Source organism: Pimephales promelas, chromosome 1, assembly GCF_988280905.1.
Source record: "Pimephales promelas chromosome 1, fPimPro1.hap1.1, whole genome shotgun sequence".
Lineage (NCBI taxonomy): Eukaryota > Metazoa > Chordata > Actinopteri > Cypriniformes > Leuciscidae > Pimephales > Pimephales promelas.
The window spans coordinates 53,076,900-53,221,078 of record NC_142769.1 but is presented as its reverse complement, the minus strand read 5'-3'; the positions used below and the strand labels follow the sequence as shown (position 1 = coordinate 53,221,078).

The window sequence follows — 144,179 nt, the reverse complement described above, 5'->3', positions numbered from 1 at the left end:
ATCTAGTATAAAAATCATTTAGGCAGTCTGGTAAGGTGGCATCTCTAGTCTCAGTCCTGTTTGTAATTCTCTTATAATTAGTGACCATTTGCAGACTGATCTCATGAAGTAGCGTGTGTATGACACGCCAATTCGTATTTCCATTTTTGGCGTGCTATCAAGACGCATAATCGCCTTTCAGCGTGTTGATGAACGCCGTTGACTTAACGTTATATAAACATATGACTTACCTCAACCCCGTCCCTAAACCTAACCATCACTGGGGTTAATGGCATTTATGACTGTTCCCTTACCATCCTAGGAAAGAAAAAGATATGACTTACCTCAACCCCATCCCTAAACTTAACCGTCACTGGGGTTAATGGCATTTATGACTGGAGATTTGACTGTGTGTACAGACACGCGGAATGACCCGGACGTTAATGGCGTAAACATATACGCATACACGCGGATACACGCGGATAGCTCAAAATGCGTAGAGATAACACGCCACCTGGCGCGAAAGTGGCGTATATGTTTACGCAAAAGTCATGATGTCATGTTGCCATTTGAATTCCCTGCCACATACTGCGTGTGTTGTTTTCCATGTAGTGGCTTTCAAGCTTTTGGGAATGTGACTTCTTTGCAGCTCTGATGGACTTCCTCAAATCATAACGGGCCTTCTTGTATTCCTCCCTGTCCCCTGATTTGAAAGCTACATTTCTTTGCTTGATCTTCATGCGTATATCTCCATTAAACCACCGTTTTTGGTTTGGATAAACACGGATTGTTCTAGAAGGGATACAGATAGATGTACACCAGTTGATATAATAACTGACAGTCTCTGTGTAGTCATTAATATCATCCGAAGCATCCTTGAAGATATTCATGTCTGTAGTCTCTAGGCAGCCCTGTAGGTTCACCAATGCATTTTCAGACCAGATGTTAACAACTTTAGTTGTGGTTGGATTATCATTGAGTCTTCTGATATAAGTTGGCTTTAGTAGAATTGCTATATGATCAGATTTCCCAAAATGAGGTTTGGCCTCTGCTGGAAAGGCATTTTAATATTATTATAAGAGTGATCCAAAATGTTATTTCCTCTAGTGGGAAAATTCACAAACTGGTCAAATTTGGGCATACTCTTCCGGAGGTTGCAATTGGTTAAAATCTCCCAGGATAATAAAAGCAGCGTCAGGATACATATTCTCATGCTCACTGATCATGTTATGTAGTTCTTTTAATGCTTCCTCCTCCTTGGCAGAGGGGGGGACGTACACCACACTCACAACAATGCACTGCAGTTCTCTGGGTAAATAGAACGGTCTGCACATCAGAGTTAAAAATTCCACCCCCTCATAACAATACTTTGAAATCGCCTTACTGTCTGTGCACCAGGATTGATTGACGAAGATCGCTGTTCCTCCCCCGCGGGTTTTGCCACAGTCCACGGCGTTACGATCGGCTCTGTAGACCGTGTAGCCCTCTGGTGTTATGGACTCATCTGGGGTTTTATCTCCTAGCCACGTTTCACAGAAACACAGTATTGAACAATCCTAAACGTATCGCTCGGTACATATCCGTGCATATAATTCGTCCATTTTGTTTTTTAATGACTGAACGTTTGCGAACAGTATGACTGGTAGCGTTAGCCTTCCTCTGCTAACCATACGACGAATCCTCCGCTCGTATCCTCCCCGCCTGCAGCGTTTCCTTTTTCAGCTCTGGTTGTCAGATGACCCTCCCGCTCGGGCCTGGCCTGGTGCTACACCGACATCCCGAAGAAGTTCCAGGAAGGAATCCAGCAAACTAACGTCAAACAGTTCATTTTGACTTCTTTCTCTTAGTGCTTTCAGGGCCACTCAATCATATTTTATACTTGTGTGTACAGCTGCCCTAACATGACACACAAATACAAACGATAATAACAAAAACAACAGGCATTTGACTCGAAGAGCTCCGCAGTGTCGCACACGGAGGAGCGCCACCTGAGTGGAGGAGCGCCATCTAAAAGGTCCCTGAAGCTCCACCAAGCTCCCTTATCTCTACGGCTTGGGAATGCACCACAGACTTCCAAGCCATCTGCTTAGCTCTGTATCTTCACCCCTTTGGCTTGCTTCCCACCTTGCTTCCGGCTCCACCTCAGTCTTCTGCCTCCACCTTGGACACTCGTCACTGCGACTACACCTCGGACTCCAGGAACATCGGTGTCACCCAGTCCCATTTGCTCTTTGTTTTTGCCATGGTCTCCATCTAATTCAGCTCCATCTCTATCCATTGTCCCCCTGGTGTTGATAACCAAGCCTTCATCATCCCTCCATTGTCCTGGCTGCACTCTGGGTCTCCGCCTGGCTGCTCCCGCTCCGGGCTCCTCCCTGACTCCACCCACTGTCAGCACCTTTTGGTTCATGCCTTTCACCTGCCCTGATCCCGAGTCCCCACCCTCTCTCCTCAGTTAGACCTTCCCCGGAGAGACCCCTTCCCATACTGCATATTCTGTTCTAGTTTTGTTTTTACTCTGTTTGCTCTATTCCCATTTTCCTTAGATTCTTAGATATTAGTTTATACATAAACACTAATGCATAGTATATTTGCTCTAATGCGTAATATATTTATTGACTAAGTCTTAGTATATTTCATCAGGTGTGTCTGTGTGTGTCTTTCAGAGTCGTTCACTGTTGAGGTTCCTCGTGATCAGACAGTGGCTCGTGTCGGGTCCACAGTCACTCTGCCCTGCTGGATCTCTCCTCCTGAGAACGCTGAAGTTCTGGAGATCCGCTGGTACCGTCAGGACCAGTACAGCAACCCTGTTCTCCTCTATCAGAATGGGAAGATCATCCAGGAGGAATCGTACAGGAACCGAAGCTCACTGACTCTGCGCTCGGATCAGTCTGGTGGACTGAAGGATGGAGACGTCTCTCTACGGCTGGAGAAACTCAGGATTCAGGATGAAGATTCATTTCACTGTTATGTCAGTGGAGAAAGTGCATATGACAGCGGAGAGGTGGTTCTCAAAGTCATTGGTGAGTTAAAAATTACACCTTGTTTAAGATATCCCCATGTCTTGTTGCATGAGTAGGCTTTTCTCCAGATTTCTACTAATCTATCTCTGAATAGAATATCAAACCCTTTTTTAAGGAATACTGCCATAATTTTCCAAAGAAATGGTTGAAAAGTCTTCATTGAACCACTAGAGATGCATTTACTCAAAGATATTAAAAATATACATGTCTGAGCGGTATGTCTGTCCTCTTGCAGCTTTAGGATCCGCTCCGGTCCTGTTTCCGCAGCCTCTGGATGATGGACGAGTGAACATCAGCTGTAAGTCCAGCGGCTGGTATCCAGAGCCGGACGTCTCCTGGACGTCAGATGAGCGAACGGTTCTCCGTCCTGGAGGAGTGTCTCGCAGTCGTGGAGCCGATGAGATGTTCTCTGTCCACAGCTGGACGGCCGTCTCTCACTCGGACGCTCAACTGGTCTCATGCTCAATATCTCTCAAGACTGGAGAGTTCAGAGAAAGTAGGATTGACATACAGGCTGTCATCCGTTCAGGTCAGAGAACATGTTCACTCATACGTTTATTTATCATTCAAAGTGATCAAGTTTGCTTGAACTTCACATAATTCCCATGGGATCATTTCCAACACCTTAAATATTTTCCCCAGCTACCTTGTGATTATGTGAATAGAGATGATAACTTTTTAAAAAGGCAGTTACATAAAAACGTCTAGTTGGTCATACTAGTTCTTAACATAATCTCTGTTAATGCAACCGGACTCTGGTTTCTCTTTCTCAGATCCATCAGATTCATCAGATCCATGGAAGGTTCCTTTCATCGTTCTCATTTGTGCTGTTCTGGGTTTGGTTGGTCTGATCCTGTACAAATACAGACATAAACTAACAGGTAAATAACAGAATTCATCTACAGGCAGATTTCATGTATTCAATTTCTCATGTGTTTATATTTCTGTTTTGTAGGGAAGAAACAAACAGATCAAAGTAAGTAACATGAACTCACTTCATTAACATCTACATACAGTCATGAAGTGAATTCCCCCTTTCAGGCAGGGGAAAATGCCACTTTGCCAGTTTCATGCAAAAAACAAAAAAACAAACAAAAACAACAAAAAATGTTATTATTATCTGTTGCTGGTGGTGCTTCTGAAATTATTACCAGCTAAACGTATTTCTGAATGTTTCATTCATGGGAACATACAGAATGTGAAGATATAAAGAGAATAATACCACTATAAAATTAGGGAAATATTGTTTTATAACGTAAACATTAAACATGATGCAAATGTGTGAACTGCGCTGGTAATTAAATGTATGAATTAATTAAACATTAATTAAATGTATGAATCATGAAATCAAATGATTTGTTATGGTTTAATATAAATGCATTTTTGAAAGAAATTCATGTTCTCTGCCTGAAAGGGTTAAAAATATAACTAATTGTTGTTTCCAAAGTGTGTATTTGTGAACGCAGATTGATAATTACTCTGAAAGTTTTTTGTTCTTTGATATATTTTTTATATCATTATATGCTACATGCATGTTGTTGCAGAAGAAAACATTAATATAACAGGTTGGGAGACTCGGAGGAGAAAGTTGAGTGTGTTTGAAAATAGAATTACAAAATAATCACACATTAAAAATAAACTAGCATTTTCATTTGATCAATTAAATAACATGTAACAGTCCAAACAACTGGGGACACCAGACATTATATATGCAATTTCTTATAAATGTCTATGACTAGAACATAATGTGAACAATCAAATATACTTCAATATGCAAAATTAACAGAATACAGAAAAGTGAATTAATGTGTAACTGTAGATGTTGATTCAGTGATCACTGCTGAAGTTTTTCTGTAAAACCTCAAATTATTTGTTTTTCTTTTTAGTTGAGGGTGATGTAAATATAGAAGAACTGAGGAAACATGCAGGTATGACATCATCTCAGTTATATATGCTTGTGTTTAATATTTCACACTCATGGGGTTTAATTATTGTTGTTTTATCTTTTCCTCAGTTCAGATCACTATTGACTGTGAGCGTATACATCCAGATCTGAAGGTTACTCCAGACTGTAAAAAAGTGAGAGACGCTCCAGATTATAATCACACTGGAGAGGGATTTCCATATGAATTATGTGCAATCGGAGCTCAAACATTTACATCTGGACGTCACTATTGGGAGGTGGAGTTGGTACGAGAAAATACACCTCCTAAAAACTACTGGTTAATTGGTGTGACGAAACATGGAAGTTTTCGTCTGAATGACAGATCTGATTTTACTCCATCAAACGGGTACTGGTTCTTGTGTTCAGACGGTCCTAATGGCTTTTACATCAGCTCTGATCCTAAATGTGATCCACCAGTTACTCTCCCACTGACGCCGAGACCCGAACGACTGGGAGTTCTGTTAGATTATGGTGAAGGTCAGCTGTCATTTTACAATGTCAAAGAGAGGAAACATGTGCTGACCATGAGCACCAGATTCACTGGATCAATCGCTCCGCTGTTTAATCCAGGGGTCGGAGATCTGAGTCCACTTATGATTCTGGATTGTCCAGAACCAGTAGAAACACCAGTAGAGTCCAGTGACCCTTTACTGAGGAACAGCTCAGACGCCTGACTGACCAATCCTGTGTGTTCAGGCCGTACAGCAAGTTTGAAAATGTAAATATCTCCTCTTGGATTTACAAACCTCAGAAACGTAAAAATGCTCAAGTACAGCATGACACTAGCAACATCAAGCTCATGGGTTTGATTCCCAAAGATCACGAATACTGATAAAATGTACAGCTTGAATATATCAGCATCAGTTCAACCAAACGTTAAGGTATGACAACTTTAGATAAAGCATCCAATCCTCCAATAATCATCAGATCAAGTGCTGCACATTTATTGCTCACATGTTACAGCTCGAGACACTCTTGATTTCACTGATTGTCAGCCATAAAACCCATCAAAAAATAAACAGTTTTAGTCATAACCTGACAGATTAAGGCAGCTGCTCTTGATGGAATGTACATAAAAATTAATAAAATAAATATATTTCTCCTTTATGGTGCAAAAGTAACATCTTAAACTGGATGATTCTGTGTTAAACAACAGAATTTAGAAAAACTGTAAACCTACAATAAATCCCTGACATGCTTTGTGATCATTAACAAACCTCAATACAATCTTTAGAGTGAATCAGTTCTCAAATCTCTATTTAAGATCTAAATAAACACTAATACAAACCTTTAACAATCAGATATTCACAACAGCTGTAATCTCAATCTCGAATATTTGATTAACTGTGTAGTGCTTCAAACAGAACTAATGTTTGCGTTCCACTGCACTGCTTTTTAAATGTTTTCTCTGTAAAGGTCCGTTCACAGGATAAATGATAACGATCAAAGATTTTACAAATTGTTCTAAATATAAAACAATAGCAGAGTCCACAGCACAACTATAACGATGGAGAGCGGGAGAGTCTTCACTCCGATGAGGCGAGTGAAGAACTGCTGAGAGAGTATAAGAAGTCGCTGAGAGGGTAACGGCAGCATAAGCGTGCTCTGTGGGGGCCCTGCTGGGCATTACTGGTGTAGCACCACCCCAGCAGAGTACGTCCCTGGGCTGGAGGTCCAGTTGCACCGTAAACCAGCTCAATCTCTTCCATCTCAGATAGGGGTATTACTTTATTTTATTTTTACTCTTAACTGTTTTTATTTATATTGATCGTTTTAATTCCTTCTATATAAAGCACTTTGAATTTCCATTAAATGTGCTATATAAATAAACTTGCCTTGCCTAACGATGACGGCACTGAGGACTGATATCATTGGAATGACTTTCAGAACTATTTTTTGCTCAAACATTTAAAGCGGCAAATGACAAAACTGAGAATAAATGATATTTTGCTTTTAAAAAATACAGTTATAATTATAGTTCCCTTTTGAAAGGTAACTCACTCTGCGTCCCCTAGAGGTCGCTATGTGGAATTGCTTGGGCATGACCAGAGTCTGAAGTGGACGTCTAAACACAACAATGACTTGACAAATGACATCACTACAAGCCGAGAGTATAAAGGGCACCTGTGCAATACATCATCCTGTTATTGTCTTCAGAAGACCGTTTATATAACGGCAGCACTGCGAATATTAGAGAGTGTGTTCACCCGTGTCAGCGTTTTCCGACTCCTGATGACACTCACGATATGTGCGTTACGTGTGTGGATGAGGAGCATGCACGCTGAGTCACTTCGAGTGTTTTCCTCTGTGGAAACTTAACTTAAAAGGCGTGAGTTTAGAAAGAGGTGCGGTAACATCAGGGAAGTGGTCCAGAAGAGTCCTAAGCGGCGTTCTAGGGTCTGGTCTCACGGGGGTAACTAACGGGGGTAACCCTCGCTTCGAGAGGCATTGAGGTTTCCGTTCTTAGATCTCGGAAGGCAGCGGTATTGAGCAGCAGACCCATTGAGCCTCTACTCCACCTCCAACTGCGAGCTCAGCCGAGGGTTGCTTTATAGAGGCTTTCGCTCTAGAGCTACGTCTGGATAGTGATATCACGTATTTGGGCTCTCTGTGAGCTTTCTTGATAGCTGTCCAGGCCGGAGTAGGTCTCTCATTAGGGTCTCTCTGAGCCTCCTGGACTACTGCTTTCAGATGGAGCGTTGTCCGGTTAGCGATATCAAGTAGTTAGGCCTCCTCTCGCTGAGAGAGTTATTCACTGGGGCCTCGGCTCATTGGCTGTTCTGCTCTTAGAGCGTGGCTAAGTTAGTATGCTAAATCGTTCAGCTCACTAGGAGCCTCCTTAGCTACTGACCTCAGTGAGTGTTGCCTCCTCTCGCTATGAGTATTGAGGCCTCCACTCTGCGGAGCTTCACGGGCCGGCCGGACTGAGTTTAGCTCATTTCTGATCCGTCTCTGCACTGCCCTGAAGTTAGTGTCGTAGGATCCACTCTACACTTCTATCACGATTGTCTGCAATAGGCATCACAGGTGCGGCACTTCAGTGTTTGACCTCCTATCTATGTGACAGACAACAATTTGTTAAGATAGGTAAGAGCCGCTCACGCTCTGTGTCTGTCTCTCTCGGTGTGCCCCAAGGCTCTGTACTTGGTCCGCTTCTATTTCTAATCTACTTGCTACCGTTAGGCCAGATCATCAGACAGCATGGTCTCAATTTTCATAGCTACGCTGATGATATTCAAATCTACTTCACGGTCAGTCCCAACTAGGGTTGGGTATCGTTTGAATTTGAACGATTCTGATTCCGATTCCTTGTTTCGATTCCGGTTCCTGACGATTCTCGATTACGATTCTTTTAAGAGGCAGGGTCAAAAAAGTTTAGCTAACCTTGCTAACCAACGGCCTTTCTGAAGGAAATACTCCTTCTGTCACAAATACTCCTTTAGTCACAAATTTAGCATTTTGCCAAGATTTTGTTATTTTTAGAAAAGTGAAGCCACACTTTGGATCGTCGACGTAAGCTACTCATGTTCGACTCGCGTGGTTATGCCAACACTTCCGGTAGACGCTTTTTCGTTGGTGTTGTTTAGCGGTTTCTTCTTCCGCTCGGCGGACTGTGAATATCGAAACCAGGAATCGAAATTTTAACTTTTGAACGATTCCGGGAAAAATAAAAAGTTAGTCCCGATTCCAATCGATACTCGATTCTCGATACCCAACCCTAGTCCCAACTCATCTTTTCCACCCTCTTCAGTTACTCCTGCCTCCACGAACTTAAAACATGGATGTCCTCTAACTTTTTACAGCTTAATGCTGGTAAAACTGAAATCCTGTTGATTAACCCCTAGATCACAGAGCTCACCCAGACATGACATTTTTACCTGCGGAATATTGTTCGTATTCGCCCCTCTCTCACCTTTATATGCGGAAACTTGTTATTCATGCTTTCATCACTTCCAGGTTGGACTTCTGCAACTCATTATACAGTGGGCTACCCACCAAAGCAATTCACCGCCTTCAAATGGTACAAAACTCTGCTGCACGAGCCCTCACATATAACAAAAAATCTGGTCATATCACTCCTATCCTTCCTGTCATAAACCGCATCCAATTCAAACTGTTAGTCCTAGTACATAAAGCCTTACATGGCCCGTTGCCCAAATATCTTGTTGATTTGGTACAGCCATACCTTCCAACTCGGCCCCTTGGTCTAGCGCTGAAAACCTACTCGTGGCACCGCGGGTCAGACTCTCTACGGTGGGCGGTAGGGCTTTTAGTGTTTTTTGGCCCTAAGTTATGGAATAAAAAGCCCCCAAATCTTTGTGCTTCAAAAAACAACTTAAAACTCATATCTTAAGCATCCTCAACATTGTTTTCACTCTTCTCCACGTTCTCAGCTCTTTTTTCTACTTACTTTGTGGTAATTGTATATTCGTATAACTAGTACAAAATGTTTTTCTTTGATTCATGTAAATTGGTGTTTGCTTGTTTCCATCTGTTTGTCTGTTATAAGCAGATTGCCTTATATGTGTTTGCCTGCTGTTTGTCTGCTATTTGTTTTGCATTGTGAAGCGACCTTGGGTTCTTGAAAGGCGCTATAGAAAATAAACATATTATTATTATTATTAACTGCACGTGTTTCTTATATGCTAAGCTAAATGACTTAATTTAAACCATGATGAATAAATGTATTAATAAAATAGTGATAACAATAAATGTATAAAATGTGTAAAAATAACACAACATATTAGGTCAGGGTATTAACTCAATTCAATTTCGATTCACAAGCAGTTTGATGCAGTTTTGATCTCAATTCAATAAAGATTCATTTGGATTTATATCAAGAACAATAAATATACAATTCTCAAAGTAAAAAAAAACCTGTTTATTGGTAGGTCATTTTAATACAGAATACATCTTTGTAGCCATGATGATATACACTTGTACATTTAATCTAAATTAAGCTTTGGTACCGAAATTGCTACCAAGAACCGTGGATTTGTACTGGTATTGGTAATTCTGATATTTTGGTACCGTGACAACACGGTAAGTTTATAAGCTGTTTTATTGACGTCTTCTGGCGGTTGAAACATTGATTACACGAGACATTGATTTTATAATCTTCTATATCTTTCAACATCAAGTGAAAAAGTTTGACAGATTCTGCAAATTTTCCTCGTATTTGCTGACAAACATAAATGTGCTTGGGTTCACTTCTGCGCGAGCAACAGTTTTTGATGTGAAATATCCCAAGAATCGCTTCTAGTATTAATGACAATATGAAAAAGATGATAATTCAATTTTTAATTTTTGTTGAATATTGATGGATAAACAATGTGTAGAAAGAAAAAAGATGGTAAAATAAGTTGAGTGTTATTTATGTAAATATAAAGGCAGCTACTGAGGCAGAACTGATGTACATGTGTAATGATTAAAGCTGGATATGATATTCCTGTGATTAAATCATGCATCAGATTTTATCTTGTTGTATCGCATGTGTTAAACTGCTCTGTAAAGTGTGTGTGTTGCTCATAAAATGTTAACATTTACCTACACTCTTTGTTTATGATTGCAAATCTAAAGAATTGTATTGTACTACTTGTACCTTTGTAATACATGTCTGTTATCAGGGCCACCACTTTTTAAAATGATCTGAGACAGATCAAAACAACTTATTTTTAGGCTATAACTAAAATAGACCAATTTTGTTCATTTTATTCAAATAAAATAATTCACCATATGATCTCGACGTCTCTGTTTATTTTTTCTTAACATTTCCACAGATAGTAGTAGCCTATATTTTCTGCTAATCTGCATGGTTCGTCACATACACAGCACAGTGCCATCTAGAGGCTTTCTTGAGGAACAGGCACAAGCAACGTAATGTACGGAATATCATTACAAGTACAACCTAAAAACTACGCCAAAACCAATGATTTATGACTCTACACTTCATAAACATGAGTCACAAATGCTCCTGGTTTTCCACCAACAACACAACTATAATAAAAGCAATGCACAACATACTGCAATAAAGATTTTAGCAACGTAGCTGACAAATTCTCCATTCCTACCGTCTCATTTGCCCCAGAGTCGTCTCCACACACGTTATTGTTGGTCAAAGTCGTCTTTGTCAACGACGAATCTTTAAACCCCTTTCTTATATCCTTAACTAAGCTTTGCTGTCGGCCTACAAAACCGCCAAAATTTGATTCTGGGATCGCGTTCACTGCGCAGCTGCGAAAAGGAATTACATAAACAATACTGTACGCTTAACTAATAGAATTGCATGGTTTATATGATATATATACTTACACACAAACTGCATATTGTAATTCGAATAAATAAAAGTACTAATACAAAAATAACATATCGAAAGACCTGCTGATGGAGACTTGCCATTGGCTGTTGTATTTGAATAATTAATGAGGTAGGTTTTTGCAAGGTTTGGGTGCTGTTTTGGGATGTTTTTACAGTTATTTATGAGTATAATTATATTTAAAGTTACGTTCTGTGTAATAATGCGTTGAATAATGAATTTCTGAATAATTTCTGAAGATAATATGTTATGCATTGCTACCGTTGTAGAGCTTACCGTTCCTGAAGTTCTGCGGAGCTAAATTTGAAAATACACAAAATCGTCGACGTTCAGTGGCAAACGATCGGGTGGGCACAATATAAGCCATTTTGGGGGCTGGCGACGGGCATATCTGTTATGAAACTTTTTTACCATGCATCTTGTAAATAAATAGGGATTTTGCTATTTTACTCCAATTTTGGATCTGATTAAATAAAGCCCCTCTGAGGTGAAAATCCAGTTTAATGTTGTTTATGTGTCTATGTGGTGTTTTTAATATGCTTTTTGGTGTTTCTGACGTCACAAACGACCAATCAGATCAACGTGTGATCGTCAACCAGTGGATCTCCGAGCTTCATTCATTTGCATATTCATAGAACTGCGCATACTAAATGAGGCGAGAGTGTCTAGTTTTAGTATGCGCTTAAAATATCCAAGATATTTTAAGATGAAGACATTTTTATCAAGGACAAAACATTTTAAAAGTAATTTTGGTGATCAGAGATGAGTTTTAAGGGACAAAATGATTGACTACAGGGGGACTTTTAAGTGAATAAAATATCACAGCTGAGATCATATCCTGTTCATTGTGGGAAACGCATCTTTGCGCTGGTGTAAACCACATGTTCAAATCTCACATAAAGCAAATGCACACACGAGCAGAATAAACAGTAAATATGACTGAACAAACCTCGAGTCACTGGAGTGAGATACAGCGGTGTCTCCATCTAGTGTTCATCAGCGGGACTGCAGGAACAACACACACGAGTTCAGGAGTCTGCTGTCAGAAACATGCAAGTGCTTTAGTGAAACATCGAGTGCTCAATCTGTGGAAAAATTACAAGATTAATCAATAAAAAAAAAAAACATTAATGGAGATGCATTTAATTTGTTTTAAGATGAGGGAATGGATTTTATTTTTATATGTAATACTGCAACATTTCACAGACTCAGAAACAGGTTTGAGCAGTTCCTGTGTTGGGAAGGGTCTAGTAAAGCACAAGTAACTGTTTCTCAGCTGGGTTATAACACTCATGATAATATATAAAGTGAACACACTCAAAAATGATATCGAGACACACACAACTGTTTTTTCATGTGTTTGTAATTTAATAAAACCACATGACAATCTGAAACTCCAATAATGTGACATTGACCTCAGTATCTGTCAAGACATCATCATCATCTGGCTAAAATCTCATAGACCTTTACAACAGCGTTAGGAAAACAACTTTAAAATGCTGTCAGTATTTACAGTATGTACACGAGCTCCTCTAACATCAGGGTACGCCACTGCACACACACACACACACACACACGTTTGGCACAGATGAAGCGGGACTGATCTCCAACTCTAAACCGAACACGTCCAGGTCGAAGGTCACACACAGCTTCCACATGCAGTGTTGCGTGAATAAACGAAGTCCTTTCTCAGATCAGAGATTTGACATGAAAACTCCAAAATCTGGCAATTGTGAGAAAAAAAGTCACAATTACCTTTTAATTTTTTTTATTCCATGCCGGAAACAAGTTTCCACAATTTTCAGACATACAAGAACATAAATAATATATAAAAATCATTAATGTAATGCAAAAATCTTATTCTGAAAAAAAAAAAAATAATAAAATAAAAACGGAATATTTGGATGTTGAATACTGTATTTCCTCTGTGTAAATAAACCAGTGCTAAACAGAAATGAGAATCACTATTGATAAAGTAACACTTTACAACAAGCGTTCATTAGTTAACAACATTAACAATAAACAATACTTACACAGCATTTATGAATATCAGTTAATGCAACTTTCTCAGCATCGTTTATGAACTAACATCAACACAACTTCATACATGCTGTGAGTATATTGCTCATAGTTTGTTAACTAATGCGTTAGCTAATGCTAATGCTACATCAGCTGAAGTGTTATATGGAAAGTAAAACAGCGTTTGAGGCCGAAATCAGCCAATGAAAACAACGATCACAAGAAACAGGCTTCATTATCCTCACACAATACCAGCTCAGCACTTCCTGTACGAGCTGGACGTGGTCTGACCTCTGACCTCAGCTGGCCCCAAATCATCAAACACTGTTTCATAAGCAGTCGGTGGAGAGAAGCGAAGGGGACGAGTGATGTCATCGCGAGAAACTGTCCATGCAGAAACCCAGAAATAAAGTCAGATCGAGTCTGAATACTGGAGTGTGTGTGTGTGTGTGTGTGTGTGTGTGGAAGAGTGGTCCGAGAAACACACACACGGGAATGTGGGAGGTGTGGGTGCGATACACACATCATTGCACTGTGTGTTAGCTTAACTTAACATAAAACCTGTCATTGTTTACTCGCGTCACGGAGTGAATGTAAACAACGACAGTGTGTGTGTGTGTGTGTGTGTGTGTTACTGTGGTGTGTTCCCTTCTCTGTGTCCCTGTTTCCTCAGTAACTGTATATGGTGTGTGTGTGTGTTACTGCGTGTTCCCGTCCTGGCGCCCCTTTTTCTTCAGTAACTGTATACGATTGTGTGTGTGTGTGTGTGTGTGTTACTGTGTGTTCCCGTCGCGGCGGCCCTGTTTCCGGTTGTGTGTGTGTGTGTGTGTGTTACTGTGTGTTGCCGTCGCGGCGGCCCTGTTTCCTCAGTAACTGTATACGGTTGTGACAGTAGAACTTGATGGCCCTCCAGTCGCGCTGGTTGCTGGCCAGCAGAGGGCAGAGCTGCAGACATCGCTCACAGTCCGCCTTCGCAGGAACTCGCAGATCCACGATGTTGCGCTTCAGGTGCGTCTCCACGGCAACACGCTCCGCCTCCGACCAGGGCCGCTTCAGGACGCCGCGCTTGCCTAGCGAACACGCAACAACACGCGTTACACAAACCCCCGTTATCACACCTCACATACAATAAACTATATAGTATATCAAAATATCCCGATATTCGATAGATTGGCCGCTATTTTTAATTTCAATATAGTAAATAACACATGAATAACAATTGCTAAATAAAATGTATATTTATTTTACATATCGCATAAAACAGCATCTGTTAACATTAGATAAAACATGTTTATTAACTAACATTAATTCATATTTATTTTACATTTTTACAAAAAAAACTAAATATTTTATGTATTTAAAAAAAAATTTGATGGCCATTGCCGATACCCGAAATATTGTCCGATAAATTTAATTTAAAGACGGTAAATAACATATGAATAACAATTGCTCAATAAAACTGATATTAATTTGACATATTTACAATTTTTTGATGGCCGATATCCAATATATTTTATTTAAAGATGGTAAATAACGCATGATATACGACATATTGGCCGATATTAATTTTATATAATTCGTCAATAATTTACATTACATATTAAAAATAAATACACGTAATGGCCATTGGAGATATGCAAAATATTGGCCGATTTATTTAATTTAAAGATATTAAATAACACATGAATAAAAATTGCAATGCAATTTTAAATATTTACTGAATTGGAAAATACATAATTTTAAAATACAAAATTATTTGAACTTGATGAAAACTAAACCTATAAACAGATTAATTCTAAAGATTTGATTTAGTGGTTGATTGATATGGATATTGCAATGCCGATATCTGGAATATTGGCGCATATATTTAATTTAAAGATTGTAAATAACACATAAATAACAATTGCTCAATAAAATTATTCTTTAGCTTTTATTTAGCGGTTGATGCCGATAACCGATATATCGGCTGATATAAAACCAGCCTATTTAATTTTAACCAAACTTTTATAGAACAGAACTAAATGTCATTACAAAACATTAAGTTCCAGACTTTAAGTAAAGAAATGAAGCTCAAGCTCAGTAGTGTGTCAGGTGACTCACCCGATTTGACCTGTGAGCTCCGCCTCTTCAGCCCAGCTGACGGAGAGGGCGTGGCCTGTGTCACGCGCGGGCTAGTTCCCTTCTTCTGCCGCGGCGCTCGAGTACTGGCTACTCTCTTCTTTACAACGACAGCTCTCTCCTTATTCCCATTGCCTTCCCCATCCGAATCCTCCGAGAAGGAGTCGGCAGAGTTTCCCGACATCACTGACGGAGGAGAGAAAACTTTAACAGTCGTTTGTGTTGATATGCAATACTGGAAAAGTCTGTCTCTATGCCTTAGGAATCAGATCTAATGGAATTACTAGGGATGCGCTATGTACGTTTTGGCCAATACCGATAACCGATAATTTGTTGTATTTAAAAACCGATAACCGATAATTCGTTGTATTTAAAAGCCGATAACCGATATATCGGCCGATAAATCTAATTCCTAATTTATATATTATTTTTGAGAACATGATTACAAAAACAAAAGTATCACCATTAAAAGCCACGTCCCAAACACACAATTATAATGATGATGTTCTCATAATTTAATGTAGCTTATGTGACAGCTGTTGCACTTTACTGTGTTTTCCCTTTTTCCAATCATATTTCAAGCAATTAAAAACCATCATTGCAAAGAGTGCGAATCTAAAGTTTCTCAGCTAAAGGAAATAATCCTTTATTTATTGGCTTTAATGTACCGGCCAAATTTTCTCATCAGGTCGATAAGGAAAACTTTAAATATTAACATATATCGGTCGATACCGATATATACCGTGCATCCCAAGCAATTAAATATTTTAGTAATCCTGATATGTACTATAAAATACAACAAATTAGAAAGTACATCTTCGTGTTTTATTTCCCCAGTCTTACCATCCAGCTCGAGGCAGATGTGCTGCAGACTCATCCCTCTGAACAGAACGCCCTCACGCTCCCCGTACAACACCACTCGCCCCACGCGGTTCATCAGCGCCGGGTCCTGACCAATCCGAGCGCAGCTCTGGGTCACATGGTACTCCCTCTGCAGGAAATCCTCCAACCGTTTGGTAGCAGCGCCTGAGGCTTTTTCTCCCTCCTGGAGCAGCAGTAGTTGGGTTAGGATGGCCACCTGGCGGCGAGCACGGGGCGCGGTTAGCGTTGTGGGGTTTTTAGCGCCGCTAGTGCGCGCTAGGCTCCGGAGAAGGTCGGTGCCACGGAGTGGCGTAGCCGGCGAGTGATACGGCCGGGAAAACACGTACGGGCTCTCAGGATCGACTCCTACATCTCCTGACGTCTTTAAGAGAAGATCCAGACATGCTTCTGAATGCGGAGGAAGGATTAGCGGTTGAACGCGACCACGTTTGCCTAAAACACCCACACGGGTGAGGTGGCAGAGCACGTGCCGCTCGAAGGGGGAAAGAGACTCGTCCGACGGGAGGACTGAGTTTCGGTCCTGGTAGTCCTGGATGGTGAGCTTGGCCACCTCACACTCGCGGTGCCGGTTGTAGAGGATTAGCAGAGCTAGGCTGGAGTGGCAGAGCAGACGCCAGGCCTCCGCCGAGCCCGAGGCCCGGGACAGCGTGAGGAACGAGGAGTGCTGCTGTCGGCGCAGGAACATGACCAGCGTGGAGAGAGACGACAGCAGCGGAGGCATGTGTGAGCGCTGCGAACTGCACGGGAAACACAAACACCACAGAGAAAGATCCGCATTTTAAAGGGGACATATCATGAAAATTGGACTTTTTCTGTGTTTACGTGCTATAATCGGGTCCCCTGTGCATCTACCAACTCAGAAAACGTAAAAAACTGGAACAGCAAACAGTGAAATATCAGCATTTTAAAATTTCAGCAGTTCAGGGAAAAACTTAAAGTCTTAATGAAACCAAAATGGACAATTATTTATTTTTCATGTCATTTAGCAATGTTCATTCTAAGTGATTTATCCGTGCACATTATTATTGTATTAATAATCTTGACACTTTGTATCGGGTAATTCTGACTTTGCATCGGGCAATTCTGACTTAATATCAGGCAATTCTGACTTTATATCTCACAATTCTGACTTTATATCAGGCAATTCTGACTTAATATCGGACAATTCTGACTTAATATCAGGCAATTCTGACTTTATATCTCGCAATTCTGACTTTATATCTCGCAATTCTGACTTTAAATCTGGCAATTCTGACTTAATATCAGGCAATTCTGACTTTATATCTCGCAATTCTGACTTTAAATCTGGCAATTCTGAATTTATATCTGGCAATTCTGACTTTATATCTCGCAATTCTGACTTAATATCAGGCAATTCTGACTTTATATCTGGCAATTCTGACTTAATATCAGGCAATTCTGACTTTATATCTCGCAATTCTGACTTAATATCAGGCAATTCTGACTTCATATCGGGCAATTCTGACTTCATATCAGGCAATTCTAACTTTATATCTCGCAATTCTGACTTAATATCAGGCAATTCTGACTTTATATCTCGCAATTCTGACTTAATATCAGGCAATTCTGACTTAATATCAGGCAATTCTGACTTCATATCAGGCAATTCTGACTTAATATCTCGCAATTCTGACTTTATATCTCGCAATTCTGACTTTAAATCTGGCAATTCTGACTTTATATCTGGCAATTCTGACTTTATATCTCGCAATTCTGACTTTATATCTCGCAATTCTGACTTTAAATCTGGCAATTCTGACTTTATATCTGGCAATTCTGACTTTATATCTCGCAATTCTGACTTTATATCTCGCAATTCTGACTTTAAATCTGGCAATTCTGACTTAATATCAGGCAATTCTGACTTTATATCTCGCAATTCTGACTTTATATCTCGCAATTCTGACTTTATATCTCGCAATTCTGACTTTAAATCTGGCAATTCTGAATTTATATCTGGCAATTCTGACTTTATATCTGGCAATTCTGACTTAATATCAGGCAATTCTGACTTTATATCTGGCAATTCTGACTTAATATCAGGCAATTCTGACTTTATATCTCTCAATTCTGACTTAATATCAGGCAATTCTGACTTCATATCGGGCAATTCTGACTTCATATCAGGCAATTCTAACTTTATATCTCGCAATTCTGACTTAATATCAGGCAATTCTGACTTTATATCTCGCAATTCTGACTTAATATCAGGCAATTCTGACTTCATATCAGGCAATTCTGACTTCATATCAGGCAATTCTGACTTCATATCAGGCAATTCTGACTTTATATCGGGAAATTCTGACTTCATATCAGGCAATTCTGACTTCATATCAGGCAATTCTGACTTTGTATCAGGCAATTCTGACTTTGTATCAGGCAATTCTGACTTAATATCAGGCAATTCTGACTTTGTATCGGACAATTCTGACTTTGTATCAGGCAAATCTGACTTAATGTCAGGCAATTCTGACTTAATATCTCACAATTCTGACTTAATATCAGGCAATTCTGACTTAATATCAGACAATTCTGACTTTGTATCAGGCAATTCTGACTTCATATCAGGCAATTCTGACTTTGTATCAGGCAATTCTGACTTTGTATCAGGCAATTCTGACTTTGTATCAGGCAAATCTGACTTAATATCAGGCAATTCTGACTTAATATCAGACAATTCTGACTTTGTATCGGACAATTCTGACTTTGTATCAGGCAAATCTGACTTAATATCTCACAATTCTGACTTAATATCAGGCAATTCTGACTTAATATCAGACAATTCTGACTTTGTATCAGGCAATTCTGACTTAATATCAGGCAATTTTGACTTTGTATCGGACAATTCTGACTTTGTATCAGGCAATTCTGACTTAATATCAGGCAATTCTGACTTTATATCTCACAATTCTGACTTAAAATCAGGCAATTCTGACTTAATATCAGACAATTCTGACTTTGTATCAGGCAATTCTGACTTAATATCAGGCAATTCTGACTTAATATCAGACAAATCTGACTTAATATCAGACCATTCTGACTTAATATCGGACAATTCTGACTTTGTATCGGCAATTCTGACTTTGTTTCGGGCAATTCTGACTTTGTATCGGGCAATTCTGACTTTGTATCAGGCAATTCTGACTTAATATCAGGCAATTCTGACTTTGTATCGGGCAATTCTGACTTTGCATCGGGCAATTTTGAATTATATCAAGCAATTCAGACTTTATATCGGGCAATTCTGACTTTTTATTGGGCAATTCTGAATTTGTATCGGGCAATTCTGACGTTGTATCGGGCAATTCTGACTTTGTGTCGGGCAATTTTGACTTTATATCAAGCAATTCTGACTTTATATCGGGCAATTCTGACTTTTTATTGGGCAATTCTGACTTTATTTTGGGCAATTCTGACTTTATATCGGGCAATTCTGAACTTGTATCGGGCCATTCTGACTTTGTATCGGGCAATTCTGACTTTGTATCGGGCAATTCTGACTTTTTATTGGGCAATTCTTACTTTATTTTGGGCAATTCTGACTTTGTATTGGGCAATTCTGACTTTGCATCGGGCAATTCTGACTTCATATCAGGCAATTCTGACTTTGTATCTCACAATTCTGACTTCATATCTGGAAATTCTGACTTTAAATCTCGCAATTCTGACTTTATATCTCACAATTCTGACTTTCTATCTCACAATTCTGACTTCATATCTGGCAATTCTGACTTTGTATCGGGCAATTTTGACTTTATATCAAGCAATTCTGACTTTATATCGGGCAATTCTGACTTTTTATTGGGCAATTCTGACTTTGTATCGGGCAATTCTGACTTTATTTTGGGCAATTCTGACTTTATATGGGGCAATTCTGACTTTTTATTGGGCAATTCTGACTTTGTATCGGGCAATTCTGACTTTATTTTGGGCAATTCTGACTTAATATGGGGCAATTCTGACTTTTTATTGGGCAATTCTGACTTTGTATCGGGCAATTCTGACTTTATTTTGGGCAATTCTGACTTTATATCGGGCAATTCTGACTTTGTATCGGGCAATTCTGACTTTATTTTGGGCAATTCTGACTTTATATGGGGCAATTCTGACTTTTTATTGGGCAATTCTGACTTTGTATCAGGCAATTCTGACTTTTTATTGGGCAATTCTGACTTTGTATCGGGCAATTCTGACTTTATTTTGGGCAATTCTGACTTTATATCGGGCAATTCTGAATTTGCATCGGGCAATTCTGAATTTGCGTCGGGCAATTCTGACTTTGTATCCGGCAATTCTGACTTTTTATTGGGCAATTCTGACTTTAAATCTGTCAATTCTGACTTTAAATCTGTCAATTCTGACTTTGCATCGGGCAATTCTGACTTTATATCTCGCAATTCTGACTTAATATCAGGCAATTCTGACTTTATATCTCGCAATTCTGACTTAATATCAGGCAATTCTGACTTCATATCAGGCAATTCTGACTTCATATCAGGCAATTCTGACTTCATATCAGGCAATTCTGACTTTATATCGGGAAATTCTGACTTCATATCAGGCAATTCTGACTTCATATCAGGCAATTCTGACTTTGTATCAGGCAATTCTGACTTTGTATCAGGCAATTCTGACTTAATATCAGGCAATTCTGACTTTGTATCGGACAATTCTGACTTTGTATCAGGCAAATCTGACTTAATGTCAGGCAATTCTGACTTAATATCTCACAATTCTGACTTAATATCAGGCAATTCTGACTTAATATCAGACAATTCTGACTTTGTATCAGGCAATTCTGACTTCATATCAGGCAATTCTGACTTTGTATCAGGCAATTCTGACTTTGTATCAGGCAATTCTGACTTTGTATCAGGCAAATCTGACTTAATATCAGGCAATTCTGACTTAATATCAGACAATTCTGACTTTGTATCGGACAATTCTGACTTTGTATCAGGCAAATCTGACTTAATATCTCACAATTCTGACTTAATATCAGGCAATTCTGACTTAATATCAGACAATTCTGACTTTGTATCAGGCAATTCTGACTTAATATCAGGCAATTTTGACTTTGTATCGGACAATTCTGACTTTGTATCAGGCAATTCTGACTTAATATCAGGCAATTCTGACTTTATATCTCACAATTCTGACTTAAAATCAGGCAATTCTGACTTAATATCAGACAATTCTGACTTTGTATCAGGCAATTCTGACTTAATATCAGGCAATTCTGACTTAATATCAGACAAATCTGACTTAATATCAGACCATTCTGACTTAATATCGGACAATTCTGACTTTGTATCGGCAATTCTGACTTTGTTTCGGGCAATTCTGACTTTGTATCGGGCAATTCTGACTTTGTATCAGGCAATTCTGACTTAATATCAGGCAATTCTGACTTTGTATCGGGCAATTCTGACTTTGCATCGGGCAATTTTGAATTATATCAAGCAATTCAGACTTTATATCGGGCAATTCTGACTTTTTATTGGGCAATTCTGAATTTGTATCGGGCAATTCTGACGTTGTATCGGGCAATTCTGACTTTGTGTCGGGCAATTTTGACTTTATATCAAGCAATTCTGACTTTATATCGGGCAATTCTGACTTTTTATTGGGCAATTCTGACTTTATTTTGGGCAATTCTGACTTTATATCGGGCAATTCTGAACTTGTATCGGGCCATTCTGACTTTGTATCGGGCAATTCTGACTTTGTATCGGGCAATTCTGACTTTTTATTGGGCAATTCTTACTTTATTTTGGGCAATTCTGACTTTGTATTGGGCAATTCTGACTTTGCATCGGGCAATTCTGACTTCATATCAGGCAATTCTGACTTTGTATCTCACAATTCTGACTTCATATCTGGAAATTCTGACTTTAAATCTCGCAATTCTGACTTTATATCTCACAATTCTGACTTTCTATCTCACAATTCTGACTTCATATCTGGCAATTCTGACTTTGTATCGGGCAATTTTGACTTTATATCAAGCAATTCTGACTTTATATCGGGCAATTCTGACTTTTTATTGGGCAATTCTGACTTTGTATCGGGCAATTCTGACTTTATTTTGGGCAATTCTGACTTTATATGGGGCAATTCTGACTTTTTATTGGGCAATTCTGACTTTGTATCGGGCAATTCTGACTTTATTTTGGGCAATTCTGACTTAATATGGGGCAATTCTGACTTTTTATTGGGCAATTCTGACTTTGTATCGGGCAATTCTGACTTTATTTTGGGCAATTCTGACTTTATATCGGGCAATTCTGACTTTGTATCGGGCAATTCTGACTTTATTTTGGGCAATTCTGACTTTATATGGGGCAATTCTGACTTTTTATTGGGCAATTCTGACTTTGTATCAGGCAATTCTGACTTTTTATTGGGCAATTCTGACTTTGTATCGGGCAATTCTGACTTTATTTTGGGCAATTCTGACTTTATATCGGGCAATTCTGAATTTGCATCGGGCAATTCTGAATTTGCGTCGGGCAATTCTGACTTTGTATCCGGCAATTCTGACTTTTTATTGGGCAATTCTGACTTTAAATCTGTCAATTCTGACTTTAAATCTGTCAATTCTGACTTTGCATCGGGCAATTCTGACTTTATATCTCACAATTCTGACTTCATATCAGGCAATTCTGACTTCATATCAGGCAATTCTGACTTCATATCAGGCAATTCTGACTTTAAATCTGTCAATTCTGACTTTGTATCGGGCAATTCTGACTTTGTATCGGGCAATTCTGACTTTGTATCGGGCAATTCTGACTTTTTATTGGGCAATTCTGACTTTGTATCGGGCAATTCTGTCTTTGTATCGGGCAATTCTGACTTTTTATTGGGCAATTCTGACTTTGTATCGGGCAATTCTGACTTTGTATCGGGCAATTCTGACTTTGTATCGGGCAATTCTGACTTTTTATTGGGCAATTCTGACTTTGTATCGGGCAATTCTGACTTTATATCTCTCAATTCTGACTTCATATCGGGCAATTCTGACTTCATATCAGGCAATTCTGACTTTAAATCTGTCAATTCTGACTTTGTATCGGGCAATCCTGACTTCATATCTCGCAATTCTGACGTCATATCAGGCAATTCTGACTTTAAATCTGGCAATTCTGACTTTATATCAGGCAATTCTGACTTTATATCTGGCAATTCTGACTTTATATCTCACAATTCTGACTTTATATCTGGCAATTCTGACTTTATATCTCGCAATTCTGACTTTATATCTCGCAATTCTGACTTTATATCTCGCAATTCTGACTTTAAATCTGGCAATTCTGACTTTATATCAGGCAATTCTAACTTTATATATCGCAATTCTGACTTCATATCAGGCAATTCTGACTTTAAATCTGGCAATTCTGACTTTATATCTCACAATTCTGACTTTATATCTCACAATTCTGACTTTATATCTCGCAATTCTGACTTTAAATCTGGCAATTCTGACTTTATATCAGGCAATTCTGACTTTAAATCTGGCAATTCTGACTTTATATCAGGGAATTCTGACTTTATATATCGCAATTCTGACTTCATATCAGGCAATTCTGACTTTAAATCTGGCAATTCTGACTTTATATCTCACAATTCTGACTTTATATCTCGCAATTCTGACTTTAAATCTGGCAATTCTGACTTTATATCAGGCAATTCTGACTTTATATCTCGCAATTCTGACTTTAAATCTGGCAATTCTGACTTTATATCAGGGAATTCTGACTTTATATCTCACAATTCTGACTTTATATCTCACAATTCTGACTTTATATCTCACAATTCTGACTTTATATCTCACAATTCTGACTTTATATATCGCAATTCTGACTTCATATCAGGCAATTCTGACTTTATATCAGGGAATTCTGACTTTATATATCGCAATTCTGACTTCATATCAGGCAATTCTGACTTTAAATCTGGCAATTCTGACTTTAAATCAGGGAATTCTGACTTTATATCTCACAATTCTGACTTTATATCTCACAATTCTGACTTTATATCTCACAATTCTGACTTTATATCTCACAATTCTGACTTTATATATCGCAATTCTGACTTCATATCAGGCAATTCTGACTTTATATCAGGGAATTCTGACTTTATATCTCACAATTCTGACTTTATATCTCACAATTCTGACTTTATATATCGCAATTCTGACTTCATATCAGGCAATTCTGACTTTATATCAGGGAATTCTGACTTTATATATCGCAATTCTGACTTCATATCAGGCAATTCTGACTTTAAATCTGGCAATTCTGACTTTATATCAGGGAATTCTGACTTTATATATCGCAATTCTGACTTCATATCAGGCAATTCTGACTTTAAATCTGGCAATTCTGACTTTATATCTCACAATTCTGACTTTATATCTCGCAATTCTGACTTTAAATCTGGCAATTCTGACTTTGTATCTCACAATTCTGACTTTATATCTCACAATTCTGACTTTATATCTCGCAATTCTGACTTTATATCTCGCAATTCTGACTTCATATCTGGCAATTCTGACTTTATATCAGGCAATTCTGACTTTATATCTCACAATTCTGACTTTATATCTCGCAATTCTGACTATTTATCATGAAATTCTGATTTTATATCTCATAATTCTGACTTTATATCAGGTAATTATGACTTTATATCTGGCAATTCTGACTTTAAATCTGGCAATTCTGACTTTGTATCTCAATTCTGACTTTATATCTCGCAATTTTGACTTTATATCTCACAATTCTGACTTTATATCTCGCAATTCTGACTTTAAATCTAGCAATTCTGACTTTATATCTCACAATTCTGACTTTATATCTTACAATTCTGACTTCATATCTGGCAATTCTGACTTTATATCTCACAATTCTGACTTTATATCTTACAATTCTGACTTTATATCTGGCAATTCTGACTTTAAATCTGGCAATTCTGACTTTGTATCTCACAATTCTGACTTTATATCTCGCAATTCTGACTTTATATCTCGCAATTCTGACTTTAAATCTGGCAATTCTGACTTTATATCTCGCAATTCTGACTTTATATCTCACAATTCTGACTTTATATCTCGCAATTCTGACTTTAAATCTGGCAATTCTGACTTTATATCTCACAATTCTGACTTTATATCTCACAATTCTGACTTCATATCTGGCAATTCTGACTTTAAATCTGGCAATTCTGACTTTATATCTTACAATTCTGACTTCATATCTGGCAATTCTGACTTTATATCAGGTAATTATGACTTTATATCAGGCAATTCTTACTTCGTCTCGGGCAATTCTGACTTTGTATCGGGCAATTCTGACTTTAAATCTGGCAATTCTGACTTCATATCTTGCAATTCTGACTGTTTATCATGAAATTCTGATTTTATATCTCACAATTCTGACTTTATATCTGACAATTCTGACTATTTATCAGGAAATTTTGACTTTTTATCTTGCAATTCTGAGATAAAGTCTAAATTGCGAGATAAAAAGTCGTAATTACCTTTTTTATTCTGTGAAGGAAACAAGCCTCCACACAACTCCACTTTTGATGTCAAGCGAACCGTTACAAGCAACAAAAGTTTCAGACACAAACTTACCTCGTCATTTCCCCGTTCTTCTCTTCTCCGTCTCCTGTCAGGTGTAACTCGTTCTCCTCCTCTTTTCCAGGTCTGGGCTGCTCCTCCTCTTTGGTCTTCTCCTCCTGTTTCTTCTGCTGCAGTTCCTTCTCTCTCTTCGGCGGACGCCCCCTCCTGGTAGGAGGCGTGTGCGTTACAGCGCTCTTGCAGACGCTCTTGCTAACGCCCTTCCTAGTGGGCATCGGGTTCATCTTCTTCGAGGCATTCGGAGGCGGAGACACCGAGAGCGAGAAGGAGACGGCTGCAGGTTTAGATGGCGAAGACAAAGGCTCTTGCTCTCGGGAAAACAGTGGCGTTCCCAGTGAGGACGACGAGGGTTGAGCGGGAGAGAGGAAGGAGTCGGCGGGCGTAACGTTAGCGGGGAGTAGCGATAGCTCCATGGCGGCTCGAACCTCGGGCTGCTGATCGTGGTGTTTCTCCAGGTGCCGCGCGAGCGAGCGGAAGTGCCGTCCACAGTACGGACAGTGTCTGCGACTCGTGCCGTGCCCAATGTTTATGTTTATGTTATTGTTTATGTTGGTGGTGGGCGGGGCTAGAGGCTGCTGGAAGGGGGAGGCGGAGGAAGGGGCGGGGCTGGCAAACGAAAGGGGGCGGGGCTGAGTCTTTTTCTTCACACTGGCTGAGGTTTTTCTTTTCTTGCGCCGCCTCATCATTCGGCCCCTCAGCTCCTCTAGCTCTTCATCGTCGTCGTCGTCATCGTCATCTTCCTCTTCCTCCTCTTCTTCTTCATCCTCGCGGTCGGAGTCGCTGGGTTCAGAGTGGGATGCCGGAGAGGAGGAGGGAGACAGAGACCATGAGGGAGTGAGGTAGTCGGAAACATTGAGAGAGAGAGGGAGGGAACTGGGATCCTCCTCCTACAGACAGAGGAAGAAATGGGCTCTAAAAATCTCATTTTTGTTTTAGTGAAGATGTTTCATCAAACGTGTGTATTTGGAACAGAGCAAAATCAGTGTTTCTAGTCAAGTCAAGTCTCCTTCATTTATACAGCGCTTTTTATACGGACAGTTTCACAGCGGCTTTACAGTGATGACAGGAGATTACAGTAACATTGTTTCAGCTTTACAGCAGATCTGGAATAAAGTTATTGTCCATTTGATCGATTCACTTCTAGAGTTGTGTATTTATTGGAGGAATATGTCGACATCAGATGGTTTTTGATACTTTGCTAGATTTTCAATTTATTGTAGCATATTTATCAAGCTATTAGCCTATTTTCAGATGCGTTAGAAACTCAAACGCATGTTGAGTGTGTGTGTGTGTGTGATTTACCTTCTTGATGTCTCCCTCTGGGTTGAATCCACACTCAAAGCCGCGTGGAGACACTGAGCTGTGAAAACCCTGTATTAAACACAACACAGAAGTGAAACACACACACACACAGTGAGTCTCCACAGGAGCTGGGACGTTTAAAATCACAGGGACTGCGTCCGAAATTGCGTACTATGTGAGTAGGTTCTATATTTAAATAAGAATGTACCTCGCGACCGTTAAAAACGTACGTTCTAAATAATATGAATACGAATACGCTGTCACAACAGTACGGAAATTTAGACCCCATTCCAGTTCTTCTTTCCGTTTTCATCTTTGGTTTTACGTCGTCCGAGCCGATAATCGAGTTTCTCAAATAACATTTATTTACCCAATACATTTTACCTCATAAAACACACAATCCCCCTGTGAACAATGACAGATGTTGAGTTTTGGCAAGGAAAAAGCCATTTACTTGCTTGTGATATTACCATCGATAAATAAACATGAATGAGTTACTTCCGGTTTCCGTCATTTTCAACTATAACAACAACTCCTCTCCCGTGGCATCATGGGATACTAAAGTGTCCATCGTATGCGCACTTCAGAATCTCGCCGGAAGTAGTAGGCCATCCGGGTACTTTTTTTCCAATGCTATGATTTCGGACTCGCGTACTGTTTTTCGCACACTATATAGCAGGGACGTTTTCGATTTCGGACGCAGCCAGTGCTTCATTGGGGATTTTCAAACATAAAGGTTGTGGGAGATAAACGTGACAATTAATAAATTCCCATTTAATTCACCAATAGGAGTGTTACGTGTGATTATGTGTCTGGCGGACTCACCAAGCCGTTGTCCCCCCAGTCGCTCAGGCTGTAGTCCACGGTGATCTCCTCACCTTTGGCAATGTCTCGAATCGCTATGACGACAAGCCGGACCTGATTCCCACAATGCACCTCTCTAATCCTGCAGTTGGCCGGCGGGTGGAAGAGCACAGGACCTCGAACACCACTCGCTCCCTCTTCCCCGAGCTCAGGAACACTACACACACACACACACACACACACACATGCGTTAAAGAGCCATATTCTACTGTTTGATCATGAAGAAGCTCCAGTTCTCCTCTATATCAGCGTCAGGTTTCCTGAACTCCTGAAACTGTAGTCTCGAGTTTCTCCGGGAACGAACACGTCACAATATTCCTCATTATAATAATTAATGAGCACAATAAAGGGGCGGGGCCTGCTTGAGTTAGTTAGTAGTGTGTTAAACTGGCAGTTATGGAAAGGGGCGGGGCATTTCCCATACACACTCAAGGCGCTCGACCAATCACAACACTCCGCTCCAGCCGACCAATCAGAGCACAGTGAGCTTTTCAGGAGGAGGGGCTTCATGGAGACAGGAAGTGAACAGAGCGATACTGACAGACTGGGAAGAGAGGAGCCGCAACAATGGAGAATATGAGGAGAATAATCAACATTCAAGCAGGAGAAGCTGTGTAAGAGTCAGTACCAGAGCTGTGACGGGTCGGTGAGGAAGTACGGGCTCCCCGGCGGGGGAAGGCGGTCCTCTGTTCCCTCTGCGTACGGCTCGTCCCCTTACACAACAATCACAACAACGTCAGTCACACACAACACATGAGGAAACTAGCCCTGTAAAGCTTCACATATCAAATTATACTTTTAAAAATGTTTTTTTGTTGAGAATGATATACAGTCAAACCAACATCTATTCAGACTCCTTCAACATTTCTCACATTATCACAGTTTATTAAACCTGAAAATAGCTTTTTAGTTCATTTGTATCAGCCATATTGTATGTATTTGTACTTTTCCTTCTTTTTGATTGTTTTTACTTTGCTACTGACTCATTAGTTGGGTTAGTAGTTTTAGCTGTGATATATATCCTATATATTATATATGTATATAACAGTACCTGGGCTGTAACTGTGTTCAGACAGACTCTCCTCTTCATCCTCCGTCACATACGCGACTCGTTCACACACTTTCACCGGCGTCCCCTTCCTCTTCCTGCCACACACACGCCTGCGAAACACACACACACAGTTACTTACTTGCAGTACTCACTATTACAGTGCTGACAATAACAGTTTAATAAACACACACAAAATTAATAATTAATAAATAATCATGTAGATAATAATGTGAAAATTAATTATTACAATAAAAGCTTAATAAACGCTTTACCTGATATATATATATATACACACACTACCGGTCAAAAGTTTTAGATCGGTAAGATTTTTATGTTTTCTGTTCTCTTTTTATGTTTTCTTCTGCTCACCAAGGCTGCAATTATTTGATAAAAAAAAAACAAACAAACAAACAAAAACAAAAAAACACGGTAATATTGTGAAATATTATTACAATTTAAAATGGCGGTTTTCTATGTGAATATACAGTAAAGTGTAATTTATTCCTGTGACCAAAGCTGAATTTACAGCATCATTACTCCAGTCTTCAGTGTCACATGACCCTACAGAAATTATTATAATATGATGCTCAAGAAACATTTATGATTATTATCCATGTTGAAAACAGTTTTTTACATTTTTATTGCAGGATTCTTTGATGAATAGAAAGTTCAAAAGAACAGAATTAATCTGAAATGAAAGCTTTTGTAACATTAATCACTACCATTCAAAAGTTTGGGGTCAGTAAGAATTTATTTTTTATTTTGGGGGAAATAAATTAAAAAATACTTTTATTCATCAAGGATGAGTTAAATTGATCAAAAGTTACAGTAAAGGACATTTATAATGTTAGAAAAGATTATATTTTAAATAAATGCTGTTCTTTTCAACTTTCTATTCATCATAGAATTTTTGGAGAAAAAAAATGGTACACGACTGTTTTCAACATTGAAAATAATAATTTATGTTTTTTGAGCATAAAATCAGCATATTAGAATGATTTCTGAAGGATCATGTGACACTGAAAACTGATGTGTAATTAGCAACAGTAATGATGTTTAAAATTCAGCTTTCAAATTACATTTTAAACTAGAAAACAGTCATTTTAAATTCTCATAATATTTCACAATATTACTGTTTGTAATTTTTTTTAATCAAATAAAGCAGCCTTGATGAAATCTTACTGATCCAAAACTTTTGACCGGTAGTGTACATATGTATTATTATTTACATGATATATCATGTTATGTATATATGTTATGTATATATGTTATGTATATATATATATATATATATATATGAAGAGTTCAGATGCAAAAGCCTCTAAATGCCATTTGAAATTTTCTTCTTTAATGATGATTTTTATCAAGCTTGTATATTTAAGTTCAGTAATTTCACTTAAATAACAATTAATAGGTAATTATCATTGCCATTTAAGTGAAATTACTGAACTTAAATATACAAGCTTGATAAAAATGATCATTCTAGAAGAAAATTTCAAATGGCACTTAGAGGCTTTTGCATCTGAACTCTTCATATATATATATACATAACACAAAAACAAACACAAACTAATGTGAATTATTATTATCATCATCGTGACTATTTAGTTAGGTATAAAATTTAGAAATTAAACCAATCAAAATGGATTTAACAAAGCGATAAATGGACAAATCAAAGCACAAAATGAATCACTATCGGTCGTAAAAAAAATATTCGCTCGATGTTTTTGCGTTACGGTTACCATGGCAAACTGCTGTAACGGTCGCCTGCACACGTGCACGCGCTCACAGGTTTCGCGCACCCGCGCGATGTTTTGCTAATCGTTCGCGTTGCGGCCGCGTTACGGTTCCCCGGTAAAGCCGTTCGGAAAACACACTCACTCTAAACACGGTAACACACGCGAGCTCAGAGAACGAGATAGAACGGCCACGGGTGTTCTCTCATCACGGGTGGGCACGAGGACAACAGAACCGGACCTGCTAGCCGTTAGCACGCACGCGAATCCCAGCGTTCCCAACCGAATCAAACGGCCCGAACGGTTCCATTAGCGGGAGAGACTCACCCGCGCGGTGGCGGAGGCTTGCTGCCGTCCCCGTCGCTGTCGAGGGTCGGGGGATCCCGGTAATCGAACGGCGACCGCACGCTCTCCGCCATTAGCGCTGCTCCGGTGCGCATGCGCAGAAGCCCTCCGCGGGCCAGGCCCTGACATGGGCTCCAGCGCGTACAGTAATATCATAAACCGATCACTGATATAGACCAGGGCATCCACGACAGCTCGAGCCTTAAAATGAACGCATTCAGGGAAAAATAATTGAAATTACAGCTTGGGAATTTCTTTGCATTTAGGCCTCCTATTTATAAAAATGATCTATATTATGATTGCTCATTTGCAATGTTTCTGTGCATAATCTATATAATATTATACTCTAATCACATTTATAGATCAGTGCATCACTGGCCACAGGAGGTAAAGAGAAAAATCGAGCATTAAAAGATTTTAAAATCATGCTGACGCTTTACAGTCTCTGTGCATCATCTATATACAATAATATTATAAACCAATCACTTGATCAGTGCACTGTAATATGCAAACTCGAAATTATGTTAAAAATTCATAATTCAAAAACTCGAGCCTTAAAATGAACGCATTAAATTAAAAATAATTGAAATGAACGCATGTGAATTTCTAAGGCTTGTGTATTTTTTTTAGACTTTCTTAATGTTTCATATTACAAAATTATCAATATTGCTCATACAATTACAATGTTCTGTTTCTATGCGTTTAATACATACATTAATTCATTCATTCAGACGCTTTTGTTTTATCTCAATCTGATCTTAAAGAGGCAAGAATTCATCAAGGAAATATTATATATAGTATTGAAGTATAATTCATATAAATAAGTCAATTTTACTGTATATTATGAGGAATGCTGATCAACTGCGTCTGTGAATATAAAAACGTGTTATTCTGAGGTGGTGCTTATATTTACACATTTTAATTATTACAGTGATGAATTAATATATTTTTAAATGTACAGTGTGAGTTTGCTGTCGTTTTATTATTTCTGTTTTCCTTTTGTTTTGTTGATTAAATTGATATTTATATATTATTTCAAGGAACATGCAGAAGAAATAATTCTTGGTGTTGTTGCCCAGAATCATTGTGATTATCACATAATTATTTTAGCAATAATAAGAGGCGTATTCATCAATTAATATTAATATCCATGTACAAATATTCTTGTTATTCTGGAAAATAATGTGTGTTCTTTATTTGTCAAGCTTTTTATTATTGCAGTATTATTTATTATTATCTAATGTTTATTATTTTATTAAACTCGAATAACACACACACACGGGTTTCATCCCATAATTTATTGATTAATATAGACGTGGTTACAGTAGAAGCGAGAGTTCAACAGTGCATAAACATCTGAATATGATTCACAGCATTCACAACTTCTGCTGGTATTAGTAGCAAACAAATGCGTCACAGTGTTACGTTTACAGTAACATTTAATAAATAAAGAAATTAATATATTAATAATTCAGATTTTTGGTTATAAGTAGTGTTTTTTTTTTTTTTTTTGCAAAAAACGATACTATAGTAATGCCTTTGATTTTCATTTAGTTCACAATGAAATATGACGTCCATCATACAGTAATTCACAGTCTAAGTCAAGGCTACATCATCAGTTAGTACAGTATGAGTGTTAGTCGCATCATATTCATATCTCGCTCATGGATATTAGACACTTCATTCCTTCATAATCAGCTTATAAATCTAGCAATCTCATAAACGTTGTGTGTGTGTGTGAAATGACCCTACACGTAAAGGACTTTCTCCTGAACGTAACAATATTTGGCTCTATTTTATAGATGTATGTGTTTGAATTGAATATTAATTTCCATGCATTTGGATTTGAGCTCATAAACGTAATGTGGTTCATATCTGTCAGTCACGCATACATGAAACATTTTGGCCGATACGATAATTGTTCATATCTGCAAGCCGATAACCGATATATTGGCTGATAAACTTAAATCTGAATTTTTATAAAAATGTTTTTTTTTTTTTACAAAAACAAGTCTCACCATTAAATCCATGTCCCAAACACACAATTATAATATTCACGATAATTTTATGTAGCCGATATGACCTTTGTAAAAGCTGTATTTTCGTTTTAATATATATAACCCGTCCTAAAATACGAGTAGCTGTGGAATAAACAATATTCAACCAGATCAAATGAGTGAGATTGAAACGAACTGATGATAAATATATAAAACTGCGGCTATTGTGTGTTTAATCCGGCCTGTTTCAATAATGCATGACTGAATCAAATATTAAAACAAATCCAAATCATGGAAGTCAAAGACATAAATCCTATTATTTTCGATCGGAAAATCCTGCCATCATTTACTCACATTCATGTCCATCCAATCCTGCCAGACCTGTCATTAGCAACCGTGAGCTGACCTTTGACTTGTGTGTGTGTTGAGAGTAACTGATGGCAGAAGAGAGACGGACCCAGCACTGAGCCCTGCTGACCCTCACATCCTTTCACACACCGAAGTGATCCAGAGGAGATTATCATGGGTTGTTCGACACGTCTCAGGTCTCACCTTGGATTTTTCCCCCCTTTTTTACTTCAGAAGTAAAATTATACAGATTTTTATAAAACAAGACAAACAATTTGTCATTTGTGTAAAAATTAGCACTGGGCAACGATTAATCGCATTTAAAAATACACACACATGCACGCATGTAAGAATTTTTTTTATTTATTTTTAATTATTTTTTTATTTTGTATATATATATATATATATATATACACACACATTTTTATATATATATTTTTTTTTTCTTAAATATATACAACATGCATATGTGTGTGTTTATATATATAAATTGTATATTTAAGAATTTTTTTTTATTTAATTTTAATTATTTTTTTAATTTATTTTTTTATTGTATATATATATATATATATATATATATATACACACACACACATTTATATATATATTTTTTTTTTTCTTAAATATATACAACATGCATATGTGTGTGTTTATATATATAAACTGTATATTTAAGAATTTTATTTAATTTTAATTATTTTAATTTATTTTTTATTGTGTATATATATATATATATACACACACACACACACACACACACATTTCTATATATATATATATATTTTTTTTTCTTAAATATATACAACATGCATATGTGTGTGTTTATATATATAAACTGTACACACATAATATTATGTGTAAACACACTTTTAATCTGGATGGATTAACCGTTGCCCAGCGCTAGAAAAAATTAAACCCGATTCAAAGCAAATCCTCTGAAAACCAGCAAATGTGTGTTAAAGGGTGTTTAGAGGGCTGAGCTGACGTCTGAGTGGGTTAGGGTTAGGGGTCCTGATGTCTGAGTGGGTTAGGGTTAGGGGTCCTGATGTCTGAGTGGGTTTGGGTTAGGGGTCCTGATGTCTGAGTGGGTTTGGGGTCCTGATGTCTGAGTGGGTTAGGGGTCCTGATGTCTGAGTGGGTTAGGGTTAGGGGTCCTGATGTCTGAGTGGGTTAGGGGTCCTGATGTCTGAGTGGGTTAGGGGTCCTGATGTCTGAGTGGGTTAGGGGTCCTGATGTCTGAGTGGGCATACGGAGATGAGGCTCGACTCCAGCGAACACACTGGCTCACACTGGGTGGGTTTGGGTCTGCAGAACTGAACGGCTGAAGAGCTGTGTGTGTGTGTGTGTGTGTCTAGAGGATCTGCTGCTGCTGTTGTGTCTCCGTGTGGAACGCGTGCAGTGTTTGCGAGGCGGACTCGGTCCAGTGGATGAGCTCCAGCAGAACCCGATAGGTCCAGAGTTTAGCAGCAAAACTACCAGAACCTTCAACTTCATCCTGACCCTGAGAACCAGAGACAACACACTTTACAAATCAGGTACAACTGAGCCTGAAACGTGTGTGTGTGTGTTAGAGAGAGAGAGAGAGAGCATGTGCGTTAAATAAAGACATCATCAGTCTGTCTCCACACAGCTTCTAGATAAAACACACATTTTAAACCCACTCTGTGGTCAGTTTGGGGCGTTATAGGCACAGAAATAGACCACACACACACACACACACACACTCAGATCTAGAGTGAAGTGGCGAGCCAATCGTCGGTTCAAAGGTCATTTCAAGAACACATTCATTATGTTGTGCTTCATGTCGTCATCTATGAAGAAAAGTGTAGGAGATCCGCTGGAGCTAAAAGCAGAAACACACACACGCCACGAGAATAGCGCAGCTTTTACAGTAAATATACACGCTCTCGAACTGAAATACCACAGGAAATATGCCTCAGTTTTCCAATCTTGACTATTTTCATATTCGAGTATTTTTCAAGCGTGTCCTTCTACATTATAGTCCTTTCATTTATAGTTGCATTTATCATAAATATAGCAGTCACTCTGATAATGGGGTTCAAAACCGCTTACGGTCTCACAGCCGAGGAAATACAGCACTGATTATCATCAAATTTGACAGCAATGGATTTTATGAAGTGATTTAGCAGACTTTTTTTTATTTTACAGACTAAATTAAATAAGGAAATTATAAATGCATCATGAAATATTGCAATAAATGAATTAAGGTGCAATAAAATTGAAGCATTAATCATGTTTTTTAATGGAACATGAAAAGGATGTGAAATACCATCTCAATGCATCTATAAAAAACTCATTCCAATATTTCCCTTAATTTCTGTGAACGACCCAATAAACAAAACTCAAACAAGTTTTTGACAGGTGACCGCATATTTCATGGAATATTTCATAATAATACGTTTCTTTTATATAGCGCCTGTTAGAAAACTCAAGGACACTTTACAATAAAATAAAAATAAACATTGACATTAAAACATGACAGACACAATAAAAATAAATCGAAAATTCATACATATTTCTATCACTTATTAGGCTTATATTTTTGGATTTAAGTAATCCATTATTTAGTTAAATATTGGTTTTCATTTTATTTCAAGGGGGTTTTTCATTTTAAGACACACCTAATGTCCTTTATCATTTTACATTAAAAAATTAAGAAACTTACAATTTTACTAAGTTTTAAGCTTAAGTCACTTTAAGGTTTAAGTTTAAGTCACTTTAAGGTTTAAGTTTAAGTCACTTTAAAGTTTAAGTTTATGTCACTTTAATGTTTAAGTTTAAGTCACTTTAAGGTTTAAGTTTAAGCCACTTTAAGGTTTAAGTTTATGTCACTTTAAGGTTTAAGTTTATGTCACTTTAATGTTTAAGTTTATGTCACTTTAATGTTTAAGTTTAAGTCACTTTAAGGTTTAAGTTTAAGTCACTTTAAGGTTTAAGTTTAAGGCACTTTTAGGTTTAAGTTTAAGGCACTTTAAGGTTTAAGTTTATGTCACTTTAATGTTTAAGTTTGTCACTTTAAGGTTTAAGTTTATGTCACTTTAATGTTTAAGTTTAAGTCACTTTAAGGTTTAAGTTTAAGCCACTTTAAGGTTTAAGTTTATGTCACTTTAAGGTTTAAGTTTATGTCACTTTAATGTTTAAGTTTATGTCACTTTAATGTTTAAGTTTAAGTCACTTTAAGGTTTAAGTTTAAGTCACTTTAAGGTTTAAGTTTAAGTCACTTTAAGGTTTAAGTTTAAGTCACTTTAAGGTTCAAGTTAAGGCACTTTAAGGTTTATGCTTTTAAGTCACTTTAAGTTTAGATTAAGTCACTTAAGTAAAAAAAGAAAAACAGTTTACAGTGTAAAGTTGTAAATTTAATTTAGTCTGTATTTAAACTGCATTGTGATTAAAAAGATCTTTCCCAGCAAGATTACTGGATCCAGAGGTGACTAGGATAAGAGTATGGAGCGAATTATGTGCCATAATTAAACAAACAAATCCAGCATTTTGCAAACGAACTCGAACTGCTTTGCAAAGGAAAACCTCAAGATGTTTATTATAGATGAAGTTAGACAGAAACTTTTCCCTCAGCTGTAGGCAAAGGCGAGCGTGCGTCACATCGGTGCTTCACCCGGGAGACTAGCGCTAAATCAATCCCCTATTTTAGCGCCATCTGCTGTTTTAGAAGAGAAGTCACTCATCTGAACATCGAGCCGAGAGATCTCACAATCATAACATTTAACACTAGATTTAGCATTCATTCAAAGGTTACATGCAATTTGTAGAATGGTTTGTATTTATTTGTGAAATATTATCTAGGCTCATTTATTTATATTTGAAGAGTTCAGATGCAAAAGCCTCTAAGTGCCATTTGAAATTTTCTTCTAAAATGATCATTTTTATCAAGCTTGTATATTTAAGTTCAGTAATTTCACTTAAATGGCAATGAAGATTACCTATTAATTGTCATTTAAGTGAAATTACTGAACTTAAATATACACGCTTGATAAAAATGGTCATTTTAGAAGAAAATTTCAAATGGCATTTAGAGGCTTTTGCATCTGAACTCTTCATTTGTAAAACACATTATTGGTTATTCAACTGCATTTTCACTTTGTTTTTCCAAATTGCTTTCTGTTTGTTTGCAAGTCGAGTTTTCCTTTGCAAAAGCAGATCGAGTTTGTTTGCAAAATGCTGGATTTGTTTTATTATGGTACATAATTCGCTTCATAAAAGAGCTTTGGAAGGGTTTGATGCATGTCCAAATGCCTATCGCTGCTTTATTCCAACTTCAGCGCACCAGGACAATGGGTCACGTGATCCACAGCACATTTATAACAGGCACATTCCTTTCAAGCATCATGTCAATGCAAACAATGAGAATGTTTCAGCGAGATATCGGCAGCTTTGTTGAGTTTTCTGATTCTGAAGCAGAAACTGAGCGTATAGACTGATTCTAGATCATCACCATCAGATGATAACTCCTCCTGGCAGATTAACAGAAGTGGTATTTTGCTCGTGTAACAACTTAAAGGTCAGTTTTGTACATAAGTTCATATGTTTTAACGAATCTTTGATTAGGTAAAAATCAAGTCAAATCTGCTGAGAGGAAATACTGGAACAACAGTTCTACTATTTATCTATTACTTGCAACAGGATCTGCATTTTTATCAGTTTAAATATGAAATTTGCATTATGAGAGACGATAAAAATAATTTTGTGCATCAAAAATCTTTTTTAAAAATCATCAAAATTAACTTGGTTTTTGAAAGTCAAACAGCTGAATATAACGTTTCTGACAAGCCAAACATGTCAGTCTCTGAGTAACATGTCATTTGTTTATGTCAAAACAATAAACTTAAAATAAGACATTTTTATGCATGAACTAGTATGCATTATGATTTCAATCATTTTCTATTCATTAATTTTGTCAGCAGAGGACCTGTTAAATGAATGAAGTTGAGAGGAGTCCCTGTAGACATCCAGTATGACTCTATACTGAAGTGTGTGTGTGTGTGTGTTTCTACTTTTAACTCCACCGGATCTCCTACATCAGGATGTGTGGCAGACCAACACTTTCCTTCAAAGATGCTAATGTATTATATTATATTATATTGTAAACTTGACCGGTTATTTTTATAAAATTTAGTTTGATCATTATCTTCTCAGTTTTTTTGAAAGATTAAGACAATTTATCATTCATTCATCATTTTATTGCATTCATGTCCAGAATATAAATCTGAACACTGGATAAAGCCAGGTTTAATTCTTGTTTGATTCTGTTGACATATTATAGATAAAGGTTTTTATAGAAGGGTTTTTTGATATCTCTTTTTATCACTCCATAAATCAGAAAACACTGTCAACAGACGAAAAAAAAAACACATTTTCTGCATGTTTTTAGGAATAAAATGTTATAAAAATCTTTTGGAATGATATATGAACAAACCCCACAGTAAAAACCTTCAGAATATAGATATGAATAAAACTCTAAATTTTGGTGTCTTTACGTGTCACTGAAGTGGAGAAAAAGTTAATTTATTGATATATATTGTAATTGAAATATACAGACGCACATAGATAAATATCAATAAATAAACCCTTTAATGTGTATTTTGGATGTTTTATTTCCACTAGTCTGCTATGGAAGTCTGCTTCCTTAAATACTGTGAAAATAAGTGTTCTTGGACTTTTAGAAATAATTGATCTGTAACCTGCATGTGAAAGTCAATAAATATGAATAATGTACCATGTGAATGATATGCATTAGACATTACGTCAGGGGTTCCCAAACTGTGTTTCGTTAAGCTTATACTTGAATATATTTTATGATCTAATGTTTGCATCATCCTTATTTTCCGGTTTATTACAGTGAAGCTGCTTTGATACAATCTGTATTGTATAAAGTGCTGTAGAAATAATGAAGACTTAATTAAATCATAAGAATGCACTTCCTAAAATAAGACATTGCATTTATGCAAAACCAGCATTTATGTATGTAATAATTTCTGTATTTACTGTGTGAATAAGAAATAAAAAGTAATTTTAATCTGATTATGAGCATTTTAAAATGTACTCGTAATTATTATTGGCAACTATGAACATCCATAATTCATATCTGCACATCTATAATTGTGAAACAGAAGACCTGCGGTCAGTGCATCTCATCGGACCGAACCGGAGGCGGACGGCCTTCTGGGAAGGGGAACGTCAATTCCTTCCAATTATGAGAATGTCAATTTACGTTTTTTTTTTTTTTTTACTGTAAATTACACAAGTACTTTTCTTTTCACAAATGCACGCCTAGATCTACACCGTATATAGTATGGAAACTTTTTCTCAACCAATAAACAGTTCTTCACAAGATCACTGTACCTCATGGCAGTGAATCTGAGGAGATGGCGGGCACGCTCCTTCCCCGTCCGTCAGCAGGGCCCCGGTGCTGTGGACCAGATGCCCGAGCCGATCCCTCACGGCCTTCCTCAGGCTCTCGTACTCTCCGGCCAGCTCCTCTCCCATCTCCTCCACCTCGCGCTGGATCAGGCACTCCAGCAGCTCCATGCAGCGGCGCAGGGCCGAGCGCACGTGGCCCACCTGCTCCCCGGGGGTCAGGGCCTCAGGACAGGGCCCGAGGGACACCAGACGCTCCTCGCCCGGGACCTGCGGCGACGGGAAACTCTCGCGCTCGCTCTGAGGAAGAGGAGGAGGAATTATCAGTGCTCCCAAAAGTCATTGTGTTATTCCCACTAATTGTGTCAGTTACTTTTTTAGAACAGTAATTATTATTATTTCCTTTATTGGAACCAGGAGAATCACACATTGAGATATTACTAAATCTTCTTCCAGTGAGACCTGCTCAAGACGGCAGTTTCACACAAAAATAACAATACAAAATTTATCAAGAAAAACAAATATCCTTTAAAATATTGTGCAAAAGACATTTAAAAGTGCATCTAAATTAAGTACATTTTGCAATTCATTCCACGCCAAGGAGCATAAAAAGAAAAAAACACATTTACCAGATTCTGACAAAACCCAGCCTGACCGAGTGTGTAACCAGTGTTCTGAAACTGTAGTTCGACAAGCTACTCATAAGTTAAAGTAGTTAAACTACCAGTGTTGTAGTCAAGAACACCTCACTCGAGTCCGAGACCAGTGAAGGTTGATTACCTAATTTACTTTTATTTACTTAGAGAAATCTTTTTTTATTATTTTTTTTTTTACTTAGAGTTTAAAAAATTGAATTTTCTTAGAGTTTAAAAAAATATGATCAGTTTAGGGTAAAAAGGCCACATAGTAGGTGGTGTTAAAAGTAATTTTATTACAATTTGTCATGCGCAGTTGCGCACTAGAAAATCACCAATCACTGGGCGTGTCAATCAATTTAAAGAAATATTTTATTCACATACATTAATAATCATGAAAAATATTTTTAATTGAACTCGAGTGGACTCTGGAATAATTCCGAGTCCTAAAAAAGAAAAAAAAGTTAGAGTACGAGTCAATTCCGAGTCCAAATGCACACGAGTCCATGACAAGACCAAGACCATTAAAATATGGTCTCGAGACCGTGTCCGAGACGAGTCCGAGTCTCGAGTACTACAACACTGTAAACTACAGTCAAGCTACCCTTTTGGAAAAGTAGTTAGCTACAATACAAGTTACTATCAAAAAGTAGCTAGCTACATTGAAACTACTTTTGCTTTTTTGAACAACGTATATTATAAATAACTGAACAAGTGTCTGAGGAATGTTTAAAATAATGCAATACAATTATGATTTCAAAGAGTATTGTTTTATTTCACACAACACTCAAATATCTCAGACTGTTTGTCAAAAGTGCAAAATTGCAACAAATAGCCTACAAAATATATATTTTCTCAAAGATACCGTTTGAACTTGGACAAATCATAATATGGATAATGAAAATAAATCATCATGGATAATCATAATATGGGTGTGTCAACCCACTTCTGTACGTCAGTGAACCGTTAGCCGCAAGACGCGTGATTAAACAACAGGTGGCGGTAATGGCAAAAAATGAGTTTGTAATCTAACGAGAAGAAGAATATCCTTGTATCGCGCTGATTCGCGCAGGCTCGAGAAACGCGATGTAGCTTTTGCTCGCGCTACACCGCTACTTGCTGCAAAAAGTAGTTAGCTACTGGAAAAGTTTAAAAAGCAACTGAGCTACTGCCAAGCTACTGAAAAATGTAGTTAAGTTAGTAGCGTCGCTACTTGTAGTTAACTACTCCCCAACACTGTGTGTAACTATTAGAAAAGCAATACGTTACAATATTGCGTTACGCCCTTAAAAAGTAACTAATTTTGTGACTGCGTTTCCGTTTAAAAATGGAGAATTAAAACGAATACGATTTCCGTCCACTCCAGCGTTGTCTCCGTCCACATTGAAACGACTGAAAATGCGAATCACGTGACCATTCCCCAACACTGGGCGTGCGCGTGCCGGTGTAAACGAATCAGGGAAGGACACATGACTGATGACACCCAATCATGGAGCCGAGCGCGAGTTTCCACGTCATCGTGTCTAAACTCCTCCGTTTAGTCCCGTCTTCACTAAGACGCCCTCCGGAGATTCAAAACGCAAAACGGAACTGCAGCGTTTCGTTTTAGGTCTTCGTTTTTCCCGTTTTAGTCTGGACGGGAGGTGCAAACGTAGCAAAAGGTCTCCGTTTTTAAACGAAAACGCAGTAGTGTGGGTGGGGCCTCAGTGCTGTGGACAAACTGAGCGAAAGTACAGATACTAATCGTCAAATATCACTCCGATTTTAGACCGATTTTAACTTAAGTAAATATACAGCAGTACTCGTTTTTAAAAGTACTTTTTTATGTAAAACATATTTTCTACTCTATGTGTTCTTTTTCCCCATCAGCATGTCCCTTTCGGGCCTCCGTAGGCTGTAGTATTTTGTATTAGTTGCATTATTTCCCTGTAATCTCTGTAAAGCGGCTCTGGAACGGTGTTGTAAAAGGCGCTGTATAAATAAAGCTTGTGAAGAGTTATTACAGGAGCGTTAGTCACCGGCTCTGCCCGCCCGATGGTTACCGTTAATGCACCGGATCTGTTTTTATTCCCACGTGCGTCGCAGCACCTGTAATTACTACACATCCTCTGAGTCACACACCCATGCGTTTCGTATCAGCGTTACACCACCTCTGCACACACACTGAAAACGGGACAATTGATAGATACTCTCAATTGATAGATAAAGCACAATAAAAACACCAGCGGTTGACCATTTAAAAGAAAAAATATGCACATAAGATGCAGTGTCAAACATACGAACACAAAACACACACACAAGCAAAATAAGGCAACATATAATCCTAATGTGCATAACTGAAATTAATAAAAAGTTATTTCGATGAAAAAGCATTAAATGTGAGCCGGACATCATGTCAATTTAAGGTACAATTTCATTAGAAGTAAATGTTTGTTACTTCTAGAAACTGTGAATTTAACAGTATTTGTTTTTTCTCCGTATAGCAAGGGAATTTAATAAATCATTAGTTAGTCGTCTAATCGTTTAGACCTTCAACGTTTGGTACAGTGACAAAGATCACGTGTCCAATCCAACTCTATTCCAGCACAGATTCATCCGTCGCTCTGACAGACGAACAGGTCATGTCTCACACCCCAGTGTCCCAGTATCTCAGTACCCCAGTATCAGTATCCCAGTATCATAGTATCCCAGTATCTCAGTATCATAATATCTCAGTACCCCAGTATCCATCTGAGAAACAAACACTCAGACTATAAAGACTGTAAAGAGTCATTAGTCATCATGTTTGGCCTTCGCAAGTCCTCACTAGTGTGTGTGCGTGTGTGTGTGTGTGTGTGTGTGTTTCCCGGTTTCTGGATTAGTTAATCAGTTTAGTAGATGCTGTGTCCGGATTGGTTGAGAGTCACTGCAGTAAATATCATTATGAAGAGGTACTGACTGTCTGTCCGCATTAATAATTGAACACATGCAGGTCTGTGTCTTAAATCAGCACCCTATCTAGACAGCATTCAGAACAAAACCAGCTTCAACAACACTAAACTGGTTTCTGGTCTTCCTCAGAATGGCCATGGGTTTGGGGCAGTATTCAACTGGTTAGGTTAGTTATAAAAAGAGCAAAAACAGAGTGAGTTGCCTATCTCGACGGCATTTCTGTGCACCATATCCATATTAAGGCATTGTTATCATGAGCGGAGAAACACTGAACTGAAGCATCATCGTCATTATTATTATTATTATCATCATCATCAGCGCATTCCTGCAGCGCGAGGCGCGCCGTGATTGACAGCGCGAGTGAGTGTCGTCATGCTCGCGTGAATAACGCGACCGTACTCACGTAGAGCTCGAGCAGACGCGTGCAGTCGCGGTGCAGGAGGCGTGCGAGCCTCGCGGCGCTGTCCGTCGCGGATCTCCCGGTTCCGGGCGCGTCTGAGTCCGCTGAGCCCTCCATCGCGACGCGGCTCCGTTATCGAGCTGATGCCGACGCGCGTGCCTCGAGCCGTTTAAATATCACGCAATGGGATCTGAGGGATCGCGTGCTTGGTCTGTGGGACACCGGAGGGCGTGATGACGTCACGTCTCGCGCCGGTTCCGAGAAATTAAAGCGCCAGCTTCACTTAAAATGAGGCATAATTACAAACCGCAAGAAGCGCGTCATAATTCAGAGTGAGCGGTTTACCCCAGTCTATGACACACCTGACACCAGCTGCTCGTGTTATTATTATTACGTTCTAATTTCAGCTTATCTACTAATTATCTATGAATAACCATCTACCAATTTAATATTTCTGTCTGTACGTCTGTCTGATTATTACACTTTAAAACTAGCTAGGCTACTTCTGTCTCAAATTTCTCAAGCGGCATCAAAGTCTGACTTTCTTTTTTAAATGTAGCAATTTATTACTATTTGCAATATCATTTTAACTGGCACCACCACAGACAACATTAAATTGTTGAACATGTTTCATTTAATGTTAATTACTTACAATATATATTTTTTTCTTTTAACATTGCAAACAAATAGTCTAATGATAATAGAAAAAACTAAGTGGTGAATGTGATATTAAAAAGTAATTCTAATAATTTTGACAAAACTTCATAATTATTAGGCTATTGTTTACTATAATCACTTAAAACCAAATATTTAAGTTTACGAGGCATATAACACACTATTGCTCCCTTAACATTGTATACATTTTATAATATTGCAGATTACTTATAAAGCACTAAATGGTTTATCTCCAGTACACTGAAAAAAAAAAGATTTTTTTTTTGGTAAGGTAAATACTACTGAAAAAAACCCAATGTAATTTACAAGAAAAAGTTAGTTCAGGCAAGAATTTAAAAAAAACGAAGTAAATTCCATATCAGTACAAGTGAGTAGAAATAAAAGCATAAATATGAACTCAGTAAAATAAAGTAAAAATTACTCAACTTTTCTGATACTGGGGTTCCCATCATGCACTGGGCCTTGAATAATTAATGAGGTTAATTTTTCACTGGTTTCCAGCTGTATTTACACTGTTTCATTGCTTTTGTTGATTAGTAACTTGCCATTTTGTGACATTTTGAGGAAATTTTCTGCTCAAAATGACACAAACACAAAAACGATCCATCAAATGTTACCGTCATTGTGTATTGTCTACCAAGTATTGAGGTCTTTGCATTCACATCATGATGAAGTATAAATTACTTAGATAGGCTAAGTAAAACACAAACAATAAATGACTGGTATAATTCAATAAAATTGTTTGAGGGAAATGTAATGCAAAGGAACTTACAACTAAATCAATATTAATCAACCTTTTACTGGACAAGTTACTTATATTTTTTGTTACGTTCACTTAACTAAATTAAAGTTTACTTAATTCCATATTCCAAGTAAATTTTAACTTAAGATTTCTAATTAAAGCTACTGATAAATATGTTTAGGTTTTTACTTGGCAAATCTTTGTAAATTTACTAGCATTTACTGAGTAGAAAAAGTTGCCTAGCTTTTTTCAAGTAAATCCTACTCCACATTTTGTTCAGTGTACTTGAGCGAGCTCTTAACCCATTATAGTCCTTCACGTCTATTGTGATCTCAAAATTCTGGCCAGTTGATAATGCCGAGAATATCAAAATCGATCCTTTTCCTATTTAGCACCAAAACTCTGGAACGATCTTCCTAATATTGTCCGGGAAGTAGCAGACACACTCTGGCAGTTCAAATCTAAAAACACATCTCTCTAATCTAGCACACACACTAGAGACTTCCTAAACTGGATCAACCGGATAAACCTAGCTTTTAGGAATCAAGATTGGGTTGGGTTGAAATTAGTTCAAAAGGAGTTTAATCAGTTGTTAAAGGAGGCAAGATTGGATGAAATGAAGTAGCCTAATAATTGATGATCTCAACACTGAATAATGACACGCTTTCTTTTAGAGCTGCTGTAAATCTGAAATGAAATGCATCATTGAATCATTGTTTTCTCTATAAAACTGCTTTGAAGCCATCTGAATTGTATACGCGCTGTAGAAATAAAGAAGACTTGACCTGAAGAGTAGAGAAAGGTGAATGCATGATAAAGCAAGATCTACACAACACATCTCGCCCTATTCCTCTAGTCTGAGAGACGAGCGTGAGTGAGATGGGGAACCTGTTGGACATGTTGCTTCAGACGCTGTTGTTTCGTCTTTGACAAGACAAACGTCTTCTAAGTGGCCTTTCTATACTTCTGTCAAGAGGAACAAGAGGCAGGAATTTCCACTCTGACAAAGTGTGTGTTTCTCCAGCAGACAGACAGCATTACTACACCCACACACACTTACAGTCGACAAACCAACTCACATTCCAACCAGTAAACACAAGCTGTTTCACACCAGTCATACTTTACATCCAGACTGTGTGTGTGTGTGTGTGTAACATGCGGAGCAGAAGCAGCTATGCTGAAGAAATATTTCTATTGTATCTTTAGCAAGAAAAGTCTTTCTACATCCAGCAGTTTGATTTGACGTTGTTTCTTTGTAATTATTTTGGGAATTTCTAATGGAAATGTCTTCAAAGTACTCTTTTTCCACTATTATTGACATTCATTTGTCATTTTTACAAAAATCTCCAAGCTCTGAAGTGAGTGAAGTTTGGACGCGAGTGTTTCATCCTTTGTTAGAGGGCGCCACTGCACCGACTCTACCGGCTCGGTCTGGTCATGTGACCGTGACGTCACTCTGGAAATGACCCTTGTCAGACTCAGACAAAACAAGCAGGAACGCCCAACTAGTCTGACTATTTCACGACTGTTTATAGATCTTATTAATATTTAGAAGTAACTTTCATGTGTATATTTTCAGATATACTTTTAGTTACATTTTTGTCTTTATTTTTGTTTAAGGTTAATCATTTAGGTTTTTCTAGCTCAAATTTAGTTATGTATTTCCAGTTTGTAATTTTAGTGCTCTTACTTATTTCAATTGTGAAGGTAACGTTTCAAATGGAGCTTTTCATCTAATATATATTTTTTCACGTTATTATATATTGCAACGAAAAATAATAATAATAAACTTGGTTAAAATAAATCATTCAAGCTGACTACAATATGCGACTTTTTTTAATCAATATTTTGAATTATTTTTACATTTTCAACACATTTTGTAATTGTACTTATTTTTTAGATACATTTTTTAGATTTTTAAATTTTCATTCAGTTTAAGTTTCTCATACAATATCCATATTTCATTTTATGGATATTTTTAGGATCTTTTAGGTTTTTCTAGCTCAAATTTAGTTTAGTATTTCCAGTTTGTAATTTTAGTGCTCTTAATTGTCAAGGTAACGTTTCAAATGGAGCTTTTCATCTAATATCCATATTTCACTTTATTATAGCTATATTGCAATGAACAAAAATAATAATAAACTTAAAGTAAATCATTCAAGCTGACTACAACATGCATTATAGTTTATGACTTTTTTATCAATATTTTGAATTATTTTTACATTTTCAACACATTTTGTAATTGTACTTATTTTTTAGTTTTTATTTATTTCATTTTAGTTATTTTAGTGCTTTTATTTCAGTAAGTTGCAATTGTAAATTTTCAAATTTTCATTCAGTTTAAGTTTCTCATACAATATCCATATTTCATTTTATGGATATTTTTAGGATCTTTTAGGTTTTTCTAGCTCAAATTTAGTTTAGTATTTCCAGTTTGTAATTTTAGTGCTCTTAATTGTCAAGGTAACGTTTCAAATGGAGCTTTTCATCTAATATCCATATTTCACTTTATTATATCTATATTGCAATGAACAAAAATAATAATAAACTTAAAATAAATCATTCAAGCTGACTACAATATGCTTTATAGTTTTTATCACTATTTTGAATTATTTTTACATTTTCAAGACATTTTGTAATTTGTGTTATTTTTTATTTGAGTTTCTATTTATTTACTTTTAGTTATTTTAGTGCTCTTATTTCAATTGTCAAGGTAATGTTTCAAATGGAGCTTTTCATCTTATATCTATATATTTAACTTTATTAGTCAAGCTGACTACAATGTGCTTTATAGTTTTTATCACTATTTTGAATCAATATTTTGAATTATTTTTACATTTTCAACACATTGTTACCTTTTTGTTTGTAATTTTTTATTTAAGTTTCAGTTTATTTATTTCCTTTTAGTTATTTTAGAGCTTTTATTTCAGTAATAATTCAGTTTAAGTTTCTCATATCCATATTTCATCTTATTTCAGCGTTATTAACAGAAATGCAATAATAGTTTCCCCAATCTGAGGTGACATGCATACCAAACTTTATTTTGACTTCTAATGAACCAGAATTTGTGCGTGCTCTGTTTGTTCCAGGTGTTGTTAAAGGCTCAGATCCAAACATTTACTAATATATCAAATCCAAACAAGGTACATGAATGATAAGCAGAAGGTAATCACACACTTAAAACCAGGTAACATTAACACTACACACACACACCTTACATAACTGAGGGAGAATAAATGCACGGCTGAACAAAGGAACAATAGCCCGAACACAGGAGAATGAACTGATGAAGACACAAACTGAACACTAACAAGCAGCGAGGACACAGGACTGAACCCAAACAAAACACGGTTCTCCTGGAAAACACTTATATGGGGGATTTGTGTGCATACGTCACGAGTGACAGCTGATATTCTGGGACTCATATCAATCATGCAGAAACTTCACAGATCACTGCTCCTCTGAACCAGCTCACGTATTGATGATCTCACAGCGACATCATGGGAACCAAAAGCATGAAATTACTCATTGAAGTTATGAATACGTTATGTGTGCAAACAAATGATTATGATGTTTAGAAAAAAGTCGCATTTGTGCAGTATAATAGTGTTTCAATGATGCAAAAATACATTCACACAGTTGATCAGTCATACAGCAACATTCCTTTCTCATTCCTTTCTGTTTGTTTGTTCTACAGTTCCTCATTGAAGAGACTTTTTTGTCAAGTCATATTTTGTATTTTGTATTTTGTGTTTTGATAAGTTTGAATATCCAAACCCTACGAGTGTGTCTTTCCATCGTCCAGTGATGTTTCTGCATTAACTCATCTTTACACACTCTTTCAGAGACCAGTTCTCAGAAGATCCGTGTTTCTCATTACTGTAAAGAACGTCAATAATCTCAGGAGTGTAAAGCATGAGGGTGAAGTGAGCCAAATAAAAGAGACATGACCCAGTCAGTGAAGCGTGAGATATATAATCATATATCCATAAATATGGATCCAGTGACAACTAAAGAAACTACGAGGCGGAAGTTATTCTCCAGCCCGGGGCGTAACGCCGTGTTATGTTCAGCTTTCCATAATTGAAAACATATTGGCTGCAATGTCAAGCCTCAAGGATGAACATTTTCTGAGTTTAAGTGCATCTGACAAAACTTCTGTGTGAAATACTTCAGCTATTAAGTACATAAACATGACACACCAACATGCTTCTCCTCCTACACACACACACACACACACACACACACACACTGTGGGGGAAGCGGTTCGTCTAGTTCCATCAAGAACTTTCACAGTGAACTAAAGCCTCTCCATAGTGGAATAAAGCTCCTCACACCGAGAGAAACACGGATCAGTGTTTCCGAGAACAAAATGCTAAAATGACATTAAAACTGAGCATATATTTCAAACAGTGTATAATGGCAGGTGTCTTAAAAGGTCAAACCCAATCACATGACCTCATGTTTAGCGGTCAAAACTGACGGATCTTGACAATACTCGTCTGTAAAGCTGTGGATTTACAAACAGACTCAGATTGTGTAAGACTCAAACTCGCTCTGATACTCTGCGTGAGTTGCTGTTTTAATGATGATTATACGAGCAAGAATATAATACGACCCCAGAATATCAACACGATTTTAAATGCGACAGTGATTTTACACAAACAAAGGGTTAATATTAAGTGACGTAGATTTTAAGCACAGTTTTGTCAGCTCTAATTTGCAACGAACGAATAGAGGCAGAACTGCAGTGTTTCGGATTCGAATGAGTCGGGAGAGTGAATGATTCAAATACAGATGAATGAATGAACAAATGACTCATTTAGTTTAGAAGCCTATTTAAAAGTATCATTTTACCATCATTTCATATTTCTCTGTTGAAATTTGTATGTAAAACATCATCTCATTGTTTATGCCGTTGTTCTTGCAATGATGCCGACGATGAGCATTAAAAACATCACGATGCAGCACGATGTCATTTGGTTGAAATTACTGATTTAGTTTAATTTATTGCTTTATTTATTATATTAATAGTTCAATGTGTTGATGATCAAGACGTTAAAATGTTCCGTTCAATACTTATAGATCTAAAAACCTCTTCTGCACATCAAAGTTTATATTTATACCCGTCATGAAGGCTTTCTGTCATGTTTGCTAAATCAGAGGAGCTTAAAACCGCATTTATTCGGTCACGCTTTTGACTTTGAGAACAACACTTTCTGAAGCGCAACGACACGCACACAACCTGGGGACAAAGAACTCAACACAATAAACCAGACAAGATTCTCGCTTATACTTCCACATCTTTTGTTGGCGTAATCTTCAGTATAAAACGCCATTGAAAACACGTTCGCCGCTCTGACGTCAAGCACTCAGCCGGAAGGAAAGTCAAGCTCTCAAGAGTTTAAGTGCATCAAAAATAACTTTTGTTTGACACGCCTCAGCTATTAAGTACATAAACATGAGCCACACCAACATGCTTCTCCTCCTACACACACACACACACACACTATCGGGGAAGTGGTTCATCTAGTTTCACCAGCGAACTGAAGGCTCTTTATTGTGGAATAAAGTTAATTTAAGGGTTTGTTGGAGAACCAGAACTACTGCTTCTATGGCATCACAGTGAAAACCTTTATTTTTAAGAGTGACTTTGAATATTAGACATACATAGATGTGCTTAAAATGCCCCCCTCCGTCATTCCTTCAGGTGACGTGTTTGACGTCACACAAAATGGCAAGTATGTTACGGAGTAGTGGAGAATGTTTTGTGGTTTACAACAATGTCATTTCACTTCACGTTTAACTCAACGTGTTAGTGACGTTTCTTTGAAACTATGAATTAAATTTACTTTCAAAACACACTACAGGTCTTACAGGCACAGGTCACCCCAAACTCATCAATCTGGCATCATTTATACACGGCCTTTCCATACACACATTTTTTTTACTGCGGAAAATACACTAGTTTTAAAAAGTGTTTTTGTCGATTCAATAGAAGTCAAAGGTAACTAAAACTGCGAAACACCATATCGTGTGAGAAAGACAGTCAGTCGCAGGCCATGCGGGTTTGGAAGGACTCGTTCAGTTCTGCAGTTAATGTGATGTAAAAGTGTTTCTGGGATTTAAAGAGATTCAGGAGTTATAGTGCTTTACATGGGATTGAAGGACAGAGCTTTAGTGTGCAGTAACTGTTCAACATATGAATTTCACTTAAAAAAAAACATTTCATCTAGTTATGGATGTGATTGATCATAGGCTTAAATACATTATTTGTCAATATTTAACAAAATCAGGCACTGTTTCTCACACTCGTGTGCTTTAACGTTTGTTTGAAATGCTTTAATTCTTCATTTAGTGTCTTTGTGTCTCCTACAATACGTTTACAAGCACCCGAGGCAAAAAAAGCACTTTCATTTTTTACTTTAACATGTTGTTTCCCAGCAGCCAATGACGTCTATCGGTGTAAACTTACGCAGTTTCATCAGGAAATAGTTTTTAGCTCAATTGAAGACAATGCATTAACTAGAAGAAAAATACAAGGCGTTTTATAATACAGAGTTTCAACAACAACTGAAACATAAAATGAACATGCTTATAAAAATAAAAAATTTAACTCATTTTAAATTAAACAAAAATTTTTTTTTTTTTTTTTGTGATCATGTTTGAATGAGTTTTAAAGTATATTGTTATAAAAGGTAATAAATGAGGGTTTCTTTAGAGCTATCTTTGTCTTATGCATATAAAACAATTTGGGACTGGAATAACTGACGACTCGCTTTCGTCTTTTAGTCGAGTAGAGTAAACTGTGGCCTGTGAACCTGCAGACACAAACTGCTCTATTATTACACACTGTGTGAAAGGGATATAAATCATGATTTTGGACACACTCAGTTGTACGTGCTACACAGAAATCTGACCGGGTGTGTGTAGGTGTGACTGACGAATACTAATACACACCACATGAAGTGTATGTGTTTGTTTGAAACTGGCTTCAATCCATTCCCTCGGGCTTAATAACACTTGTATTAAGTGCACTGATCACACACGGGGAAGTCAACCGCGATGGGAACCAAACACACACAGAAAGCTTTTTATTGCACATAAAAATAATCATATAAATATGTTATTATGTTATAATGTAATTTCCCTGATCAAGTCCTGCCAGCATATCGCAGCTATCTCTCTGTTCATCGGGTTTTCCAGCGTATCACGATGAGGAAAGCTGTGTTTGCTCTCTGTAGAGCGTGACCGACATCATGTGAATGTTGATTTCCTTGACATCCACACCCTGTTATTATTTACTTGATATAATGCCATGTCTTCTCTGCATTAAAGGAAATTAATTCAAAGTAAGTTATTTTACACGTATGCTTCAGGCATTTGAAGACACAATTATGTGCGGAGTAACAATAAATCTCTTTTTTCATCTGCAAAGGGAACTACTTGAAATTTCACATATATTTTGCGTATGATGCACCGAATAAAATTCAATCAAATGCTACAACGTGAAATATATAAAAAAGTTAATTTGCACTTCCGTGGTGCTTTAAAACAAAGACACTTGTGTTGATATGCAAAGTTTGCATGTTTGGCCTTATTTATATGACGGCTTGCGGAGGGGAAATCCTCATGTTCCTCTCATCTGTCTTCCTCTTACACACTGGGAAGGTTTGAAAACATTCAAAGCTCTAAACGTAACTCATCTTTTGTGTTTTTGAAGAGGGGATATGTGATATAATATAATGTCTTCACCCCAGATCTCCCACTGGCACGGCTGAATCGCCCTCATCTTATATAGTCTTCCTCTGACGTTGGTGAGTAAAGGAGAATTTTAAGAATGTGATTTCCTCTTCCTGATTGCGAACTTCTAAAGCTTAAAAGATGCTTTCATTCAACACTGACGATTCCTATCACTGGATTATTAGTCAGTGTTTACATGCAAGTCGGAACATCCCTTAAATTATATGATCATTGGTGTCTTATTTCATGAGGAAAACTGTGGTGAACTGTTGTCCTCGTAGAGGAGGTCAACATGACAAATGTGTTTAATAACTATAACTCATAATTTTATAAATATTCACCTTATTGACATTGACACAATGATTTTGTTATATTTGAAAAATAAAAATGCATATCAATTTCGTTCATAAAACTTAAACAATTAATGACCTAATTTAAATGTGTTTATTTAAAACAAATAGGGCTCTATGAAATGTGTTCACATTTTAAGAATTGTTGTGTTGTCCATTTAAATTTGTCTCGATTCTATTTTATAATATGGTGGTTTATATATGTGATATTGTGTGAATTTTCTTTTTTTTAAAAAGAAATAAAAGTGCATTCTAGTCAATAGTGACATATTTCTGTCATAATTTCTAAAAGTCAAAACAAACTTTTAACAGTCACCATGAAATCAACACTGCAAATGTGTTTATTATAAATGATTTACCGGTGTGTTAAATTCACCTTCCTCGTAATCTTGAATCAGAATAATATCCTACATTTGTTGACTAGAAACATTGAATTTGTCATTAAAATGTTATAATGGTTTCATGACAGCCAATGTCAAAACCAACCAGCTGACAGATTAATGCAATGTTAACCCATAACCCATTGATAATCAATCTACTGTCATGTTTATGACAGGTTGTGTTGTCTTGGTAATGTCAAGTTGTCATGGCAAAGACATCTCAATGTCATATTTGCATGAAAAATGTCATAACTGAGCGAATGACACTTAATGACAGTTGTCAAAACATGCACACAACTTCCATCATACTCATAATATACGTCATGTTATGATTATGAAGGTGTCATGTTAGTCTTATACACTGCCCTTCAAGTAAAGTGTTAACGTAACATCATCTTTCTAGTCTTTCATTTTATTAATCATCAGAACGTTCAATATTGTGATAAATAAATTATAGGGGCCTATTATAGTCACAAGAGATGAATTCACGAAACAGCTGAACACATATTTAAAGTCAGTGTCATTCTTTTAAAAGCAGATATATATTTTTGGAACATTCCCTTGTTATGCCAGCTGTAAATAATCAAATGATGAATCTGATTTGTATAATTCCAGTGAAAAAGTGGCTCGAACATCAGTGTGTGCATGTGAATGAGATTTCCCGAGAGCCGGTTGTGTCTCAGTGCATGTAGAATAATGCAGGCAGAGACATGAACCTGTGGAAATATGTGACAGTGATTGCAATTTAAAATGTGAATAAAAGCCCATGTTGACAGTTGTTTTTCAGATTGGGTGAGCATGCAGATTACCATCGACTGTAACGCTGCATTCCTGCTCTTCTGCGGTGAGTTATGATCAATGCACTTCTGTCAAACTACGAGATGTGATGATGACGCAGAATGACAGCCCTCTTAGAAATATGTTAGGGATTCAGTATCTAAAATATTTCAATTCTTACATTTTATGTACATGACCAGTGAAAGGTTTGAACAACCTTTATATATATATATATATATATATATATATATATATATATATATATAGATATATATATATGCTGCTTTATCATCTGTTCCATCCATTACAATAAAAACAGGAACAACAATTTTACAATTATGAATTAAGCAGACGCTTTATCCAAATCAACTTACTATAAAGGAACAAAACGTTCCAGTATTGTAGCCGACGATTTAGTGCCAAAATGAAGAAGTATATCAGTTACACGGCTCTGTGGAGTACTTGATTCTGATTGGTCAATCGCTCCATCCAGCAGTGTTTTATTCCAAGATAACAGCGGCTCATCAGGGTCACTGAAGTCCCGTATCTCTTAAATGTCCGTCTAGTTTGAACTTGCCCCTTTGCGTTTAAAGAACTAATGAAATATTTAAACTCAGATCAATATCTTATGTTTAATTATGTACTTGTAATAAGTGGGATGATGTACATCCAGCCAGTTGTTATCTCAGAGTAAACCACTTCAGGTGTGTGTGTGTGTGTGTGTTCTCAGAATAAACGCCTTCAAACAAAAATAAACTTTTATGCAATGCAAAATGTAATATTCATAAAATAAATAAAAAAATAAAATAAAAAAAGTAAAACGACCAGTCCAATCATGCAGAAAATGGTCCGATTACAGTCCCTAGACGGTCGATCAGTGCATCTCTATTTGAAAATATAATATAAATGGACTCTACACTCTTACATATACATTTATTCATTTAGCTGACGCTTTTATCCAAAGCGACCTACAATTGCTATATATGTCAGAGGTCGCACGCCTCTGAAAAAACTAGGGGTTAAGGGTCTTGCTCAGGGACACATTGGTGTCTCACAGTGGATTCGAACCCGGGTCTCTCACACCAAAGGCATGTGTCTTATGCACTGCACCATCACCATCCTTTAGAGCATTATTGTATTGCATATTACATTATTTAACAAGTTCTTATACATCACATTTTTCTTCAATATCATGCAACCCTTGTGAGAAAATAAATGGTGATGGACAGGTGTGTCCAAAATAATGTTAGATAATAACTTATTTCATCTCTTAACACTTATAGTACCGTCAAGGGCGATCAGATAAGTAAGTGTCAAAATAATAAGTATTTAATATTTTAATTTTCAGGAATCTTGAGTCTTGAGTTTCCCACGACAGTGGGAATGAACAATGAAAAAATGGCCACAACAATTCCTTCAAAATCTACAACAGAACAGACGGCTACAACTACAGTCCCTCTTACACCAACAACAACACAACTTACATCTACAAATGAAACAAAGGCCATAATTCCTTCAAAATCTATAACAGAACAGACGGCTACAACTACAGTCCCTCTTACACCAACAACAACACAACTTACATCTACAAATGAAACAAAGGCCACAATTCCTTCAAAATCTACAACAGAACAGACGGCTACAACTACAGTCCCTCTTACAGCAACAACAACACAACTTACATCTACAAATGAAACAAAGGCACCAATTCTTTCAAAATCTACAACAGATCATACAACTACAGTCCCTCTTACAGCAACAACACAACTTACATCTACAAATGAATCAAAGTCCACAATTTCTTCAAAATCTACAACAGATCATACAACTACAACTACAGTCACTCTTACAGCAACAACACAACTTACATCTACAAATGAAACAAAGTCCACAAATCCTTCAAAATCTACAACAGATCATACAACTACAACTACAGTCCCTCTTACAGCAACAACAACACAACTTACATCTACAAATGAATCAAAGTCCACAATTCCTTCAAAATCTACAACAGATCATACAACTACAACTACAGTCCCTCTTATAACAACAACACAACTTACATCTACAAATGAAACAAAGGCCATAATTCCTTCAAAATCTACAACAGATCATACAACTACAACTACAGTCCCTCTTATAACAACAACAACACAACTTACATCTACAAATGAAACAAAGTCCACAATTCCTTCAAAATCTACAACAGATCATACAACTACAACTACAGTCCCTCTTACAGCAACAACACAACTTACATCTACAAATGAAACAAAGTCCACAATTCCTTCAAAATCTACAACAGATCATACAACTACAACTACAGTCCCTCTTATAACAACAACAACACAACTTACATCTACAAATGAAACAAAGTCCACAATTCCTTCAAAATCTACAACAGATCATACAACTACAACTACAGTCACTCTTATAACAACAACAACACAACTAACATCTACAAATGAATCAAAGTCCATAATTCCTTCAAAATCTACAACAGAACATACAACTACAACTACAGTCCCTCTTATAACAACAACAACACAACTAACATCTACAAATGAATCAAAGTCCATAATTCCTTCAAAATCTACAACAGAACATACAACTACAACTACAGTCCCTCTTATAACAACAACAACACAACTTACATCTACAAAAGAAACAAAGTCCACAATTCCTTCAAAATCTACAACAGATCATAAATCTACAACTACAGTCCCTCTTACAGCAACAACACAACTTACATCTACAAATGAATCAAAGTCCACAATTCCTTCAAAATCTACAACAGATCATACAACTACAACTACAGTCCCTCTTACAGCAACAACAACACAACTTACATCTACAAATGAATCAAAGTCCACAATTCCTTCAAAATCTACAACAGATCATACAACTACAACTACAGTCCCTCTTATAACAACAACAACAGAACTTACATCTACAAATGAAACAAAGTCCATAATTCCTTCAAAATCTACAACAGATCATACAACTACAACTACAGTCCCTCTTATAACAACAACACAACTTACATCTACAAATGAAACAAAGTCCACAATTCCTTCAAAATCTACAACAGATCATACAACTACAACTACAGTCCCTCTTATAACAACAACAACACAACTAACATCTACAAATGAATCAAAGTCCATAATTCCTTCAAAATCTACAACAGATCATACAACTACAACTACAGTCCCTCTTACAGCAACAACAACACAACTTACAACTACAAATGAAACAAAGTCCATAATTCCTTCAAAATCTACAACAGATCATACAACTACAACTACAGTCCCTCTTACAGCAACAACAACACAACTTACATCTACAAATGAAACAAAGTCCACAATTCCTTCAAAATCTACAACAGATCATACAACTACAACTACAGTCCCTCTTATAACAACAACAACAACAGAACTTACATCTACAAATGAAACAAAGTCCATAATTCCTTCAAAATCTACAACAGATCATACAACTACAACTACAGTCACTCTTACAGCAACAACAACACAACTTACATCTACAAATGAAACAAAGTCCACAATTCCTTCAAAATCTACAACAGATCATACAGCTACAACTACAGTCCCTCTTACAGCAACAACAACACAACTTACATCTACAAATGAAACAAAGTCCATAATTCCTTCAAAATCTACAACAGAACAGACGGCTACAACTACAGTCCCTCTTACAGCAACAACAACACAACTTACATCTACAAATGAAACAAAGGCCATAATTCCTTCAAAATCTACAACAGATCATACAACTACAACTACAGTCCCTCTTACAGCAACAACAACAACACAACTTACATCTACAAATGAAACAAAGTCCACAATTCCTTCAAAATCTACAACAGATCATACAACTACAACTACAGTCCCTCTTATAGCAACAACACAACTTACATCTACAAATGAATCAAAGTCCATAATTCCTTCAAAATCTACAACAGATCATACAACTACAACTACAGTCCCTCTTACAGCAACAACAACAACACAACTTACATCTACAAATGAAACAAAGTCCACAATTCCTTCAAAATCTACAACAGATCATACAACTACAACTACAGTCCCTCTTACAGCAACAACACAACTTACATCTACAAATGAATCAAAGTCCACAATTCCTTCAAAATCTACAACAGATCATACAACTACAACTACAGTCCCTCTTACAGCAACAACAACAACACAACTTACATCTACAAATGAAACAAAGTCCACAATTCCTTCAAAATCTACAACAGATCATACAACTACAACTACAGTCCCTCTTATAGCAACAACACAACTTACATCTACAAATGAATCAAAGTCCATAATTCCTTCAAAATCTACAACAGATCATACAACTACAACTACAGTCCCTCTTACAGCAACAACAACAACAACACAACTTACATCTACAAATGAAACAAAGTCCACAATTCCTTCAAAATCTACAACAGATCATACAACTACAACTACAGTCCCTCTTACAGCAACAACACAACTTTCATCTACAAATGAATCAAAGTCCACAATTCCTTCAAAATCTACAACAGATCATACAACTACAACTACAGTCCCTCTTACAGCAACAACAACACAACTTACATCTACAAATGAAACAAAGGCCATAATTCCTTCAAAATCTACAACAGATCATACAACTACAACTACAGTCCCTCTTACAGCAACAACACAACTTACATCTACAAATGAATCAAAGTCCATAATTCCTTCAAAATCTACAACAGATCATACAACTACAACTACAGTCCCTCTTACAGCAGCAACAACAACACAACTTACATCTACAAATGAAACAAAGTCCATAATTCCTTCAAAATCTACAACAGAACAGACGGCTACAACTACAGTCACTTTTATAACAACAACACAACTTACATCTACAAATGAAACAAAGGCCACAACAATTCCTTCAAAATCTACAACAGAACAGACGGCTACAACTACAGTCCCTCTTACAGCAACAACACAACTAACATCTACAAATGAAACAAAGGCCACAACAATTCCTTCAAAATCTACAACAGAACAGACGGCTACAACTACAGTCACTCTTATAACAACAACACAACTTACATCTACAAATGAAACAAAGGCCACAACAATTCCTTCAAAATCTACAACAGAACAGACGGCTACAACTACAGTCCCTCTTACAGCAACAACAACACAACTTACATCTACAAATGAAACAAAGTCCACAATTCCTTCAAAATCTACAACAGAACATACAACTACAACTACAGTCCCTCTTACAGCAACAACAACACAACTTACATCTACAAATGAATCAAAGTCCACAATTCCTTCAAAATCTACAACAGATCATACAGCTACAACTACAGTCCCTCTTACAGCAACAACAACAGAACTTACATCTACAAATGATACAAAGGCCACACCAATTCCTTCAAAATCTACAACAGAACAGACGGCTACAACTACAGTCCCTCTTACAGCAACAACACAACTTACATCTACAAATGAATCAAAGTCCACAATTCCTTCAAAATCTACAACAGATCATACAACTACAACTACAGTCCCTCTTACAGCAACACAACTTACATCTACAAATGAAACAAAGTCCATAATTCCTTCAAAATCTACATTAGAACAGATGGCTACAACTACAGTCCCTCTTACAGCAACAACACAACTTACATCTACAAATGAATCAAAGTCCACAATTCCTTCAAAATCTACAACAGAACAGACGGCTACAACTACAGTCCCTCTTACAGCAACAACAACACAACTTACATCTACAAAAGAAACAAAGTCCACAATTCCTTCAAAATCTACAACAGATCATACAGCTACAACTACAGTCCCTCTTACAGCAACAACAACACAACTTATATCTACAAATGATACAAAGGCCACACCAATTCCTTCAAAATCTACAACAGAACAGACGGCTACAACTACAGTCCCTCTTACAGCAACAACACAACTTACATCTACAAATGAAACAAAGGCCATAATTCCTTCAAAATCTACAACAGATCATACAACTACAACTACAGTCCCTCTTACAGCAACAACACAACTTACATCTACAAATGAATCAAAGTCCATAATTCCTTCAAAATCTACAACAGATCATACAACTACAACTACAGTCCCTCTTACAGCAGCAACAACAACACAACTTACATCTACAAATGAAACAAAGTCCATAATTCCTTCAAAATCTACAACAGAACAGACGGCTACAACTACAGTCACTCTTATAACAACACCACAACTTACATCTACAAATGAAACAAAGGCCACAACAATTCCTTCAAAATCTACAACAGAACAGACGGCTACAACTACAGTCCCTCTTACAGCAACAACACAACTAACATCTACAAATGAAACAAAGGCCACAACAATTCCTTCAAAATCTACAACAGAACAGACGGCTACAACTACAGTCACTCTTATAACAACAACACAACTTACATCTACAAATGAAACAAAGGCCACAACAATTCCTTCAAAATCTACAACAGAACAGACGGCTACAACTACAGTCCCTCTTACAGCAACAACAACACAACTTACATCTACAAATGAAACAAAGTCCACAATTCCTTCAAAATCTACAACAGAACATACAACTACAACTACAGTCCCTCTTACAGCAACAACAACACAACTTACATCTACAAATGAATCAAAGTCCACAATTCCTTCAAAATCTACAACAGATCATACAACTACAACTACAGTCCCTCTTACAGCAACAACAACAGAACTTACATCTACAAATGATACAAAGGCCACACCAATTCCTTCAAAATCTACAACAGAACAGACGGCTACAACTACAGTCCCTCTTACAGCAACAACAACACAACTTACATCTACAAAAGAAACAAAGTCCACAATTCCTTCAAAATCTACAACAGATCATACAGCTACAACTACAGTCCCTCTTACAGCAACAACAACAGAACTTACATCTACAAATGATACAAAGGCCACACCAATTCCTTCAAAATCTACAACAGAACAGACGGCTACAACTACAGTCCCTCTTACAGCAACAACACAACTTACATCTACAAATGAATCAAAGTCCACAATTCCTTCAAAATCTACAACAGATCATACAACTACAACTACAGTCCCTCTTACAGCAACACAACTTACATCTACAAATGAAACAAAGTCCATAATTCCTTCAAAATCTACATTAGAACAGATGGCTACAACTACAGTCCCTCTTACAGCAACAACACAACTTACATCTACAAATGAATCAAAGTCCACAATTCCTTCAAAATCTACAACAGAACAGACGGCTACAACTACAGTCACTCTTACAGCAACAACAACACAACTTACATCTACAAATGAAACAAAGTCCACAATTCCGTCAAAATCTACAACAGAACAGACGGCTACAACTACAGTCCCTCTTACAGCAACAACAACACAACTTACATCTACAAAAGAAACAAAGTCCACAATTCCTTCAAAATCTACAACAGATCATACAGCTACAACTACAGTCCCTCTTACAGCAACAACAACACAACTTATATCTACAAATGATACAAAGGCCACACCAATTCCTTCAAAATCTACAACAGAACAGACGGCTACAACTACAGTCCCTCTTACAGCAACAACAACACAACTTACATCTACAAAAGAAACAAAGTCCACAATTCCTTCAAAATCTACAACAGATCATAAAGCTACAACTATAGTCACTCTTACAGCAACAACAACACAACTTACATCTACAAATGAAACAAAGTCCATAATTCCTTCAAAATCTACAACAGAACATACAACTACAACTACAGTCCCTCTTACAGCAACAACACAACTTACATCTACAAATAAAACACAGTCCACAATTCCTTCAAAATCTACAACAGATCATAAAGCTACAACTATAGTCACTCTTACAGCAACAACAACACAACTTACATCTACAAATGAAACAAAGTCCATAATTCCTTCAAAATCTACAACAGAACATACAACTACAACTACAGTCCCTCTTACAGCAACAACACAACTTACATCTACAAATGAAACACAGTCCACAATTCCTTCAAAATCTACAACAGATCATACAACTACAACTACAGTCCCTCAAATAACAACAACAACACAACTAACATCTACAAATGAAACAAAGTCCACAATTCCTTCAAAATCTACAACAGATCATACAACTACAACTACAGTCCCTCTTATAACAACAACACAACTTATATCTACAAATGAAACAAAGTCCACAATTCCTTCAAAATCTACAACAGATCATACAACTACAACTACAGTCCCTCTTATAACAACAACAACAACAGAACTTACATCTACAAATGAAACAAAGTCCATAATTCCTTCAAAATCTACAACAGATCATACAACTACAACTACAGTCCCTCTTACAGCAACAACAACACAACTTACATCTACAAATGAAACAAAGGCCACAACAATTCCTTCAAAATCTACAACAGAACAGACGGCTACAACTACAGTCCCTCTTACAGCAACAACACAACTTACATCTACAAATGAATCAAAGTCCACAATTCCTTCAAAATCTACAACAGATCATACAACTACAACTACAGTCCCTCTTACAGCAACAACAACACAACTTACATCTACAAATGAAACAAAGTCCACAATTCCTTCAAAATCTACAACAGATCATACAACTACAGTCCCTCTTACAGCAACAACACAACTTACATCTACAAATGAAACAAAGGCCACAACAATTCCTTCAAAATCTACAACAGAACAGACGGCTACAACTACAGTCACTCTTATAACAACAACACAACTTACATCTACAAATGAAACAAAGGCCACAACAATTCCTTCAAAATCTACAACAGATCATACAGCTACAACTACAGTCCCTCTTACAGCAACAACACAACTTACATCTACAAATGAATCAAAGTCCACAATTCCTTCAAAATCTACAACAGATCATACAACTACAACTACAGTCCCTCTTACAGCAACAACACAACTTACATCTACAAATAAAACACAGTCCACAATTCCTTCAAAATCTACAACAGATCATAAAGCTACAACTACAGTCACTCTTATAACAACAACACAACTTACATCTACAAATGAAACAAAGTCCATAATTCCTTCAAAACCTACAACAGAACAGACGGCTACAACTACAGTCCCTCTTATAACAACAACAACACAACTAACATCTACAAATGAAACAAAGTCCACAATTCCTTCAAAATCTACAACAGATCATACAACTACAACTACAGTCCCTCTTATAACAACAACAACACAACTTACATCTACAAATGAAACAAAGTCCACAATTCCTTCAAAATCTACAACAGATCATACAACTACAACTACAGTCCCTCTTATAACAAAAACAACACAACTAACATCTACAAATGAAACAAAGTCCACAATTCCTTCAAAATCTACAACAGATCATACAACTACAACTACAGTCCCTCTTATAACAACAACAACACAACTTACATCTACAAATGAAACAAAGTCCACAATTCCTTCAAAATCTACAACAGATCATACAACTACAACTACAGTCCCTCTTATAACAACAACAACAACAGAACTTACATCTACAAATGAAACAAAGTCCATAATTCCTTCAAAATCTACAACAGATCATACAGCTACAACTACAGTCCCTCTTATAACAAAAACAACACAACTAACATCTACAAATGAAACAAAGTCCACAATTCCTTCAAAATCTACAACAGATCATACAACTACAACTACAGTCCCTCTTATAACAACAACAACAACACAACTTACATCTACAAATGAAACAAAGTCCACAATTCCTTCAAAATCTACAACAGATCATACAACTACAACTACAGTCCCTCTTACAGCAACAACAACACAACTTACATCTACAAATGAAACAAAGTCCACAATTCTTTCAAAATCTACAACAGATCATACAACTACAACTACAGTCCCTCTTACAGCAACAACAACACAACTTACATCTACAAATGAAAAAAAGGCCATAATTCCTTCAAAATCTACAACAGATCATACAACTACAACTACAGTCCCTCTTACAGCAACAACACAACTTACATCTACAAATAAAACACAGTCCACAATTCCTTCAAAATCTACAACAGATCATAAAGCTACAACTACAGTCACTCTTATAACAACAACACAACTTACATCTACAAATGAAACAAAGTCCATAATTCCTTCAAAATCTACAACAGAACAGACGGCTACAACTACAGTCCCTCTTATAACAACAACAACACAACTTACATCTACAAATGAAACAAAGTCCACAATTCCTTCAAAATCTACAACAGATCATACAACTACAACTACAGTCCCTCTTATAACAACAACAACACAACTTACATCTACAAATGAAACAAAGTCCACAATTCCTTCAAAATCTACAACAGATCATACAACTACAACTACAGTCCCTCTTATAACAACAACAACACAACTAACATCTACAAATGAAACAAAGTTCACAATTCCTTCAAAATCTACAACAGATCATACAACTACAACTACAGTCCCTCTTATAACAACAACAACAGAACTTACATCTACAAATGAAACAAATTCCATAATTCCTTCAAAATCTACAACAGATCATACAACTACAACTACAGTCACTCTTACAGCAACAACAACAAAACTTACATCTACAAATGAAACAAAGTCAATAATTCCTTCAAAATCTACAACAGATCATACAACTACAACTACAGTCCCTCTTATAACAACAACAACAGAACTTACATCTACAAATGAAACAAAGTCCATAATTCCTTCAAAATCTACAACAGATCATACAACTACAACTACAGTCACTCTTACAGCAACAACAACAAAACTTACATCTACAAATGAAACAAAGTTTACAATTCCTTCAAAATCTACAACAGATCATACAGCTACAACTACAGTCCCTCTTACAGCAACAACAACACAACTTACATCTACAAATGAAACAAAGTCCACAATTCTTTCAAAATCTACAACAGATCATACAACTACAACTACAGTCCCTCTTACAGCAGCAACAACAACACAACTTACATCTACAAATGAAACAAAGGCCATAATTCCTTCAAAATCTAAAATAGATCATACAACTACAACTACAGTCACTCTTACAGCAACAACAACAAAACTTACATCTACAAATGAAACAAAGTTTACAATTCCTTCAAAATCTACAACAGATCATACAGCTACAACTACAGTCCCTCTTACAGCAACAACAACACAACTTACATCTACAAATGAAACAAAGTCCACAATTCTTTCAAAATCTACAACAGATCATACAGCTACAACTACAGTCCCTCTTACAGCAACAACAACACAACTTACATCTACAAATGAAACAAAGTCCACAATTCTTTCAAAATCTACAACAGATCATACAACTACAACTGCAGTCCCTCTTACAGCAACAACAACACATTTTACATCTACAAATGAAACAAAGGCCACAATTCCGTCAAAATCTACAACAGAACAGACGGCTACAACTACAGTCCCTCTTACAGCAACAACAACAACACACCTTACATCTACAAATGAAACAAAGTCCATAATTCCTTCAAAATCTACAAAAGATCATACAACTACAACTACAGTCACTCTTATAACAACAACACAACTTACATCTACAAATGAAACAAAGTCCATAATTCCTTCAAAATCTACAACAGAACAGACGGCTACAACTACAGTCACTCTTATAACAACAACACAACTTACATCTACAAATGAAACAAAGGCCATAATTCCTTCAAAATCTACAACAGATCATACAACTACAACTACAGTCCCTCTTACAGCAACAACACAACTTTCATCTACAAATGAATCAAAGTCCACAATTCCTTCAAAATCTACAACAGATCATACAACTACAACTACAGTCCCTCTTACAGCAGCAGCAACAACACAATTTACATCTACAAATGAATCAAAGTCCATAATTCCTTCAAAATCTACAACAGAACAGACGGCTACAACTACAGTCACTCTTATAACAACAACAACACAACTAACATCTACAAATGAATCAAAGTCCATAATTCCTTCAAAATCTACAACAGAACAGACGGCTACAACTACAGTCACTCTTATAACAACAACAACACAACTTACATCTACAAATGAAACAAAGGCCACAACAATTCCTTCAAAATCTACAACAGAACAGACGGCTACAACTACAGTCCCTCTTACAGCAACAACACAACTTACATCTACAAATGAATCAAAGTCCACAATTCCTTCAAAATCTACAACAGATCATACAACTACAACTACAGTCCCTCTTATAGCAACAACAACACAACTTACATCTACAAATGAAACAAAGTCCATAATTCCTTCAAAATCTACAACAGATCATACAACTACAACTACAGTCCCTCTTATAGCAACAACAACACAACTTACATCTACAAATGAATCAAAGTCCACAATTCCTTCAAAATCTACAACAGATCATACAACTACAGTCCCTCTTACAGCAACACAACTTACATCTACAAATGAAACAAAGTCCATAATTCCTTCAAAATCTACAACAGAACAGACGGCTACAACTACAGTCCCTCTTATAACAACAACAACACAACTTACATCTACAAAAGAAACAAAGTCCACAATTCCTTCAAAATCTACAACAGATCATACAGCTACAACTACAGTCACTCTTACAGCAACAACAACACAACTTACATCTACAAATGAAACAAAGTCCACAATTCCTTCAAAATCTACAACAGAACAGACGGCTACAACTACAGTCCCTCTTACAGCAACAACAACACAACTTACATCTACAAATGAAACAAAGTCCACAATTCCTTCAAAATCTACAACAGATCATACAACTACAGTCCCTCTTACAGCAACAACAACACAACTTACATCTACAAATGAAACAAAGGCCACAACAATTCCTTCAAAATCTACAACAGAACAGACGGCTACAACTACAGTCCCTCTTACAGCAACAACACAACTTACATCTACAAATGAATCAAAGTCCACAATTCCTTCAAAATCTACAACAGAACAGACGGCTACAACTACAGTCACTCTTACAGCAACAACAACACAACTTACATCTACAAATGAATCAAAGTCCACAATTCCTTCAAAATCTACAACAGATCATACAGCTACAACTACAGTCACTCTTACAGCAACAACAACACAACTTACATCTACAAATGAAACAAAGTCCACAATTCCTTCAAAATCTACAACAGAACAGACGGCTACAACTACAGTCCATCTTACAGCAACAACAACACAACTTACATCTACAAATGAAACAAAGTCCACAATTCCTTCAAAATCTACAACAGAACAGACGGCTACAACTACAGTCCCTCTTACAGCAACAACAACACAACTTACATCTACAAAAGAAACAAAGTCCACATTTCCTTCAAAATCTACAACAGATCATACAGCTACAACTACAGTCCATCTTACAGCAACAACAACACAACTTACATCTACAAATGAAACAAAGGCCACACCAATTCCTTCAAAATCTACAACAGAACAGACAGCTACAACTACAGTTCCTCTTACAGCAACAACAACACAACTTAAATCTACAAATGAATCAAAGTCCACAATTCCTTCAAAATCTACAACAGATCATAAAGCTACAACTACAGTCACTCTTATAACAACAACACAACTTACATCTACAAATGAAACAAAGTCCACAATTACTTCAAAATCTACAACAGATCATAAATCTACAACTACAGTCACTTCTATAACAACAACACAACTTACATCTACAAATGAAACAAAGTCCATAATTCCTTCAAAATCTACAACAGATCATAAATCTACAACTACAGTCACTTCTATAACAACAACACAACTTACATCTACAAATGAAACAAAGTCCACAATTCCTTCAAAATCTACAACAGATCATACAGCTACAACTACAGTCCCTCTTACAGCAACAACACAACTTACATCTACAAATGAATCAAAGTCCATAATTCCTTCAAAATCTACAACAGATCATAAAGCTACAACTACAGTCACTCTTATAACAACAACACAACTTACATCTACAAATGAAACAAAGTCCATAATTCCTTCAAAATCTACAACAGATCATACAGCTACAACTACAGTCCCTCTTACAGCAACAACACAACTTACATCTACAAATGAAACACAGTCCACAATTCCTTCAAAATCTACAACAGATCATACAACTACAACTACAGTCCCTCTTACAGCAACAACACAACTTTCATCTACAAATGAAACACAGTCCACAATTCCTACAAAATCTACAACAGATCATACAACTACAGTCCCTCTTACAGCAACAACACAACTTACATCTACAAATGAATCAAAGTCCGTAATTCCTTCAAAATCTACAACAGATCATACAACTACAACTACAGTCCCTCTTACAGCAACAACACAACTTTCATCTACAAATGAAACACAGTCCATAATTCCTTCAAAATCTACAACAGATCATACAACTACAACTACAGTCCCTCTTACAGCAACAACACAACTTACATCTACAAATGAAACACAGTCCACAATTCCTTCAAAATCTTCAACAGATCATACAACTACAACTACAGTCCCTCTTACAGCAACAACACAACTTTCATCTACAAATGAAACACAGTCCATAATTCCTTCAAAATCTATAACAGATCATACAACTACAACTACAGTCCCTCTTACAGCAACAACACAACTTTCATCTACAAATGAAACACAGTCCACAATTCCTTCAAAATCTTCAACAGATCATACAACTACAACTACAGTCCCTCTTACAGCAACAAGACAACTTTCATCTACAAATGAAACACAGTCCATAATTCCTTCAAAATCTACAACAGATCATACAACTACAACTACAGTCACTCTTACAGCAACAACACAACTTACATCTACAAATGAATCAAAGTCCGTAATTCCTTCAAAATCTACAACAGATCATACAACTACAACTACAGTCCCTCTTATAACAACAACACAACTTACATCTACAAATGAATCAAAGTCCGTAATTCCTTCAAAATCTATAACAGATCATACAACTACAACTACAGTCCCTCTTACAGCAACAACACAACTTTCATCTACAAATGAAACACAGTCCACAATTCCTTCAAAATCTTCAACAGATCATACAACTACAACTACAGTCCCTCTTACAGCAACAAGACAACTTTCATCTACAAATGAAACACAGTCCATAATTCCTTCAAAATCTACAACAGATCATACAACTACAACTACAGTCCCTCTTACAGCAACAACACAACTTACATCTACAAATGAATCAAAGTCCATAATTCCTTCAAAATCTACAACAGATCATACAACTACAACTACAGTCCCTCTTACAGCAGCAACAACAACACAACTTACATCTACAAATGAAACAAAGTCCATAATTCCTTCAAAATCTACAACAGATCATACAACTACAACTACAGTCCCTCTTACAGCAACAACACAACTTACATCTACAAATGAATCAAAGTCCGTAATTCCTTCAAAATCTACAACAGATCATACAACTACAACTACAGTCCCTCTTACAGCAACAACACAACTTACATCTACAAATGAAACACAGTCCACAATTCCTTCAAAATCTACAACAGATCATACAACTACAACTACAGTCCCTCTTACAGCAACAACAACACAACTTACATCTACAAATGAATCAAAGTCCATAATTCCTTCAAAATCTACAACAGATCATACAGCTACAACTACAGTCCCTCTTACAGCAACAACAACACAACTTACATCTACAAATGAAACAAAGTCCATAATTCTTTCAAAATCTACAACAGAACAGACGGCTACAACTACAGTCACTCTTATAACAACAACACAACTTACATCTACAAACGAAACAAAGTCCATAATTCCTTCAAAATCTACAACAGATCATATAACTACAACTACAGTCCCTCTTACAGCAACAACAACACAACTTACATCTACAAATGAAACAAAGGCCACAACAATTCCTTCGAAATCTACATCAGAACAGACGCCTACAACTACAGTCCCTCTTATAACAACACAACTTACATCTACAAATGAAACAAAGTCCATAATTCCTTCAAAATCTACAACAGAACATACAACTACAACTACAGTCCCTCTTACAGAAACAACACAACTTACATCTACAAATGAAACACAGTCCACAATTCCTTCAAAATCTTCAACAGATCATACAACTACAACTACAGTCCCTCTTACAGCAACAACAACACAACTTACATCTACAAATGAATCAAAGTCCATAATTCCTTCAAAATCTACAACAGATCATATAACTACAACTACAGTCCCTCTTACAGCAACAACACAACTTACATCTACAAATGAATCAAAGTCCACAATTCCTTCAAAATCTACAACAGAACAGACGGCTACAACTACAGTCACTCTTACAGCAACAACAACACAACTTACATCTACAAATGAATCAAAGTCCACAATTCCTTCAAAATCTACAACAGATCATACAGCTACAACTACAGTCACTCTTACAGCAACAACAACACAACTTACATCTACAAATGAAACAAAGTCCACAATTCCTTCAAAATCTACAACAGAACAGACGGCTACAACTACAGTCCCTCTTACAGCAACAACAACACAACTTACATCTACAAAAGAAACAAAGTCCACATTTCCTTCAAAATCTACAACAGATCATACAGCTACAACTACAGTCCATCTTACAGCAACAACAACACAACTTACATCTACAAATGAAACAAAGGCCACACCAATTCCTTCAAAATCTACAACAGAACAGACAGCTACAACTACAGTTCCTCTTACAGCAACAACAACACAACTTAAATCTACAAATGAATCAAAGTCCACAATTCCTTCAAAATCTACAACAGATCATAAAGCTACAACTACAGTCACTCTTATAACAACAACACAACTTACATCTACAAATGAAACAAAGTCCACAATTACTTCAAAATCTACAACAGATCATAAATCTACAACTACAGTCACTTCTATAACAACAACACAACTTACATCTACAAATGAAACAAAGTCCATAATTCCTTCAAAATCTACAACAGATCATAAATCTACAACTACAGTCACTTCTATAACAACAACACAACTTACATCTACAAATGAAACAAAGTCCACAATTCCTTCAAAATCTACAACAGATCATACAGCTACAACTACAGTCCCTCTTACAGCAACAACACAACTTACATCTACAAATGAATCAAAGTCCATAATTCCTTCAAAATCTACAACAGATCATAAAGCTACAACTACAGTCACTCTTATAACAACAACACAACTTACATCTACAAATGAAACAAAGTCCATAATTCCTTCAAAATCTACAACAGATCATACAGCTACAACTACAGTCCCTCTTACAGCAACAACACAACTTACATCTACAAATGAAACACAGTCCACAATTCCTTCAAAATCTACAACAGATCATACAACTACAACTACAGTCCCTCTTACAGCAACAACACAACTTTCATCTACAAATGAAACACAGTCCACAATTCCTACAAAATCTACAACAGATCATACAACTACAGTCCCTCTTACAGCAACAACACAACTTACATCTACAAATGAATCAAAGTCCGTAATTCCTTCAAAATCTACAACAGATCATACAACTACAACTACAGTCCCTCTTACAGCAACAACACAACTTTCATCTACAAATGAAACACAGTCCATAATTCCTTCAAAATCTACAACAGATCATACAACTACAACTACAGTCCCTCTTACAGCAACAACACAACTTACAACTACAAATGAATCAAAGTCCGTAATTCCTTCAAAATCTACAACAGATCATACAACTACAACTACAGTCCCTCTTACAGCAACAACACAACTTTCATCTACAAATGAAACACAGTCCATAATTTCTTCAAAATCTACAACAGATCATACAACTACAACTACAGTCCCTCTTACAGCAACAACACAACTTTCATCTACAAATGAAACACAGTCCATAATTCCTTCAAAATCTACAACAGATCATACAACTACAACTACAGTCCCTCTTACAGCAACAACACAACTTTCATCTACAAATGAAACACAGTCCACAATTCCTTCAAAATCTTCAACAGATCATACAACTACAACTACAGTCCCTCTTACAGCAACAACACAACTTTCATCTACAAATGAAACACAGTCCATAATTCCTTCAAAATCTATAACAGATCATACAACTACAACTACAGTCCCTCTTACAGCAACAACACAACTTTCATCTACAAATGAAACACAGTCCACAATTCCTTCAAAATCTACAACAGATCATACAACTACAACTACAGTCCCTCTTATAACAACAACACAACTTTCATCTACAAATGAAACACAGTCCATAATTCCTTCAAAATCTACAACAGATCATACAACTACAACTACAGTCCCTCTTACAGCAACAACACAACTTACATCTACAAATGAATCAAAGTCCATAATTCCTTCAAAATCTACAACAGATCATACAACTACAACTACAGTCCCTCTTACAGCAGCAACAACACAACTTACATCTACAAATGAAACAAAGTCCATAATTCCTTCAAAATCTACAACAGATCATACAACTACAACTACAGTCCCTCTTACAGCAACAACACAACTTACATCTACAAATGAATCAAAGTCCGTAATTCCTTCAAAATCTACAACAGATCATACAACTACAACTACAGTCCCTCTTACAGCAACAACACAACTTACATCTACAAATGAAACACAGTCCACAATTCCTTCAAAATCTACAACAGATCATACAACTACAACTACAGTCCCTCTTACAGCAACAACAACACAACTTACATCTACAAATGAATCAAAGTCCATAATTCCTTCAAAATCTACAACAGATCATACAGCTACAACTACAGTCCCTCTTACAGCAACAACAACACAACTTACATCTACAAATGAAACAAAGTCCATAATTCTTTCAAAATCTACAACAGAACAGACGGCTACAACTACAGTCACTCTTATAACAACAACACAACTTACATCTACAAACGAAACAAAGTCCATAATTCCTTCAAAATCTACAACAGATCATATAACTACAACTACAGTCCCTCTTACAGCAACAACAACACAACTTACATCTACAAATGAAACAAAGGCCACAACAATTCCTTCGAAATCTACATCAGAACAGACGCCTACAACTACAGTCCCTCTTATAACAACACAACTTACATCTACAAATGAAACAAAGTCCATAATTCCTTCAAAATCTACAACAGAACATACAACTACAACTACAGTCCCTCTTACAGAAACAACACAACTTACATCTACAAATGAAACACAGTCCACAATTCCTTCAAAATCTTCAACAGATCATACAACTACAACTACAGTCCCTCTTACAGCAACAACAACACAACTTACATCTACAAATGAATCAAAGTCCATAATTCCTTCAAAATCTACAACAGATCATATAACTACAACTACAGTCCCTCTTACAGCAACAACAACACAACTTACATCTACAAATGAAACAAAGGCCACAACAATTCCTTCGAAATCTACATCAGAACAGACGCCTACAACTACAGTCCCTCTTATAACAACACAACTTACATCTACAAATGAAACAAAGTCCATAATTCCTTCAAAATCTACAACAGAACATACAACTACAACTACAGTCCCTCTTACAGCAACAACACAACTTACATCTACAAATGAAACACAGTCCACAATTCCTTCAAAATCTTCAACAGATCATACAACTACAACTACAGTCCCTCTTACAGCAACAACACAACTTACATCTACAAATGAAACACAGTCCACAATTCCTTCAAAATCTTCAACAGATCATAAAGCTACAACTACAGTCCCTCTTACAGCAACAACACAACTTACATCTACAAATGAATCAAAGTCCATAATTCCTTCAAAATCTACAACAGATCATACAACTACAACTACAGTCCCTCTTACAGCAACAACACAACTTACATCTACAAATGAAACACAGTCCACAATTCCTTCAAAATCTACAACAGATCATAAAGCTACAACTACAGTCCCTCTTACATCAACAACAACACAACTTACATCTACAAATGAAACAAAGTCCACAATTCCTTCAAAATCTACAACAGATCATACAACTACAACTACAGTCCCTCTTACAGCAACAACAACAACACAACTTACATCTACAAATGAAACAAAGTCCATAATTCTTTCAAAATCTACAACAGAACAGACGGCTACAACTACAGTCACTCTTATAACAACAACACAACTTACATCTACAAACGAAACAAAGTCCATAATTCCTTCAAAATCTACAACAGATCATATAACTACAACTACAGTCCCTCTTACAGCAACACAACTTACATCTACAAATGAAACAAAGGCCACAACAATTCCTTCAAAATCTACAACAGATCATACAACTACAACTACAGTCCCTCTTACAGCAACAACAACACAACTTACATCTACAAATGAAACAAAGTCCACAATTCCTTCAAAATCTACAACAGAACATACAACTACAACTACAGTCCCTCTTACAGCAACAACACAACTTACATCTACAAATGAAACAAAGTCCACAATTCCTTCAAAATCTACAACAGATCATACAACTACAACTACAGTCCCTCTTACAGCAACAACACAACTTACATCTACAAATGAAACAAAGTCCACAATTCCTTCAAAATCTACAACAGATCATACAACTACAACTACAGTCCCTCTTACAGCAACAACACAACTTACATCTACAAATGAAACAAAGTCCACAATTCCTTCAAAATCTACAACGGATCATACAACTACAACTACAGTCCCTCTTACAGCAACAACAACACAACTTACATCTACAAATGAATCAAAGTCCACAATTCCTTCAAAATCTACAACAGATCATACAACTACAACTACAGTCCCTCTTATAACAACAACACAACTTACATCTACAAATGAAACACAGTCCACAATTCCTTCAAAATCTACAACAGATCATACAACTACAACTACAGTCCCTCTTACAGCAACAACAACACAACTTACATCTACAAATGAAACAGAGTCCACAATTCCTTCAAAATCTACAACAGATCATAAAGCTACAACTACAGTCACTCTTATAACAACAACAACACAACTTACATCTACAAATGAAACAAAGTCCACAATTCCTTCAAAATCTACAACAGATCATATAACTACAACTACAGTCCCTCTTACAGCAACACAACTTACATCTACAAATGAAACAAAGGCCACAACAATTCCTTCGAAATCTACAACAGAACAGACGCCTACAACTGCAGTCCCTCTTATAACAACACAACTTACATCTACAAATGAAACAAAGGCCACAACAATTCCTTCAAAATCTACAACAGAACAGACGGCTACAACTGCAGTCCCTCTTACAGCAACAACAACACAACTTACATCTACAAATGAAACAAAGTCCACAATTCCTTCAAAATCTACAACAGATCATACAACTACAACTACAGTCCCTCTTACAGCAACAACACAACTTACATCTACAAATGAAACAAAGTCCACAATTCCTTCAAAATCTACAACAGATCATACAACTACAACTACAGTCCCTCTTATAACAACAACACAACTTACATCTACAAATGAAACACAGTCCACAATTCCTTCAAAATCTACAACAGATCATACAACTACAACTACAGTCCCTCTTACAGCAACAACAACACAACTTACATCTACAAATGAAACAGAGTCCACAATTCCTTCAAAATCTACAACAGATCATAAAGCTACAACTACAGTCCCTCTTACAGCAACAACAACACAACTTACATCTACAAATGAAACAGAGTCCACAATTCCTTCAAAATCTTCAACAGATCATACAACTACAACTACAGTCCCTCTTACAGCAACAACAACACAACTTACATCTACAAATGAAACAAAGTCCAAAATTCCTTCAAAATCTTCAACAGATCATACAACTACAACTACAGTCCCTCTTACAGCAACAACACAACTTACATTTACAAATGAAACACAGTCCACAATTCCTTCAAAATCTTCAACAGATCATACAACTACAACTACAGTCCCTCTTACAGCAACAACACAACTTACATCTACAAATGAAACACAGTCCACAATTCCTTCAAAATCTACAACAGATCATACAGCTACAACTACAGTCCCTCTTACAGCAACAACACAACTTACATCTACAAATGAAACACAGTCCACAATTCCTTCAAAATCTTCAACAGATCATACAACTACAACTACAGTCCCTCTTACAGCAACAACAACACAACTTACATCTACAAATGAATCACAGTCCACAATTCCTTCAAAATCTACAACAGATCATACAACTACAACTACAGTCCCTCTTACAGCAACAACAACACAACTTACATCTACAAATGAATCACAGTCCACAATTCCTTCAAAATCTACAACAGATCATACAACTACAGTCCCTCTTACAGCAACAACACAACTAACATCTACAAATGAAACAAAGTCCACAATTCCTTCAAAATCTACAACAGATCATACAACTACAACTACAGTCCCTCTTACAGCAACAACAACACAACTTACATCTACAAATGAATCACAGTCCACAATTCCTTCAAAATCTACAACAGATCATACAACTACAACTACAGTCCCTCTTACAGCAACAACACAACTTACATCTACAAATGAAACACAGTCCACAATTCCTTCAAAATCTACAACAGATCATACAACTACAACTACAGTCCCTCTTACAGCAACAACACAACTTACATCTACAAATGAAACAAAGGCCACAACAATTCCTTCGAAATCTACATCAGAACAGACGCCTACAACTGCAGTCCCTCTTATAACAACACAACTTACATCTACAAATGAAACAAAGGCCACAACAATTCCTTCAAAATCTTCAACAGAACAGACGGCTACAACTGCAGTCCCTCTTACAGCAACAACAACACAACTTACATCTACAAATGAATCAAAGTCCACAATTCCTTCAAAATCTACAACAGATCATATAACTACAACTACAGTCCCTCTTACAGCAACACAACTTACATCTACAAATGAAACAAAGGCCACAACAATTCCTTCGAAATCTACATCAGAACAGACGCCTACAACTGCAGTCCCTCTTATAACAACACAACTTACATCTACAAATGAAACAAAGGCCACAACAATTCCTTCAAAATCTACAACAGAACAGACGGCTACAACTGCAGTCCCTCTTACAGCAACAACAACACAACTTACATCTACAAATGAATCAAAGTCCACAATTCCTTCAAAATCTACAACAGATCATATAACTACAACTACAGTCCCTCTTACAGCAACACAACTTACATCTACAAATGAAACAAAGGCCACAACAATTCCTTCGAAATCTACATCAGAACAGACGCCTACAACTGCAGTCCCTCTTATAACAACACAACTTACATCTACAAATGAAACAAAGGCCACAACAATTCCTTCAAAATCTACAACAGAACAGACGGCTACAACTGCAGTCCCTCTTACAGCAACAACAACACAACTTACATCTACAAATGAATCAAAGTCCACAATTCCTTCAAAATCTACAACAGATCATACAACTACAACTACAGTCCCTCTTACAGCAACAACACAACTTACATCTACAAATGAAACAAAGTCCACAATTCCTTCAAAATCTAAAACAGATCATACAACTACAACTACAGTCCCTCTTATAACAACAACACAACTTACATCTACAAATGAAACAAAGTCCACAATTCCTTCAAAATCTACAACAGATCATACAACTACAACTACAGTCCCTCTTACAGCAACAACAACACAACTTACATCTACAAATGAATCAAAGTCCACAATTCCTTCAAAATCTACAACAGATCATATAACTACAACTACAGTCCCTCTTACAGCAACACAACTTACATCTACAAATGAAACAAAGGCCACAACAATTCCTTCAAAATCTACAACAGAACAGACGGCTACAACTGCAGTCCCTCTTACAGCAACAACAACACAACTTACATCTACAAATGAATCAAAGTCCACAATTCCTTCAAAATCTACAACAGATCATACAACTACAACTACAGTCCCTCTTACAGCAACAACACAACTTACATCTACAAATGAAACAAAGTCCACAATTTCTTCAAAATCTACAACAGATCATACAACTACAACTACAGTCCCTCTTACAGCAACAACACAACTTACATCTACAAATGAAACACAGTCCACAATTCCTTCAAAATCTACAACAGATCATAAAGTTACAACTACAGTCCCTCTTACAGCAACAACAACACAACTTACATCTACAAATGAAACAGAGTCCACAATTCCTTCAAAATCTTCAACAGATCATACAACTACAACTACAGTTTTTCTTACAGCAACAACAACACAACTTACATCTACAAATGAAACAAAGTCCATAATTCCTTCAAAATCTTCAACAGATCATACAACTACAACTACAGTCCCTCTTACAGCAACAACACAACTTACATCTACAAATGAAACACAGTCCACAATTCCTTCAAAATCTACAACAGATCATACAACTACAACTACAGTCCCTCTTACAGCAACAACACAACTTACATCTACAAATGAAACAAAGTCCACAATTTCTTCAAAATCTACAACAGATCATACAACTACAACTACAGTCCCTCTTACAGCAACAACACAACTTACATCTACAAATGAAACACAGTCCACAATTCCTTCAAAATCTACAACAGATCATAAAGCTACAACTACAGTCCCTCTTACAGCAACAACAACACAACTTACATCTACAAATGAAACAAAGTCCACAATTCCTTCAAAATCTATAACAGATCATACAACTACAACTACAGTCCCTCTTACAGCAACAACACAACTTACATCTACAAATGAAACAGAGTCCACAATTCCTTCAAAATCTTCAACAGATCATAAAACTACAACTACAGTCCCTCTTATAACAACAACACAACTTACATCTACAAATGAAACAAAGTCCACAATTCCTTCAAAATCTACAACAGATCATACAACTACAACTACAGTCCCTCTTACAGCAACAACAACACAACTTACATCTACAAATGAATCACAGTCCACAATTCCTTCAAAATCTACAACAGATCATACAACTACAACTACAGTCCCTCTTACAGCAACAACAACACAACTTACATCTACAAATGAATCACAGTCCACAATTCCTTCAAAATCTATAACAGATCATACAACTACAACTACAGTCCCTCTTACAGCAACAACAACACAACTTACATCTACAAATGAAACAAAGTCCACAATTCCTTCAAAATCTATAACAGATCATACAACTACAACTACAGTCCCTCTTATAGCAACAACAACACAACTTACATCTACAAATGAAACAAAGTCCATAATTCCTTCAAAATCTACAACAGATCATACAACTACAACTACAGTCCCTCTTACAGCAACAACAACACAACTTACATCTACAAATGAAACAAAGTCCACAATTCCTTCAAAATCTATAACAGATCATACAACTACAACTACAGTCCCTCTTATAACAACAACAACACAACTAACATCTACAAATGAAACAAAGTCCATAATTCCTTCAAAATCTACAACAGATCATACAACTACAACTACAGTCCCTCTTATAGCAACAACAACACAACTAACATCTACAAATGAAACAAAGTCCATAATTCCTTCAAAATCTTCAACAGATCATAAAGCTACAACTACAGTCCCTCTTACAGCAACAACACAACTTACATCTACAAATGAAACAAAGTCCACAATTCCTTCAAAATCTACAACAGATCATACAACTACAACTACAGTCCCTCTTACAGCAACAACAACACAACTTACATCTACAAATGAAACAAAGTCCACAATTCCTTCAAAATCTACAACAGATCATACAACTACAACTACAGTCCCTCTTACAGCAACAACACAACTTACATCTACAAATGAAACACAGTCCACAATTCCTTCAAAATCTACAACAGATCATACAACTACAACTATAGTCCCTCTTACAGCAACAACAACACAACTTACATCTACAAATGAAACAAAGTCCACAATTCCTTCAAAATCTACAACAGATCATACAACTACAACTACAGTCCCTCTTACAGCAACAACACAACTTACATCTACAAATGAAACACAGTCCACAATTCCTTCAAAATCTACAACAGATCATACAACTACAACTACAGTCCCTCTTACAGCAACAACAACACAACTTACATCTACAAATGAAACACAGTCCACAATTCCTTCAAAATCTACAACAGATCATACAACTACAACTACAGTCCCTCTTACAGCAACAACACAACTTACATCTACAAATGAAACAAAGTCCACAATTCCTTCAAAATCTACAACAGATCATACAACTACAGTCCCTCTTACAGCAACAACAACACAACTTACATCTACAAATGAAACACAGTCCACAATTCCTTCAAAATCTACAACAGATCATACAACTACAACTACAGTCCCTCTTACAGCAACAACACAACTTACATCTACAAATGAAACAAAGTCCACAATTCCTTCAAAATCTATAACAGATCATACAACTACAACTACAGTCCCTCTTACAGCAACAACAACACAACTTACATCTACAAATGAAACAAAGTCCACAATTCCTTCAAAATCTATAACAGATCATACAACTACAACTACAGTCCCTCTTACAGCAACAACACAACTTACATCTACAAATGAAACAAAGTCCATAATTCCTTCAAAATCTACAACAGATCATACAACTACAGTCCCTCTTACAGCAACAACAACACAACTTACATCTACAAATGAATCAAAGTCCACAATTCCTTCAAAATCTACAACAGATCATACAACTACAGTCCCTCTTACAGCAACAACAACACAACTTACATCTACAAATGAAACAAAGTCCACAATTCCTTCAAAATCTACAACAGATCATACAACTACAACTACAGTCCCTCTTACAGCAACAACACAACTTACATCTACAAATGAAACACAGTCCACAATTCCTTCAAAATCTACAACAGATCATACAACTACAACTACAGTCCCTCTTACAGCAACAACAACACAACTTACATCTACAAATGAAACAAAGTCCACAATTCCTTCAAAATCTACAACAGATCATACAACTACAACTACAGTCCCTCTTACAGCAACAACACAACTTACATCTACAAATGAAACAAAGTCCACAATTCCTTCAAAATCTATAACAGATCATACAACTACAACTACAGTCCCTCTTACAGCAACAACAACACAACTTACATCTACAAATGAAACAAAGTCCATAATTCCTTCAAAATCTACAACAGATCATACAACTACAGTCCCTCTTACAGCAACAACAACACAACTTACATCTACCAATGAAACACAGTCCACAATTCCTTCAAAATCTACAACAGATCATACAACTACAGTCCCTCTTACAGCAACAAAAACACAACTTACATCTACAAATGAAACAAAGTCCACAATTCCTTCAAAATCTACAACAGATCATACAACTACAACTACAGTCCCTCTTACAGCAACAACAACACAACTTACATCTACAAATGAATCAAAGTCCACAATTCCTTCAAAATCTACAACAGATCATACAACTACAACTACAGTCCCTCTTACAGCAACAACAACACAACTTACATCTACAAATGAAACAAAGTCCACAATTCCTTCAAAATCTACAACAGATCATACAACTACAACTACAGTCCCTCTTACAGCAACAACACAACTTACATCTACAAATGAAACACAGTCCACAATTCCTTCAAAATCTACAACAGATCATACAACTACAACTACAGTCCCTCTTACAGCAACAACAACACAACTTACATCTACAAATGAAACACAGTCCACAATTCCTTCAAAATCTACAACAGATCATACAACTACAACTACAGTCCCTCTTACAGCAACAACAACACAACTTACATCTACAAGTGAAACACAGTCCACAATTCCTTCAAAATCTACAACAGATCATACAACTACAACTACAGTCCCTCTTACAGCAACAACAACACAACTTACATCTACAAATGAATCAAAGTCCACAATTCCTTCAAAATCTACAACAGATCATACAACTACAACTACAGTCCCTCTTACAGCAACAACAACACAACTTACATCTACAAGTGAAACACAGTCCACAATTCCTTCAAAATCTACAACAGATCATACAACTACAACTACAGTCCCTCTTACAGCAACAACAACAACACAACTTACATCTACAAGTGAAACACAGTCCACAATTCCTTCAAAATCTACAACAGAACAGACGGCTACAACTACAGTCACTCTTATAACAACAACACTACTTACATCTACAAATGAATCAAAGTCCACAATTCCTTCAAAATCTACAACAGATCATACAACTACAACTACAGTCCCTCTTACAGCAACAACACAACTTACATCTACAAATGAAACAAAGTCCATAATTCCTTCAAAATCTACAAAAGATCATACAACTACAACTACAGTCACTCTTATAACAACAACACGACTTACATCTAAAACAGAACTCAGCATCCGAGAGCCCTCACAAACATCTGCAACTGGCTTCGGCACAACCACTCTACATGGAACAACGTCAGTGCATATGCTGATTACCAACCATCTGCAAACTCAGGTACTGTTACCTACACAGCAAACCACAAGCTGCACTGTACTTTTAAAGGTTGAGCTGTGTAACCAAGCAACAGAATTGTAATATTCAAGTGACATTAAAAAAAATATCTCTGCACTTCTTTTTACTGACATCACATTCCACATCACAACCCTCAGCAAGCAATGCCTTTACCTCATTCATCTTCATTCATTCAGCTTTCCCCTACGCATAGAACTGAGGGATCCAATGCTTTGTTCAACTCCATCCATTTCATTTCATCAGCCATGTTTGACACAAACAAGTACAACCAAGTATCCAGCTTTCCATAGAATCAGCAGGCCACAATGTACTGATAAGCATCAGCATCTTGTACCATACTTTGATCAAAGCCAAAATTCGCAACCACAGCTTTTAGAAATAAGTTCACCCTTCTTTACTCACCCATTGGATGAATTTCAGAATCCTTTCCAAAGTGTCGATACGTGTCACTCATGGCTTGATCATTCCAGATGTAGGCCTTGATTGGGCCTACCGCATGCCCGCATGTCCTTCTTGGGAGTTTTCTGACTTAATGTAGTGGCTTCCTTTCCTTCTTAAGCCACTTCCGTGAGGGAAAGTATACTTGACGCTACATCTGTTTCAACAAGACTTGAGCAGCTTTATTGTAACAAAAAGGTGAAAACTTGAAGACAAATCAGTGCTCCGAAACAAACAGTGTTGTGTAATGTAGGTCTCCCTTTCCCTCTGCCCTTCTTCTTCTTCTTGGTTTGATATTTTATGCCGGTTGGCAATCCAACTTTCGGTGCATTACCGCCACCAACTGGACTGGAGTGTGAAGCACTTAAAAATAAAAACAATAATCAACTTATAAAAAAAACTAACCATCTCCTATACTTCAAATTCTCCAGTCTATTCCTATTTCTTTGATATACTTCATTATAGCATTGTATATTTTTACTTGTTCTACGTGCTTTCCCAATAAACTTTCCATACTGAATACTCCCACACCCTATTTCCTTACTATCCTCTTAAGTACTAACCTTTCTTTTCCATATTTTTCACATTTACTTAAAACATGTTCAATTGTTTCTGCCTGACCACAATACAGTACATACATTTTCCCGTATCATGTTTTCCTATCTTTAACAAGGAATGATTTAATCGTGTGTGCCCTATTCTAACACGAGACAAAATTGTATCCTCTTTCCTATTCCTAAAAACACTTCTTCCATGTCCTACTTGCTTCTGAATACTATACAAGTTTCTACCCTTCCCCTCATTATCCCATTGTTCTTGCCATTTATTTTTTATGAATTCTTTTATTTTACTTTTAACTTAATTTTTGCTCAACGTCACTTGCACATTAACCTCATTATGTTTTACTAATTGCTTTGCTAATCTATCTACCACTTCATTTGCCTCCAGCCCCACATGAGCAGAAACCCATACAAACACTATTAAGCTTTCACTACTAATTCTTAGCAAACTAGCAAGTATCTCATATATAATGTCTTGCCTTAATACATTATTTCCACTAACGTTACTTGTGATTGCTGCAAACGAATCAGAACATATAGCTACTACTCCCCTCTGCCCTTGCCACATCACTTCCTGTTTAAGATGGCTATCTTCAGGAAGTCCCCAAAAAGGGGTTCAATTCCTTCATTTACCACAGGGCGGTGCAGACAGTAGTTACAAACAACCATGACGTTAAGTAACATTATTAATAGCCTTATGGCTCCTAGAGGTTGTAAAATATAAAAATTTGCATGGCCTATAGATTGTGTAACAAAACACCATCAAAAAAACACACATGACAATAAAATAATGGAATATACATGAACTAAACACTTATTATGAGACAAAACAACAGAGCGGGGGATCCGATTACCGAAACCCTCTGTAACTCAGAGATTTTTAAAACAAATAAGTAATTTGGCAAATAAATAAATGACGTAAATGTATTACCATAATTTTATAATGGAAGTTTTATTGTACAAATCAAAACGAGCAAATTTATAGTAACGAATAACGTTAATGTTAATCAGCGAGTCCACAAATGTCTTGGGTGTGCAGAGCATTCACAGCCTAATAAACCACACACCCCTGATATACATTTTTGTGATGCACCGATATGAACGTTTTGGCCGATACCGATAACCGATAATACTGTACATTCAAAAGCCGATGACCGATATACTGCCCGACAAATCTAAATTCAAATTTTGCTATACTTTGATAGCCTGAATACAAAGACAAAAGATCCAAAGTTGTAAACATGCACTGTGAACTAACATGAACACAAATATTTCACAACCTGAATTCCGGAAAAGTTGCGACGTTTTTTAAATTTGAATAAAATGAAAACTAAAAGACTTTCAAATCAAGACTGTTTTTCACAATAGAACATAGAGAACATAACAAATGTTCAAACTGAGCAATTTTACACTTTTATCCACTAAATGAGCTCATTTCAAATTTGACACCTGCTACAGGTCTCAAAATAGTTGGTTCTATTGTGAATAAAATATTGGCTCATGTGATTTGAAAGTCTCAAAGTTTTCATTTTATTCAAATTTAAAAAACGTCCCAATTTTCCGGAATTCTTGTTGTATTAATATTAACAAAGGCTATAGTTCATGTTAGTTAATGCATCAAATGAGACCTTATTGTAAAGTGTTAACAAAACGTCTATTGACTAACAACATTTTTTAAATTCAATTAAAATAAAACACCTAAATAATGCAAACAATTCATTGGATAACATTGTGCTGCATATAGATGGATAAATAAAACGGAATCGCCCCCGCACGGAACCATATTGTTGATGAACAGTAGTAGTAATTAATAACAATGCATCAATATTTTTGAAAAAAAAAAAAAACAAACATTTTTAATATGACAGTAATAGTGAACATCTTTATTATTAGGCTTACCGTTTCAAATGAGGTTCATCATTGTTGTTTGATTGCGTGCGCTGAAGCTGAAGAGAACGAGCACCGGGAACATTTACAGTACATTTATCCAAAATGACTTACAGTGCATTTTAATTACACATTTACATTCTTATTAGTTCTTGCTTTCCCTGGGAATCGAACTTATGACCTTGGCGTTGCAAGTGCCCACACTTTACTATTTGAGCTGTTCAGAACTTTTATATTAGAGATTAATCAGATGTTTATATCCCATAAATGTAATATTACGAGTTATATCCAGCCCGTTCTCATCACAAGGCGTCATATATGACGCTTTTGCCAAAGCGTAGACATCCAACACACATGGCACCCTTTAGCGTCAATATGAGACGCAGATATACATGGGCCAGAAGGCGCCTCCTAGTGGTGTAACCCTAACCCTACCCCAGACCTAAACCTACCCATAACCGAAGTGTGTTATATTGATGCTAAAGGGTGCCGTGCGATTAAACATGCATCACATTTAGTATTCATGCACATAGCTTCATTACAAAAAGTACAGCAATTATTCAATTACTCCTTCAATACATGTCTACATGAATAATATCATAAAATTCCATATGAATGTCCCACATTTCTGTCCATTGTAAATGGTGGTGATTTTGTTGACCCCGTGGTAACTTAGTCAAATTGAACCATTTTAATTTTCTTTACAGGGAACAGTTTCAAGACAAGGAGTGACTCCGGATTCCAAGCCAATATCAATGGACACATCCGCAACATTTCCAACCTCTCAGGAAATAAATGACTCAATATCTTCTCCTGAGTCTTTAGCTCACGAACACCGGGACTCAACTTTGGGTTTATCCATTCAGCCAGAGATAAACGATCCCGAATCGGAAGCAACTACAATGACAGACAACTTGTCCTCAAAACCAACAGATCTGACCAGAGAAGGAAACGTTGATAACTCACAACAAGAACCCATGTTTAAAATGATCACCTTTGATTACCCGCTGGTGAATCAAGTCACAATCATGAGCGTCAAGACCAAACATTCACACAAATCTACTCAAAGGTGAAGTGTGCCATTCGATTGGACAGAAACTCTCTGCGCTCTGCTCAAGAGATGATCATACAAGCAATGAACTACAAGAATATTCCAGTTATGTCAACGTCAGTCAGATCATATGATCGAGTGCTTATAACAACCCAACGAACAAACACTGAAATAAAAATAAGGGAAACAGGAAACACATTTTAAAGAACCGGTTTAAAGTTGAATTTCAGCAAAAAATCTAATATGACACAATCTGTATCATTTGTAGACTTATGTTATTAAGGTTGTAGTGATACAGTTTTATGCTAAAACCTGTCAATCACGCCATTTAAACCAGAAGACATTCCTCTTTTCTACATTTCACCCAGTACAGACTGAATAAAACGGATAACTGGAGTGTGTCTTGCAAGAAAATATTAATTCAGTCTTTCCCATTTTATTTATTGTATTATTTGCAGTTTCCTTGTGATTATCAGTTAAATTAGTAATTACTTTACTTAGTTTATCCTACACCATTTTTTTCATCAGAATGTTATGAATAGTATTGTAAAAAGGGCCACGAAATCGATTCGTGGTGAAGGTTTCAAGCGTGTTCTGTCTTTTCCAAGCAAAGTGTTTTTTAATTAAACGCAACACATTTAATCTATTAACTCGTTTCATCTGACTCCATAAAATGAAAAGGGTTTATCAATGATATCTGTGCATCATTTAATACATTAATATTCGACTATTCCTTTTAACTCTAATGAAAATAAAGTCAAAGTCTGTTAGAATAGTCAAGAATAACAATTTATTATGTCAGGTAAATGTATTATTACGGTTCCACAAGATAATCAGAGCAAACCATCAATTGTTTTAGGACAAAGGAACTTTACCCAACATATTACATGAGCTGAGCCTTGAAGACACAACATCACGGGCTGATCTGAATACAGAAAGCAGCCCCGAGCTCTTAAGTAGCCAGACCTTAATATGTTAATCACCAGGTTTCAATGGAAAGTTACCATGTTTATCGGGGGCAGACCATTTGCTTGGTTGTAATTTGCATTCAGACAACAAGGCTTTGTGTGACAGTGATTCCTAAACTTCTTAAAAACCGTATTACCTTTTCTTTTATTACTTTGGGAATGAGACATTATTACCAGTCACCCTGAGACCATCAAAATGACTCCAAACAATCCTTAGAGATGATCAGATTCACATTAAAACCATATTCTTGTGTGAGCTTTCAGTATCATTGACTGAGAGAGTGAAAGAGAGAAGATGCAGATAAGATGTTCAGAGAAAAGGGGGTAGGGTGTCAAATGCTAATTTGCAACCAATGCCTTTTGTCTTTAGAGGCCACTGGTCAGATATTTTCTCTTTAACCAGTTTTTCCAGACTTACAGTATTTTTTTTTTTTTTACTTTATTTAACCAGGAAAATCTCTGTGAGATTAAAAATCTCTTTCACAGGAGAGTCCTGGCCAAGAGCGGACAGCAGTCACAGTCACAACTTACAGACTGAAACAACAAATATACAATAAAAACACTTTCAATGAGTCTTCTTCGAGTGACCGAATAATAGATTTAATCGTTCCATAGGCACCGGAATATATTATGAATATTGTTGACTCCTATGACAAATTGCTTATGATTTAAAGCTTATGATTTTCAAACGTGGGGCTGAACTGTAGGATTCACATTACATGACTGGCTCTCTGTGAAATCAGGAGTGTTCACACCACACGACACAACGTGATTGATCCGCAACAGGAGGTAACGCACTACACCATTTGACAACAACAACTCAACAACTCTGTCACCCAACAATCTATCTCGTCTACAAACCACGTTTTGTCACGAAAAAATCACGCCTTACAACGAACTGGAAAAAGACGCGAAGCAGCACGTGCGCCAATACCCAGCGAAGAAGACTGACCTCAACCCATGCCTTGCTCTGATTGGCTGTGGCTCATGACATCACTGAGGTTGAGGCGTGCGACAGCTCTGGATATCTAGCATGCTAGATATTTTTCTGGGCTCAGCGAGGCATCAGCGAGGCGTCTGCGATATGCCTGCGAGTGTCCGCGAGGCATCTGCGATCTGTCTGCGAGCGTCTGCGAGGCGTCTGCGATACGCCTGCGAGTGTCCGCGAGGCATCTGCGATCTGTCTGCGAGGCGTCTGCGATAGGCCTGCGAGTGTCCGCGAGGCATCTGCGATCTGTCTGCGAGGCGTCTGCGATAGGCCTGCGAGTGTCCGCGAGGCATCTGCGATCTGTCTGCGAGGCGTCTGCGATAGGCCTGCGAGTGTCCGCGAGGCGTCTGCGATAGGCCTGCGAGTGTCCGCGAGGCATCTGCGATCTGTCTGCGAGGCGTCTGCGATAGGCCTGCGAGTGTCCGCGAGGCGTCTGCGATAGGCCTGCGAGTGTCCGCGAGGCATCTGCGATCTGTCTGCGAGGCGTCTGCGATAGGCCTGCGAGTGTCTGCGAGGCGTCTGCGATCTGTCTGCGACCGTCTGCGATAGGCCTGCGAGTGTCCGCGAGGCATCTGCGATCTGTCTGCGAGGCGTCTGCGATACGCCTGCGAGTGTCCGCGAGGCATCTGCGATCTGTCTGCGAGCGTCTGCGAGGCGTCTGCGATACGCCTGCGAGTGTCCGCGAGGCATCTGCGATCTGTCTGCGAGGCGTCTGCGATAGGCCTGCGAGTGTCCGCGAGGCATCTGCGATCTGTCTGCGATAGGCCTGCGAGTGTCCGCGAGGCATCTGCGATCTGTCTGCGAGCGTCTGCGAGGCGTCTGCGATACGCCTGCGAGTGTCCGCGAGGCATCTGCGATCTGTCTGCGAGGCGTCTGCGATAGGCCTGCGAGTGTCCGCGAGGCATCTGCGATCTGTCTGCGAGGCGTCTGCGATAGGCCTGCGAGTGTCCGCGAGGCATCTGCGATCTGTCTGCGAGGCGTCTGCGATAGGCCTGCGAGTGTCCGCGAGGCGTCTGCGATAGGCCTGCGAGTGTCCGCGAGGCATCTGCGATCTGTCTGCGAGGCGTCTGCGATAGGCCTGCGAGTGTCCGCGAGGCGTCTGCGATAGGCCTGCGAGTGTCCGCGAGGCATCTGCGATCTGTCTGCGAGGCGTCTGCGATAGGCCTGCGAGTGTCTGCGAGGCGTCTGCGATCTGTCTGCGACCGTCTGCGATAGGCCTGCGAGTGTCCGCGAGGCATCTGCGATCTGTCTGCGAGGCGTCTGCGATACGCCTGCGAGTGTCCGCGAGGCATCTGCGATCTGTCTGCGAGCGTCTGCGAGGCGTCTGCGATACGCCTGCGAGTGTCCGCGAGGCATCTGCGATCTGTCTGCGAGGCGTCTGCGATAGGCCTGCGAGTGTCCGCGAGGCATCTGCGATCTGTCTGCGATAGGCCTGCGAGTGTCCGCGAGGCATCTGCGATCTGTCTGCGAGCGTCTGCGAGGCGTCTGCGATACGCCTGCGAGTGTCCGCGAGGCATCTGCGATCTGTCTGCGAGGCGTCTGCGATAGGCCTGCGAGTGTCCGCGAGGCATCTGCGATCTGTCTGCGAGGCGTCTGCGATAGGCCTGCGAGTGTCCGCGAGGCATCTGCGATCTGTCTGCGAGGCGTCTGCGATAGGCCTGCGAGTGTCCGCGAGGCATCTGCGATCTGTCTGCGAGCGTCTGCGATACGCCTGCGAGTGTCCGCGAGGCATCTGCGATCTGTCTGCGAGCGTCTGCGAGGCGTCTGCGATACGCCTGCGAGTGTCCGCGAGGCATCTGCGATCTGTCTGCGAGGCGTCTGCGATAGGCCTGCGAGTGTCCGCGAGGCGTCTGCGATAGGCCTGCGAGTGTCCGCGAGGCATCTGCGATCTGTCTGCGAGGCGTCTGCGATAGGCCTGCGAGTGTCTGCGAGGCGTCTGCGATCTGTCTGCGACCGTCTGCGATAGGCCTGCGAGTGTCCGCGAGGCATCTGCGATCTGTCTGCGAGCGTCTGCGAGGCGTCTGCGATACGCCTGCGAGTGTCCGCGAGGCATCTGCGATCTGTCTGCGAGTGTCCGCGAGGCATCTGCGATACGCCTGCGAGTGTCCGCGAGGCATCTGCGATCTGTCTGCGAGCGTCTGCGAGGCGTCTGCGATACGCCTGCGAGTGTCCGCGAGGCATCTGCGATCTGTCTGCGAGTGTCCGCGAGGCATCTGCGATACGCCTGCGAGTGTCCGCGAGGCATCTGCGATCTGTCTGCGAGTGTCCGCGAGGCATCTGCGATCTGTCTGCCATCTGTCTGTGATGCATCTGCGATCCTTCTGCGAGTGTCTGAGAGGCATCTGCGAAGAGTCTGCAATGCGCCTGTGAGGCGTCTGCGATCCGTCTGTGTGCGTCTGCGAGGTGTCTATTTAAATGTGGCTTAATCCTGGCTTAATCTGAGGGCTTGAGGAGGTTTCCAAAGGACGAGTAAACATGGGTCTGCGATGCGTCCGCGATACGTCCACGATGCGTCTGCGATGCGTGTACGATCAGTCTGCGATGCGTCTGCAATGCGTGTACGAGGCGTTGATGCGTCTGCGATCCGTCAGTGAGAGTCTGCGATGCGTCTGCGAGGCGTCTGCGATCAGTCTGCGATGCGTCTGCGATGTGTGTACGATCCGTCTGTGAGCGTCTGCGATGCGTCTACGAGGCGTCGATGCGTCTGCGATCCGTCAGTGAGAGTCTGCGATGCGTCTGCGATGTGTGTACGATCCGTCTGTGAGCGTCTGCGATGCGTCTGCGATGTGTGTACGATCCGTCTGTGAGCGTCTGCGATGCGTCTACGAGGCGTCGATGCGTCTGCGATCAGTCTGTGAGCGTCTGCGATGCGTCTGCAATCCGTCAGTGAGAGTCTGTGAGCGTCTGCAATGCGTCTGCGATGCGTCTGCGATGTGTCTGCGAGGTATCTGCGAGGCGTCTGCGATGCGTCTGCGAGGTGTCTGCGAGGCGTCTGCGATGTGTCCGCGATGCGTCTGCGAGGCGTCACATATCATATATAAACTGGGAACATTTAAGAGTGATTGAATATGTATGTCGGCCTTAAAAAATTACACAAATAATGCTTAATTTCACCTTAAAAGTTGGTATTTTGCACACATATGTATACATAAAGGCAGTGAGCCTCCAATATATCTTTGCTATGGATCTAGAAAATTCATTTCCTCATCTTGATTGCCTACTTACAAAAAAAAACTAGGGGATAACGGTCCAACGACTGAGCAAGATGGAGGCCATTTTGATATGCAATTTACAAGGTAACAAACTCAAAATTTTGCCTGGGTACCATTTTTTTTTGGACTCAGCACCCTTGAAATATGTAGGTAGGCCGGTTCCCGACTTGTACCCATAAATGCTCCTCACTTCTTATAGAAGGCCATTCTTCTGAAATCCGTCTACCTTTCATTCCGCGCTAATGACGGATAATTAGCCTAAAATTTGATTTCTGCCATCATCTACTCACCCTCATATAGTGCATGTTCTCCATCAATGTGTATTCATCCACACAATAAAAGCCAATGAGGTCCAATGTGTTCGACTCACATTATATGATCACTTAAATTAAACAAGTGTGCAACACATGATCAACACACGTAATATACCTTTAAAAGTGATAAGGCAGCCTACAGAATGATGTTTTATAGTTAAATACTTTGAGGTAAGTACCTGCATCAAACTCTTAAGCGAGACACACCTTCTCACTGAACTTTCCATGGGAGATTTCGTCAAACCGCATGCTTAGGGAGGAATGCATTGTTGCAGAAGTAGACATATCCAGTTTGGCTAAAGATGGAATGCTATAATGAACAAAACCAATCAGAGAGACAAGTATGTGGGTTTGTGTCATGTGACTCGGAGCTAATAAAAACAACAGCTTTGAGGAGAGCATGAGACTTGACACAGGTTTATCAGGGGTCGCACAGCTTCACCTGTGTGTCGGATATTACATTCAGATAAGCAATGCTTTGGGTGAGTTTGACTTATTAAGATATGCATATTTATACTCATAATTAGCCGTATAGCCAATATTTACTGTATATATATATATATATATATATATATGAAGAGTTCAGATGCAAAAGCCTCTAAATGCCATTTGACATTTTCTTCTTTAATGATGATTTTTGTCAAACTTGTATATTTAAGTTCAGTGATTTCACTTAATGGCAAAGATAATTAGCTATTACTTGTTATTTAAGTGAAATTACTGGAGTTAAATATACAAGTTTGACAAAAATCATCATTAAAGAAGAAAATTTCAAATGGCATTTAGAGGCTTTTGCATCTGAACTCTTCATGAAGAGTTCAGATGCGAAAGCCTCTAAATGCCATTTGAAATTTTCTTCTAAAATGATCATTTTTATCAAGCTTGTATATTTAAGTTCAGTAATTTCACTTAAATGGCAATGAAGATTACCTATTAATTGTCATTTAAGTGAAATTGCTGAACTTAAATATACAAGCTTGATAAAATGGTCATTTTAGAAGAAAATTTCAAATGGCATTTAGAGGCTTTTGCATCTGAACTCTTCATATATATATATATATATATATAAAGTGAGGCTGCACAATATTGGAAAAACTGACATTGCAATATTTAGTTTTTCTGCTATATATATTGCGATTTGAAAACAATTTCAGCAGATTACTTGAAAAGCTCTATTTGAAAAGAATGAATAATTAGCAAAAGATTAGATGATTTTGTAGTGGAATAATCGGCATAGAAAATAATAAACAAATTGCAAGCGTATATAACGGAACAAAGAAACAAATTAAATAAACAGTGCTTTATGTTTTCTGTTAGGGACAAATTTTTAACACTGCATGGACTTCACGATATAAATGTAATATTAAGTAATCCATTTTTGATGTTTTTATTTGTGTTTTGTTCTTTAATTAACATGAATGATGACACAAAGTGACAGCAGTTTATAAATGCTATCAAAGACCCAATGCACAGATCCAATAATTATTCTTTCTCAATTCTTTACATTTCCCCGGTCCAAACCTTTGTTGAAGGTGCCAAATCAATATTCTTTACTGTTAGGTTACACTCAAACTGTTTCAATGTATAAATTAACCAATAATAAACCATCATTATTTTCGCTATGTTCAATTAAATTTAGTAGTTTCATATAGGAAAGTACATTTCAATTTGATATATTCAAGTAAAGTCATCTTTATTTATACAGCACTTTTTACAATAGAGATTGTTTTAAAGTAGCTTTACAGAAATAACTGGAGAATAATGCAACAAAGTATGTTTCTAGAGGAAAATAGCCTTCGTTCAGCATAAGTTCAGTGATGCTTCATTTCTTTTATTAACTTCTGTAAATTAACTAGTTTATATGTATGAAGAGTTCAGATGCAAAAGCCTCTAAGTGCCATTTGAAATTTTGTTCTAGAATTGCCATTTTTATCAAGCTTGTGTATTTAAGTTCAGTAATTTCACTTAAATGACAATTAATAGGTAATCTTCATTGCCATTTAAGTGAAATTACTGAACTTAACTATATAAGCTTGATAAAAATGATCATTCTAGAAGAAAATTTCAAATGGCACTTAGAGGCTTTTGCATCTGAACTCTTCATATATATATATATATATATATATATATATATATATATATATATCTGCTCTGGAGTAAACCGTGATATTCAACATTCAATATTCTGAATATATTTGACAAATTCAAAATTCAGCAGCACTTTTTATAATCAAAAAAGAAAATATTAATGAAATGTGGAATTATTACTAAACGAACGCACAATTTCCCTTTAGTTACAGTAACAGGCAATAAGCATAAATACATCAGGCTTTTAAACAATTATGTAACAGATTTTCTTGTTCAAGAAGAGGCTTCATTAAGATTTCGGCACATAGGGAAGAAAAGGCTAGTACAACTGTTAAAAGTGTGCCCTCTCATTCACTGTTAAGCCTCTTCACAGCACATTTGTTCATAACGGAGACTGCCTCTTATCAAGTGACACACAAAAGCAATTATTATGACATTCGGCAAAAAAAACAATCAGATTTCCAGTGCTCCAAAAATCGCTCACGGTTTACTGCACACCTGGACTTAAACCTATGGCTGCCACCCTGTGGTGATATTGTGATACTGTCATCCTGTGGTGATATTGTGACACTGCCCCAAACTGCAGCCTTGGTAAGCAGAATAGGCTTCTGTCAAAAACATTTAAAATCTTACTGGCTTCAAACTACTAAATGGAACTGCAGTTATTCCCTTGTTTCTTGTTATTTATTTATGATAACTACTTTCATCATGACAAATATTTTTGATGTTCAGACAAAAAAGTAGTCATCACAGGTTCCTGTTCTGGAAAGAAGCTGTTTGTATTCATACGTTTTTGTGTGTTTTTTTTCCTTTCTTTTTTTTTTTTTTGCTAGTTTTACATGTCAAATTTGATCATGTAAGGAAATGCATTTCCTCATGTATGTTCTGATCTTATGTATTATATGTTTATAGGTCAGCTATTCGACAACCACCATGATGACTAGAAAAGCACTGCTCATTACAGTGTTAAGTTTAGGTCCGTAAGTTACTCATCATGAAATTTCTTTAGGCCTATTTCTCTTATTACTTGTAAAAGTGTGACAGTGGCTCCATAATGACTGCTACTTTGTTTTTTCGACAACAGTATATTGTAATGCCACGGCTCAAACATCAACTACTGAAAGTACAACAGCTCAGCCAACTCAAACATCAACTGACACTGCAAATACTGGAACTACAACAGCTCAGCCAACTCAAACATCAACTGACACTGCAAATACTGGAACTACAACAGCTCAGTCGACTCAAACATCAACTGATACTGCAAATACTGAAACTACAACAGCTCAGCCAACTGAAACATCAACTGACACTGCAACTACTGGAACTACAACAGCCCAGCCAACTGTAACATCAACTGACACTGCAACTACTGTAACTACAACACCTCAGCCAACTCAAACATCAACTGACACTGCAACTACTGTAACTACAACAGCTCAACCAACTGAAACATCAACTGACACTGCAACTACTGAAACTACAACAGCTCAGTCGACTCAAACATCAACTGACACTGCAACTACTGAAACTACAACAGCTCAGTCGACTCAAACATCAACTGACACTGCAACTACTGAAACTACAACAGTTCAGACAACTGAAACATCAACTGACACTGCAACTACTGAAACTACAACAGCTCAGACAACTGAAACATCAACTGACACTGCAACTACTGAAACTACAACAGCTCAGACAACTGAAACATCAACTGACACTGCAACTACTGAAACTACAACAGCTCAGACAACTGAAACATCAACTGACACTGCAACTACTGTAACTACAACAGCTCAACCAACTGAAACATCAACTGACACTGCAACTACTGAAACTACAACAGTTCAGACAACTGAAACATCAACTGACACTGCAACTACTGAAACTACAACAGCTCAGACAACTGAAACATCAACTGACACTGCAACTACTGAAACTACAACAGCTCAGACAACTGAAACATCAACTGACACTGCAACTACTGAAACTACAACAGTTCAGACAACTGAAACATCAACTGACACTGCAACTACTGAAACTACAACAGCTCAGACGACTGAAACATCAACTGACATTGCAACTACTGAAACTACAACAGCTCAGACAACTGAAACATCAACTGACACTGCAACTACTGAAACTACAACAGCTCAGTCGACTCAAACATCAACTGACACTGCAACTACTGAAACTACAACAGCTCAGACAACTGAAACATCAACTGACACTGCAACTACTGAAACTACAACAGCTCAGACGACTGAAACATCAACTGACATTGCAACTACTGAAACTACAACAGCTCAGACAACTGAAACATCAACTGACACTGCAACTACTGTAACTACAACACCTCAGCCAACTGAAACATCAACTGACACTGCAACTACTGAAACTACAACAGCTCAGTCGACTCAAACATCAACTGACACAGCAACTACTGAAACTACAACAGCTCAGACAACTGAAACATCAACTGACACTGCAACTACTGTAACTACAACAGCTCAGCCAACTCAAACATCAACTGACACTGCAACTACTGAAACTACAACAGTTCAGACAACTGAAACATCAACTGACACTGCAACTACTGAAACTACAACAGCTCAGCCAACTGAAACATCAACTGACACTGCAACTACTGAAACTACAACAGCTCAGCCAACTGAAACATCAACTGACACTGCAACTACTGAAACTACAACAGCTCAGCCAACTGAAACATCAACTGACACTGCAACTACTGAAACTACAACAGCTCAGCCAACTGAAACATCAACTGACACTGCAACTACTGAAACTACAACAGCTCAGCCAACTGAAACATCAACTGACACTGCAACTACTGAAACTACAACAGCTCAGACAACTGAAACATCAACTGACACTGCAACTACTGAAACTACGACAGCTCAGCCAACTGAAACATCAACTGACACTGCAACTACTGAAACTACAACAGTTCAGACAACTGAAACATCAACTGACACTGCAACTACTGAAACTACAACAGTTCAGCCAACTGAAACATCAACTGACACTGCAACTACTGAAACTACGACAGCTCAGACAACTGAAACATCAACTGACACTGCAACTACTGAAACTACAACAGTTCAGACAACTGAAACATCAACTGACACTGCAACTACTGAAACTACAACAGTTCAGCCAACTGAAACATCAACTGACACTGCAACTACTGAAACTACGACAGCTCAGCCAACTGAAACATCAACTGACACTGCAACTACTGAAACTACGACAGCTCAGACAACTGAAACATCAACTGACACTGCAACTACTGAAACTACGACAGCTCAGACAACTGAAACATCAACTGACACTGCAACTACTGAAACTACAACAGCTCAGCCAACTGAAACATCAACTGACACTGCAACTACTGAAACTACGACAGCTCAGACAACTGAAACATCAACTGACACTGCAACTACTGAAACTACAACAGTTCAGACAACTGAAACATCAAGTGACACTCCAACTACTGAAACTACAACAGCTCAGCCAACTCAAACATCAACTGACACTGCAACTACTGAAACTACAACAGCTCAGCCAACTGAAACATCAACTGACACTCCAACTACTGAAACTACAACAGCTCAGCCAACTGAAACATCAACTGACACTCCAACTACTGAAACTACAACAGCTCAGTCTACTGAAACATCAACTGACACTACACCTACTGAAACTACAACAGCTCAGTCTACTGAAACATCAACTGACACTCCAACTACTGAAACTACAACAGCTCAGCCAACTGAAACATCAACTGACACTCCAACTACTGAAACTACAACAGCTCAGTCTACTGAAACATCAACTGACACTACACCTACTGAAACTACAACAGCTCAGTCTACTGAAACATCAACTGACACTACAACTACTGAAACTACAACAGCTCAGCCAACTCAAACATCAACAGATTCTGCAACTACTGAAACTACAACAGTTCAGCCAACTGAAACATCAACTGACACTACACCTACTGAAACTACAACAGCTCAGTCTACTGAAACATCAACTGACACTGCAACTACTGAAACTACAACAGCTCAGCCAACTCAAACATCAACATATTCTGCAACTACTGAAACTACAACAGCTCAGTCTACTGAAACATCAACTGACACTACACCTACTGAAACTACAACAGTTCAGACAACTGAAACATCAACTGACACTACAACTACTGAAACTACAACAGCTCAGCCAACTCAAACATCAACTGACACTGCAACTACTGAAACTACAACAGTTCAGACAACTGAAACATCAACTGACACTGTAACTACTGTAACTACAACAGCTCAGCCAACTGAAACATCAACTGACACTGCAACTACTGAAACTACAACAGTTCAGACAACTGGAACATCAACTGACACTGCAACTACTGGAACTACAACAGCTCAGACAACTGAAACATCAACTGACACTGCAACTACTGAAACTACAACAGTTCAGACAACTGAAACATCAACTGACACTGCAACTACTGAAACTACAACAGCTCAGACAACTGAAACATCAACTGACACAGCAACTACTGAAACTACAACAGCTCAGTCGACTCAAACATCAACTGACACTGCAACTACTGAAACTACAACAGCTCAGCCAACTGAAACATCAACTGACACTGCAACTACTGAAACTACAACAGCTCAGCCAACTGAAACATCAACTGACACTGCAACTACTGAAACTACAACAGCTCAGCCAACTCAAACATCAACTGACACTCCAACTACTGAAACTACAACAGCCCAGTCTACTGAAACATCAACTGACACTACAACTACTGAAACTACAACAGCTCAGCCAACTCAAACATCAACAGATTCTGCAACTACTGAAACTACAACAGTTCAGCCAACTGAAACATCAACTGACACTCCAACTACTGAAACTACAACAGCTCAGTCTACTGAAACATCAACTGACACTACAACTACTGAAACTACAACAGCTCAGCCAACTCAAACATCAACAGATTCTGCAACTACTGAAACTACAACAGCTCAGACAACTGGAACATCAACTGACACTGCAACTACTGAAACTACAACCGCTCAGTCTACTGAAACATCAACTGACACTACAACTACTGAAACTACAACAGCTCAGCCAACTGAAACATCAACTGACACTGCAACTACTGAAACTACAACAGCTCAGCCAACTGAAACATCAACTGACACTGCAACTACTGAAACTACAACAGCTCAGCCAACTGAAACATCAACTGACACTGCAACTACTGAAACTACAACAGCTCAGCCAACTCAAACATCAACTGACACTCCAACTACTGAAACTACAACAGCTCAGCCAACTCAAACATCAACTGACACTGCAACTACTGAAACTACAACAGCTCAGCCAACTCAAACATCAACTGACACTCCAACTACTGAAACTACAACAGCTCAGTCTACTGAAACATCAACTGACACTACAACTACTGAAACTACAACAGCTCAGCCAACTCAAACATCAACAGATTCTGCAACTACTGAAACTACAACAGTTCAGCCAACTGAAACATCAACTGACACTGCAACTACTGAAACTACAACAGCTCAGTCTACTGAAACATCAACTGACACTACAACTACTGAAACTACAACAGCTCAGCCAACTCAAACATCAACAGATTCTGCAACTACTGAAACTACAACAGCTCAGACAACTGGAACATCAACTGACACTGCAACTACTGAAACTACAACCGCTCAGCCAACTCAAACATCAACAGATTCTGCAACTACTGAAACTACAACAGCTCAGCCAAGTGAAACATCAACTGACACTCCAACTACTGAAACTACAACAGCTCAGCCAACTGAAACATCAACTGACACTGCAACTACTGAAACTACAACAGCTCAGCCAACTCAAACATCAACTGACACTCCAACTACTGAAACTACAACCGCTCAGTCTACTGAAACATCAACTGACACTACAACTACTGAAACTACAACAGCTCAGCCAACTCAAACATCAACAGATTCTGCAACTACTGAAACTACAACAGCTCAGCCAACTGAAACATCAACTGACACTCCAACTACTGAAACTACAACAGCTCAGCCAACTGAAACATCAACTGACACTGCAACTACTGGAACTACAACAGCTCAGACAACTGAAACATCAACTGACACTGCAACTACTGAAACTACAACAGTTCAGACAACTGGAACATCAACTGACACTGCAACTACTGGAACTACAACAGCTCAGACAACTGAAACATCAACTGACACTGCAACTACTGAAACTACAACAGTTCAGACAACTGAAACATCAACTGACACTGCAACTACTGAAACTACAACAGTTCAGACAACTGAAACATCAACTGACACTGCAACTACTGAAACTACAACAGCTCAGTCGACTCAAACATCAACTGACACAGCAACTACTGAAACTACAACAGCTCAGCCAACTGGAACATCAACTGACACTGCAACTACTGGAACTACAACAGCTCAGACAACTGAAACATCAACTGACACTGCAACTACTGAAACTACAACAGTTCAGACAACTGAAACATCAACTGACACTGCAACTACTGAAACTACAACAGTTCAGACAACTGAAACATCAACTGACACTGCAACTACTGTAACTACAACAGCTCAGCCAACTGAAACATCAACTGACACTGCAACTACTGAAACTACAACAGCTCAGACAACTGAAACATCAACTGACACTGCAACTACTGTAACTACAACAGCTCAGCCAACTGAAACATCAACTGACACAGCAACTACTGAAACTACAGCAGTTCAGACAACTGAAACATCAACTGACACTGCAACTACTGTAACTACAACAGCTCAGACAACTGAAACATCAACTGACACAGCAACTACTGAAACTACAACAGCTCAGACAACTGAAACATCAACTGACACTGCAACTACTGTAACTACAACAGCTCAGCCAACTGAAACATCAACTGACACAGCAACTACTGAAACTACAACAGTTCAGACAACTGAAACATCAACTGACACTGCAACTACTGGAACTACAACAGCTCAGCCAACTGAAACATCAACTGACACTGCAACTACTGAAACTACAACAGTTCAGACAACTGAAACATCAACTGACACTGCAACTACTGTAACTACAACAGCTCAGCCAACTGAAACATCAACTGACACTGCAACTACTGAAACTACAACAGCTCAGTCAACTCAAACATCAACTGACACAGCAACTACTGAAACTACAACAGCTCAGACAACTGAAACATCAACTGACACTGCAACTACTGTAACTACAACAGCTCAGCCAACTGAAACATCAACTGACACTGCAACTACTGAAACTACAACAGTTCAGACAACTGAAACATCAACTGACACTGCAACTACTGTAACTACAACAGCTCAGCCAACTGAAACATCAACTGACACGGCAACTACTGAAACTACAACAGCTCAGACAACACAATCATCAACTGACACGGCAACTACTGAAACTACAACAGCTCAGACAACTCAAACATCAACTGACACTGCAACTACTGAAACTACAACAGTTCAGACAACTGAAACATCAACTGACACTGCAACTACTGTAACTACAACAGCTCAGCCAACTGAAACATCAACTGACACGGCAACTACTGAAACTACAACAGCTCAGACAACACAATCATCAACTGACACGGCAACTACTGAAACTACAACAGCTCAGACAACTCCAACATCAACTAACACTGCAACTACTGAAACTACAACAGCTCAGCCAACTGGAACATCAACTGACACTGCAACTACTGACACTGCAACTACTGAAACTACAACAGCTCAGCCAACTCCAACATCAACTGAAACTACAACTACCGTAACTACAACAGCTCAAACAACTCAAACATCAACTGACACTGCAACTACTGAAAGTACAACAGCTCAGTCAACTGAAACATCAACTGACACTGCAACTACAACAGCTCAGACAACTCCAACATCAACTGAAACTACAACTACTGTAACTACAACAGCTCAAACAACTCAAACATCAACTGACACTGCAACTACTGATACTGCAACTACTGAAACTACAACAGCTCAGCCAACTCCAACATCAACTAACACTACAACTACCGTAACTACAACAGCTCAGCCAACTCAAACATCAACTGACACTACAACTACTGAAACTACAACAGCTCAGCCAATTCAAACATCAACTGACACTGCAACTACTGAAACTACAACAGCTCAGACAACTCCAACATCAACTAACACTGCAACTACTGAAACTACAACAGCTCAGCCAACTGGAACATCAACTGACACTGCAACTACTGAAACTACAACAGCTCAGCCAACTCCAACATCAACTGAAACTACAACTACCGTAACTACAACAGCTCAAACAACTCAAACATCAACTGACACTGCAACTACTGAAAGTACAACAGCTCAGTCAACTGAAACATCAACTGACACTGCAACTACAACAGCTCAGACAACTCCAACATCAACTGAAACTACAACTACCGTAACTACAACAGCTCAGCCAACTCAAAAATCAACTGACACTGCAACTACTGTAACTACAACAGCTCAGACAACTCCAACATCAACTGAAACTACAACTACCGTAACTACAACAGCTCAAACAACTCAAACATCAACTGACACTGCAACTACTGAAACTACAACAGCTCAGCCAACTCAAACATCAACTGACACTACAACTACTGTAACTACAACAGCTCAGCCAACTCAAACATCAACTGACACTGCAACTACTGAAACTACAACAGCTCAGACAACACAAACATCAACTGACACTGCAACTACTGAAACTACAACAGCTCAGCCAACTCAAACATCAACTGACACTGCATCTACTGAAACTACAACAGCTCAGCCAACTCAAACATCAACTGACACTACAACTACTGTAACTACAACAGCTCAGCCAACTCAAACATCAACTGACACTGCAACTACTGAAACTACAACAGCTCAGACAACACAAACATCAACTGACACTGCAACTACTGAAAGTACAACAGCTCAGCCAACTCCAACATCAACTGACACTACAACTACCGTAACTACAACAGCTCAGCCAACTCAAACATCAATTGACACTACAACTACCGTAACTACAACAGCTCAGCCAACTCAAACATCAACTGACACTACAACTACTGTAACTACAACAGCTCAGCCAACTCAAACATCAACTGACACTACAACTACTGTAACTACAACAGCTCAGCCAACTCAAACATCAACTGACACTACAACTACTGTAACTACAACAGCTCAGCCAACTCAAACATCAACTGACACTACAACTACTGTAACTACAACACCTCAGCCAACTCAAACATCAACTGACACTACAACTACCGTAACTACAACAGCTCAGCCAACTCAAACATCAACTGACACTACAACTACCATAACTACAACACCTCAGCCAACTCAAACATCAACTGACACTGCAACTACTGAAACTACAACAGTTCAGCCAACTCAAACATCAACTGACACTACAACTAGAGACACTGCAGCTACGACTTCTTCCCCTGTAACTGTAACGACAGCACAACCTACTTCTACAGCTGAAACAACGGTCACAACTCCTTTAACCTCTACAATTCTAGTTAGGTTTTCCAGCAATGAAGATTTTGTGCAAGAACTGTCAAATCCATTATCAGATGAATTTAAAAACAGAGAAGACAAAGTCGTGAAAGAAGTAAGTTGTATGATCAATGTTTAAGGCACAGATTTGCACTGCAAACTTTTCATATATTAAGCACTTTATTTTAAACCCTGATATTAATATTAGTGTAAACTATCCTATATTTTTTAGTGTCCAGATGTATATCAATTTGCTGTTATTTTAATAATTTCTAGTCCAGATTTTACTTTCACTACTTAATAGTGGTGTGATTCGTTAAGTAGTAAAAGTAAAATCTGGAAATTAAAAAATTACAAAACTTACAGTGCATATCATATCACGTTTTTTGAGTCACGGATGGAATAATTTTATGGATCAGCAAAAACAAACAAAAAAAGGTTTAAAGTTAGGTAGATGCACACAAACACAAAGATGAAGGCAGTAGGTAGTATTTTGTTTCGCATGTGTCCCCTTAAATGCAAATGAGCTCCTGCTCTCGACACAGAGGGCGGAGCTTCAAGAGTTAGCAGCTCCGATTACCTCATGCAGACACTCACTAAAATGTCAGACACTATTCAGCCCTTAATATTTAAACTGGAGTCGGACAATGATGGAGAGAAGAGAAGTGACAACATGTAGAATGCAACAAGACGTTTCTGAATGGTTAGTTGATGAATTTATGTTGCTGAAGTGAAGTTAACGATCTGACCAATCACAGCAGACTAGGCCATCTGACCAATCACAGCAGACTGGGCCATCCGACCAATCAATGCAGAGAAGGCTTGCAGAAATGAGGGGTTTAGAGAGACTTCATTTTTAACTGTGTCTAAAATTTCAAACTAAATGTTGAACCTGACATTGTGAATCTGTTTTCCACAGCTTACGCCAATCTTTGGAAATGCATTCGGTAGCTCCTTCGTTAAATTGAAAGTCATTTCGTTCCGGTGGGTATTTCTTTCTATTTTTGTAAAACATATTTTTTGTTGTTTTTAAAAAGAGTCTAAATATAAATAAATATTTTGCTTTAGTGGACAAGTTAGAAATAACAATTTTAGATTTCCAGACATTCCTATTATAACAGTTGTAATAGTTCAGTGATATTTTTATATGAACAAGAAGTCTTACAACAGAAGACGTGCATCACACAAAGATCTGATCCCATTATCCAGTCAATCTGGGAATACATGGAAGACTGAGGCTAAACCCATAAATTCATACAATGGCAACTTCTCCAACCTTAAAAACTCATCGGAAAGAGTTGTTTTGAAGGCAAAGTGTGGTCACACCAACCACTGACTTGATTTGCTGAATAGACATTAACTTTTAAACAGTGCAGTAATTCGCTGGCAGGTTGTTCCAGCATCTTGGAAAGGCTTTCACATTTCTTCGGATGTCGGTTTAGTCTTAGGCTAGTTGCTTGTGTCTGTTCATGTAATCCCAGACAGATTGAATGATCATGAGATCTCAGTGTGGGCTGTAGTACCATCAAACATGTCAATATTATTCCAAAACTTGCTAAAGGAATTTTTAAATCTAAAATTCTACTGGTACACCAAGGCAAAAGATATTAGCAACTGTCAAATGTTTTTTTTTTTACTTAAGACTTGTATAAAACCACAAGATAACAATGATGCCTGCATGAACACTTCACCAAATGCCTACAAGAGTTTGTGCACGGAGTCTTACATTTAAAACAATGACAATAACTCTTTCTCTTCCCCGTCCCTTCTGTAGTTCTGGATCAATCATCACTGATATGGACGTAACATTTAGAACCGTACCCACTGAAGCCGATATAACCAATGCCATTGTAAACGGAAACAGCACTCTTAACATCACCAGTGTTGACGGTAAGTTAAACAAGCAATATCATCAATGCAATGCCATTCAAAATGGGTTGGAAGGCTTTATTTTCCTCTTTATTGTTATTAAACTATAGTTTTTTGTAATTGCTTTCTATACACTATTTATTGGGGATTTTGCTGAAGATTAATAGTTTTCTCAACTGTTATTTTTATATAACTTTGTTCTTCAAATTATCCAAACACACAACAGTAAATCCACTCAACACAACTACCAAAGCCACTACAACCAGTCCCACTACAACTACAACTACAACCAGTCCTACTACAACTACAACCAGTCCCACTACAACTACAACTACAACCAGTCCTACTACAACTACAACTACAACCAGTCCTACTACAACTACAACCAGTCCCACTACAACTACAACCAGTCCCACTACAACTACAACTACAACCAGTCCTACTACAACTACAACCAGTCCCACTACAACTACAACCAGTCCTACTACAACTACAACCAGTCCCACTACAACTACAACCAGTCCCACTACAACTACAACCAGTCCCACTACAACTACAACTACAACCAGTCCTACTACAACTACAACCAGTCCCACTACAACTACAACCAGTCCCACTACAACTACAACTACAACCAGTCCCACTACAACTACAACTACAACCAGTCCCACTACAACTACAACCAGTCCCACTACAACTACAACTACAGCCAGTCCTACTACAACTACAACCAGTCCTACTACAACTACAACTACAACCAGTCCCACTACAACTACAACTACAACCAGTCCCACTACAACTACAACTAGTCCCACTACAACTACAACCAGTCCCACTACAACTACAACCAGTCCCACTACAACTACAACTACAACCAGTCCCACTACAACTACAACCAGTCCCACTACAACTACAACTACAACCAGTCCCACTACAACTACAACCAGTCCTACTACAACTACAACTACAACCAGTCCCACTACAACTACAACTAGTCCCACTACAACTACAACCAGTCCCACTACAACTACAACCAGTCCCACTACAACTACAACCAGTCCCACTACAACTACAACTACAACCAGTCCCACTACAACTACAACCAGTCCCACTACAACTACAACCAGTCCCACTACAACTACAACCAGTCCCACTACAACTACAACTACAACCAGTCCTACTACAACTACAACCAAACCAACCACCACAAAAACAACAACAACAACAACGCCCACCACCACCACCACCACCAAAAAAACAACAACAACAACAACAACAACGCCCACCACCACCACCACCACCACATTGGCACAACGTCCTCTGCCATCAGTAGCCATTCAGATTGTCATTATTGTGATATTTACTCCACAACTTGAAAACCCACAAAGTCCAGAATTTAAGACCCTAGCCACACAAGTTGAGAGTGCGGTAAGTTTCAAATGGCAGAACATCCATCTATTCTCCAAAACTGCTTATCTTCTGTAGGGTTGAGGGAACTGCAGAACAACATATATATATATATATATGTGTGTGTGTGTGTGTGTGTGTGTGTGTGTGTGTGTGTGTGTGTCTATGTGTGTATGTGTATGTGTGGTGGTAGCATTTGCAAAGATAAAAATATGAAGTATTTTAAAATGTTTCATGATTTGAAATGCTTATTTTTTCTCTTTTTTAATAGTAGTACAATTCTAAAGGAAAGTCTAAACTTGGTTTCAAATATACATCTTTATTATCACACTTGTTCAATTATGTGGTACACTTAAAAAAGAGAGTAATTGTTTTATTTTCATAGAATTTTTTACAACGTTCCTAAAACTGACTCACTGTTTTTACAGTTCGATGAGGTCTATAAAAAGAAGTATGGGGAACTTTTCATCAGGACCATCGTGATTGGTTTCAGGTAAGTTTGCCTCATTACTTGAATTATTTCTTTATTAAATTTGATTGGGATGCACGATATCGGCCAGACGGCCACCATAATGATATTGGATAAAATATGTTTATGTTATCGTTATCGTCCCGATAAGAAAATGTGGCTGATATATATATATATATATATATATATATATATATATTCTCACTTATATGTCACTGGCAAGGCTTATACTGTAAATATGTTCACGGTTATTTTTTTCTAATGAAAGAGTGCATAATCCTATCTTTGTGAATCTAAAATAAGGAAGCACACAGATAGCTTTTAATGCGGAATTATTTAAAATTTCAAACAGTTTAATTAAACAAAGTATACAATGAAATAAAAACGTCTTATATAAAAGTCGTTAAGTTTTAATGTAAAAAGCAAGTTTCCAAAAAATTTAGAAAATAGTTATTTTTGTAAACAACAACAAAAATTGGAAATATTGCCATCTTAAAAGTAAAATATAACTTGTATAAAACTAAAAAAACGAATCCTTTTCAAATTGTGTAGCATTTGTAAATGCTTGTGTTGTCTGCTTTGTGGAGTGGAGGCACTTGTTGCTGGGCGTCTCTCTCTTTTATCGTGTTTTTGCGGAGTTGACTCTTTCACACAGAGATTCCGAAAAATACACGGATAAAGTGACCCGGGATTTGACCCAATTTCGTTTGACTTTGGTTCATTCACACCGTCAGTGATTTTCGGAAGTCAGATAGTGTGTTCACAGACAACCAGCAAAGACATGTGACATGTCTCAGCAGCGTCGATAGTTTGCTAATGAGCTGCGATTTCTCCCTCGAGAAACCACGTCTGGGCATTTTTTTTTCTGATTCAATCATAAACTAGCGCATTACGTACCATTTCAGACTGGCGAACGATCCCGGCTTAAGCGCCATCCTTACGACACGGCATTGATTACGGCTTTTGTTCACGCAACAACTGAACACTCTTGCTACTATGTCCCCAACCTGGCATCAATCCCAGGTTGTGTTTGCGCTCACACAGGAGGTGTTCTGGCAATTTCCTGGGTTCAACGCGCTGTGTGAAAGGGGCTCATGTTGCTTCAATGTCGCAGACTGCATGGGGATAGCACACGTACATCACAGAGAGAGTGTGTGTTTACGTCTATAAGACGTTTCCTGTCAGATGTCAAATAGACGTTTAGTAGATGTCTTTAAGATGTAATGATTTAGAATGTAAGTTAAACTGACATCTTAAAGGAGAACTCCGGCCAATTTTAACAATGAGCTCATTTTTTTGGGACATTTGGAGTGCTGTCAGTAAATACGACAAAAATCGGTGTTGCCAACACCGTGTTATCCTCTTTTTATAATTCGCACCCTGTTGACTTCAATGGGGCATGTTCTAAACCTGCTTTTAGCCTCTTAACATTCTAGATTTGTCATTACGAGTGCAGAGCCGTGTGAGTGGTGTTATTAAGAGTGACCACAGCCAATCTGACCGCAGTAGACGTGAAAGATATTAATACAAATTATGTTAATTATGTTAACCCATTCCACGTTCCGGAAGCAGGAGGTGTGACAGGCCTTTAATTGGCATTAGCCAAAAACTTCATATCGGTGCGTCCAAAACAACTTGCATTTAATGTGATGTATTCCATCTGTACTTGCATTGTAACGAGTGACTTTGCCGCTGCGAGCGTAAAACTACAATTTCTCCTTTTTGAATTAAGTTTATTTTGCTTTCCTAAGCATTTATGGTTGGGTAGTTAGTTGCATTTATGGTTAGTTGCACAGTATATCTGGACACAGTTATTATAATCTCTTGTTTTTCATTTCAGAGCCGTTGCCAAAACCCGAGCTGAGACAAATGTCCAGGCAGATGTTGATTTAGTGTTTAGTGAAAAGTCAACCGAACCCATTCCCTCCGCCACTTCCATTGTGGAGACGCTGAAAGAAGCAGCTACAGCTCCGAGCTTCAACCTCCCCATCGACCCCACCACTGTTACTGTCATCAGTAAGTCTAGTCATCACGCTCCATCTACTCATCTGATATGCCCAATTGCTTGGAAATGTACCATGTTGACTTGCCTAGAAAACTCTGTGCAACATTGATGCCTTTTCAAATCTTTTTTCAGAATCACTGCAGATAATTCCAGTGACCATCGTGACTAACGGCACCTTTGTGGCTGCTCTTTCAAATATAAGTTCAACTGAATTTAAGGACAGGGCTACGATGATAAAATTGGGGGTAGGTGTGATGCGTTTTTGGGTTATTTCAGCAAACAAGTTTATGCCAATTTAGTCTAAACAACTCTCCTTTTTGTTGCAGCTTGAACCTTTTTTCTTTGTCGATTACCCTTCATCATTCAGCATCTTAACATTAACAACCTTCAGGTATGCATGTGTGTGTTTGCTTGTGTGTTCTTGAATACAACGTTTGACATATTGCATTCAGTTTTATTGAATGAATTTTAATTTAAAACTCCCTCCAGTAATGCCAGTGTAAAAACAAGGAGTGTACCCACGATCCGAAACTCCATGGATCTCGCATTTGGAGCGAACGGCGCTCTACCCAACAGCACCCAGATAGTGAACACTATAGTTAAAGCCGCCAGAAACAACTCCATAGCCTTCCAGATCTTCACATCTGAAATTGTGATAAACGGCACAGGTAAGTGTTGCACTCAAATCTTTTTGCTCAGATGAGTATTTATTCTTTGATAACTTCACTCATATCAATGCAGGATAGTGTACATTCTAAAAAATACTGGGTTGTTTCAACCCAAATTTGGGTCAAATATGGACAAACCCAAATGTTGGGTCAAAAATGAAATTTAAAATTTTAACCCAACTTCCAACTTTCACTTTTAACTTTTTAATTACATTTTTTAAATTACATTTCAACTCTATAGTGGAGTTGGGTAGGTTTAGGGATCAGGGGGTGGAGCTGGGTAGGTTTAGAGGTGTGTTTAGCGATTAGGGGGTGGAGCTGGGTAGGATTAGGGGTGGGTTTAGGGATCAGGGGGTGGAGCTGGATAGGATTAGGGGTGGGTTTAGGGATTAGGGGGTGGAGCTGGGTAGGTTTAGAGGTGTGTTTAGCGATTAGGGGGTGGAGCTGGGTAGGTTTAGAGGTGTGTTTAGCGATTAGGGGGTGGAGCTGGGTAGGATTAGGGGTGGGTTTAGGGATCAGGGGGTGGAGCTGGATAGGATTAGGGGTGGGTTTAGGGATTAGGGGGTGGAGCTGGGTAGGTTTAGAGGTGTGTTTAGCGATTAGGGGGTGGAGCTGGGTAGGTTTAGAGGTGTGTTTAGCGATTAGGGGGTGGAGCTGGGTAGGTTTAGAGGTGTGTTTAGCGATTAGGGGGTGGAGCTGGGTAGGATTAGGGGTGGGTTTAGGGATCAGGGGGTGGAGCTGGGTAGGTTTAGAGGTGTGTTTAGCGATTAGGGGGTGGAGCTGGGTAGGATTAGGGGTGGGTTTAGGGATTAGGGGGTGGAGCTGGGTAGGTTTAGGTTTAGTATTGTGATGTTAATCCAACTAGGGCCATTAAAAACAGATATCCCCCCGGACAACACTTTTGGCCACATTGTGTTCCCAATTAAAACGAGCAGAAGAAAAGGACTTTCTATCTGAAGGAATGCGGACTGTATGCAGAGAGAGAATGGACCTGATGTTTCTACTGTTCAGTGAATGATAACTTGTGTGTTTTTTCTCCTGGACGCAGTGTTTTCATCCGCTGAAGTGAGCAGCAGGATCAGTGTGTTGACCGCCGTACTCCTGGTGGCGGCGGCGCTTCTGCTCTCGAGGTTTGATTGACCATAACTACACATCCACGAGAGACGGGTCTGAATGAAGCCTTCAGCGTCTGCTCAAGCGAAGGACTCAAACCTAATAATGAGCGTGCTATAATCTTATTCTGTTCTGTATATTCCTGTGTTTTATAGATTAGGGTCGGAAGAACGTTGTGCGTTTATGTACAGTCAGTTTTATTTGATAGATACTTAAATTCACAACACTGGTCAGTCAAAATCTTCCATGGACTATTTCATTTGACCAGAACTACTCCATATAGATGAAAATACTCCACATATTAAAACTGAAAAAGAAGATAAACACTACTATGTCCTGACAGATGGAAAAGGTTCACTTAAAAATGATTCATATCTTCAAAAGGCGTCTCACACTCACATCTTTATCTCATGCACGCACATACTCTAGTCGTGGAAACGCTGGCTGACTTTGAAGAGCCCGAAACGAGACAGGGTTTGGTAAGAAAAAGGATGAAGTATTTCAAAGATTATGAAACCTGTAAAACAGCATGGAAGAATGTTAAAAATTTGCAGGATATGACTCAGAGATGGCTGAGGGAAAACACATGGATAAGAAGATTATTAATAAGAAGAATATTACATAACATAAACCTGTACATAACCAAACTCTTCAACTCTTCATGTTTTATACACAAATTATCTGTATGATACAAGTATTTTCTAAATTATTTATTTAAATTAAGAAAAATAATCTATATTTCTGATGTAAATGCAATGCTAAAGGTGTTTTCTGTGAATTGTATTGCTGTATTGTTCACACTGGATGTGGTAATAACAGTTATTATGTAGGCTATGAAGTTATATTTATCACTTGCGAAATAAACTCTGGTGACCAGTATTAGAATGGCCATAAAAAACAACAACAATAATAAAAAGAGTCATTGTATTATTATTTCTTCTCTCAGTGATCACATTTTCATGTATCGCCCGTCCAGTTATATCTACGAATCATAAAGCATGTGATATGGAAATGATTACAAAACATTATCAGTTGACACCCAGAAATGTCACCATTCACACACACACACACACACACACACACATCATTCTAATTCACACAAACACACACGCATGTCATTCAATGCTCATAGACATAAAAACACGCATGTCTATAAGCGTGAAAGACACACACACACACACACACACAAATGGAAGTCATGGGAATGAATGTCCAAACACACCCCTTATTGTTCCATGAAAGAAAGAAAGAAAGAAAGAAAGAAAGAAAGAAAGAAAGAAAGAAAGAAAGAAATGAATCTGTGATCTGTTCATTCTCTCAAACCTTTATTTGCCAGTCAAAAGTGCAGAGAAAAGACTTCCAATGTTTTCACGAACGGCTTTATTGTATGTTGTAAATGTAAACACATTTTGATTTGAATGGGTTGAACACACTCCCAAAACGTTGGCATGTTCTCTTTTACTTTTATTTCCAGTTTTATCATTCTGCAGCAGTTAGTGTCTTCATCCATCCATCCTGTGAATAATAAATGTGTATCATTTTAATTTGCTCGTTACACAATGGAGCCTAACTTATTGTAATCATTATCTGCCGTATAACCTACTTTTACACTCGTGCTGGACTGCACGGCGCCGAGTTACGCTATTGTGAATGTATGACACGCCAGTTCGTATTTGCAAACCCGATTCCAAAAAAGTTGGGACACTGTACAAATTATGAGTAAAAAAGAATGGAATAATTTAGAAATCTCATAAACTTATATTTTATTCACAATAGAATATAAATTACATATCAAATGTTGAAAGTGAGACATTTTGAATTGCCATGCCAAATATTGGCTCCTTTTGGATTTCATGAGAGCTACAAATTCCAAAAAAGTTGGGACAGGTAGCAATAAGAGGCCAGAAAAGTTAAATGTACATATAAGGAACAGCTGGAGGACCAATTTGCAACTTATTAGGTCAATTGGCAACATGACTGGGTATAAAAAGAGCCTCTCAGAGTGGCAGAGTCTCTCAGAAGTCAAGATGGGCAGAGGATCACCAATTCCCCCAATGCTGAGGCAAAAAATAGTGGAGCAATATCAGAAAGGAGTTTCTCAGAGAAAAATTGCAAAGAGTTTGAAGTTATCATCATCTACAGTGCATAATATCATCCAAAGATTCAGAGAATCTGGAACAATCTCTGTGCGTAAGGGTCAAGGCCGGAAAACCATACTGAATGCCCGTGATCTTCGGGCCCTGCATCACACACAGGAATGCTACTGTAATGGAAATCACAACATGGGCTCAAGAATACTTCCAGAAAACATTGTCAGTGAACACAATCCACCGTGCCATTCCCCGTTGCCGGCTAAAGCTCTATAGGTCAAAAAAGAAGCCATATCTAAACGGAACCAGAAGCGCAGGCGTTTTCTCTGGGCCAAGGCTCATTTAAAGTGGACTCTAGCAAAGTGGAAAACTGTTCTGTGGTCAGACGAATCAAAATTTGAAGTTCTTTTTGGAAAACTGGGACGCCATGTCATCCGGACTAAAGAGGACAAGGACAACCCAAGTTGTTATCAGCGCTCAGTTCAGAAGCCTGCATCTCTGATGGTATGGGGTTGCATGAGTGCGTGTGGCATGGGCAGCTTACACATCTGGAAAGGCACCATCAATGCTGAAAGGTATATCCAAGTTTTAGAACAACATATGCTCCCATCCAGACATCGTCTCTTTCAGGGAAGACCTTGTATTTTCCAACAAGACAATGCCAAACCACATACTGCATCAATTACAACATCATGGCTGCGTAGAAGAAGGATCCGGGTACTGAAATGGCCAGCCTGCAGTCCAGATCTTTCACCCATAGAAAACATTTGGCGCATCATAAAGAGGAAGATGCAACAAAGAAGACCTAAGACAGTTGAGCAGCTAGAAGCCTTTATTAGACAAGAATGGGACAACATTCCTATTCCTAAACTTGAGCAACTTGTCTCCTCAGTCCCCAGACGTTTGCAGACTGTTATTAAAAGAAGAGGGGATGCCACACAGTGGTAAAAATGGCCTTGTCCCAACTTTTTTGAGATGTGTTGATGCCATGAAATTTAAAATCAACTTATGTTTCCCTTAAAATTATGCATTTTCTCAGTTTAAACATTTGATATGTCATCTGTGTTGTTTTCTAAATATAATATTGAAATTTTAAACTTCCACATCATTGCATTCTGTTTTTATTCACAATTTGTACAGTGTCCCAACTTTTATGGAATTCGGTTTGTACATTTTCGGCGTGCTATCAACATGCATAATCACTTTTCAGCGTGTTTATGAACGCTGTTGACTTAACGTTTTTATTGTATATATAAATATATGACCTACCCCAACCCCGTCCCTAAAACCACCCGTCACTGGGGTTAATAGCATTTATGAGTCTTCCCCTACCATCCTTGGAAAAAAAAAAGATCGCTCCCCAGATGTAGATCTACATTTTGCTTCGTTTCGCTTGGACATTTAATGGCGTGTACAGACACGCGGAATCACTCGGACATTAACGGCGACATACACGCGGATAGCTCAAAATGTGTAGAGATAACACGCCACTTGACTCGAAAGTGGCGTGTATTTTTTACTCGGATGGTAGGGGAAGACTCATAAATGCTATTAACCCCAGTGACGGGTAGGTTTAGGGACGGGGTTGGGGTAGGTCATATATTTATATATACAACGGCATTCATTAACACGCTGAAAAGCGATTATGCGTGTTGATAGCACGCCAAAAATGTAAATGCGAATTGGCGCGTCATTTGTCCAAAGCGACTTCCAATTGCTATATATGTCAGAGGTCGCACGCCTCTGGAGACACTAGGGGTTAAGTGTCTTGCTCAGGGACACATTGGTGTCTCACAGTGGATTCGAACCCGGGTCTCTCACACCAAAGGCATGTGTCTTATCCACTGCACCATCAACACCCCCCAATGGTGGGTCATGGCGCAAAACTTTGTGCCAGATATGGTGAGAGAATCATCACACAATTCAAAAATCACATTTCTCAATGCATTTTGCAAAGAGTTGAAGTCACCGATCCACATACATGAAAAGATAGAGGGAATCCGGAGAAACCTCAATCTAAAACTGGTTAGGATGAAGGTATGTTGTCTTTCCACTCTTCTTTGTATGTATGCAGTTTTCTCTTTCAGCTTTCCTCTTTGGACTTCTATTTGGCCATGGGTTTTATATATCCCACAAACAATTAAACAGCGCCATCTGCTGAGTCTCAGCAGTAGTACAGCCACAGTACTTCTCTCATCTAAACCCACACCGTACACGTTCAGTACATCAGAACAAACATATACTGAAGTGATGGAAGGCGAATTGTTCAAAGTCTTAAAATACAAAAGACTTGCATTACCTAAGTGCGTGATACCATTAAATACATTCATTTGAGTGATATCACACACTGGGTCGTCTCTCAATTGTAAGTTAAATTATTACATTGTTTAAATTAATACAATTTTCACTAACTGTGATTTTGCATAGGTCAATTTTTTTAAATATATCGTTAGACAGTCTCCCCTGATAACAGATCACTGTAAATTGTAATGTGGACTAAAAACCTTTTAAAAGGCAATTTTGTCAAAGCACCGGATGACACAAACTTCAGGAATACAAGACTAAAATAGTCCAGGCTATAGAAAATATACCCAACTATGTAAAAAGAGTTCAAACCCTCGCCATCTTATACTTAAATGGTTACAAAGTAGAAATGCTGGACATCTGAACACAGCTAACTCTATGGCCACTTTTATTCATTCCCAGCGTATGAATTCTTGATATCAACCATTACATTTTCACTAGTTAAAAATTTGAAGAATTGGATTTCTACTAGTAACAATGGATATCTGTGATATCAGGAATTACTACATTTCAACTAACAAACTATAATTCTTCATGTTTGTATTTTCATTAGTTTAATGTAACCATATGATGCCATTCAAATTCAATTATTGATTACTAGTTAAAAATTCTAATTTTACATATCAGATATACAATTCTTACAAGTAAAAGTCCACATTTTTATATCAATAATCGTAGCACTTTACAATAAGGTTTATTAGCTAACTTTAGTTAACTACGTTAGTTAACATGAACTAATAATGAATGAACAATACTTTTTTTTAATCATAGTTCATATTAATTTCAACATTTACTACTATGTTATTATAATCAAAGGTTGTATTTTAACATTAGATAATGCACTGTGAACTTACATGAACAAACAATAAACATTTTATACAGTTAATAAAATTTAAGATTAATAAATATAAACCTTATTGCAAAGTGCTACAAATAATTAGTTACTAGTAAAAATGTAAATTCTTGATATCAAGAACTCAATTTTCTGAAGTTCAAATTTTTATTCTTGATATAATGTAAATATAAATATGTAAAAATGTGAAAAGTCTAAAGGCAAAAGTTGTGTAGTGTATTCCAGCCTTTACAAAATACATTCCCAAGGAACAAACTAATATAATATAATATAATATAATATAATATAATATAATATAAGCAAACACATCAGCATTGTTTGTAAAATTCATGTTGTGAGGGTGTGAAATTTACCTAAAAATGAATCACTTAAACAGACATTCATGTACTAACTACTTAAGAGACTAACAATTAGAACAGCAACATTGATCTGTAAAAACATTGATCAATTCCCAGAGCAGTTTAAGATAGAATGCAACAACAAAGCATCGGTAAAGAGCCTAACCACAAAAAGAAGAGCTTTGGAATGTTTAAGAATTCCACTTGTCATTGAATGATGGTCTTCCTCATTTTTGTCCAATTGCTTGTCGTTTTGATGACACGGCTCATGACTCATAACAGAGGTAATAAAGCTGAATTTAAGCAAGAGATGTATGCACTTACCTTTGCCATGGGACTTACAGCCTGACCTGAGTTTATATCATTCACTGAACTGATCAGACGAATTGGGTGAGTTTGATTTTCTTTCTTACCTTCAAAATACTGATGGCACTTTTAGCCTTTTTAGGACGATAACTTACACATTAGATTGAAATAAGAATATAAAAGTCAATACTGTGTATTTACTTTATAAATAAAAAAAATATTTATTTTTTATGTAAAAATAAATACATTTTGAAATGTACATCGTATTTTCAACGTAAATATAAGTCACTAGCTTAGGTGAGTAAAAAAAAAATTAATAATACATTTTAAAAAAATTGTCAGACAAAAAATCTTCCCAACAAACTAATTTCTACACCAACATATACAATATGAAGTCACAAAACTGTTCTGTAAAATTATTACAAGTTTTCTAAAATGTTGTGTTTAAATATGTGGATGAGGAATTGTCTAAATAAATACTAATGAATTGGCATACATTTCCATAACATAAATCTTGAACATAGGATAAAGTCAGGTTTAAAACTCTTAACATGTTGCAGTTAAAGGTTTTTACAGAGGGGTTTATGTGTATCTCTTTTTATAATTTTATTAAATCAGAAAATATTCTGAAGAGCCAGTAAAAAAAATATAATAAAAAAAGACTCACAATGTTTTTAGGAATAAAATATTATGTAAAATGTGAATGGTTTATGAACAAACCCCTCAGTAAAAACCTTCAGAATATAGATGAGAATAAAATTGTAAAGTTTGGTGTATGTAAGTGCTGCAGAAGTGGAAGAAAAAACCTTTCTTTAGCCTTTAAAGATATGCATTGCAAAAAACAAAAAACAAAAAAAAAAACACTTAAATGTGTATTTCAGATGTTTCTTTCTAGTCTGAAGTCGAAACCGACACTTGACTCAACCAGACTCTCAAAGCAAGCAGAACCAGACGCACTTAAAGGGGAAATGAAGCAGTGAATCAAGTTTACATGATTTACAAGATGGATTTCCAATATAATCAACAATTATATAAGAAACATTACAAATGTAAACATTTAGAAGAAAAAAAGAAAAAAAACGTTGTATCTTTCGCCGCCAGGGCGCCGCCATTGTGCAGTTGACGTCACGGGGTTGGTTGGCTCAAGTTTAACAGGCTCTGGGCATTGAAAATCGCGACATAAAACTGTGTTTTCACCAGTGTTTTGACCGCGAACGACTAATGTTAGGTACAGTTATTAGACAAAAAGACGACGTCTTAGGGCTGGGCGATTTGGCCAAAAAATCATATCTCGATATTTTTTGGTCAAATGGCGATATACGATATATATCTCGGTACTTTCTACGTTTTCTATTTAGATAAAGAAAATCTTTATATAAAAAAAAAAAAAATATATATATATATATATATATATATATATATACAGTATATTCACATTCGGCCCAATGATATCCTACAAACAATGTTGATATTGAAGGATATGGAAACAAATATAATATAGGCTATGCAATATATTATGTGCAAAAAGCTTTTGTTTTTATATTGACTAAAAGCTAAACTAAAAATGAAAATAAAAACAAAAACAAAAGCACAAACTATATATTAGCCTGCATTTGATTACCCCATTATAATCACTTTCACTTTCATTAAAAATATATACTTGTAGGTTTAAAATTCCACATATGGCACATTTATTTTCTCCAACAACAAATATTTTAGCAATATGTTTATTTTAGTCAGAATTATTGCGTACTACGTAGTACTATTCACGCGCATGCGCGCGCCGGCGCTCGTTCAAGGAAGCATGAATTTTAGCGGAGATTCACTTGCAGAAGCTCGTCCTCTTCTGACATGGACATATTTGTTGTGAAATGGACATATTTGCTTTACTTTCTAACATTTACAGATGGAGAATATGTGAAATGTAAGTTGAGCACTGAGGAAAGCACCACATCTCAAACGCATTAAACAGCGCAAGTCTGTCAGTCAGCAACAGTGTCTGTCAGAGCATTTGACAGGGCGGCAAGCTGCCTTAAACTTGTTAACTATATCAAAGTGATTTTGACGCAATTAATATAAGCTTGTGTCATGTTTAGGACAAATTGTACTACGTAGCCTATAGCTACTTTCACTGCAGCAGCTCACACTGCAACCTCCGCTATTTTTCAGATGTGCTCATATCAAACTACTGTATCGATATAAACGGTATTGCCTCATTCCATATCGTTTCAAAAAATATAACGATACATCGTACATATTCGATATATCGCCCAGCCCTACGACGTCTCATGTTATATGTTGACAAATTGCACATAGAAACATTGTTCGCGATGTCTGCCGTCAGATATTCCATGTAAGTTAGCATGTATTTGTTAAAGGGGAAATGAAACATCCATATTTTCGCACTGGTAGTGCTAGTAGTTACAGCCTACATATACTAGGAAAAAGTATATAAAAGTATATATATACTTCAGGGAAAGCATCGCTGCTTCCACACGTCTAACTCCCGGCACAGCATGGTAAACGTGCGCGCCGGTGATGCAGAATTGACCACGCAATACATGCTCAAGATCAACCTCTTGACAACAGATGGACTCTGACACGGAGGGCATCGCAGGACAACAGCCACACTGACACCTGGTAAGTTAGCGTTGCAAACCCGCTCTTCGCCCCAAACCACCACTGACTGTTCTACACAGCAACGTAACTTACATGTTGTTGACGAGACGGGAATATCTGACGGCAGACATCGTGAACAATGTTTCTATGTGCAGTTTGTCAACATATAACATTAGACGTCGTCTTTTTGTCTAATAACTGTACCTAACATTAATCGTTCGCGGTCAAAACACTGGTGTAAACACAGTTTGATGTTGCGATTTTCAATGCCCAGAGCCTGTTAAACTTGAGCCAACCAACCCCGTGACGTCAACTGCACAATGGCGGCGCCCTGGCGGCGAAAGATACAAAGTTTTTTCTTTTTTTCTTCTAAATGTTTACATTTGTAATGTTTCTTATATAATTGTTGATTATATTGGAAATCCATCTTGTAAATCATGTAAACTTGATTCACCGCTTCACTTCCCCTTTAAGTGCAAATGGAGCACAACATTTTATATTTATTAATATGTATTTTTTTAATTATTCATAAACCCCAATCCAGTGGTAGGACATTTGACAGTTTGTGGGGTCCCGTTGAACTCAAGACAGTAACTGCAAAGTATCTAGGTCACACTAAGATAAAACTGCAGTATTAGAATGGGATGATAATGTTTCTCAACCCTTTTAGAGTCTCCTGAAGCACTGCATTTGTGAAAGGATAATTATCTGATCTAACACACCTCATTCAACCCATCAGCTCATTAGACAAGAACCAGACGTTTCAGATGGGAGATTCCCAGTGGGAATCGAGAAATTCTGGGCAATCCATTTATAGGGGAAAAAAAGTTATATGACGTCTATTTTTTGATACCTTCATTTATCTCTCATATGCTGTGTTTAATTCAATTCTGACAGCTATCAAGATGTGGAGAACAGCATTGACGACCACAATTTTTGTGTTAACAGGTTGGCCCAAGTTCATGTCTTTTCACATTAACATTGATTTTCATATTGTTCATCCCACTTTTTTTCATTTCTGTTTATGTAATGCACTTTATCTTACATTTTGTCTTTTTTAATAGCACATAGTTTTATCAGAGCTGAGCAAACAACTGATGTTACAGATGCCACAGACTCAACGGATGACTTCACAGCAGAACCAATTGTTCACAATGTAAATGTTTCTACGACCAACACAATTGATGGATTGCCCTCAGAAATGACCATTGAATCAATTACAAGTAAAACTGTTGAATCTATAACCGGTTTAACAGGTAAGTTACCTTTATCACACACAACTGCTTCAACTACCCAGAAAAGAATTTACAGAAATACATTTGTTACAGATGAATCAACCAATGATGACATAACGAAAAAGACAACAATGGAAGAATTTTCAACATCCTTGTTGGGAAACCCTACCATAGATCTTACAGATCATTCAACAGAGATACCACAATTTACAACAGAATTTACTGACAAATCACCAACAGATTTCACAGAAGCATCAGCCACTGATATTACTGATAAACCAGCAACCGCATTTACACTTGATTCATCAGAGGAGACTGAAATATCAACTATTGGAGTTTCATTTACTGATGAAATAACGACTGATGAGACACTGGAACCGATAACATCATTTCCATTAGACATACCTACAAGTGTAACAGAGATATCAACAGCATTTACAACAGATTCATCAGAGGAAGATTCAACAGAGGAAACTGAACCGTCAACTATTGGATTTACTGATGAATCAACTGCAATTACAAAACCCCAATCAACCACAAGAGTTACAGCTGGATTCACCTTAGAAGAATCAACTATAGACTTCACTGATGAGACACTGGAACCGATAACATCAATCACATCAGACATATCTACCAGTATCACTGAAATAATAACACCATTCACAACAGATTCATCAGAGGAAGATTCAACAGAGGAAACTGAACCGTCAACTATTGGATTTACTGATGAATCAACTGCAATTACAAAACCCCAATCAACCACAAGAGTTACAGCTGGATTCACCTTAGAAGAATCAACTATAGACTTCACTGATGAGACACTGGAACCGATAACATCAATCCCATCAGACATATCTACAAGTGTAACAGAGATATCAACACCATTCACAACAGATTCATCAGAGGAAGATTCAACAGAGGAAACTGAACTGTCCACTATTGGATTTACTGATGAATCAACTGCAATTACAAAACCCCTATCAACTACAAGAGTTACAGCTGGATTCACCTTAGAAGAATCAACTATAGACTTCACTGATGAGACACTGGAACCGATAACATCAATCCCATCAGACATATCTACAAGTGTAACAGAGATATCAACAGCATTTACAACAGATTCATCAGAGGAAGATTCAACAGAGGAAACTGAACCATCAACTATTGGATTTACTGATGAATCAACTGCAATTACAAAACCCCAATCAACTACAAGAGTTACAGCTGGATTCACCTTAGAAGAATCAACTATAGACTTCACTGATGAGACACTGGAACCGATAACATCAATCCCATCAGACATATCTACAAGTTTTACTGGAATATCAACAGCATTTACAACAGATTCATCAGAGGAAGATTCAACAGAGGAAACTGAACCATCAACTATTGGATTTACTGATGAATCAACTGCAATTACAAAACCCCAATCAACTACAAGAGTTACAACTGGATTCACCTTAGAAGAAACTACTATAGACTTCACTGACGAGACACTGGAACCGATAACAGCATTCACATCAGACATATCTACAAGTTTTACTGGAATATCAACACCATTCACAACAGATTCATCAGAGGAAGATTCAACAGAGGAAACTGAACCATCCACTATTGGATTTACTGATGAATCAACTGCAACTACAAAACCCCAATCAACTACAAGAGTTACAACTGGATTCACCTTAGAAGAAACTACTATAGACTTCACTGATGAGACATTGGAACCGATAACATCAATCCCATCAGACACATCTACAAGTGTAACAGAGATATCAACACCATTCATAACAGATTCATCAGAGGAAGATTCAACAGAGGAAACTGAACCGTCCACTATTGGATTTACTGATGAATCAACTGCAATTACAAAACCACAATCAACTACAAGAGTTACAGCTGGATTCACCTTAGAAGAAACTACTATAGACTTCACTGACGAGACATTGGAACCGATAACATCAATCCCATCAGACATATCTACAAGTGTAACAGAGATATCAACACCATTCACAACAGATTCATCAGAGGAAGATTCAACAGAGGAAACTGAACCGTCCACTATTGGATTTACTGATGAATCAACTGCAATTACAAAACCACAATCAACTACAAGAGTTACAGCTGGATTCACCTTAGAAGAAACTACTATAGACTTCACTGACGAGACACTGGAACCGATAACATCAATCCCATCAGACATATCTACAAGTGTTACTGAAATATCAACAGCATTTTCAACAGATTCATCAGAGGAAGATTCAACAGAGGAAACTGAACCATCCACTATTGGATTTACTGATGAATCAACTGCAACTACAAAACCCCAATCAACTACAAGAGTTACAGCTGGATTCACCTTAGAAGAAACTACTATAGACTTCACTGATGAGACATTGGAACCGATAACATCAATCCCATCAGACACATCTACAAGTGTAACAGAGATATCAACACCATTCATAACAGATTCATCAGAGGAAGATTCAACAGAGGAAACTGAACCGTCCACTATTGGATTTACTGATGAATCAACTGCAATTACAAAACCCCAATCAACTACAAGCGTTACAACTGGATTCACCTTAGAAGAATCAACTATAGACTTCACTGACGAGACACTGGAACCGATAACATCAATCCCATCAGACATATCTACAAGTGTAACAGAGATATCAACACCATTCACAACAGATTCATCAGAGGAAGATTCAACAGAGGAAACTGAACCGTCCACTATTGGATTTACTGATGAATCAACTGCAATTACAAAACCACAATCAACTACAAGAGTTACAGCTGGATTCACCTTAGAAGAAACTACTATAGACTTCACTGACGAGACATTGGAACCGATAACATCAATCCCATCAGACATATCTACAAGTGTAACAGAGATATCAACACCATTCATAACAGATTCATCAGAGGAAGATTCAACAGAGGAAACTGAACTGTCCACTATTGGATTTACTGATGAATCAACTGCAATTACAAAACCACAATCAACTACAAGCGTTACAACTGGATTCACCTTAGAAGAATCAACTATAGACTTCACTGATGAGACATTGGAACCGATAACATCAATCCCATCAGACATATCTACAAGTGTAACAGAGATATCAACACCATTCACAACAGATTCATCAGAGGAAGATTCAACAGAGGAAACTGAACCGTCCACTATTGGATTTACTGATGAATCAACTGCAATTACAAAACCACAATCAACTACAAGAGTTACAGCTGGATTCACCTTAGAAGAAACTACTATAGACTTCACTGACGAGACATTGGAACCGATAACATCAATCCCATCAGACATATCTACAAGTGTAACAGAGATATCAACACCATTCATAACAGATTCATCAGAGGAAGATTCAACAGAGGAAACTGAACCGTCCACTATTGGATTCACTGATGAATCAACTGCAATTACAAAACCACAATCAACTACAAGCGTTACAACTGGATTCACCTTAGAAGAATCAACTATAGACTTCACTGATGAGACATTGGAACCGATAACATCAATCCCATCAGACATATCTACAAGTGTAACAGAGATATCAACACCATTCACAACAGATTCATCAGAGGAAGATTCAACAGAGGAAACTGAACCGTCAACTATTGGATTTACTGATGAATCAACTGCAATTACAAAACCCCAATCAACTACAAGCGTTACAACTGGATTCACCTTAGAAGAATCAACTATAGACTTCACTGATGAGACATTGGAACCGATAACATCAATCCCATCAGACATATCTACAAGTGTAACAGAGATATCAACACCATTCACAACAGATTCATCAGAGGAAGATTCAACAGAGGAAACTGAACCGTCCACTATTGGATTTACTGATGAATCAACTGCAACTACAAAACCCCAATCAACTACAAGAGTTACAACTGGATTCACCTTAGAAGAAACTACTATAGACTTCACTGATGAGACATTGGAACCGATAACATCAATCCCATCAGACACATCTACAAGTGTAACAGAGATATCAACACCATTCATAACAGATTCATCAGAGGAAGATTCAACAGAGGAAACTGAACCGTCCACTATTGGATTTACTGATGAATCAACTGCAATTACAAAACCCCAATCAACCACAAGCGTTACAACTGGATTCACCTTAGAAGAATCAACTATAGACTTCACTGATGAGACATTGGAACCGATAACATCAATCCCATCAGACACATCTACAAGTGTAACAGAGATATCAACACCATTCATAACAGATTCATCAGAGGAAGATTCAACAGAGGAAACTGAACCGTCCACTATTGGATTTACTGATGAATCAACTGCAATTACAAAACCCCAATCAACTACAAGCGTTACAACTGGATTCACCTTAGAAGAATCAACTATAGACTTCACTGATGAGACCTTGGAACCGATAACATCAATCCCATCAGACATATCTACAAGTGTAACAGAGATATCAACACCATTCACAACAGATTCATCAGAGGAAGATTCAACAGAGGAAACTGAACCGTCCACTATTGGATTTACTGATGAATCAACTGCAATTACAAAACCCCAATCAACTACAAGCGTTACAACTGGATTCACCTTAGAAGAATCAACTATAGACTTCACTGATGAGACATTGGAACCGATAACATCAATCCCATCAGACACATCTACAAGTGTAACAGAGATATCAACACCATTCACAACAGATTCAACAGAGGAAACTGAACCGTCAACTATTGGATTTACTGATGAATCAACTGCAATTACAAAACCCCAATCAACTACAAGCGTTACAACTGGATTCACCTTAGAAGAATCAACTATAGACTTCACTGATGAGACACTGGAACCGATAACATCAATCCCATCAGACATATCTACAAGTGTTACTGAAATATCAACAGCATTTTCAACAGATTCATCAGAGGAAGATTCAACAGAGGAAACTGAACCATCCACTATTGGATTTACTGATGAATCAACTGCAACTACAAAACCCCAATCAACTACAAGAGTTACAACTGGATTCACCTTAGAAGAATCAACTATAGACTTCACTGATGAGACATTGGAACCGATAACATCAATCCCATCAGACACATCTACAAGTGTAACAGAGATATCAACACCATTCATAACAGATTCATCAGAGGAAGATTCAACAGAGGAAACTGAACCGTCCACTATTGGATTTACTGATGAATCAACTGCAATTACAAAACCCCAATCAACTACAAGCGTTACAACTGGATTCACCTTAGAAGAATCAACTATAGACTTCACTGATGAGACATTGGAACCGATAACATCAATCCCATCAGACATATCTACAAGTGTAACAGAGATATCAACACCATTCACAACAGATTCATCAGAGGAAGATTCAACAGAGGAAACTGAACCGTCCACTATTGGATTTACTGATGAATCAACTGCAATTACAAAACCCCAATCAACTACAAGCGTTACAACTGGATTCACCTTAGAAGAATCAACTATAGACTTCACTGATGAGACATTGGAACCGATAACATCAATCCCATCAGACATATCTACAAGTGTAACAGAGATATCAACACCATTCACAACAGATTCATCAGAGGAAGATTCAACAGAGGAAACTGAACCGTCAACTATTGGATTTACTGATGAATCAACTGCAATTACAAAACCCCAATCAACTACAAGCGTTACAACTGGATTCACCTTAGAAGAATCAACTATAGACTTCACTGATGAGACATTGGAACCGATAACATCAATCCCATCAGACATATCTACAAGTGTAACAGAGATATCAACACCATTCACAACAGATTCATCAGAGGAAGATTCAACAGAGGAAACTGAACCGTCCACTATTGGATTTACTGATGAATCAACTGCAATTACAAAACCACAATCAACTACAAGAGTTACAACTGGATTCACCTTAGAAGAAACTACTATAGACTTCACTGACGAGACACTGGAACCGATAACATCAATCCCATCAGACATATCTACAAGTGTTACTGAAATATCAACAGCATTTTCAACAGATTCATCAGAGGAAGATTCAACAGAGGAAACTGAACCGTCAACTATTGGATTTACTGATGAATCAACTGCAACCACAAAACCCCAATCAACTACAAGAGTTACAGCTGGATTCACCTTAGAAGAATCAACTATAGACTTCACTGATGAGACACTGGAACCGATAACATCAATCCCATCAGACATATCTACAAGTATAACAGAGATATCAACAAAAATTACAACAGATTCAACAGAGGAAACTGAACCGTCCACTATTGGATTTACTGATGAATCAACTGCAATTACAAAACCCCAATCAACTACAAGAGTTACAGCTGGATTCACCTTAGAAGAAACTACTATAGACTTCACTGACGAGACACTGGAACCGATAACATCAATCCCATCAGACATATCTACAAGTGTAACAGAGATATCAACAGCACTTACAACAGATTCAACAGAGGAAACTGAACCGTCCACTATTGGATTTACTGATGAATCAACTGCAACCACGAAACCCCAATCAACCACAAGAGTTACAGCTGGATTCACCTTAGAAGAAACTACTATAGACTTCACTGACGAGACACTGGAACCGATAACATCAATCCCATCAGACATATCTACAAGTGTAACAGAGATATCAACAGCATTTTCAACAGATTCATCAGAGGAAGATTCAACAGAGGAAACTGAACCGTCAACTATTGGATTTACTGATGAATCAACTGCAACCACAAAACCCCAATCAACTACAAGCGTTACAGCTGGATTCACCTTAGAAGAAACTACTATAGACTTCACTGACGAGACACTGGAACCGATAACATCAATCCCATCAGACATATCTACCAGTGTAACAGAGATATCAACAAAAATTACAACAAATTCAACAGAGGAAACTGAACCGTCAACCATTGGATTTACTGATGAATCAACTGCAACTACAAAACCCCAATCAACTACAAGAGTTACAACTGGATTCACCTTAGAAGAAACTACTATAGACTTCACTGACGAGACACTGGAACCGATAACATCAATCCCATCAGACATATCTACAAGTGTAACAGAGATATCAACAAAAATTACAACAGATTCAACAGAGGAAACTGAACCGTCAACCATTGGATTTACTGATGAATCAACTGCAACTACAAACCCCCAATCAACTACAAGAGTTACAACTGGATTCACCTTAGAAGAAACTACTATAGACTTCACTGACGAGACACTGGAACCGATAACATCGATCCCATCAGACATATCTACAAGTGTAACAGAGATATCAACAAAAATTACAACAGATTCAACAGAGGAAACTGAACCGTCAACCATTGGATTTACTGATGAATCAACTGCAACTACAAACCCCCAATCAACTACAAGAGTTACAACTGGATTCACCTTAGAAGAAACTACTATAGACTTCACTGATGAGACACTGGAACCGATAACATCAATCCCATCAGACATATCTACAAGTGTAACAGAGATATCAACAAAAATTACAACAGATTCAACAGAGGAAACTGCACCGTCCACTATTGGATTTACTGACGAATCAACTGCAACTACAAAACCCCAATCAACTACAAGAGTTACAACTGGATTCACCTTAGAAGAAACTACTATAGACTTCACTGATGAGACACTGGAACCGATAACATCAATCCCATCAGACATATCTACAAGTGTAACAGAGATATCAACAAAAATTACAACAGATTCAACAGAGGAAACTGAACCGTCAACCATTGGATTTACTGATGAATCAACTGCAACTACAAACCCCCAATCAACTACAAGAGTTACAACTGGATTCACCTTAGAAGAAACTACTATAGACTTCACTGACGAGACACTGGAACCGATAACATCGATCCCATCAGACATATCTACAAGTGTTACTGAGATATCAACAGCACTTACAACAGAGGAAACTGAACTACTAACTACAATAGTTACCGATCGTTCAATTACCACAACACAACAGTCAACCACAGGAATTACTACTGGATCCACCACAAAAGAAACAACTATAGATTTCCCTGCCTTATCAACAACTGAAAATGCACTGGAATCCACTTCACCGTTCACATCAGGAATATCTAAAAGAGTCACTAAAGAATTAACAACATCATTTACATCAGAAATGTCAACAAGTGTTACTGAAAAATCAACGAATAAGGAAGATTCAACTGCAGAGACTGAAATGCCAACTATAGGAATTACTATTCAATCGACTACACTCATGACACCAGACTCAACTACAGGAGGCAAATCACCAACTGAGATTCCTGATTTATCAACTACAACAGGGGGGATTTCAACAGAATTTACAACTACAGGAGTTGCTGATAAGTCTGTCTCAACAGAAATTAAATCCACATCAGCAGAATCAACCACTCACGCCACAGCTGAGCCCACCTCTATAGATACACCAACCAAGGCTATTACAGCAAAATCAACGATAGCAATAACAGAACGGCTAACAACTACATTCACAACAGAGTCCTCTACAGGAATTAGCATAGGAAAGGAAACCTCAGTGATCACTGCACAACCTGAGGTAACCACATCCAGGACTACAGCAAATACAGAAGGATCGATGACATCTGCAGTTACTGCCACTGAGAGCTCACCATCCAGTGCAACCACTGTCTCGCAAGAAAGTCCACTCTTTTGTAAGTTAAACAAACCCAATTTTTGTATTTTGTGTAATACATGACAATGCAAAATGTTTGCTAGGGTCATTAATATTTTTCCAGTTTGAAAAATTTGTTTGTACATTATTTATTTGGTATTCTACCGGAGAGAATGGACAGTCCCCCGTTAAAATCATAAAATTAGGCTTTCATTATTGAAATTTAACCTGCTTCTTTGTGTTTCATTCAGGTGATTTGGTTTAAAAAGAGTAGTTGCAGTGATTTAGACTAATATCCATTTATTCATTCTTTGAAAACAGCACCACAATCTACAACACAACCACTGACAACTGTACTGGAACTTACTACAACTGCAACAAAGCCTACACCACTTACAACTCTGGTCCTTGTCAGATTTACCAGTGATGAAACGTTTGATCTTGCACTGCTGGACTCAACTTCCCTTCAGTTTACAAATCGAGAACAAAGAATCAAACGTGAAGTATGCCGTTTAGTTCCCTTTCAAATACCTTTTTATTTAAGATGATGTTTAGTACAGACAAACAAAGCACCCAGACTAGAAAGAAAAGAACTGCAAAAAATGTTAAAGTGCACTGCACTAAAATCGATATAATTATTACATTAAATACAACAACATTTTTATTACCACCATAACTCTTTATGTGCTGGATTTTTTATGTTTTAAACTTTATATCTGAATGTTTAACCTGCCTTTGTAACTTTCCTACAGTTTGAGCCAATCCTTAAAAACGCATTTACCTCCTTCCTCGGACTGACAGTTATTCGGTTCCGGTGAGTATTTCTTCATTTCTTGTCCAAGAAATATACATAAAACAAGCGACATAACATATTTTCTCAAATGCTATGCATAACAAAAAGCTAATTTTGAAACTTGCACACTATTTGACATAACCTTAAACTAAATACTTTTGTTCTCTTTTTATGTGTAGTTCTGGATCAGTAATCACAGACATGAATTTGAAATTCAGCATGGACATGCTCCCTGGGGATAATAATATCACACAAGTTATCAGGAATGCAAATACTACATTTAATATAACCAGTGTGGATGGTAAGTAAATCAGTTGATAATCTAACAAAAAAAGAGTAAATTGTCATTAAATAGATTTTGTTATGGAGACTCTATTTGAGACTAATATCACTTCTCAATTGTTTTTTTGTCAACTATAATTCAATCTACAATACAAACAATCAGTTTTGCCGACAAATGATGCTACAACTTCAACCGAACCTTCTATAACAACCATTACACCCACTACAACCGAACCAACAACAAGCCAGCCTACAGTTACAACACCACCCCAGGATACAAAAAACCTCCAGACTGCAACCCACTCAACAACTATATTTCACCCTGTAACAACTGTGATCCAGTCATTAAAGACTTCACAACAAACTGAAATCCAGCCTACAACTGAAACTCCATCAACAATTACTACACAACTAGCAACAGCTACAACCCAGCCTACGTTCTCAACAACTGCCCAGCCTACAGTCCAGACAGCAACTATTTCACAACCAACACAAACTGAAATCAAACCTATAACTGAGACCCAGTCAACAATAACTACATCACAGCTCACAACAGCTACAACTGAGTCTACGTTCTCAACAACTGCCCAGCCTACAAATACAGTCCAGACAGCAACTATTTCACAACCAACACAAACTGAAATCAAACCTATAACCACAACAGCTACAACTGAGTCTACATTCTCAACAACTGCCCAGCCTACAAATACAGTCCAGACAGCAACTATTTCACAACCAACACAAACTGAAATCAAACCTATAACTGAGACCCAGTCAACAATAACTACATCACAGCTCACAACAGCTACAACTGAGTCTACGTTCTCAACAACTGCCCAGCCTACAAATACAGTCCAGACAGCAACTATTTCACAACCAACACAAACTGAAATCAAACCTATAACCACAACAGCTACAACTGAGTCTACATTCTCAACAACTGCCCAGCCTACAAATACAGTCCAGACAGCAACTATTTCACAACCAACACAAACTGAAATCAAACCTATAACTGAGACCCAGTCAACAATAACTACATCACAGCTCACAACAGCTACAACTGAGTCTACGTTCTCAACAACTGCCCAGCCTACAAATACAGTCCAGACAGCAACTATTTCACAACCAACACAAACTGAAATCAAACCTATAACCACAACAGCTACAACTGAGTCTACATTCTTAACAACTGCCCAGCCTACAGTCCAAACAGCAACTATTTCACAAACTACACAAACAGAAACCCCACCTATAACTGAGGCCCAGTCAACAATAACTACATCACAGCTCACAACAGCTACAACTGAGTCTACGTTCTCAACAACTGCCCAGCCTACAGTCCAAACAGCAACTATTTCACAACCAACACAAACTGAAATCAAACCTATAACTGAGGTCCAGTCAACAATAACTACATCACAGCTCACAACAGCTACAACTGAGTCTACGTTCTCAACAACTGCCCAGCCTACAAATACGGTCCAGACAGCAACTATTTCACAACCAACACAAACTGAAATCAAACCTATAACGGAGACCCAGTCAACAATAACTACATCACAGCTCACAACAGCTACAACTGAGTCTACATTCTCAACAACTGCCCAGCCTACAGTCCAAACAGCAACTATTTCACAAACTACACAAACAGAAACCCCACCTATAACCGGGGCCCAGTCAACAGTAACTACATCACAGCTCACAACAGCTACAACTGAGTCTACATTCTCAACAACTGCCCAGCCTACAGTCCAGACAGCAACTATTTCACAACCAACACAAACTGAAATCAAACCTATAACTGAGGTCCAGTCAACAATAACTACATCACAGCTCACAACAGCTACAACTGAGTCTACGTTCTCAACAACTGCCCAGCCTACAAATACAGTCCAGACAGCAACTATTTCACAACCAACACAAACTGAAATCAAACCTATAACGGAGACCCAGTCAACAATAACTACATCACAGCTCACAACAGCTACAACTGAGTCTACGTTCTCAACAACTGCCCAGCCTACAGTCCAGACAGCAACTATTTCACAAACTACACAAACAGAAACCCCACCTATAACCGGGGCCCAGTCAACAGTAACTACATCACAGCTCACAACAGCTACAACTGAGTCTACATTCTCAACAACTGCCCAGCCTACAGTCCAGACAGCAACTATTTCACAACCAACACAAACTGAAATCAAACCTATAACCACAACAGCTACAACTGAGTCTACATTCTCAACAACTGCCCAGCCTACAGTCCAAACAGGAACTATTTCACAAACTACACAAACAGAAACCCCACCTATAACCGGGGCCCAGTCAACAATAACTACATCACAGCTCACAACAGCTACAACTGAGTCTACGTTCTCAACAACTGCCCAGCCTACAGTCCAGACAGCAACTATTTCACAAACTACACAAACAGAAACCCCACCTATAACCGGGGCCCAGTCAACAGTAACTACATCACAGCTCACAACAGCTACAACTGAGTCTACGTTCTCAACAACTGCCCAGCCTACAGTCCAAACAGCAACTATTTCACAAACTACACAAACAGAAACCCCACCTATAACCAGGGCCCAGTCAACAATAAGTACATCACAGCTCACAACAGCTACAACTGAGTCTACATTCTCAACAACTGCCCAGCCTACAAATACGGTCCAGACAGCAACTATTTCACAACCAACACAAACTGAAATCAAACCTATAACTGAGGTCCAGTCAACAGTAACTACATCACAGCTCACAACAGCTACAACTGAGTCTACATTCTCAACAACTGCCCAGCCTACAGTCCAGACAGCAACTATTTCACAACCAACACAAACTGAAATCAAACCTATAACTAATATCCAATCAGCAATTACATCAAAGCTAACTACAGCTACAACCCAGTCTACAATCTCTACAAATGCTCAGCCAACAAACACAGCCCATTCTGTGACTACTTTACAACCAACACAAACTGCAACCAAACCAATAACTACGGCTGTAACCCAGACCACAGCAGAGCCTTTAACTTCAATCCAGCTGACAAAATTAACCCAACCTCAGAGTACAACTCAAGCTACAAATATACCTACAACCAAATCTGCAGCTTCTGCAATCCAGACCAATACTACAACCCAAGCAATATCAACTTCAATCCAATCAACAATGACATCAAACCCTGCGACAACTACAAGTAAACAGCCAACGACTGCAATTCAAGAGACAACATTAACCCCTATAAAACTTACGACTACTGCCCAACCTACTAGCACAATTCAAGCAACATTTAAATCTACAGACAAATCTACTGCAACTCAGCCTACACTTCAAACTATAACACAGACGATAGCTTCTTCCCAGCCAAATATAACTCTGTTACCATTCACAACAACTACAAACCAGGTAATAACTACACTGGCAACAACTGCAACCCAGTCTACATCTTCAACTATAACTCCATCTAAAACACCAACCCAACTTACCATAACTACAATCCAGCCTACAGTAAATACATTGAAACCTTCAAGTACTACCCCATCTAATGCACCAAACCACAACACAACCGAGCCTTTACTTAAAACAACAGCACCGCTCACAACTACAGTAACAGTCAGATTGACCAACAATCAAACAACGACAACAACACCAACAACCACCACAACCACACCACCACCAACAACAACCACAACACCAACAACAACAACCACAACACCAACCACAACCACAACACTGACAACCACAACCACACCAACAACCACAACACCACCAACAACAACAACCACAACACCAACAACAACCACAACACCAACAACAACCACCACACCACCACCAACAACACCACCAACAACAACCACAACACCACCAACAACAATCACAACAACCACAACCCCCCCAACAACAACCACAACACCAACAACCACAACCCCCCCAACAACAATCACAACACCAACAACCACAACACCACCAACAACAATCACAACACCACCAACAACAACCACAACACCAACAACCACAACACCACCAACAACAACCACAACACCACCAACAACCACAACAACCACAACAACCACAACACCACCAACAACAACAACAACAACTACAACACCACCAACAACAACAACAACCACAACACCAACAACAACAATAACACCAACAACAACAACCACAACACCAACAACAACAACAACAACAACCACAACACCACCAACAACAACACCAACAACAACAACAACTACAACACCAACAACAACAACACCAACAACAACAACACCGACAACAACCACAACAACAAAAAAAACAACACCCACAACAACCACCACCACCACCACCACAACAGCAGTTCCAACACGCCCTCCACCAGTTGTAACCATAGAGTTGATCATTTTTGTAGTTTTCACTTCAGATCTACAAAACACAGCAAGTGTGGTATTTAAGAACCTGGCACAACAAGTTGAAACTGAGGTGAGTTTAAGCAACCAAAACCTTTGTGTGTGTGTGTGTGTGTGTACTTGTTTTACATTGTGGCTTGTTTGGTTTTCATCTTTAAAACAATTTAAATCAACTATCTCACTTGGTTGTGATCTTTTGTTGACCGGTGAAAATACTTTTGTTGATACTTCTCACACCAGTTCTTATCCAGGGGAAAATGTAACATAATAAAGTCACATTTTATTTGATTCTTATGTATAAATTATTTTATTGCGACACGATATTTAATAACGTCGCCAAATCTGGCTCTTCCGCAGTGTAACAGAGTATATAAGCAGAGGTATGGACCTCGTTTCATCAGAGTTATTGTGATTGCTTTCAGGTGGGTTTCTTTTTTTTACTGAACATATAAAAGACAAAATCCTCATGTCTTCCACACTGTCAGATGTTAACGGTTTGTGTCTCCCAACAGATCTTTTAGCAGAACCCGGGCTGAACCAAATGTACAGGCAGAGCTTGAATTAGTGTTTGACCAAACCTCCAATGAACCCATCCCCGCCAACGATGAAATAGTGCAGACTCTAAAAGAAGCAGCTACAAATCCAAACTCAGGCTTTAACCTTTCTATTGATGTGACCTCCATCGCTGTTACCAGTGAGTAAATAGTAAATTACAGTTCTTCAATGTTAACATCTCTTGAAAAATCCACCTGATACACTGTTTTCTACTTTTTAATCCTTTGCAGAATCACTGCAGATAATTCCAGTGACCATTGTGACTAACGGGACCTTCGTGGCTGCTCTTTCAAGTACAATTTCAACTGAATATCAGGACAGGGCTACGATGATAAAAACAGGGGTAAGTGTGATGTGACTATTTAAAAATGTCGGGTAACATGCTATGAAAAGAAACCAAGTTTTGTTGAAACGACTCTTGTTTTGCAGCTTGAACCTTTTTTCTTTGTCGATTACCCTACGTCATTCAGCATCTTAACCATAACAAACTTCAGGTATGCATGTGTGTGTTTGCTTGTGTGTTCTTGAATACGAGATTTGACGTATCATTCCGTTTTATTGAATGAATTTTGATTTAAAACTCCCTCCAGTGATGTCAGTGTAAAAACAAGGAGTGTACCCACGATCCGAAACTCCATGGATCTCGCATTTGCAGCGAATACCGCTCTACCCAACAGCACCCAGATAGTGAACACTATAGTTAAAGCCGCCAGAAACAACTCCATACCCTTCCAGATCTTCACATTTGAAATTGTGATAAACGGCACAAGTAAGTAATTTTGTACTGTAGGAAAATACTGTCTGCTCATATTAGTGTTTATACTTTAATTAATACCGTCATGTAAATAAAGATGTGTTTTAGATTGACATGATTGAATACATTTTGTTTGTTTTGCAGTATTTTCATCAGCTGAAGTCGGAAGCAAGATCAGTGTGTTGAGCGCTGTATTTCTAGTTGCTGTGTCACTTCTGGTTCCGTGGTTTGATTGACCATAATCCCACCATAACGGATTCTGACAGGTCTGAATGTTGCTCAAATGAAGGACTCGTATGCAAACCAGACCTTGAAACGACAATACATTGAATTTCAGAACCATGTCTAGTCATACAAGAATTTTCTGTCATTTGTTATCTATTATGATAAAAAAAAAACTCCATTAACCATTAACTTATATTTGCATGTCATTTTTATGATTAGTTTAATCTGTAAATCAAAGGGTATTTCTCTAAATTGATCAATGTATTGCATATTTGGATGTAGAATTGGAGTTGGGTATTGGGTAAGTAAGTATTTTCTGGCTACATGTCAACCTCCTTCTCTACAGATTACTATTGTAATATGTACATATATATATAAATGTATAAACATATAATGTATAAGTATCACTGTAATATTTTTGTTAATTTATTAACAAAAGAGTTGTTGACGTATATGTTTATTTATCAATAAAGCACAGTGCAATTAGCAACTAAATGCCATATTCTCAGTGTCTTAGTGATTTTGCAGCTGTTCGATTCATCAGGTCCCTCATCCCACATCCCAGTTCCTGCTTAGTTCTTTAATTCATTGGGTTTTTGAGAAATGTGCATTATGCATTGATTCCGATGTACCTAAAAACTCGTAAAAAAGAATCGTGAACAGATGTTGTGTGCGTATAAAGACTTGTATTTCGCCGTCATGAGCCTCTTCCGTGAAAATTAGTCTCTTACTCAGAAAGATAGAGGAAAGAAACGCTATGTCTATATTTTTGTCTATCCAAAATAATAAGATAGGTATTTTCTACAAACCATTTCTTCACATTAATGCATCATTTGGCTATATGCGTGCATGTGGACGGCTTTTTGCAGACTGGGCTTGTAGGTAAAGTACATACTCGTGTAAGTCACATACTTGTGCGTCGAAGTGTCTTAAGGGGCATTTCATTTACACAGTGATGGCTATAGTTTTATTTGTACATTTGATTATTTATACAATTTATGTAGTATTTTTTATTTCTAGTGCTTGAAGTTTTACGGTAGGTCTATTTAATGTGTCTTTGTTCTATTGTAGTTTGTTTTCTAAACGTGTTTCTTTGTTAATTCTTTATCACGGTTTACTTGTCTTTAGTAAGCTTAAGTTTTAAAATTGTTAGCAAACAATTAATGAATTTTGACTTTTATTTCATCATGTTGTTCATTAAGAATTTTAACGATGAAAAGCAACATAACTTATTCTCGATTATAATATCCCAGATAGCAAACTGACATTGAATCAACGTGGAAACGACGTCTCTCATGACATTGAAACAATGTTGATTTTGCTCATCGAATTAACGTTGAACCAACGTCAGACGCGGCATTCTTCAAAGCTAAATGAAAATCGAAAATTGGTTTGCTTTCATAACGTTGAAACAACGCGTTGATTTCAAGTTGATTTTCCGTTAGTTTTGAAAGAATGACGCGTCTGACGTTGGTTCAACGTTAATTCGATGAGCAAAACAATGTCAAATCAACGTTGTTTCAATGTCATATTTCGACGTTGATTCAATGTCAGTTTGCTATCTGGGATGCTTCTATTCTATTCATTTCGAAGGCTATAGGCCGCTTTGCTTGATATGTAGCCTAGCTCTGTTTGACACGCTCCATGTTGGGAAAAACGTTTGCCATGAAAAGCGTTGGAGATTCCTGCGCTACTGCATTATCAGGCCAGACTGTATGTTTATGCAAAAGTCATGATATGATGTTGATCAGGCTCCTTGGCTTGTTACCAAGATCATATTTCATCTAAAAAATTTTCCCTCCTACACAATCAGATCATAAGAATGTCTGTAATGACAAAAATGAGAAAACAACTTCCTTATCAGCTTAAACGAATCGTTTTAGGGCTGAACGATTAATTGCATTTGCGATAAAATCGCGATATGATGAAACGCGATTTTTTAATCGCAAGAGCTGCGATTACACTGGTCACGTGACACGCGAGAGAAAAGCAGTCTGCAAGATAAAGCATCAACTTGCCACGCTACGCGGTCTGGCGTTCAGAAAACAACAGTTTATTGTGTTATTTATTCTCTCCTCAACAATCCTGGATCGATTCAGAGAATTTCAGAATCGAGTCTGAGCTTATAGTTTTTAAACACAGATGCGTGATGACGCGCGCGCGTACTTTAGAAACGAACCGTGTTCTGAATCTGCTTGAACTATTTTCTCTCTCTCTCTTCCTCACTCACACACACGACACCGCTCGAACCTTACAAAACATAGTAACGTTATTTTATAAAGGTCGGGGTTGAACCGAATTACAAGGACATTCGCGGGCTTCATTGAACAGGTTTTGCCGCTTTGCTTGATGTTATGACGTTACACTTGCAGTGCGCGTTCTCTCCCGCGGGTATTTTCTTTACAAATGCTTCACAGAGGCATTATTTATGTCTTTTGGAATGCAGTCGGCTTATATATTAAAACCATGAAAATCAATGAGAAGGCTGCTTTCGTTTTAAAATATTAACGCGTGCTTTGTGAAGAGCGCTCGTGCATGCGGCCGTGAGCGACTCAATGGTAAATGTACTTGCATGTCAAAATGCTTTTATGACGCGAAATTGATGTAAACACGGTCAGTTATATCTTAAACCAACAGGACAAACCACATTTACAATTTCAAAAGAGATATATGCATTAGTGTGAAATGCAGCTTATCGTATCTAAACTGAGGGGAAATCACTCCAGCTCTTGAATGAAAAACATTCAGACAGCCTACTTTTAAATACTCAGACCACTCTTTGTTTATTGCTTGTAATGTTTGTTTCTCTTTATTTACTAGCTTTTATATTTTGAAGCTATATTATTTTATATAGCCTATTTAAAATTCTTAACATGTAGCCTAATTGGTTTAATTAAATGTTTTTTTTATATTTATTTTTTAAATTATGTGTTTTTACACATGTAATTAAATACATATTTTAAGAGTTATTAAGATTAATTAATAAGAAAAAAAGTAGATCGGATCATGAGCTATCTAAAGATTCCCATCCCTACTGTACAATGATTTATTGCTTGTCTTTGTCGACTAACACAGAAGTCAAGTCAAGTCACATTTATTTATATAGCGCTTTTCACAATACAGATTGTATCAAAGCAGCTTCACAGTGATAACATGAAAGTAGCACAACACAGATCAACAACATTGCTAAACACTAAATAACCCCAACTGAGCAAGCCCAAAGCAAGCCAAAAGCAAGGCGACAGTGGCAAGGAACCAAAACTCCATCAGATTGGATGGAGAAAAAACCTTGGGAGAACCCAGGCTCAGAAGGTAAATAACTTTTTTTTTTAAATCGCATATTAAATCGCAATCGCAATATTGGTTAAAAAAAAAAAATCGCAATTAGATTATTTTCCAAAATCGTTCAGCCCTAGTTTCGTTTCCTTTATCCATTTATATAGCACCTTACTGACTACCACTGTAGATCCAAAGTGCTGTACATAACAATAAAAGAACCAGCAGACATATTGACAAACTTGCTAGTATCGGAAATATCGCTGATACCAATAAAACTTCTGGCATCGGTATCAAACCGCTGGAGGCTAAGGGGGTCCTCCCTCGGTTCACCTCAAAGAGCAGCACAGAGAAGTCCAAATTAAACAAGATTGAAAGACTCATAAATGTAAGTACACATTGATGGCCTAAAGGCGGGCGTACGCGGTACAAATTCTGACGGTCGGAGATCCGTATGATATATGAAACGATTTTACGACCTGCTGAATTCCGAAGAAATCGCACGAAGTTCCGCGCTAAAAACTCTCATATTGATACAAGCCGTGATTATTTTGCTATAGGCTCGTTTTCAGCACCGGGAAATAGACGTCCGGTCACCCTTGTGTGTGAGTGTGTGCGGTAAACGTAGTTACGGTAGGCTACACATTCAAAAATAAACTTTCAAGCTCTCTGAATGATTAATTAGCCGTTTAAACCACCTCATGTGAGTGTTTGCAATTCATTTTGCTGCGAGAAGCTATAGCTTGAGCGCGTTCGTTGTGAGTGAGGGCGCGGGTGCCAGATCCACATAATGGAAAGGTGACCGTATCTGGACTTGTTTTTTTTTTTTTTTTTAAAGTGGTTCATAATATATTATTATATTATTTTCAAAACACAAGCTTTGAACTTATTTCGGATTTTTATATAATCTCTTTGTTTTTGTTAGTTTTTGCTTGTTTTTCGTAGCAATATCTGGCAACATTGTTCTGTCGGCATTAATTAAAAAAAAGCTTAGGCTGTAGACAAACTGTAATTGCTTTCAGGAAGAAACCAATGTAATGATCATCGTGACGTGTTAGAATCTGTAAGAAATGTATAACACTATCAAAAACAATAGCATAATAGCCTACGGATGTTTCAGAATGAAAAATGCCAAATACTGGCCAGTAGGAACACGGCAGATCCGGTTTAGTTAACCTTTCGCAAAGTCATCATAAAAACATTATTTGAAGCAGTGTTTCTAGTAGTCCACACCATTTTCTATGGATTTCCTCAGCTCCTGATTGGTCAAGTTCAGATAGATCGACAAATCGGCTCATTCAACCGCACACACCTCGCGAATGCAAGCCGACAGCTCCCGAACTTTTTCGACATGCTTAAAAATGATCGGGAGGTCGAGAGGCTTCCTCGCACGCGAGCCGCGACATGCGAGCATAACCGATTTACACGCGATTAAAACAGCAAAAAAATAAATAAAATTTAAAAAATAAATAAATCGCACCGTGTACGCCCGCCTTAAGACACGAAACGAGCGGTTTGTGTGAGAAAACGAACAGTATATCGTTTTTACCTCGTGTAACACAGCCATGTCCAACTGATCTGACGGTACGGCCGATTCGGTCTGCGCATGTGCCGGAAGTGATCGCTTGCGTGTCTACGTCACTCTTTGTTTATACGGAGATTTCAGAAGTTTTACCTTTCACTAAACATATTTAGATATATCGAAATCGTCTTCCATTGCGATTTCCTGTATACTTAAGCACAGCAAGTCGGCTAAACAACACGATCACGTATAGTTAATGTATCCATGGAGCATGCGAATTATGGTGTGTGTTTGTTTAAATTCATTTTTTTAGGAGGCTACTGTAGGTGTCTGTTTGTTTATTGTAAAACCAAATCATGTCTTCATCAAGTAGACACACACAAATCACAAAGTTTTGTCACAGCTTCCAGACGTAAAAGCTTCGTCCGCTCGTGATTATTTAGCTCCGCCCACACGGCAGGCCTCCACCCGCTCGGCTTTTTCCGGAAAGACTCGGTACAGCCTATCTTTCTTTTATAAATATAATTATTAAACTAAAGACTTTTTGGAGATATGATGGATGCAATATTACTCTATAGGTACTCAAGATTAACATGAGATTGACTCCCCCCTAGGGTTGGGTATCGAGAATCGAGTATCGATTGGAACCGAGACTAACTTTTCGTTTTTCCCAGAATCGTTCAAAAGTTAAAATTTCGATTCCTAGTTTCGATATTCACAGTCTGCCGAGCGGAAGAAGAAACCGCTGAACAACACCAACGAAGAAGCGTCTACCGGAAGTGTTGGCATAACCGCGCGAGTCGAACATGAGTAGCTTACGTCGGCGATCCAAAGTGTGGCTTCACTTTTCTAAAAATAACGAAATCTCAGCAAAATGCAAAATTTGTGACAAAAGGAGTATTTTTACAGAAGGAGTATTTCCTTAAAAAAGGAGTATTTCCTTCAGAAAGGCCGTTGGTTAGCAAGGTTAGCTAAACTTTTTTTGACCCTGCCTCTTAAAAGAATCGGAATCGAGAATCGTTAGGAACCGGAATCGAAACAAGGAATCGGAATCAGAATCAGAATCGTTCAAATTCAAACGATACCCAACCCTACTCCCCCCCCCCTTAAAAAATGTTAAATCGAACCATCGCGTCTTTTTTTTTGCGCTAGACAAGACTTTGGTCAACTTTTCTTTGGTTGACTACAGCGCTAACTCTAATATAAGTCAGGTTATCAATCACTTCAAAAACTCAGCCAAAGAAATAACACAAGGGCTTTTCACAGCTGATTTTGTTAAGGGTTCATTGTAAACCCTGGGTAAAGGTAGATCTCTGGGTTATCTTGTCTCACGCTTCACACTGCCAACTGTACAATCAAGTTTATCCTGAATAGACGTATAAAAAGGTAAGAAGGAAATGTCTGTCTTATTCTCTCCCAGCAAATCAACATTCCCCCGTGACATGTTGAAACGCAGCCAAATGATTGAATAATGCGTGCCATTTCTGTGACGGCCCCAGCAGATTAATATGGCTCACACAGTACAAGTCCATTTGATTGAAGTTTTGGTTTCACATGAGGTAAAGTTTAATCGCTAAATCTCATTATAATCGCATTATCAGGGTAGAACAAATCATCTAACATGCAAAAAATTTAAGAAATGCGATTACAACAAGTAA

The 144,179-nt window shown here is 37.8% G+C and overlaps 5 protein-coding genes across 6 annotated transcripts in view; 3 read left to right on the top strand and 2 right to left on the bottom strand.

Annotated features, from left to right (window-relative positions):
- LOC148998568 (butyrophilin subfamily 1 member A1-like) overlaps nt 1–10,687 on the top strand; it is a 12,643-nt gene extending 1,956 nt beyond the window's left edge. The window contains exons 3-8 of one of the 2 annotated variants that reach the window (XM_089131817.1): nt 2,646–3,002; nt 3,238–3,531; nt 3,785–3,883; nt 3,958–3,978; nt 4,889–4,930; nt 5,017–10,687. In XM_089131817.1, coding sequence (XP_088987943.1) covers nt 2,646–3,002; nt 3,238–3,531; nt 3,785–3,883; nt 3,958–3,978; nt 4,889–4,930; nt 5,017–5,621 — 1,418 coding nt within the window. In that variant the 3' untranslated portion in view covers nt 5,622–10,687. Of the gene's footprint in view, nt 1–2,645; nt 3,003–3,237; nt 3,532–3,775; nt 3,884–3,957; nt 3,979–4,888; nt 4,931–5,016 lie in introns of both variants that reach the window. The other variant, XM_089131815.1, reaches the window with a different exon arrangement.
- Nucleotides 10,688–14,094: 3,407 nt separating this feature from the next.
- Nucleotides 14,095–31,380, bottom strand: LOC120477366 (uncharacterized). Its single transcript, XM_089131811.1, has 9 exons — nt 31,227–31,380; nt 29,164–29,273; nt 28,741–28,825; nt 28,074–28,269; nt 27,249–27,317; nt 25,941–26,833; nt 16,244–17,019; nt 15,383–15,586; nt 14,095–14,352 (listed from the first exon to the last, which is right to left on the bottom strand). Exons 1-9 carry the CDS (start codon nt 31,337–31,339, stop codon nt 14,114–14,116), a joined length of 2,685 nt encoding a protein of 894 aa, XP_088987937.1. The 5' UTR covers nt 31,340–31,380; the 3' UTR covers nt 14,095–14,113.
- A 3,074-nt stretch (nt 31,381–34,454) lies between these two features.
- On the bottom strand, nt 34,455–44,194 carry LOC148998567 (uncharacterized). The gene is made up of 3 exons (XM_089131812.1): nt 43,952–44,194; nt 39,968–40,282; nt 34,455–35,090 (listed from the first exon to the last, which is right to left on the bottom strand). The coding sequence occupies exons 1-3, from the start codon at nt 44,063–44,065 to the stop codon at nt 34,941–34,943; spliced, it is 579 nt and encodes a 192-aa protein (XP_088987938.1). The 5' UTR covers nt 44,066–44,194; the 3' UTR covers nt 34,455–34,940.
- Nucleotides 44,195–54,636: 10,442 nt separating this feature from the next.
- On the top strand, nt 54,637–88,235 carry LOC120477361 (uncharacterized). The gene is made up of 6 exons (XM_089127358.1): nt 54,637–54,682; nt 75,161–75,883; nt 77,096–77,673; nt 80,647–81,142; nt 81,908–83,559; nt 87,170–88,235. Exons 1-6 carry the CDS (start codon nt 54,637–54,639, stop codon nt 87,533–87,535), a joined length of 3,861 nt encoding a protein of 1,286 aa, XP_088983484.1. The 3' UTR covers nt 87,536–88,235.
- A 5,171-nt stretch (nt 88,236–93,406) lies between these two features.
- LOC120477355 (uncharacterized) lies at nt 93,407–113,218 on the top strand. The gene is made up of 12 exons (XM_089127349.1): nt 93,407–93,477; nt 95,996–96,059; nt 96,168–104,875; nt 105,680–105,744; nt 106,535–106,650; nt 106,856–108,057; nt 108,465–108,529; nt 110,346–110,521; nt 110,643–110,755; nt 110,837–110,901; nt 111,000–111,178; nt 112,227–113,218. The coding sequence occupies exons 1-12, from the start codon at nt 93,469–93,471 to the stop codon at nt 112,316–112,318; spliced, it is 10,854 nt and encodes a 3,617-aa protein (XP_088983475.1). The 5' UTR covers nt 93,407–93,468; the 3' UTR covers nt 112,319–113,218.
- The last annotated feature ends 30,961 nt before the right edge of the window (nt 113,219–144,179 follow it).

What these genes read in the sequence shown, in the direction of transcription:
- LOC148998567 (XM_089131812.1), bottom strand. Translation starts at nt 44,065, where the DNA reads ATGGAGGGCTCAGCGGACTCAGACGCGCCCGGAACCGGGAGATCCGCG. An exon ending in CGCGTCTGCTCGAGCTCTAC is followed by an intron (nt 40,283 to 43,951) that starts GTGAGTACGGTC and finishes CCTCTTCCTCAG; the next exon opens with AGCGAGCGCGAGAGTTTCCC. An exon ending in CTCAGATTCACTGCCATGAG is followed by an intron (nt 35,091 to 39,967) that starts GTACAGTGATCT and finishes TCTGGTTCTCAG; the next exon opens with GGTCAGGATGAAGTTGAAGG.
- LOC120477355 (XM_089127349.1), top strand. An exon ending in TTGAAAGTCATTTCGTTCCG is followed by an intron (nt 105,745 to 106,534) that starts GTGGGTATTTCT and finishes TCCCTTCTGTAG; the next exon opens with TTCTGGATCAATCATCACTG. An exon ending in TTAACATTAACAACCTTCAG is followed by an intron (nt 110,902 to 110,999) that starts GTATGCATGTGT and finishes AACTCCCTCCAG; the next exon opens with TAATGCCAGTGTAAAAACAA.
- LOC120477361 (XM_089127358.1), top strand. Translation starts at nt 54,637, where the DNA reads ATGCAGATTACCATCGACTGTAACGCTGCATTCCTGCTCTTCTGCG. An exon ending in AAATGAAACAGAGTCCACAA is followed by an intron (nt 75,884 to 77,095) that starts TTCCTTCAAAAT and finishes CAACTACAGTCC; the next exon opens with CTCTTACAGCAACAACAACA. An exon ending in CCAACCATCTGCAAACTCAG is followed by an intron (nt 83,560 to 87,169) that starts GTACTGTTACCT and finishes TTTTCTTTACAG; the next exon opens with GGAACAGTTTCAAGACAAGG.
- LOC120477366 (XM_089131811.1), bottom strand. Translation starts at nt 31,339, where the DNA reads ATGCGCACCGGAGCAGCGCTAATGGCGGAGAGCGTGCGGTCGCCGTTC. An exon ending in CAGAGGGAGACATCAAGAAG is followed by an intron (nt 26,834 to 27,248) that starts GTAAATCACACA and finishes CTCTGTCTGTAG; the next exon opens with GAGGAGGATCCCAGTTCCCT. An exon ending in CATCTGCCTCGAGCTGGATG is followed by an intron (nt 15,587 to 16,243) that starts GTAAGACTGGGG and finishes CTCCTCCGTCAG; the next exon opens with TGATGTCGGGAAACTCTGCC.